General features: G+C 42.3%; 1 long non-coding RNA gene across 1 annotated transcript; it reads right to left on the bottom strand.

The window, feature by feature from the left end:
* Positions 1–39574: 39574 nt before the first annotated feature.
* On the bottom strand, positions 39575–107413 carry LOC150083161 (uncharacterized). Its single transcript, XR_016547164.1, has 3 exons — positions 107306–107413; positions 94437–94615; positions 39575–39654 (listed from the first exon to the last, which is right to left on the bottom strand). It is a non-coding gene; the product is annotated as an uncharacterized LOC150083161 (long non-coding RNA).
* Positions 107414–144179: the final 36766 nt, after the last annotated feature.

Genomic DNA, 144179 nt, shown 5'->3' with positions numbered 1-144179 from the left:
CAATAGAGTCACCAACAACTAGTAGTTCCTGTGGGACCAGCGCATTCTGCCTTGGGGTTTGCCGCTGTGTTGCGTGATGACGAAATGCAAACTCTGGCGTTGATGTGGGCAGCTGAGAGCATGATGGGCTTCTCAATTCAAATCCTTAGAGGGAATTAAATTGAGCTGTCCTTCAAGCTCCTTATGTGGTAGATGACTTTCATCAACCGGTGAAATACCACCACTTTGCTTATTGGAGGCTTGAAGTGGTGAAACCCATGTTTTGTCTCTAGAGCAAAGTTTTCGGCATCCCCCTCCCTCCATACTTCTCCTTCAACCCATGCACGGTACTAAGTACTATATGTTGATACATTTCGTGTTTGGGGTTTTCATTAAAAAAAAAAAAACTCTCATATAGGCTCATAACAATGCTGAGTTGTCGCCTGATTTCCTTACACTCAACTGTTAAGAACAGCAACTGTTCTTAACAGCAACTGTTCACGCACACACAAAGACATCGCCCATGGCAATATTATGTCCCGTACCCGATTGTCCACAAACATCAAGCAAGTAGTGCATTTTAAAAGGCTGTGATACAGAGGTCAACTTCCCCCTCTCAATTCTCCCCTGAACCACACCACCGCACTCCCATTTGCATAGGCCTTTTGCTTTGCTGCTCTGGTCTGTGTCATGATTTCGACTTAATTTTAATAAAATTTCAATTTCAATAAAAAATTATAACCCTAAACTTGTATCGCAACACAGTTATAACGCTATATATATTTTTCGGTATCGAGTATTATCTAAGAGTTCCATAACTTCCGTATCAAGTTATGTATTAATTAATTATTCAGAACTGGGCAGCACTACACAAGCTAAGACTCTCAGTCCAAAAGACACACTCCATTCTCCTGAAGGGATCACTGCAGCCTAAAAGAAACTCCACTATCGATCTTCAAGGCCAAACCACCAAGCTAGTTTCCACGTTAAAACTATTGGAAAGTACTTGACCCTAAGCTCACTTTCTCTCCGCATCTTGCACTCCACGCGAAAGTGAGAAACTACACTGCTGTCATTGCACGGGTGAGTCGTCGTGATTAGGGATTGAATCGATGCACCCTTAAGGTTCTGTACAAATCAATCTTCCTTCTCTTCAAAACGTATGGATCTGGGGTCCGGTTTCGCAGGGCAACTCTTTACAACAACAAGCATAAACCGGGAATCAATCAGAACACCATCCTCCTTACTATCATATGCTGTACGGTCAGCAACCCAGCCCTTCAGGTTCTTGTTGACGTCCTTCAGCTCGATCTGGAGGTTATTCGAACGGACTGTCTATCAAGGGGCCTAACAGCAACTGTTCTTGAATACTCCACCAATAACCTGAATGGAATCAGGCAGGAAAAGAAACAAATTGCTATCCTACTACTTCAGACTTTGCAGGGCAGATGGATTGCTACCGACAAGGGCCCGATCACCAAGAAATTTATACCACATGTGAATGCGGCATTTCCCAATTCACGAAATTGGTTCTCTCTTGGTCTTTATCCCACCTACCTTATTAATGGACACGGATCAATAAACCTGGAACTAATATCCATGGGAATTATTGACAACCCCTACTGTGCCTGCGATGAAATAGAAGACTGGAACGATCTAGTATATACCTGTCAAAACTGTGAGGACCTCCGCAGTATCCTATTTACTAGTATACAAGAAAACCCTCAAGGAAATGAACACTTATTCATCACAGAAGAAAACTACTATTATGAGTTTACCAAGTTTGCCCAAGCCCTCTTCAAAACACGGAGCACCCTATTGCCAACGCGAAGGAGGAACACTCCAAACATCTCATCCTTACCCAACTGGCCAACCGATCTTAACCTGGATAGAATTAACTGCCCTACGGGCAACCTGATTCGTCAGTGGCAACTTGCGCGCAGCTCTTTTGCTGTGTCTTATTTATCCTCCTTCCCGGGTTCCCCTTTCACCTGATGGCACTTATTGCTCCATTCATCACCTGGAGGGTGCCTTCGCCTACATCCTCCATATTTGTAGCCTTACCCTCCTTTTTTGCGTACATTTTGTACTTCCCCGACTCTATCTTTTTTTTTTTTTTTTTGTCTCCGTCCAGGAAGCTCTGTCGACCCTGGCGGAGACAAACCAGAGAATAATGGGCAGCCTGGTTACCTCCTAGTGTGGTGTGTGCGTGCAACGTGAAGTCCCACCAGGGGCCCTGCGGCCACTGGTGGGACTTCAATGCTCTTGTTTTGAATATTCAATTTCTTAGCTATGTTTCAGGCCCACTTTACAGTTATCTGTTTTATTTAAAGAATTAGGTGGAGATGGGCATATGCCTGGGAACCACCCCGACACAGTATACACACACACACACACACACACACGGCCAAATGCCAGGACATACAACAGAACATAACGCAATATGTCACGAAGAACACACAACACTTTTCTAGCATTTACACTAGTACTATATTTGTTCACAGCGTATATATGGCGCATATGTGGGAAACCACAGGTGGCGCCTGACCCTAATACTATTCACACTATGCCGAGCCAGTCCAACACTGCAATGACAGCATTTCTGAGGGATGACTGCACCTCAAAGGAGAAAAACGAGGGAAAACATTGGTGTAAGTATGTTTTAAGCCTTGTGAGACAAGAGGGCAAACTCATCATTAAATCTAAATAGCATACAACTTACCAATTTGGCTATGTGCAAGGTGCTCAGTCCTGTTGAAAAATGCAGTTTTGGACGTCTGTTTTGGTGATCCCTAATAACGGGTTTCAGGCACTTCTCCAAGATAGCAGTGCAGATTTCTGCATTCACCGTTCCGTTAATAAACTTAATTCGCCACACGTCTTTGCTTGTTTTGCATCCCCAGACCATCTGACCGGCAGAGAACTTTACAGTCGGTGTCATGCAGTCGGGATGGAATGCCTTTGATTTTCGTCTTCTGATATATCGTTTCCCATTCAAGCCATGCAGATTGAATTTCGATTCGTCAGAAAAGATGACGGTGTCCCATTGCTCTTTTGTACAGTAAACATGTGTTTTACCGTAGGCTAGTCGCTTCTTCCTCATTTGTTGGGTCAACAAAGGCTTTTTCTTGGGCCGATAGGCATGCAGACCACATTCCGAAAGCCGTTCGTGCACTTGTTTCAACACCAGAGGCCATCTCAAAGTCCAGTTTTAGATCAGGAGCACTAGCATGGCGATTACGAAGGCACAGCAGTTTCAAATATCGATCTTCGGAAAGCGTAGTCACTCTCTTTACGGCCTCATCCAGGTCTTTTCTATCACATCACCGGTTTCCCACTTTAATTTCTGCACCCAGGATACCGTTGACTGGTGTAAGCCTATTTTATCAGCGTTAGCACATGTAGAAAGCCCTTCCTGGGACAGAGCAACAGCTACACTTTTTTTTCATGGTGTCAACTGAACATATGGAGCCATGCTTCCGCCTCCGCAAATCAGGATACTCGGCGTGTATACCCTTCCAACGGCGTATTTATAGAGGCTGATGCAATACCTTACAATTACTGTCTGATGCAATACAAGCGTTATCCGAACTTTGCTTTGCGACAAACAAAATGACTGTAATCAAACAATATCTTTTACTTTTCACTACAAATGTTAATTTTTTTAAGGTGATGCAGTTTTTTTTTCTGCCACTGTAAGTTGAATACAAGTTGAATACTTTGGGAATCACCAATACATGTGGAGAAACAGAAGACTGGGACCATATCTTTACTCATACTATTCACCCGACGTCTGCTCAGGAGCACCTGTTCATGTCTAACGAACAATACTGTAATTTACTAACGGAACACGCACAGAAGCTCTTTGCTAACGCAGGACTTTAGAACCAAATGAAGCTAGGGATACCAACCAGTGTGAGGGACCCACACACCCGAAGACTCCGTGTCGATTTGGACGGCAAGAAGTGTCAGCGTATACCCCTGATGCGGAGACGAATAGGCAGTAATCGGGAGGACTGCGAAATAAAAACCCTCTTGTTCATTCCACCCAACCTCATATAACCGACGAGTTCCTGTTGCCAATGCTGAGTAACTTCAAGGCTGTGCTACTAAAACTAAAACATGTACAATCGGAGTTTGATACCTTCTACGATAAGTGTTACGATCTCTTCTCTAGTAAAATTTGAGAGGATGTGAAACGCAGCATAAGTCATTCTATTCCTGACTCAGAGTGCTATGGAAAAGCTGCAGAAATCGATTACTACACAGAGAAAATATCGCATTCCCATGCAAAAGGCAATAATGTACCTGCAACGCAGTACTCAATATAGAAAAAGTAAAAATTCCACCGAGTGAGCATTCCGTGTCCCTTCCAACCAGCCGTAGCACAGCCTCACGAGTGCCTCACAACCTATACACGTGCACAACTCATTAGTGAATTCATGCAGTCGTGAAGAAAGTCCAGAAATTATGCCTTCATTACACACGAGAATTGCACCAAGAAGTAACATCAGCCATCATATGGAACCGCTAGCCCACGACGTTGAAATTCGTCCTAATAAAAAGGCCATCAAAACAACATGGGCAGGCATTGTGGCTAGATCTGAGCCCAATGCCACTCACAATACTCCATCACCAAAGGTTAAACAGTGACACGAACCAGGTGCACGAATGAAAAATGCATGTGTAACAGGCACGTCAAATTCTTCTAGGCTCAGAGCCATGACTCCACACCACAACAAAACAACTAAGATTTTTTTCATTTCGAGGCTGCGTCCCTTAACAACTCCTGAACAAGTAGCTAACATCCTCCTTCAAGACCTCTATGTCAGTGCGGAAGTCACTAAGCTACCAACCAAGAGCAATAATTACGCTTTATTCAAGTTATCCTGTGAAGAAACGTCTGTCGAAGCTATCAGTAATCCCTCTTCCTGGCCGATCGGTGTTATTGCCCTACCGTTCCACCCAAGCAGCAGCGTCAGAAGGAGAAACATCGCGAGGCACACATCAGACACTCGACTGAATGGAAGCTGACTCACGATCTAAGCTCTACAGTGGTCGCACCTCTTATGCCATACACAAAACAAGACAGTCGGTTCTACCATCGCAGTAGACAACGGCCCCATTTTACACCATAGGCCAAATTCTCCTAGCAAGCAAGCCAAGCTACGCTGGCCGATCCCAACAGTGATCACAATGAGACACCCACGACCTCATGTGGTACTTCCTCTTTCGAAGTCCAAAAATTTAATTCAAGTGCATCGCTCTGACACCGTAAGTGTAATGTATCAGAACGTTAGGAGCTTGCGAAATAAAATAGAGACTGCGGAGCAAATCCTGCTAGCAGGCGAATTCAATATCTTAGCTATATCCGAAACATGGCTTGAGCACGAGCAACAGAACATAGTGATAGCTACATCAGAAGGCTATGTGGCAGAGTTCACCTCCAGGAGGAATAGAAGGGGAGGTGGTGTTGCAATGTTCTTCAAAGACGCGGCCTTCAAATTGATCAACAATATCTCTAGTGACTCACCATATTTCAAACCCTAGCCATCACAGTGCTCAGAAACGCATCCACAATAGATACTGCATAATGTATATCTGGCCGGTACCCAAAATTGACATCATTACTGAGGCATACAACTGGCCAATCACCCACTTTGACCCCTCAGCTCACCATATCGCCATCGGGGATTTCAACCTCACTCCAGAGCTCACTGCCCACAAGAAGATCCTTGTAGACTACATGAAGTCAGCAAATATACGCCTAATCGATCACTGCCCTACTAGAGGAGAAAATCAGCTTGACTTGCTATTTACCTCCTTAGCATTAGCATTAGCATTAGTAGAGGCATTTGATGCAAGAAAGCAAGCTTATGCAGCATCAGCCAAAAAAAAAATAAAATAATAAAATAAAATAATAATAATAATAAATAAATAAATAAAAAATAACCACTTCCACTTCACCCCTCTGTTCGTTCGAAATACCTGCCGAGCTGAGCTTTAAATTTATTTAAGCTATCAACTTCCACGACAAGGGATGGAAGTCTATTCCACCAACCAACCACACGCTGGCTAAAGGCAAATTTCCTCACGTCTATTTTACATCTGTCTATTCTCAATTTGAATTTATGCCCTCTCGTGTGATTATTCTGAGCAAGAGGAAAAATTCCATCAGCATTGAGCATGCTCAAACCATTCAAGGCTTTATACACCTCTATCAGATCACCTCGCTGTTGCCTAGTCTCCAGACACTGTAATTTGCAAAACATAAGCCATTCTTCGTAAGAGCACCCTTTTGTTCCATTCACTAATCTTGTTGCCCTTCTCTGTACTCGTTCCAGCATCTCTACATCCCTCTTGAATTTAGGCCTCTACAGTACTCTAGATGTGGCCTGACCATTGCCTTATACAAGGGAATAATCACCTTCTTATCCCTGCTAGAAAAATTCCTATATATCATCGACAATACACCATGAGCTACGCTTGCAGCCCGTCTGCACTGCTCAGAAAACTTCATATCTGCCTGCACAACCACCCCCAGATCCCTTTCATTCTCTACCACTGTCAGTGTAGTACCACCGAGCTGATACGTTGCTCTGTTTCCCATAACCAGTACTTTACATTTGTCAATGTTAAACTTCATTTGCCACCTCTCAGCCCATCTGCTCAAACTTTCCAGATCTTGTTGGAGTAGTATAGTGTCAGTAGTGTCCTTGACAACCCTGCCAACCCTGCCAACCTTTGTATCGTCTGCAAACTCGGACATTAAGCTTGATATACTATCATCAATATCATTTATAAATACAGAAAACAATAATGGACCCAATACTGAACCCTGAGGGACTCCACTAATAACATTAGTCCACGATGAGCAGTGTCCATTGATTACCACTCTCTGTCTTCTCCCCCTCAACCACCCCTTTATCCATAGCAGCAATTTGCCTCCAATGCCACACTGCTCCAATTTGGGCAGCAGTCTTCCATGTGCAACAGTATCAAAAGCCTTTCTAAGATCCAAGTATATAATATCAATGTTATTCCGTGCATTCAGTTCTTTTGTGACTGCATCATAGTATCCAATCAAATTGGTCAGGCAAGACTTCCCCTTAACAAAACCATGCTGTGTCTGAGCTATAACTGAAGCCTTGTCTAGATGATCCTGCACTGCTTCTTTAACCAGTGCCTCCATTAATTTTCCAGGAACAGAAGTTAAACTAACAGGTCTATAATTACTTGTGTCGCCCTTTGATCCTCCTTTGTGAATTGGGGTCACATTTGCAAATCTCCAGTCCATGGGTACTTCCCCTGAGTCCAAGGAAGCTCTCATAATTATGGCTAAGGGTTTGCTTACTTCCTTTGCTGCCTCCTTTAATATAACTGGATAGATCCCATCCACCCCAGGTGCCTTTCTTGTATTTATCTTCAACAATTTCTCCTCCACTTTACTCTCAGTTATTACAAGATTCTCTAGCTTACTGCCAGAGTTGAATACACCTCTGGCATTCCCCTCGCTGAATAACTCCTAATGTGTGAATGTCGATGCAAAATATTCATTCAGTTTGTTAGCTACCTGAGCAGGATCATCAACAGTTAACCCATCGATATCAAGTGGACCAATCTGATTCATCCCCTTCCTTCTAGAGTTTACATAAGTAAAGAACTCTTTGCTGCTTTTCTTTGCATCCCTTGCCAAAGATTTCTCGTAACCTGCCTTCGCCTGCCTGACCTCCTTTGTAACTTGGTTACAGATCAACTTGTATCTATCATAGGCTTTTGTGTCACGTGTTAATTTGTATGTATCCCATGCATTTTTCTTCTCTGCCATATGTCTCATTAGTTCATCTGACCTCCACTTAGGCCTAAACCTTGAACAATATTTCTTAGTTGGTATGTAAAGCCTAGTAGCTTCCAAGATAAGTTCTTTGAATGCTTCCTATTTTGAATTTGCTGTTGGTAACATCATCAGTTGGTCCCACTGTATAGAATTTAAATGCTGTCTCAGACCATCGTAGTCACCTTTACGAAAACAATAACCCTTCCCTTTACCCCTAATGGTAGTTTCCTCTTTGAGTAAATCCCACTTCAGCACACTGTGATCACTGCCACCTCGTGGTTCATTTATCTGCAGATTCATAATGCATGAAGAATCACTACTGATAATCAAATCAAGAGTATTACTCCCTCTAGTTGCCTCCCGAACATGCTGATGTAGAGAACAATCATCCAATAAATCCACAAAAGCCTTGCTAGTGTGTGAGTGGCCAGCCCCCAAATTCCAGTCAATATCTGGGAAATTCAAATCCCCCTTTATAAGACTCTCTGATTTACTGGCCCAGTCTATTTCCCCGTACAGTTTCTTATTATACTCATCAGAGTCATTAGGCCTATAGCACACTCCTACTCTCAATTTTGATCTCCCTATGCTTATGTCGCACCAAACTGACTCGACAATTCACTGTCCAGCAATGGCGACTGGCTTCACTTCCTTGGATTTTATGTATTTCTTAACTAATAGCATAACCCCTCCTCCCTTCCTATCCTGTCTATCCTTTCTGTAGACATTGTACTCCCCAAATTCCAGTTCTGCATTCCTTATATCTCTGTGACACCACGTCTCTGAAATCCCCACAATATCTGCCTTTGATGTTTTGAGCAATACCTCAAATTCATGAAATTTATTTACTAAACTCCTAGCATTGGTTTACATGCAAGTATACATGCACCTGTTCTTTTTCTTAGCTACCCTAACACAACCTATGTGTTTATTTGTACCTCAATGATTCCCAGCAGTCTCTGAAATATCCTGCATCTTATTTTCCAGGCTGCGGCTCATTCCAATAGAAGCAGTGCAAGAATAACTTTCACCTCTGCCAGTGGCTACTGTTAATCTATTAGTCCTTGTATCCCCCCAATCTAGCAGTTTTCCGACCCACCTAACACTGCCTCGATTGCATCAGCAAACATTCTTGCACCCTTTCTATTTAAGCGTATCCCATCCCTGTAGAAGCAGTCTCTCCTGTTAACAAGTACAGACCAGGCTGAAAAAAAGTCTACCCCTTGAGCCTTGCACAATCTTTCCAGGGCCGAATTGATCGACAGGGCTCTCATCATATACTCCCTCCTATCGTGTCTGGACAGAATTGCAGACACTTTCAAATTCAACCCTAATTCACGGATTTTTTTCAACAGTGACCTGTACTTGTTAAGTAATTCTGCCGGTCTCCTACTTAGCATGTATGATTGAAGAGCCACGTGAGACGCACTACAAATCTGATCACCAACCTATCTGCGCAAAATTAATTATTCCTACTCAGCGACCACCTGCCCGAAAAAACGTTCAAACCGCCGTCATCGTCTGCACCAAGCTCCTTAACATCCAAAAATGCCTGCAAGCCGCCACCATTATACTTTGGCATGTCCTTTAAACGTGTGACGTTTCGTTTGCTGTAACACTATTGATAAACTGGGTAAACACCATTCCACAATATTCCTCATCAAAGAAGATAAGGATTTCATCTTACGTCAAAGCCTGTTGGAATCCAAATGCATACATGGCCTTCCTATTAAAGCAGCAGCTACATCAGATCTGAAAAATATCTGAACAGACTTCCAACCAGATATCTTATTGAAGAGCACGAGAGCAATTTAATGGGGAGAAATCACGAGCAATAAAAGCACACCTGGGCGCCTAACTTCAAGAATGGAAAATCCCATACCGCTTCAGATCCCATAGCTTTCCTAGTCAGCTGGACCCAGCTCAATGGCTAGATCATGTAACCAGATTCAATACGCGTGCAGGTCAACTAAACTCTCTTTTATGTCCCGACAATGAATTACAACAAGACATCTTGCATTCCATCCCTATCTCTATACACTAGCTGACAGCAGCGATAAACTCCCTTCCAGCGACAGCAACCGCGGGAACCGACAAAGTGCCACAATTCATGGTAAAATGCCTCAGTTCGTTCATCCTCCAACCGCTCAAGTCCATCTTCAACGGAATTCTAACCACAAGAAATTTTCCTAAAGCCTGGAATAGCTACCTTGTCAGACCACATCCAAAAGTTCGAAACCCCACTCTACTCAGGCACTTTCGGCCGATATCTAACTCTTCAACGCCTCTGAAAATCATGGAAAAAACTATGCCACCCACCTTATTGAATCAGATTCTTGGAGATACGCTGCCACAGATCCACTACGCCATCCGAAACCGATCCACAGTGACGAACCTCCTTGCAACCATATGTAATATATTGTCTGCCTTTCAACAGCCAGAGGAACTCGCAATCACGTACCTGGATATTGAAGCTGCCTTTGGCGCAATCAATGTGGCGGCGCTCCTCCGATTACTGGAAGACCACTATCAAATTCAAGGTTCCTCTGGTTCATGTATCACTCTTCTATGATAGGGTTCTACAAGTCAAAACACAATTGATGTCTCCCTGGCCACCAGGAGTATGGCCGGACATGTGACTAATTGGAGGGTGGAGGAAGCATGGACCACCGGGCAATAACCTTTTCAGTTGAAAGACAACTAACAAGAATAACTCAAACAAACCAACCACAAATGAGATATGCAGTCGCAAATGCAGACTGGACACTGTATAGAGAGTTGCTCACCACGGCAATTAGACACAATCTGGAAAACATAAACCCCGGGAGCGACCCGGATGACCTTCAGAGGGAAACTACAAAATTATTACTAAACATCAGTGATCGAGTGATAAAATGAAAAAACCCAAAACCTGGCATAGTACCCTGGTGGACACCAGAAATTGCAGTACTACGACGACAAATGCAAAAAACAAGAAAAGACTTCCAGAGAGCTCGCAGAACCTGGCCCGAAGATGAGGTGGAGGTCCTGAGACAACATTACAGAGAAGCTAGGAACCGTTACACAGACACCATAAAAAAAGTAAGAAGGGTTCTTGGGAGCGCCTAGTGTCTACTTCTGGAAACATCGACCCCTGGGGCATAGTCTACAAGGTGATAACCAACAAACTTCCCAGGGGCGAGGTCATTAGTACTACCAGGACACCTAACGACCACTTGGGAGCAGTCAATGGGCAACATACTGGACAAAATCTTCAAGGAACCAGCAATATTAACCATGCAAGAACAACACGAAATTTGCAAGGACAACGCAATCTATACCACCTCGACAATTGAACCCGCCTTCACCCTGGAAGAGCTCAGTGAGGCTGCCACCAAGATCAGAAATCGCAAATGCCCAGGACTGGACATGATCGAACCAGAGATCTTGAAGAAAACTGCAGAATTTGCACCGCACTTACTACTTACTCTCTACAACAGGTGCCTGGAAACAGGCAAATTCCCCACAGCATGGAAAACAGCAAACACCAAGTTGTTACTTAAAAATCCAAACAAAAAACCGGACTGCCCAGAGTCATATAGACCTATTGCACTGCTCTCAGTGGTCAGCAAACTATATGAGAGACTGCTGCACAAGCGAATCAAAAACCACTATGAGAGGACAAACCTGGCGGCTAGAAATCAGTTCGGATTTAAGCCGGGTTCCTCCACAGTGGATGCACTTGGAAACCTGCTTCGGAAGGCACAGGAATGCAGAAAAAAATACCTACTAGTCATTTCAATTGATTTTGCTGGGGCGTTCGACTCACTATGGTGGCCGAGCATCCTAGCCAGACTAAGGGTGGCTGCAGTCCCTATCAACCTATACAAGGTAATGGAGGACTACCTATCTTGCAGGAAAGTAGAAATAAATGCCAACTACCAAAAAGTCACAAGATCTGTATACAGGGGCTGCCCGCAGGGGTCTGTCTTGGGACCACTCCTTTGGAATATGGTTCTCGACGAGCTCCTGGACCTGGGGCTCATCGGAGCCCAGGACTTTGCAGACGACCTTATTCTTACCATTGAGGCTGACTCAAGAGCCCAACTGGAAACTACCGCAAACCAAGCTCTGCAGAAAATACAAAATTGGGCTACAAGAAACCAGTTAAAAATTTCACCGACGAAAACACATCTATTCTACTAAAAGGAACCCTGCAAATACGGCGTCCACCCCAAATTAAAATAGAAGGTGTGACCATTAAACTTGCCAACCAAATGATATATCTAGGAGTTATCCTAGACAAAAACTTATCCTTTCAACCTCACCTACAACATATAAGGACGAAGATAAGACGTTACTCGGCACTGGTGGCGAGGGTTACGAGAAAAGACTGGGGATTAAAAAAAAACAGCACTAATGTTGTATTATAAGGCAACCTTCATCCCTGCGATAACTTATGCTGCTGCAGTGTGGTACAGCAAAACGACGCTTGCAGTCAATAGGAGAACTCTGGATACGATACAAAGGACCATCTTACTAACAACCACACGAGCATGCAGAACAGTAAGCACACCAGCGTTGCAGGTGCTTGCTGGAGCGCTCCCCCTCGATTTGGAGACTGTAAAAGCTGGCTTGCTCTTCCTGCATGCCAGGGGGGGGGGGTTGCTGCCACCTTCCAGGATTTCATAATTGACCCAGCGAGTAGTACAAAAACAGAAAAAGTCCGATTGCAGGCTTACCTACTTCGGGAGTGGCAACAAAGATGGACCGATACAACAAAAGGAGAAATCACAAGAAAATTCCTTCCCAACCTCAGCAAAATATATCCCAAGCAACCAGCCTGGTACTTTTCGGGGAAGCATTTGACTTCGCTCCTTACTGGTCATGGTCCCTTTAAGGAGAAGCTGCTTGGGTTCTGCCTTGTTGAGGACCCCAACTGCACATGTGGGGAGATCGAGAACTGGAACCACTTGGTCTACGACTGCCCAGAATACGAAGATCTCAGAGGCATCCTGATCACAAAGATATCCTACCTTCCGAAATCACTGGAATCCCACTTCATTGACACAGAAGAGGAATACAGAGCACTTTCTCAATATGCGCAGGACCTCTTCGAGAGGAGAAACTGCTAATTAGCATAAATCGTGTCTGAAGAAAGATCACCACAAGTTAAACTGTACAAGACCATAAAATACTATCCAACAGAGTTACTACAGAGAAAAACACAAGGACGGAGCTTACCCCATGAGCGACTGGACTGAAATCGACTCAATATTGAAGAAAAGAGACTTAACGCAGCACAGCTGCCAAACGCCATTTGGCGACTTGAAGAGGGCACCCTAGCCTCCTTCATCTTTAATACCCATATCCCCGGTGGGGGGGGAGAGACGATCTTACTGTCTCATCCCCTTCTCGCCATTCCCACTTTCCCTTCTGGTGGGGCATGGGCATGCTCCACTGTGACTTGGAGTTGCCTCCTCTCTCGACTCCATACTTCTATCTTTTCCCCCCAGACTTCAGTCTCCCCACCCACTCTACCTGCACATACGCAAGCGAATGCCCTACACATCGGAATTGATTTAATCATCTCCAAATTACGTTTTTCGCCCATACACTCCACGTTTCAAAAATTTAGTGTTATTCCCCATAGAATTTACCAAAATAAAAATAAAAAAAAAATATATATATATATATATATCTTAGTTTATTTTTTAACTTTCTTTTCCTCTTTTTATTATTTTTATTTTTATTTTTTTTAGGTCCTAGCCGCCGAAATCTCAGGAAATTAAGCGGCAGGACCTGCCAGAGTAAATCTTAGTCTACTGGTGTTTCCTGGTCTGCCTCCAAGGGGCGAAAGTGGGGCAACGTTGGGCCTCAGTAGGGGCCCAGCGGCTAAACGACCAGATGAACAACGTTACATGACATTACACATATACAATATCCATACACTTTTAAATCTCTGGCATTTCCCAGCGAACTGGTTCACCCACAATGAAAGCAACGCGGAGATGGGGGAAACCCCTGGTGCCGTTTGACCCTAAACACACTTTACACTTTACACTTTAAGTCAATGCCCATGGACATTCGAACAAGAAGGCGATCTCTGCTGGTGTTCCGCAAGGAGGAGGCCTATCTGGCTTACTATTTACAGCTATCATTGCGCCTCTTGTTCGTACCAATGAGAAAATCATCACCTATGCAGATGAAATAAAAATTCTAACGCCTATTACTTCCAACCTTGAAGCTACGGCAAGCATCAATAATAGTCTCATCAACGTCGCCTCATACCTCAAACAGTATGGACTCTCAATCAACCCACAAAAAACAAAACTAATCGTGTTCTCTCTCAGACCTACAATAATTGCCCCAACACTCAATGGAATTGTAATATCTGCCACTCATGCAGATTTGGGAATAGTATTTGACCCAAAACCTCTATTTCATGCTCATGTAGACAAGCTCACGTCCAGAGCAGCCTCTCTCCGATGGGCAGCTAAACAACAACTAATTTATGTTAAGAAGCCTCGTTTAATTAAGAAACTCATCAGAACAGTAATCTATTCTCCACTCCTCTATGCAGCTGAAGTTTGGGCATCAGCAACTACAACAACGAAGAAACCAGTCCTCGCTGCAGAATTCTGGCTACTTAAATGGGCTAATTGGAAAGCTTGTCTCCCACCACAGGACAGAACTACAGCCTTAGCTACTTCACTGGGGATGCAGCGACTGCATTATAACATTGAAATACAACGACTGATAGCTACAGTTAAAATAATCGTGGGTCATATCTCAACACCGTCCATTTGGGAATCGTTGAAATAACATACACGTGTATGTTATTTCAACCATGGACCCCAGTACACCAGGCCCATTCGTTACTATTTGGGAATCGTGTTACTGGCGAATACCCAAGCCCTTCGGTCAAACCCGATGCTCTGCTCGAAGCATCGGGGGCTTCATATCTCAGACCGCTTCCTCCCAAACCAAATGCTACCAGAAATACAGCGCCTCTACGTTGACTTGCGTAGGTTTTACAGCAATAAAACCTACAGGAAAGAAGTGTTATCAGCTCGCTCCAATCCCAGAATCGAATAAGAACAAGTTCGTGCGCCCTCCATACCATCTGTCAAGCTCTCCTGTGCCACGACAAAATTCCTTTGACAGAGAAGTGCCATTCATGTATATTATAATTTTTATTGTAAATTTGTATAACTGTATGTAGTAACTTGTAAATATAGTTAATACTGCGTAATGGGAAGAAGTGTAATAACATGTTTACATTTTTACTTTTTACATTTTTAATTTTACAGTGTGCATTATCGATTCTGATGTGAGCATTTTCTATTATCTATGTTCATTATCTGTTATCTATTAACATAATAGATAAAGCAGTGTGCATAATCTATTATCTATTAACTAATTATCTATTCTAATGTGAGCCCCTTGCCGTTGGCCGTGACGAGACAATTGCAACTGCACTTAAATCTATGTACATTGTATTCATTTAGTTGCAATAAAGATTTTCTCTCTCTCTCTCTCTCTCTCTCTCTCTCTCTCTCGCTCTCTCATTTGTAGCGATACTATTCTTCACAGAGATATCGAGGCGGAGTTGAACAAACATTCTAGATGCCGCCCTTACATATACACATGTTCACATGTCCATGTCCATGTGATATCCTCACCGTCCTCCCCACACCGGGTAGAAAAGGCCCGGGTTCAAATTCCGTCGATAACGCGAGGAACTTTAAGGGGCTTTATTCACTCCGTGGCTGAGATAGTCGGTCTCAGACGTAGATAGCAAGTTTTTTTTAATAAAGAAACTGGGGTTTTTTCGTCCAAAAAAACTGGCATATCGAACAGAAGACATGCAATTTACAGACACAAGACATATACAGGTTATGTAAGGAATTACGGGTGGCCCTAATATAATATAATAATAAAAAAAATGTTTTAATCGGCTTCTTCTTCTCTTCTTGTACATAGTTGTACATAGAACAGAATTAACTATATAATATCGGTGTAAATACACCATAGTTAACCCATATATTTGAACTACATATGTAGCATAGAGGGCATCGTTTTAATTGTATCTCATAATGTGGTTGCCTTCACAACGAGATAGCTACTATTGCATTACTTCAAATAAATAACGCTTCTCTAGTAGAGAAGACTACTGTTATTTATTTTCAGCGGTACCACCACCCAGACGATCGTTTCGAAGCTGTGCGTGAATTTAATGTGAAAAAAACCCATTGGACCGCATCTATTAGACCAAACAAATGAATAATAAATTTCAAACCATTTGTCCCTATTAGACTTAGAAAAGCAAAAAGGTAGAGGGAAAGTAATAATAGGAGTGGAAGAGGAAAAGAAACGTCGTCAAAGAATGAAAGGGACAGTAACTCTTTAACTCACACCACTCAAAAACTCATATATTCCTCGAATAGGCAACGCTTCCCCAGTAGAGAAGACTGTTGTTACCCATTCTCGGAAACTCCGTGACTAACAGGCTCCCCCCTCCCCCCTCTGGCGACCGTTTCAAGGTTGTTGGCCTATCATCAGTGGGCGAGCAGGTACCCAGGTAATACAACAGGCCATCACAGTCGCGAAGTTATATCCACATTATGAGAGATGCCAAAAGGGTGTAATGTATTTGGAAAATTAAATGCACATGGCATAATCCTTATGGGTTTTGATAATTTGATAATGTGGATATAACTTCGCAACTGTGATGGCTTGTTGTATTACCTGGGTACCTGCTCGCCCACTGAAGACGCCGAACGGACTGCTACGATACTACTTCGTCGGGTATTGTTTCGAAAAGAGGGAGGATTTTCTGGAGACCGTAAGTGTTGACATTAAGTTTATTTCTTTGCTGACCCTGGTAAAGCTTACAGGGTGGGATTAAGTGCCTGCGGGCACCCTTGTTGTGTTTTTTTTTTTTTTTTTTCCTCTCTCCAAGATGAATTTTTACATACGTGAAAGAACTCTGGAATTTACTCTGGACACTGAATATGAACCGAGGCAGGTAATAGAGGGATTAGCAAAATGCGTGAGCATGTCGAGACTACAGGGGTTCACTTTGTTGCCTCTCAGGAAGTATCAAGTAGTATGTAAGGGCTATGTGACCAGGGACACACTGCTGAGAGGGTTTCCTTTCGAGAACCAAATGATACACCCCCATTTGGTGGGCAGTATCAGGAAGTATATAACCATAGAACGGTATCCGATTGAAATACCAAACACATATTTAAAAAGTGCATTAGACGCATACGGGAATGTTACACGAATACAAATGCACTCGTGGGAGGGTTTCCCAGAGCTATACACAGGCAAAGTCACGATACAAATGGAAATGAGGAAGCCGATCCTCAATATCATATATGTTATGGGGAACCGACTAGTTTTAAACTACAGAGGGGTGGAGAAAAAATGTTTGAAGTGTGCGGCAGTTCGGATCATCTAGGGGCGAACTGCACAAAAGGGCGGTGTTTTAACTGTAGAGAAGTTGGGCATATCAGTAGCGACTGACCAAAACCATGCAGCAAATGTGGTGATACAAACCACAAAGCAGGCAGCTGCTCAGTGAGGTCATACGCAGATGCCACTAGAGGAGGGGAAGAAAAAGAAAAGAGCTCGAGAGAGGGAAACATGATTATTCTAAAGCCACAGGGAGGGAAAAAAATTCCATTGACAGAATCAACGAATTTAATAACAGAAAAAGACGAGGGGGCCACAGACATAACACAAGGTACTCCCACCTCAATGGAAACAGAAGAAAGAGCAAGAGGGCAGAAGAGGGGCGAAAACGGAGAGCTAGAACAGGTAGGAGGAGGGGAAACGAGGAAGAAGCAAACCACAGAGGAAGACAACACCGTTGCAGAAGATCTGGGCGAGTCGAGTTCAGAGGACTCCGGGGGGGAAGGGCCGTTAGGTGAAGGCAGGGAAAAGCTAATCGGGGTACAGCATTTAACGAAATATGTACTCACACCACTCAAAAACTCATATATTCCTCGAATAGGCAACGCTTCCCCAGTAGAGAAGACTGTTGTTACCCATTCTTGGAAACTCCGTGAATATCAGGTTCAGGAAAAGCTGGGGGATGAGTTAGCAGAATGGGAGCAAAGTCTGGGGAAACCCAGAATAACACTAGAGCAAACAGAAGAGGGAAAAATGGAAAGAATACAATTTATGTGGAGGGATATTTTCTTCGGCAATTTGGTAAGACAGACCCTCTTAGGAATCACACAGCAATTAAGTAACTCCCGAATCAAATGGATCGCGGAGCAAGAACAAGATCTGGGTAAAACCCTATACTTCCTTAGCATATCCCAAACAAAATAGGTGAAATCCCTTGGCGGATCCATTATCAACACACATGGACACTTTAGCTTGGGTAGAGTCGTAGTTGGAACAGCTGTCAGTCTAGTTATTTTGTGCTCCTACATTTACTTAAAATTCAAGTATAATTAAACAACGAAGTATAAAGTATTTGGGGTATTCTGAAAGCTAAAGATGTCATCTACACAACAGAGACAACTATTGGACCCGAATCTTTGAGGTAAATTTATTTTTGATAACTTTAGATTGACATAGTTATATGCTTTAGCGGTAGTGATCGGTAGCACTTGGAACATACCACTTAAAGTGAATACCAACCTGAAGCAGCTAGGTGGTTAATCCCTGCCTCAAGCAACGAGGCACCAACCTTATGCCTTTTGTTCTCTGAGAAGAGAAAGTAGTTACAGTCGTTTACTGTATTCTTGTTCGAGTTTCACAAGGTCAAGCTAAATGGGATTGGCCACGCATACAATATGGAAATCTATTCACAGAGCGCTTACAAATTCATCCCACTTGATCAGTATTCATATAATTTTCGAAAACATTTAAGCCAGCCTGCAAAGTAAACAAAATCTTCTGCGATTCTCTAAAAAACTATAGTTGTGGAATCCTGAAAAATTGTATTGCCCTTTTTTCTGGAATTTTGCGCTGAACTAAAACCATGTCAGATTCCGATGTTGAATATATGAACAGAGACCGCGCAGACGCTAGCAGACGCAATAGAAATGCTAATCTCCTTCATGAGAACGATGAAGCTATGAGAGAATTAAAGAGGTAAAAAAGCACGCGGAAAGCTAGAAGGACAAGACATAGATCTGGCACAGAATCCCCCTCCTGTAATGTATCCCTACCTGGGGACCCAGGTAGGGATACATCCAGCGGATCGGATACAGATAACGCTGATGACAAGTAAGAACCACTACAGGGGACTACAATTGACCAATTCTTAAAACTGCGCGACATCCTTGAGAAATATATGGCCAAGAAGACCAACAGAATCACTGCTGTCACTCGCACAGGCATTATTAGAATATGGTCGAAAATGGAGGGCATTGTTTACCATCTGCATACAGATAACGAGAAAATGTCGGCCAAATTAGACCTACTCACACAAGAACGGGAAAACAAAATGCTACAACGCCCCCGTTCTTTTGCCGAGGCGTTGAGGAATGGCACTTTATCGCTCAACGAAGAGGTCCCTTTGAAAAATAATACTATCAGGAAATCTGACAAAAGAACAAACAGCTAAATAGCACGTTATCCTGGTGAAACCCACACAGGATACGCAACTAACAACTAGCGACGCAGTTAAGGATGCCTTAACTAGCAATCTCAAGGAGCACATGAAAACCCTAAAGATCAAAAGCATAAGAAAAACCAGGATGCCTGGTGTTATCATTGAAACGGATACTAGGGAGGAGGCACTCACTATACTAAAGAGTTCAGAAATCTCCAACATAGGATTGAAGGCGGAAACGCCAAAACGAAAAGGACCTTCCATTATCCTCATCTGGACAAGAGTACTACTCCTCAAGAGCGAAAGGACGAAATATACTACAAAAACCTTAGCGCGCATACAGCAGAGGATGACGTTGATGCATACATTATACCAAAACATATCACGAAGTCTAAGTCAGCTGCTACAGTTAACTGGGTAGTCGAACTTTCTCCCAGAGCGTGGAAAGTTATTAGCCAACATGAGAGAATCTACATCGGATGGGGAAGCCACCTATTCAAGGAGTACGTTCCAGTTCCCAAATGTTTCAGGTGTCTGCAATTTAGGCACACATCGCACACCTGCAACCAACGGGTCCCAACGTGTGGTCACTGAACCCAGCAGGGACATGAGTTCAAAGACTGCCCTAAAAGGGAGGAACCAGCAGCTTGTGCAAACTGCAAACGGTCTAAAATACCCCACCTGCACTCCGTCAGGGATGCAAACTGCCCTGTATATATAAAATTTAAGGGAATATACCAGGATAGAACCAATTATGGATAGACGGTCCACCCGACCACCAACACAGAAGAAGCTGAATTTCTTGCAGATTAATGCACAGTATGCCAGAGCAGTGGTTGAACAAATTAAATTAAAAACAGAGGAAGAAAATATTGACATAATTATGCTCCAGGAGCCTTATGCCTACAAGGGTAAGGTCACAGGTTATCCAGCTTCATACAAAATCATTGAAAGTACTACAGATGCACCATGGGCCGCAATCCTAGTCTGTAACACTGAAATCTCTGTAACTAAAGTAGCTCCACTTTGTACATCCTTTAGTGCCATTGCTCAAGTTCTTACTGCCATGGGATCCTTACATCTGCTCTCACTTTATAGCAGACCTGGTGAAGACATTTCAATTGCGATCGCCATAATACAAACAGCACTTGACCTTCTCCCAGGGGCTAAGCTACTCATAGCCATGGACGCGAATTGTCACTTCCCCCTGTGGCATAGTCAAACACCTGATCGTACGGTTACTCGAAACGGGGAGGAACTTGAAAACTTCATCCTTGCCTCCATAGTGGACATAGTGGACATAGTGTTTTTTGTTATGCGGTTCCCGTGGTTTCCCACAAATCCGCGTTAAATACTCTGTTAACATAGCAAAGCCAGTCAGTGTGGGTTATGTGTGAGTAGTGTGTTGTTTGCGTTGTTTGACTGGCCTCTTCGTTACTGGGAGGCGCGATCACCAGGAAGGAGCCTCCCAGCATCCGTCCACTGGCACGAGGAGCCGGACCAGGGAGTAAAAGACATCTGACGGGCCGTCCACACTCTTGCAGGAGCGAGAGTGGGGAAGGCCAAGGAAAGAGCAGAGAAGAGACAGGAAAGTGGAAGACAGACAAGATAGCGAGGATGACAGAGCGTAGTTATCCTTCCAGGCGAAACGGAGCAGGAAGAGTGCTAGATGCAGTTGTGGGAGTCCTGGAGAAAGACTGTGGGTAGGAAGAAGAGAATAGGTAAAGTTCAAATTAAAGAGTCCAGGATCGTCACAATGGAGAATCACCGAGCGGCGTCGACAGGGCTGTCCGCCATTTGCAGTTTCATGTCTGGAAGTTTCCGGTGCTGGGTATCAGTTGCTGTCTAGAGGAGGTTATCCAGGAGTAGTGTTCGGGAGTTGCAGGTGATGCCAGCGACGACGAAAGACCTCGTTGGCATAACTGGTCAGTGCACGGAAGGCATCATTAGATTCCAATAACTTGGTTTCTGGCCGAAGTGATGTAGTGTGGAGGTCTAGGAGTAGTTGGTTTCTTAGATCTAAGTATACGTTGCATGAGTGCATCACGTGATCCCAGTCTTCAGGTTCTCCGCAGGTACAGAGGGCATCCTCGACTAGGCCGAACTCTAGAAGGCGTCTCTTGAAGGACCCGTGGCCAGTTAATAGGAAGGAAGCATAGACGTTAGGGAAGAACCAAGTGGAACGTTGCTTGTTGATGTAGGTTACCACAGGAAGGAAAGGTTTAGTAGTTGCACCAGTTGTGGAGTTATTCCAGCGGGTTTGCCATAAGTTTATGAATTGTAGCCACACACATTTATGTTCCTGTTTGATGTCGGTATCGGTACGGGTTTGAATAGTGAGGAATTGAGCTTCCTTATTCTTCTTGATGGCATGAGAAAGTCCGATAAAAGCGACGTGGAGGTCCAAAGGGAGGCGGCCTGTTAGTAGCTGTAGGGCGGCAGTTGATGTCGTTCTACATGCGCGGGTCATTTGTAGTAGCATAAGTCGCTGAATTTGCTGAATTTTACGTTGAGCATGCACTAAAGTCATTCGGTGGTACCATACTGCAGCTCCATATGTAACAATTGGTATAAATACTGCTGAATATAAAAGGCGTTGAGTTGGTCCTTTAAGACCCCAGTCCTTGCGGGTAAAGCGTGCTAACATAGTGATGTAATTTTTTATCTTTTCTTTGATAGCTTGGATATGAGGAATGAAAGTTCTCCTGTCGTCCAAAATTACTCCTAGGTACTTCACCGATCGGTAGTTTTTCAGTGGGCGGCCATTAAAACGTATGGTAGGAGGTCTGGAGAAGTCCAGTTTACCTTTTAATAGGAGGGTTTTGCTCTTCTCAGTGGAGACTGAGAGTTTATTTTCCGTGGCCCATACGGACAGAGCAGCGAGAACAACCGTAGCCTGGGTTTCTATGGTGGCGCGGGTGGGGCCCTCAATGATAATAACCATGTCGTCGGCATAAGAAAGCTGAGTAGTGTGTGGGTAGTCCCTCAGGAGCCAGTCATCGAGTATCATATTCCAGACAGCTGGCCCCAGGATGGAGCCCTGGGGACAGCCTCGGGTTAGATGTCGGGTGATGCAGTGATATTTTGTTTTGATGCTGACCTTGCGGTTAGAGAAGTAGCTTTTGAGGCAGTGGTAGAAATTGCAAGTGCAGTTAGAGACTCTGGCCCTCTGAAGAACGCCCGGCCACCACACTGTGTCAAAAGCTCCTTTGAAGTCAATGAAGATTGCCAGTACATAAGTTGCATCCGACTGTTCTGCAACTTTGAGGGTTTTGGATAGAGCATCAATTGTGGAGCACCCTTGTTTGAATCCAAATTGATCCTTGCCTCCAGACTACAAGTACTCAACCAGCCTGGAAATCTCCCCACATACAGTAGCACCCTCTGGGAAAGTACCATCGAAATCACCCTGACCACGCCGACTATTTCTGGAAAGTTCAGCAAGTGGAAGGTTAATGAAGCATGGACCACTTCTGACCACAGAGCAATCACCTATTCTCTTGGCCGCTCCGTGGATCGCATTCCCCCAATACCAAGGGATGTAGTGCGATTCTGCACAAAGAAAGCTGACTGGCCACGCTTTCAAGCCGAAATTGTAAGAAGACTTCATGAAGATTCTTCACAACTGAATCACATCACCCCTGAGGACTGTGCAGTTTCCCTCTCCAAGACCATCAAAGAGGCCTGTGCTATGGCAATCCCCAGGAGAAGGCCCTTCAAAAACGCAGTCCCTTGGTGGAATGCTGAACTACAAGATATGAGGAAGTGAGTCCACCAAGCTCGTAAAACTTTTCAGAGAGCCCGTACATCAAAGCCGCAAAACACAGTTACCGATTCTTAAGGAACAGTTACACTACCATGATTATACGCTGCAAAAAAGCCTCATAGCAGAATTTGGTCTCGATCACAGGAAATGATAACCCCTGGGGAGTTGTCTATCGTATCGTTGTGAACAAACTCCCTAGAGGTGAAGTCCTCAGTACAACTGTAAAGCCTGATGGTTCTTCCACCTTCACGTGGGAGGACTCTGTCCATAACATGCTAAATGCCCTCTTTCCAACAGATGATGCACAGCTAACTGAAGAGCAACTACAGATTGTTACAGCTAACGATTCTTATACAACAGAAAATACTGAAGAACCATTTACAAATGACGATCTAAAAGCTGCACTGGACAAAACTAAAGAAAATAAAACTCCTGGCAATGACCTCCTCGAGGTGGATGTTATCAAGAAATTTGCAACCTACTTCCCTAACACCATGCTCGCCACTTTCAACAGATGCCTAATGGAAGGCCACTTTCTTACTATCTGGAAGGAGGCATGCCTTAAACTCATCTTGAAGAACCCAGACAAACCACCTGAAGAGCCAAAATTTTACAGGCCAATTGCTCTCTTGCCAGTCCTAGGCAAACTTCTGGAAAGACTTCTGCACAGCAGGTTGTCAAAATGCTACTCTAAAGAAAACCTCATTTCTCCACTTCAGTACGGTTTCAAAGCTGGTTGCAGCACTGAAGATGCTCTTCTTAAATTAATATCTACTGTTTCAAGCACTCAAGGCAAGTATGTGCTAGCCATCACAGTTGACTTTGCTGGAGCGTTTTGATCGGATGTGGTGGCCAAGTATTCTCAGAAGACTCCGACAAGCCAAAGCACCAATCAACCTTTATAGCTGTGTCAAGGAGTACCTGAGACACCGCACTGTCCATGTTAGTACCAGGTACAAGTCTGTCACTAGCCAGGTCTACCAAGGCTGTCCCCAGGGCTCGGTCCTGGGGCCTTTCTTTTGGTCCATCTTCCTGGACGGGTTCCTTGGGATGGACTTGGGGATGACTCAACCCCTTGCGTTTGCTGACGATTTGGTTTTGGTGGTGCATAGTGACACAAGAGCTGATTTAGAGGAGAGAGCAAATTGTGCACTAACTAAGCTCCAGGATTGGACAGCCATTCACCGACTAAAGATCTCGGGAGAGAAAACCAAATCTATATTGCTCAAGGGAACGCTCCAACTACGAAGACCACCGGTTATCAAAATTGACAACACCTCCATAAAATTATACCCAGAAATCAAGTATTTAGGAATCGTCTTAGATATGAAGCTAAATTTCCATCCTCACTTAAAATATATGTCACAGAAAATAAAAAAATACTCGGCCATGATCATCCGTATAAGCCGTGCAGACTGGGGCCTTAAGCGCCGGGCTCTGGCCCTCATTTATAATGCCATATTTGTGCCAATAGCTTGCTATGGAGCCTCAATATGGTGTACTAGGGCCTCCCTCGACCGAAATCGCCGTAAACTAGACTCCATACAGCGTTCTATGCTCCTTGCTGTAACAAGGGCGTGCCGTACAGTAAGCACCACAGCTCTACAGATGCTAGCTGGATGTATACCCCTACTCCTAAAGGTAATAAGAAGAGGATTATATCAACGATTGAAGAAGAGGATTCCCACCGAAACAGCAGGCATCACCCTTAACCTTGAGAACAACCCCAAACAGGAAAGGAAGAGAATCTCTGAAATTATGTACAGGACCTGGCAAGAGACATGGGACACCACCAACAAAGGATTGATAACCAAAAAGTTCATTCCCTCTGTGAACCTCATCAGTCCAAAGCCTCCTCCCTGGTACTCACCAGGCCTCCACACTACATTTCTATTTACAGGCCATGGACCCTTTAAAGCGAAGCTAACATCCCTAGGCATAGAAGAAGATTCGCTGTGTCACTGCGGGGCTGAAGAAACGTTGGATCACGTGATGTATGATTGCCAAGAATATGACGAGTTCCGGCTAAGGTTTGCCACTAAAATTCAAGAAAATCCCCGGCATTGTGAGCACCTGATTATAATGGACGAGCAGCGCTATGCCGCCTATACAGAGTTTGCGCAGTCTGTCTTCACTGCTAGACGGGTTAGGCACCCAAACACCACCCATTGAAGATCAAAGTAAGAAACTTCCTGGATATGACAGTCCTCTCAGGAGAAGGTAAAAAAAAAAAAAAAAAAAAAAAAAAAAAACACTCCTTCCTTCCTTCGTCCCAGGAGTGACAAAAACTACACCAGCACAGCTCAGCTGCTGCCTTTAGGACTCCCTAACCACGCTCCCTTGCATGGTCCTTTGCCTCCACTCCCTGGCGGGGGGGGGATTTCATACCTGGTGCCCTCCCCCTAGCCACCCCTCTTTTTCACTCTGGTGGGGCATGGGCCTGCTCCACTGACTTGGGGTCATCTTCCCTATGGACCGCGTATCTATGTCTTTTCTCCAGAGTCTTCAGTCTCCCTCCCCTTCTCTAACTTACAACTAGTGTCTGAATCAACTCCAAATTGTTTAAGCCCTACACCCAAAAACTTAACAACATCAAATCGCCCAACTAGTACTCCTTTTGTTTTGGCTGATCCCATCTATAGCGTTTTTTTTTTTTTTTTTTAGGTCCTTGCCACTGAAATCTCAGGAAATTAGGTGGCAGGACCTGCCAGAGTAAATAACTAAGTAGTGTACCTGGTCTGCCTCCACGGGGCGGAGTGGGGCAACTTTGGGTCCCATTAGGGGCCCAGCGGCTAAATGACCAGATGAACAACGGTACACGACACTACACAAATACAAAATCCATATACTTTTAAACCTCTGGCATTGACAGTGTTCTGTTTCACACCCACAATGTATAGCACGTGGAGATGGGGGGAACCCCTGGTGCTGTTTGACACTAAACACACTCTACACTCTACTCTACTATCAACACACATGGTAACTATCGGAACCCTGAATGTCCGGGGCTTTTCTCAGGGGCACACACAACATCACATATGGAGAATGACAATATTAATGGGTATCAGAATTTTATTTATTCAGGAAAGCCACATGCATAATATTTTACAAGTACAAAAATTTCAAAATCGATTTAAATGTTTAAGCTTTTGGAGCTTTGGCACAAGAAATGCCAGGGGGGGTCGGCATCATAATCCTACCACCCATTGTAGGAAGGTTTAGCAACCTTCAAAGAGATGTAGAAGGCAGGGTAGTCTGCATAGACTGGAAACTAGACTCCCATACAATACGGTTGATAAATGTATATGCGCCAAACGATTCTCCAGAACGGGTACGGTTAATTAACAATCTGCGCCCATTTATGATGGGCACACGGTGGAGAATAGATCTAGTCAAGGATAAGACTGGCAAAGGGGGCCCTACAAGGGGGACAAGGGGTGCTCTGGAACTGCGCGACATTTGCCTAAAGTGTGATCTCATAGATGTATGGCGTTGGCACAATCCCACAGCACACGGCGCAACATGGACTAGGGGTACAATAGGCACAAGAACAGACCGCATATATGCACCAAGGGCAAGCAAAGCAACCAGAGTTAGGCATGTAAATATCTCTGGGACACTCCCCCTGACGGATCACAAATTGTTAACAATGAACCTCCCGTTAGGCGCAACAATAGACTATGGCAGAGGCACTTTCATTTAAACTCGGCTCTCTTGCAGGATGGGCGGCATAACGTCGAAGGTTTAACGCATGAGCTGGTGCAGTCTGAGCATTGGACATGGGAGAAGTGGGCAGATTTTAAGCAGGCAGTAAGAATAGCATTCCAAAAATCAGCTAAGGAAAGAGGGGTGGAAAGGAAAAAAAGTGCTAAGGCATTTGTGTGAAGTGAGGCGATTGTTAAACTACTGTCATGATGAAATTGAGGTACAGCAGGTGCAAAAAGAAATACAGCTACATCTGCAAACACAAGCAGAGAATAAAGCAGTCCAAATGCGACTGCGATATAGGCTTGATTTTCGATCAGTACAACAGGACGCAAACGAGCAACAGCCCCATACAACAGATCCAAGTGGGATCACGTCAATATGATACCACCAAAGACATCATGGAATACTTTAATACAACAGTTCTATGCAGCATTTCTAGGGCCAGCGTTGCCAACTAGCTGGGAGATGTCATGGTTCTCTGCGGCTCAGCAGCAGGAACACAACCAGCCAATCTCTTTGAAGGAAGTTTCCACAGCCTTACGAGAAATGAAAGCAAACAAAGCGCCAGGCCCAGATGGAATAACAACAGACTTCTACAAGAAAGCTTGGGAAAAGGTGGGGCCAGTTTTGGCTACAATTCTCTCTGACTTCTTCATGACAGATAAAGTTCCGGAAAGCTTTCTGGAGGTTCATACGGTATTCTTAAGAAAGCAGGGGAGAAGGGGTCAAGAAGTGGGAGACTGGAGGCCGATTTCACTACTAAATGTAGACTATAAACTGTATGCTAAAGTATTGAATAATCGCCTCAAAAGACATTTAGGATCCATTATAGGAGCAAACCAGACATATGGGGTGCCAGGCAGATCTATGGGAGCAAATCTAATTTTCTTGAGGGATCTGCAACCATGTTGTCAGCGGAAAGATTACAGTATAGTCCTAGTGGTGCTTGACCTAGAGAAAGCCTTTGATAAACTGTCTCAGAATTATCTTCAAAATTTGTTGTATACTGTAGAAGTGGGTTCACAGTTAAGAGCAGCCATCATCAGTTTATATAAAGGAGCTAGCACCACTCTAGCAATCAATGGATACAGCTAGGATAAAATAAAACTGGAGATGGGTGGGGGATGAGACAGGGCTGCCCACTAAGCCCTGCTCTCTTTTCAATGGCGCTGGAGCCCATACTCAGGCAATTAGACAACTCCAGTAATATCAAAGGAGTCCATCTCCCTGGATCGAATCCCGACTGCAAATACATAGCCCATGCGGATGATGTGATTCTAATCATGTCTGATTGCAGTTCCTTGCAGAGTGCGCTGGACTTGTTCGGCTACTTTAGCCTGTCGTAATAAACATAAAACAAAATGTCAACAATGGGGGAAGAATGCTCCACTACAGTTACCAGTGGGCCTCTCCTTCTCTGCGGAGCCCATCACCATTCAGGGAGTGTCCTTCGCAAGACGACCAAAAATAACAATCCGACAACTATTAAGCTCCTGGGAGGAAAAAATCGGACAATGGAACCCTGGCCTGCTGTCGTTCTCTAGAAGAGTAACAATCATATGGATGATTCTCATCCCAATAGTGATGAATATTGTGACGGTCACCACCTTTAAATATATCACAGAAAAAAGATTGCACAGGAGGCTATTTAAGTTCTTCTGGAATAACAGGCAACAAGAGGTGACGCAACAAAGATTGTATTGTAGAAAGGCGGTCGGTGGTTATGAAATACCACAACTAAAGTGGCTACGGTGGGCGTATATAATAAAACATGTCGAAACGGCCCTATGGGACACGCATGTAGCTTCCACTCTAATAAAATATCACATGGGAAGGTTCACAAAGTTTCAAGGAGTAGAATATACAGGATTTGCGGCAGAAATAATACCAGCTTTCTACAAACTGATCATCAAATACCTCCAGCAGCTATGGGCAGCAGGTCTAGACATGGGGACAAAACTAAAAGTCTCAAAAATATACTGGAAACTGTTTGACTTATACATGCAACCATTACAAAATCGTCGAACATGGTACAGCTTAGACGAAACCCAAATGTTTAAAAATCTTCACAAACATATAGGGTATGGGTCAAGAAGTGACTTAGCCGGGAGAGTCATTTACGGGCATCTGCCGGTGAAAGTAAACAAGGCTAAGTTCCGAGAACACTCAAACACTGAGTGTCAATATTGCAAAGCGCGGGAAACAGTACACCATGCGTTTTTCTCCTGTCCAGCTGTACAACGTATCTGGAACAAGGTCCACAAAATCTTGAAAGTACCGCGATTAACAAGAGATCAAGTTCTATTTTTTGCAATTTCCAGAGCCACACACATCTTGATGTTCGTAATAAATGAAGGAAAATACCAAGCGTGGAAGATTAGGAAGAGAAAAACAGAGGGAGCATGGATGGAGATATACAAATACACTATCCGATCCATGTATGCCGCAATTAGGAGATTTCTGATACCCTACACCACTTTTCTGTTACCCTACACCACTATGCCGGCTAGTGAATAATGAGGTGTAGGTGCAGCTTATTCGGCGATCGTCTTCCTCTACCTCTCCTACTATCACTTTCGTACCTCTTTATTGCTCTCTTGGTCTAATAGGGGCACTGTGTGGATAACTGAGATTCATTATCGCTTACCTTTTTTTTCAAACGATCGTCTGGGTGGTGGTACTGCTGAAAATAAATAACAGTAGTTTTCTCTACTAGAAAAGCGTTATTTATTTGAAGTAATGCAATAGTAGCTATCTCGTTGTGAAGGCAACCACATTATGAGATACAATTAAAACGATGCCCTAGGGACTAGGGGGTAGAAATCTTCTTAGCTTAGGCTAGAAGGGATATGGACCAAGCTGGCTGCAAGCAAATGGTCCCTCTCCCGACAATGCGGTGGCTTGCGTTTAGAATAAAGCCGCGTAAGGATGGAAGAATGAAAGAGGTGGAGGACTTGAGAATTCATGTAGGGCAAGCCAACTCCAGGCGGCTGCTTGCGAAGCAGGTAGTCACATGGACGGGGCCCTCCACGGAATGTTTCTGAGCGAGTTAAACCCAATTGGGATATAAGATCATTTTAATGAGTGCAAATGAGACCAGTTGTTTTTTTTTTTTCTTTTTTTTGTTTTTTTTTTTAAGAAGCAATGGATACCTACCCACCCACTGAGAAGGGGCCAAATAGCCCTGAAACGGCGCCGTCCCAGGGGCCTTATGGCCACTGAGGTTCCTCGAATGGGCAGCAACAGACCCCCTCATCGGGGAAGTGCTGCTTACCCGAGGAATATGAGATCACATGAATGAGCTGAAGAAATAACTGCCTCTTTCCTTCTTCATCGGCGATCTTCTTCCTCTACCTCTCCTACTATCACTTTCGTACCTCTTTATTGCTCTTTCTTGGTCTAATAGGGGCAGTGTGTGGATAACTGAGAATCATTATCCCTTACCTTTTTTTTCAAACGATCGTCTGGGTGGTGGTACCGCTGAAAATAAATAACAGTAGTCTTCTCTACTAGAAAAGCGTTATTTATTTGAAGTAATGCAATAGTAGCTATCTCGTTGTGAAGGCAACCACATTATGAGATACAATTAAAACGATGCCCTCTATGCTACATATGTAGTTCAAATATATGGGTTAACTATGGTGTATTTACACCGATACTATATAGTTAATTATCAAAACCCTTAAGGATTATGCCCTGTGCATTTAATTTTCCAAATACATTACCACCACACCCTTTTGGCATCTCTCATAATGTGGATATAACCTCGGAACTGTGATGGCTTGTTGTATTACCTGCCCACTGATGATAGACCAATCAATTGGGTACCTACCCACCGAAGAAGAGCCAAATAGCCCTGAAATGGCACCAGGGGGGAGCCTGATGATGTCCAGAGTTTCCGACAATAGGTAACAACAGCCTTCTCCACTGGGAAAGCGTTGCCTATTCGAGGAGTTTTCGAATGGTGTGAGTTGAAGGAGTTACTGTCCCTTTCATTCTTCTACACCGTTTCTTTTCCTCTTCCACTCTTATTATTACTTTTCCTCTACCTTTTTGCTTTTCTAAGTCTAATAGGGACAAGTGGATAGTCGAGTTATTATCCCACACATATACAAAATAGCCTTGAAACATGTCTAGAGGCTAGTTTGTGAATTGTTTCGTTCATTGGTGTTCTACTCGTTCTGAAGGTTGAGGAAAGTATCCGATCGTATCAAGAGGTTAGCGGCGGTCCTTTCAGCTGAGGTTACCCCGTTGTGGGGAACCTCCTTTAGGAGGGTAGTAAGTGATTGATTTTCTTTTGTTTTACATTTCTTTGAAATTTATTTCTGCCAAGTTAGGTATTTTCTTTTTTCGTTTTGCCTGTGTCAGGCAGGACACAGGATTTTTTAACTATTCATTTTCCTTAAGGAACCAAGATTAATTATGGCACAGTTCTTTTTTAGAGAAAGAACAGTGGAGTTTCAGACTACAGAGGTTTGTCCAATTAGAGAGGTAATGCGGGGAGTGACTCAGGTTGTTTCGGTTCACCAGATAAAAGGATTAACTCCATTACCGAAGCAGAAATATCAGTTGATCTTGAAAACAATAGAGGCAAGAGGAAAGGTTTTGAAATGGTTTTCTATTTGAAAAGTAATGATCAAACCTGTGCAAATTGGTAACATACGCAAAGTAGTTACTATTGACAGGTTTCCGGTAGAAATGTCTAATAATCCTGTCGAGAGTGTTTTTAGCAAGTTTGGTAAGGTTGTTAAGATTCACAGGAAAGAATATGAGGAATGGCCAGGCGTAGAAACAGGTACGGTGCAAATTCATATTGACATGAAAACGCCCATGCCAAACATCATCGATTTGATAGGTTATTAATAAATTACCCAGGAGTTCAGAAAGTTTTCTTGAGGTGTGAAGGTAAAGACCATTTGGGAGCAGAATGCCAAAAATCATGTTGTTTTAATTGTAATGCCAATGGTCATATTACGGCCAACTGCCTCAATAATTGTAAAAAATGCGGAGCTTCCATGCATAAATTCATTCAGTGCCCGGAACGCACGTTTGCCGAAAGAGTTGCTAGTTGGGGAGGACAGCATAAAGCGAGCGAGCCGCCAAACGATATGCCTAACGCTGAGAGCGCGGAAACCATAGTAGCGCAGAGGGATGAGACGCAGATTAAAGAAATCGCACCGTTTACAATAGCGTACGATATGTCGGTAACACAATCGGAACACGCAGAACTAACCGATGATATGGGAGCGGAAAATACAGTACAAAATGTACATAAGCGGGGGGAGAAGGAAGAAATAAGCGGTAAAACTAAAAGAGCAAAAGGTGGAACAGAGGAAATTCAAGAAGAGACCAAAACAAAACAAATAGAGGGGGAAGAGGTATCAATTTTGTGAGGCAGTAAGAAAGATTGCAAAACACTTTCGGGGTCTGATTCGGATTCATATAGCAAAGAAACGAGGGAATACGAAGGAATAGAATGGTTAAATGTAGTAGGAAACACAAAAGAATACAGGGAATATAGGCGACGCTTGGCGGAAATTGTTAAAATTAGAGGAGAACCGAATTTCTTTGGAATGAAAACGAGGAGGGTCAAGTAGTTAATATTCAGTTCATTTGGGGCGATTTCGTTATTTCCAATATTAAAAACAAGAATGTTGGAGATCTCACTGTGTTGCTCACCAGTAACAAGTTAAATGCCGAACATAGGAATATCTTAGCAGAAGTTCTAGTAAAGTTCTGCTCATAATGTTTGGAATAACATTTATGTCGTTAAATGTACAGGGTCTGAGAGCGATTAACAAACAAAGGATGATATGGCAAATTATGATGAACATGGGGGTGAAGATTTGGTTTCTACAAGAAACCCACTTCGCAAGTTTAGCAGTTTCAAAACAGATACCGGTTGTTAGGATTTTGGAGGTTTGGGACCAATCGATCCACAGGGGTGGGAATAGTAGTGGTTCCTCCAATTTCAGGGACTGTACGGCTGGCAGATAGGGATACAGAAGGTCGGGTTGTGGCAGTGGATTGCAGTTATGGGGGGGGCGCACAATTAGACTAATCTGTGTCTATAGTCCAAATTCCACTTTAGAAAGGAAAACTGTTTCAGGGGCTGGACAACTATATGAGGGAGGTGCAGTGGGTTATAATGGCAGGGGACTGGAACTGCATTCCTGACCCCATTGTGGACAAAATTCTGGCGAGCCCGCATCATGGTACAGGGGGGGGTTCGTGAATTAATCGAGGTTTGTACTAAATTGGACTTGGTAGACGTCTGGAGGGAAAAAATCCGGGGAAACGAGCGGCCACGAGAATAGCCAATAATATAGGAACTAGGATAGATCGCATTTATGCAACAAGTCAGTTGAAGGAAAAGATAACAATGATACGGCATGTGAAATTTGCGGGAGGTCGACAAGTTTCAGATCACATGGCAGTAATGTGGAAGGGAGATTTATTTACGAACGTTAGTCTGGGTAAAAGCTATTAGAAGCTCAACCCAGCAGTTCTGGAGAGAGAGGACTGGGACTTTACAACAGTTATTAAAAAGATAGTAGAGCAAGTGGGAAATGTTGGCGAAAATTAAAGAAAGTGCTAAATAATTTTATTACTCCAAAATTAAGGAAAGAAACGAACAACGCAGAAATAGACTGAAAGATCTGGCGAAACTCTGGAGCCTGCCAAAAAAAAAAATAAAATAAAATACTTTGAATACTTTACAATAAAAAAGAATTTACCAACGGTGCGGGGATGAAAGGGCAACAACGGAAGTACAAGCGATTATTGAAGGTATAATATTGGAAGAAGAGAAAGAAAAGGCGCGAAAAATACAGCTGAAATTTAGGGAGGCTGATAGTCCTTCAGCTGCATTTTACCAAAGAAGACTAAGGCTAAATAATTTAGAAAAAGGGGTTCAGGAAATTAAAGACGATGACAACACACATTCAACAAAGCTCACTATTATGAATAGTTTTGTAAATTACTATGAAAAAGAGCTTGCTTTGCAGAAAAAAGAGAGAGAGAACTCCATTTGGACGATTGGACAATTCACACCCGAGCAAAAAACATTACAGGACAGGGAAATAATTATGGGGGATCTAACTGTGGCTCTAAAATCATGTAAATTACGACGCGTGCTGGGACCGGATGGTTTGGGGGTTGAATTTTATAAGAAATTTTGGAACTTGTTAGCGCCTATTCTTCTGGCCGTCTTTAACAAATTTTTTCAGGAAGGGGTTGTGCCCGAAGGCTTGTTAAATGCCTATACTACTTTCGTTCCGAAGCATGGACGGGATTTAACGAAAATTGCTAACTGCGTTATATATAATTGTGAGTACAAAATATTTGCAAAGATTTTTATAACTAAGTTAAAACGCGACGTAACCCAGGTAGTTAGAAGCACACAGTGCTACGGTATGCCGGGGAGGCGGATAGAATATAACCTTTGGCTATTAAAAGATATATTAGATTATCGGAAAAGAAAGAGTTACAATTTAGCGTTAGTGGCAATCGACCTAGAAAAGGTTTTCGATAGAATCGACCACGACTACCTTTTCTCTATAATTAAAGATACGAACATAGGATCTCAGTTGTTTACAGTCCTGTGAAATCTATATACACGTAGTAGCACACGACTTTTGATAAATGGAGAAATTTCAAAAAACATTAAAATTGATAGGGGAGTAAAACAAGGATGTCCACTTAGTTCTTTGTTATTTACGTTAGCACTGGAACCACTACTGGGAAGAATAGACAGAAGTGAGGCCATTCAGGGGATACCGTTGCCTAAGCCGGCAGAGCAGTGGTAATGTATAGTGTATGCAGATGATATTACCGCCACTCTCACTACGAGTTATGCGGTGGAAGAATTTATGTCACTCGTTACTTCTTTTGGTAAGAAGTCGGGGTTAAACATAAACGAAGACAAGACTAGGATCAAATTGCTAGGGGAATGGGTACATCGGCCTTTACCACAACGAGAAGTGGAGTCGGATAAATCGATCCAAATATTGGGAGTTCCGTTTAGAGAGAGTCCCATGCTACCCGTAGGAGGACTCACCACTAAAATACGGGAAAGTTTAAAAGTGGGAAGTGGGACAATTTTCTTTTGAGAACAAATCCATTATTGTTAGAACTGTAATTCTTCCTATAATCTTATACACGGTGTTTATAACAGGAATCACAGCTAGGACAATGAGACGATTTTATGTTCCAACATTTCAGTTTCTATGGGGAGAAAAACAGCAAGAGATAGCGCAGAAATTTTTATTTTTACCGTGGGAAGACGGTGGAATAAGTATTCCAAAAATTAATTTGAGGTGTAGCTGTAAGAGACTGCTGGATGTGGCTAATATGGTGCAATCTAACCATTTAGTAGCGGTACTGATAAAATATTTCATAGGATTTAATACAGCCTTAATTAAAGGCGGCAATTATCTAGGGCCAAAAGCAGAGACAATTCCTATATATTACAAAAAAATTCGGGATATGTGCACGCAGTTAACGGAGAAAGATATAGATCCTTTTAAGGGGGGTTTAAAACGACTCTATTGGGCACCGTTTAACTCAGAAAATCCAGAAAAGCCAAATTTAGGAAACCATAATGCGCAATTGTTTTTTAAAAATCTAAAAATTGGCGGAAACTACCCATCGCGTATTGATTTTTCGTGGAGGGTTGGTTACGGAAGTATACCAGTGAACGATATTACGTATAGATTTAGTCAGACAGGCAACAGATTATGCGAATTTTGTACCATTTATTTTCTTACTGTCGATTTGCACAGGAAGTTTGGAAAAGAATTTGTAGATTTTTGAGGATAAGACAATTCACACTAGAGGAGGTAATTTACTTGCAATTCGATCATCCCTTGGGCAAGAAAAAAATGTTCAAGATATTTTTAATTACAGAGGCAAAATATCATGTGTGGAAGCTTCGAAAACGGAAAATGTTTGGGACCTACAGGGGATATCTTTGGGACTTGAAACAATGTCTGCTTCCATGCAAACGTTTTTACAGTTGGAAAAATGGCGTTTAGGGTCTGATCAGTTTCTGAAAAGGTGGGGAGAGCCACCTCTTCTTTGCAGTTTGGTTGGAGATGAGGTTCATCTTAACTACTGGTTTTAATTATTTGGAGAAAAAAAAAAAAAAAACTGTTTTTTTTCGTTTATAACAAAATTCAGTTTTCTTGATAAAAATTTGCTCTCATCAAAAAAGGTCCATGATATAGGTTTAAATTTTATAACTCATTTGTTTGGTTTAATAGACCTGGTCCAATGGGTTATTTTTCACATTAAATTCACAAATAGCTTTGAAATGATCGCCTGAATTAAGATTTTTCATGATTTAGGTTTGGATTTTATAATTCATTTGTTTGATTTAATAGATCTGGTCCAATGGGTTTTTTTTTTTTTTTTTTTCACATTAAATTCACAATAGCCTTGAAACGGTCGCCGGGGAGCCTGATATTCACGGAGTTTCCGAGAATGGGTAACAACAGTCTTCTCTACTGGGGAAGCGTTACCTATTGGCGGAATTTATGAGTTTTTGAGTGGTGTGAGTTGAAGAGTTACTGTCCCTTTCATTCTTCTACGCCGTTTCTTTTCCTCTTCCATTCCTACTATTACTCTCCCTCTACTTTTTGCTTTCCTAAGTCTAATAGGGACAAGTGGATAGTCGAGTTCGATCGTCTAAATTTAGATTTTTCATGATTTAGGTTTGGATTTTATAATTCATTTGTTTGGTTTAATAGATCTGGTCCAATGGGTTTTTTTTTTTTTTTCACATTAAATTCACGCACAGCTTCGAAACGATCGTCTGGGTGGTGGTACCGCTGAAAATAAATAACAGTAGTCTTCTCTACTAGAGAAGCGTTATTTATTTGAAGTAATGCAATAGTAGCTATCTCGTTGTGAAGGCAACCACATTATGAGATACAATTAAAACGATGCCCTCTACGCTACATACGTAGTTCAAATATTTACACCGTATTTACACCGATACTATATAGTTAATTATCAAAACCCATAAGGATTATGCCCTGTGCATTTAATTTTCCAAAAAAAAATAAACAGAATGTAAGGGTAAATATTTTTTGCTAACGTTAGATCATACTTATAGGCCGTCATCGTTCACTTAATTACCAGACTATAATACCCAAACATTTTATCTCCCATTATCGTTTGAGTTCACGATGTTATTGTAAAACGACTGTATCGGTCACGTGATTGTAAGCCTAGTTTTAGCCTCTCTCTCTCTGCAGGCATCCCTTCTATTAATTTTCCACTGATTGTTGGACCCACTTATCTAATTTTAATGTTTTCTACTACTTGATGGAGTCAGGATTACCTTCTTGAAAATTATTTATTTTTAAGGGTGGCATCCGATTTCGGGTCTGCGTCACAAATGGCAACTATTTATTATGGCCTTAGTTGCCAATGTGCCATTAAAAACCAAATCAATCAACCACTGGTCCACTAAGTCATTTTCTTTTATCACTGAAATTCATGTATTAGAATCTACATTGAGATGTTTTTATTTTAATTAAAATTGAATTTTCTATTCTAAAGTGTTAATAGGCTGTGAATTATAAAGTGTGAAAGTGCTCGCATTCTTACCTTTTAATACAGCCTCATAAGCAATCACCTATACTTTTGCTATCACTGTATGTGTAAAATAATCATGCTGTCTTGTAAGAAGTCGTTTTGTCTGCTCTGGCTTGTATCTGCAATAGGGGTGCAGTAATCTAAACGCTATCTTACTACCATAAGTTCGATCAATTCACAGCATGGGATCGACACTTGATAGGGTCAAGTAAACGTCACATAAGCAAAGTTCGTGAAAACGATGGAAAATCTGTGATTGTCGGTGAACAAATCAGACTAATGCCAGTTAAGGAACATACTTTTGGGGTGAAATCCGAGCTTGAGAACTGCGGGATGAATGACTATTGTCTGGAAACTGGTGGAGAACAGACTTTGGATGCAGCGACTATCTCTGCACAGTCCGGAAACGTCGCCCCCATGCCGACTTGTAGTTCCTCTTTCTTCTCTTGAAATTTCACATTAGATTGCATCAGGTTTCGATCCCAAGAATCTCTAGGTTTTGCTTTTCCCCACGTAAGTGTTCTTTTGACCAACTAGAGGATTACCTATTTGAAAAGGGTGGACCTTTAAATATTAGGAGGGGACACAAGAAAGGGGTAGTTGTTAGTTTGGAGTTGTAGTGTTGGCTGGTGAGAGATCTGGACGTTCGGATAGAGCAAATTGTTGCAGAGAAAAAGACAACAGAAGATTGGAGACGCAGAGAGAGAGAGAGAAAAAGGGACACCATCATGATGAATCTACGGCAAGCATCTTTGGGTTCTGGGAAGATCCGCAAGAGTTTTTCTGGTAAGCTTGCCTTCTAGTTTTTTTTTAGGATGAACTGAATTGAATTACCGAACAATAACACTGACCTTACCATTGTTGCGTTACCATTACCTTATGTTACCATTGTTGTCATTAATTCACAATTCCCCTCCCAGATTTACATACATTGACATGTCTGCTTTAGTATGTTTAGATACTAGAATATATAGTGTAAAGTGGAAGTTAACAATGTTCAATGTTAAATGTCTTGTTTTTAGCCATTATTAACTTCACATAACGACCACATACTAGTACCTATAAACTTTCGCCACTGGAAGTCTGTCAATTTCTCTGAGTGTGAGTTGTCTGCTAAAGATCAAATGAATAATGAGGACCTAATAGTGTCCATGTAACCGAAATACTCTAACTTACAGATATAATATGGAAGAATTATTAGTGCATCTCTTTATAGTTTTCATTAATTAAGTAATCCGGGGCAATTGCCCTTGTAACCATATATACGTATAATAAACCATATTTTGTTTGTTTACTCCTCGCCTCTCGACTATTTTCTCATTACACGCAACAGGTAACCCTAAACAAGTTATTCAAAGGATCCATAGTTATGCGGCGCTTTGGAGCCCAATTATCTAGAAAGGAGTCCAAAGTGTCCACACAACGCATTCTCCGATGTTGCAGCTTATTATCAATGTCAATCCGAGTAAGGCCTAAGACCAAGAGATTTGTCCTAAAAGCAACCACTAGACTTTCATATCAACCCAATTCGTTCTGGATCCAATATTAGTTTGCCCAAAGTTGTAAGGGTATCCGGCAAGCACTACACTATAATAGAAACGACTTCGGAACAAAAGTTTAAAAACAAACATTTCTGTCATACATCCAATGAGATTAGTTTTTAAAGTTTTTTTTTTTTTTTTTTTTCTTCTTAAATTCTAAGGTGAAAGGTACTGATACATTTTAAAGTTTGATGAATAAAATTATGGTGGATGATGATATTTTAAATTCTTCACTGGATAAAGTCTGAAAATAAATATTCCTGTTTTTAAATATTAAAATAATAGTGTGCCCTTATAACCATATATACGTATAATAAACCATATTTTGTTTATTCAATTTTTTTAATTTCTGAAAATTATAAGGATTTTTTTTTTAAATTTTCAAAGCGGATAAATTATAAACTTTCAATTTTCTTTTTTAATTTGCTATGTGTATATTATTCAGTTGAAAGTATTTAATTATTCATTAAAGACAGATGTTTAATTGAATGCAAGTCTTTTATTGAGAACTATTTACAAATTTATTTACAAATCAAACATTATTTCTATAAAATTTTGACAGAGTTTTCTTCACTAATAGCTGGTCCACAATTCACCAAATATGAGAAGACTAAAAGCACTATGAAAGTGAGCATCTATTCTAGGATCGATCTTGCTTTAGCTGTATGAAAGAGAACATATTGAAAGATTACTATAACTATTGTACTAGGAATTTTTGCAAGTGTTAATATATTACAAAAACATACTAAATTACTGAAACATCTGAAAGCATGGCTGTCAGGGAAGCATAAGCCACAATTAAAACACTTTCCCCCATAAACAGATGAAAGTTCCAGGACATTATCGTATGTGTCAATGTGATTTGACAGATATCTCAAATCTTGCAAAATTAAATGGGGATTTATTTTTATAATTAAAAGAGATGTTATTCAATATTAATAGTGATGAGGGAAAGGAATTTACTAATCAACAAGTTCATGAAGTATTCAAAACTAAAATTATTCATTTTTATCGTACAAGACGGAGAAAGTTGCAGTGGAAAAAGGTTTATTTGAACACTAAAATAAAAAAAAAATATATCTTTAAATGGTTTACATATTCAAAACATTATTATATATTCATATGCTTCAAAATTTACTGAAAAATTATAATAAAACTGTGCACAGCTCCATTTGTATGGGACCAGTAGATTTTACAATGGACAACTAAGAAGACGTATGCCAATTGTATAGGTCCCCTTACAAAGGTTTCAGAACCCAAGTTTAAAACTGGTGACTAGGTTTTTCTTAGTGATGATAGTCATAAATTTTGCAAAGTATTCATAGGGAATTGGTCTGATGAGGTGTTTTCATTGCTCAGGTGATCAAAAGGCACGCTCTAGTACAGTATTATCATTAACATGAGTAAAGTCACATGATACAAGAAACCAAGGTTATATAGCATCAGCCAAAAAAAAAACCTCATTTCACCCATCCACTCGCTCCAAATGTTCTTCTAGTTCTGACTGAATACATTTAAGCTATCAGCTTCTACAACGACAGATGGAAGTTTCTTCCAGCAATCAACAACCCGTTGGCTAAAGGCAAACTTCCGTACATCTGTCTTACAACTGTCTTTCCTCAATTTAAATTTATGCCCTCTCAGGCGATTATTCTCAGCAAGAGGAAGAATCCCGTCAACATTGAGCATGCTCAAACCATTCACGCCTTTATACATCAATCAGATCACCTCGCAGGTGCTTAGTCTTCAGACACCGTAATTTGCGAATTTTAAGCCTTTCTTCATAAGAGCAACCCTTTGTTCCATTCGCTAATCTTGTTGCCATTCTCTGTACTCGTTCCAGGAGCTCTACATCCTTCTTAAAACGAGGCCTCCAGACCCTTTATACAGTACTCGAGGTGTGGCCTGACCATTGCCTTATACAAGGAGATAATCATCTCCTTATCCCTGCTAGAAAAATTGCTGTATATCATTGACAAGACACCATGAGCTACTCTTGCAGCCCATCTGCACTGCTCAGAAAACTTCATATCTGACTGCACAATTACCCCCAGAACCTCTTCATTCTCTACAATGTCAGTGTGGTCCCAAACAATTATGTTACTCTGGGGTTACTGCTTCCCATGTATAGTACTTTACCTTTGTCAATGTTAAACTTCAGTTGCCACCTCTGAGCCCATCTGCTCAACTTTTCTAGATCCTGTTGCAGCACCATACTGTCATTAGTGCCATTAATAACCCGGCCGACCTTCGTATCGTCTGAAAACTTGGACATTAAACCTAATATATCATCAACAATATCATTAATAAATACAGAAACAACAATAGACCAAACACTGAACCCTGGGGGACTTCACTAATAACATTAGTCCATGAAGAGCAGTGTCCATTGATTACCACTCTCTATCTTCAACCTCTCGACCATCCCTTTATCCATAGCAGCAATTTGCCTCCAATGCCACACTGCTCCAACTTGTGCAGCAGACTTCCATGTGCAACAGTATCAAAAGCCTTTCTAAGATTCAAATATATGATATCAAAATTATTCTTTGCAACCAGTTCCTTTGTGACCACATCATAGTATCCGATCAACTTGGTCAGACAAGACTTCCCCTTAACAAACTCATGCTGTATCCGAATTATAACTGAAGTCTTGTCAAGATGATCTTGCAGTATTTCTTTAACCAGTGCCTCCATTAATTTCCCTGGAACAGAAGTTAAACTAACAGGTATGTAATTACTTGTGTCGCCCTTAGATTCTTCTTTGTGAATTGGAGTCAGATTTGCACATCTCCAGTCCACGAGTACCTCCCCTGAGTCCAAGGAAGCTCTCGTAATTATTGCTGGGAGTTTGCTTCACTTCCTTTGCTGCCTCCTTTAATATACCTGGATAGATACCATCCACCCCAGATGCCTTTCTTATGTTTATCTTCAACAATTTCTTCTCCACTTTTCTCTCAGTTATTACAAAATCATCTAACTCACTGCCACAGTTTAATTCACCTCTGGCATTTCCCTCCCTGAATAAGTCCTCGTGTGTGAATTTAGATGCAAAATGCTCATTTAGTTTATTAGCTACCTGATCAGGATCATCAACAGTTGAAACATCGATATCAATTGGACCAATGCCTGGAAGTCTTCCTCATGTTCCGCGAACCAGTCTTGAACAATTCAGGCGGTGTGGCATGGCGCATTATTCTGTTTAAAGACGGCACCGCCAAAGGAAAAGGCCGTTGCCATGAAAGGGTGCACCTGGTCAGCAGTGATGTTTAGGTAAAGTGGTGTAGTTATTATTTGGTTTTTAGGAGCATTAGAAACTAAGGACATATTGCTCCGGGGATATGCGGTGGTCATTCCCTGACCTTTTTTGCATCCTCCGTATTCGGTGGTCACGGGCTCGATCCCTGGTCTAATCAAGAAGCGTGTGCTACGCACTGCTGCTCCTGCCCACCTGGCTACGGAGGCGCTAGGTAAAGTGTCAAGTGTATTCGTGTCTAAAGGCACCACAATCCTCCCCATCTCCGCGTTGCTTTCATTGTGGGTGTAACAGTTCACTGTAAAGGCCAGAGATTTAAAAGTGTATGGATTTTTTAAGTGTAGTGTTATGTATCGCGGTTCTTGTGGTCATTTAGCCGCTAGACTCCTGCTGGGGCCCAATGTTGCCCACACTTGGCCCAGTGGAGGCCGACCTGGCACCCAGTAGTCGGAATATTTTTACTCTGGCATGGCCTGCCACCTAGTTTCCTGAGATTTCAGTGGCTAGGGCCTAAAAAAAAAAGGGTAAACGGTAGGAAATAGAGAAGGCCAAAAGGTTTACATAAGCGCTGTTTAAATTTGGACATTTTTAAAATTTTTGTTAAGTTGTGTGGGGATTACGCTGGTGTGTTAGGCAGAGTAGGGGAGAGATTGAAGACTGGGTGAAAGGCAGAAGTATGGGGACGATAGAGAAGGCGATCCCAAAAGATCAGTGAGGCAGGCCCATTCCTCACCAGATGAAGAAAGGGGTATGGGAGGGGATTTTTTTTTCATTATTCATTTATTAATTACACACAATATAGTCTCAACATTATGTACATAAAAGTATATACATGATTTATATACAAGATATATTTACATATAATTATATGCTCTGACAAACGTTAAACTCTCGTGTGTGTGTGCAAGTGTGTTCCTATTCAGGGTAGCTCCCAGGCATAAGCCCAAATCTACCTTGAGAACTTGGGAATATATAGTCTTTACAAAGCAATCCTTAAAAAGTGTGTTAAATTACCTGAGTCTGATTTTACTGTAGCGCTATTCGCACTTGGTATGGGAGGGGGGGAGGAAACCGAAAAACCCGTCTCTTCCCCCGTCAGGGGTTTGGTAATTAAAAGTGAATAGGGTTAAAGCACCCTATTGAGATCGCCAAATGGCATTTGGCAACAGAGCTGCGATCTGATCCCAGCAGGGATCAGACCAATTATAAGGGCATTGGTGGAATAAATCCCGTCTGTGCAGTCCGGTGTTTGGGGTACGTCTGTGGTTTGTCAGGTCCGTGGTATTAATCTTGAGTGGGTTCCTTCGCTACCTTGTGTCGAGTCCTGCTTGTTGTTTGTTTGTTATTTGGTTTTTAGGAGCATTAGCAACTAAGGCCATATTGCTCCGGGATATGCGGTGGTCATTCCCTGACCTTTCCGCATCCTCCGCATTTGGTGGTGACGAGCTCGAACCCCGGTCTAATCAAGAAGCGTCTGCTGCGTCTACGCACTGCTGCGTCTACGCACTGCTGCTCCTTCCCACCTGGCTACGGAGGCGCCGTCGGATCCTGCGAGTCCCCAAAACTAACCAAGGATGGTTAGTTTTGTTGTAGTGTCTATTCTTGATCCCTGTAGATTGCAATAAGTGGCCTCCTTCGGGTGAACAGTTCCTGGGCGAATTTTGTCAACTCCTTATACTTCTCTTGCGAACCTAAGAGGTTTTATTCTCTGTCGCGAAGGAAGTAAATCAGTTTTGTCGTCCGGAGGTCCTCATAGTTTTCACAGTTGTATATTATGTGAGACCATGTCTCCACTACCCACAACGGGGATCGTTCACTAATTTAAAACTGTTTAGTTTGGCATTCAGGGACCCATGACCTGTTAACACATATGTTGTGTACAGTCCAGGGTGAAACCGTGATGATACTTTTGGGTATAATCTTCCGACATTAGGCAGAAATTTCCCCATTATTTCTCCTTTTGTGGATTCTGACCATCTGCCCTGCCAGACCTGCTGCAGGTGGATTGCGAGTTTTGTTTTCTCTGTTTTCAGTTTTCGTGTAGGGTCAATGGCGTGGCACAGGAAGGTGCAGGGAAGCCTTTTGTGAGATGCTGCATCATGGCACGCACCACCTCAATGTCAGGGGGAGTGCTCCCGCCAGAACCTGTAGAGCATGTATATTCATAGTGCAGCAGTCCCGTATAATAGAGAGTATGACTCCTCGGTATTTCATCTCACTGACTAGTTTGATAGTTGTATTTTCTATTTTAATTTGCGGTGGTCTACAGAGATTTAATGTTCCTTTCAGTAGCCTTGAGGAGGTTTTGCCCGATGAGATCTTAAGAAAATGGGTCTTCATTCAGCCTTGTACAATTTGAAGTGCTCGATTTGCCTGGGTTTCCAATTGAAGTCGTTTGTCTGCGGCAACAGCCAGTATCAGGTCATCTGCGAATGGACTTCCCCTAGGTTGAAGGCCAGAAACTCATCCAGTACCATACTCCAGAAGAGCGGTCCAAGTACCGAGCCCTGGGGGCCCTTGTAAAAGGCCTGGTCAGTTTCTTGTACGGAGTCATTATTTGTATTTTTCTCTAGGATAAATATGACTTCATTATTTTGTAAAGGTTGATCTATATTTTTGCCTTCCTCAGTCTAGCCAGGTCGCTCGGCCACCAGATGGTGTCGAACGCCCCAGCAAAATCGACCGAAATAACCAAGAAATACTTCCTATCACAGGAGGTACTGTCGAGTGCATCTACTGTTGAGGTTCCGATTTTGCATCCAAACTGTGTGGGCATCACGAGATTTGCAGCTCCATAGTGTCACAGGAGTCGCTTGCGAAGCATCTTTTCAAGGAGTTTACTAACAACTGGGAACAATGCAATTGGCCGGTATGATTCGGGTTGTTCCGAAGGCGTCATAGGATTTTTTAGAATTAATTTGACGTTGGCCATTTTTTAGTTGGTTGGAAAGGCTGCAGTCTTCGGGCATGTGTTGAAGAGGTTTAGTAAAGTCTGCGTAATAATTTCCACCTCTAGAAGATCTGGGCCTGGACATTTTTTATTCCTTATTTGTTGCGCTGCCTGTTGTAGTTCTTCTAGGGCAAAAGCTGCTTCCATTTGGTCTATGTGATATGCATCATTTCCATCGCAGATCTGCAGTTGTTTTGATAGTTGCAGGTGTGCTGGTTTTTGGAAAATCACTTTGAGGGTTTTGATGATAGACTGTTCCCTGGTGGTGGCCCATATGCCCTTCAGGGTGCGGGTGGAGGCCATAACCTCACCCCTGGGGAGCTTATTCGTGGTGACTTTGTATAACACCAACAAGGGGTCGGCGTTTCCATTCGTGCTGACTAATTGCTCCCAGGCCTTGTGCTTACTTTTTCGTATTAACTCAGTGTATCTGTTTCTCCCTGCTGCGTATCTTTGAGTGCTGTTACTTACACTTCCAGCCAGGTACGTCATGCCCTTTGGAATTGTTTTCTGGCCTTTATGACTTCCCTTCTGAGGTTGTGGATTTCTCGAGTCCACCAAGGAACTGCACCAGGTGTGGGCAATTTTCGCTTCATCGCGGCCTCACTGGCCGCTATTATGGTCTTGGTAATTTTTCTCTGGATGTCGTCTCGGTCTTCTTGTCGATCCACTTCAATGGGGTGTTGGCATAAGGTTCGAGTCAGCAGCTCCCCAAAGAGTCTCCAGTCAGCTTTGTTTACTGCAAAGCGGTTAAGCATCTGTTTGGCTATTGCCCGAACCCAACTTGACATTCAATTTGATGTTTACGACGAACTGTCTGGCTGTTACCTCACCATTTTATAAAACTGGTTATAAAACAATAGATTTTGCTGTAGATGAATAAATCTCAACTTTTTTTTCTTTTTTTCAATTCGTGGTGTATTAAAAAAAGAGGGGGGAAGAGAGAATATCTCTCTCTCTCTCTCTCTCTCTCTCTCTCTCTCTCTCTCTCTCTCTCTCTCTCTCGTTTAATACGCCACGGGGATTTCACTTTTTTTAATTATTTTTTTTCTTTTATTATTATTTTTTAATATTTGATACTCCAAGGGAACCTCTCTTGTTTTTTTAATACGCCACGGGACCACTTTTATTATTATTTTTTAATATGCCGCGGGAACCCCTCTCTCCTCTCCCCTTTTTTCCCTCTGGAGTGGGTCCCCAGAGGAATCTGGCCCACGTTTTGACAACATCAGGTGGGTCAGAGTCTCGAATTGAGACATCACGAGCACTATTGGGACTGGTCCACCTTCCCGTGGTGTGGACGAGTACCCAGAATCATCTGTCCAGGTGACTGATGCTTCTGGGTAGCCAAGTATAACAGAATAACAGAACATACAAACCGAATAACAGAACATACAAACCTCCGTCGCACACATATCTGGCCCATATGTAGTGATACTGTTCTTCACAGAGATACGAGGCAGAGATGAACTGACGTTCAAGGAGTCGCCCTTTACAAAAACACATATCCACACATGTTGGTGTTCTATCGAGAGATCGGTCGATTTGGAAGGTAATCCCTTTATGGTCAGACGTTGTCCAGGAGTCTTGGACTCTCCAGCCAGTGATGTGTCTTGCAAAGTTTCCGGTAACGTCAATTGTTGCTTCCCACAGAGTGTTACAAAACGTAGGTAGGTGGTGAAGCCTGTTTAAGACAGTCAATGGAGAATTCGCCAGGAACTCCTCGAGACGCTGCCCATTTCCGGTGCCCATTCTGTCCGGTGTTTGGCTGTGCCAAGCCAGGGAGCGGCAGTTTACATCCATCCCTACCAAGATCCGTTGGCCTGGGAGAGTGTCCAACACAACCTGGAGATATCTCGTGGCAAATGTTATTTCTTCCGTCCCCCCCGGCCTACAATACAAGGCAATCGCGTAGAAGGATCCCAGGAGTGATATTATATGGGCACAAGCCGCAGAGCCCGTGCAAAGTTATGTGATACGGGTGGCAGTAATCCCTGAATTGCGGATCACTATGGCCGCTTTTGGGGTCTCGTTCTCAGCCTGTATAATTTTATATGCTATTGGATAGCCTCTTACTTTTTTGGAGTGGGTGTAGGGCTCCTGTAACAAGAGGATGTCGGCATTTTTCTCGGCCGCTATTTTTCTGAGTTGTTCAGGCACTACTCTGGCGTGGTGTGCGTTTTGTTGTAGTATTAACAGCTTGGTTGTATTGAACTTTTTAAATTGTATTGCCATAATCAGTCCTAATTTGGTATAAACTCTTTATCTTGTTGTACGTCGGACAATTTTGGTCACTGATGGAATGAGTATGTTCAAGCTTCGAGGATTTACAACACACAAACCGGTTCTTGCAACTTCTTTGGACAGCTGTTGTATTCATGCCCTTTGCTAGAGCAGTGCCCGCAAGTTGGTGTGGTCTGAGAGCATGCGTGGGAGGTGTGGCCACACCTGCAGCATTTATAGAATTTAGACACGGTCACGTGCTCCCTGAACCTGTGGCTACCCCACTCAATGTAGTCTTTTCTGATGTTTTAGAATCTGCCAAGCGCCAGGAGCCAGTTCAACTATCCAGTTGTTTTCTCCGGACTTTTGACTTTTTTGAATATCTTGGTTGCACAAGATTTCTCATGTCTTGGTTTATTCCTTGTAGATTCCGTGTTACGGCTTCCTCCGCAAGTTGGGCAGGTATCACATCTTTGTTGACATCAAAAATTAAGGTTGATGGCCCTCTTCTCTTGGGTGGATCGGCAGTGATACCGAGTGTGGTTATCTTGGGGTTTCCACGATATTCTTATTATCCTCCCTTGACTCTGTTTCTATTATGACCACTACATTTCTCATCTTCCGAATCGCTTTTATCTTTGTTGTCTTTAAATCATCCTTCAGTTTTTTTTCATTCTGGTGGTTTTAAAATCCCCACTTGTTTGTGTTCCTTCTCTGTCTGCTGGTCTGAAGATCACAAGGTTTGGTGTTCGAAGCAGCGGTTGTTTTCTAGATTGCGGGGCTTTGGGTTTGACTCTGTTGTTTGGATTTCTCAGCGCTTGTGCGTATGTGGGAGTACGCTGTGGAGACTGTGGTGTGAAAAAAAAAAAAAAAAAAAAAAAAACTATAATATATAGGCCACCCGAATAATTAAATTAATCTGCCGTGCTGTGTCTTATGTCTGTTAATTGCGTGTATTCTATGGCCGATTTGTCTGTTTGCTGGACGAAAAACCCCAATTTTCTGAGGAAAGACTGTGGTGTAGGAAGATTCGGCAGTGTCCAGCACTATACAGAGTAACCACAAACAAACTCCCCAGGGGGGAGACCATACCAGCGACGAGGACACGGCAGGGTACTTATACCCGGACCTGGCAGGAAACAATTATTAACATCATGGATACCATGTTTCAAGACCATCTTGCCCCCTCTACCCCAGAGCAGATAACCCTCTGTGCAGACAATGAAACCTACTAGACGACTGCAACAGAAGAACCTTTCACCAAACTTGAACTGGAAACAGCTGCCATGAGGATTAGAAACAAGAAGTCTCCTGGTTCTGATCTTTTGGAGCCAGAGATTGTCAAGAAAGCCGTCGAAACCATTCCAGAGGTGCTTCTTAATCTATACAACCACTGCCACAAGGAAGGCCTGTTCCACCAGGCCTGGAAAACTGCAAACTTGTGCCTCATTCCCAAAAGTCCCAACAAACAACTGGACCTTCCGGGGTCATACAGACCCATAGCACTGTTATCAGTCCTGAGCAAGCTCTTTGAGCACTTATTAAGAAACAGAATAGGGATCCACTACACTGCAGCCGGCTTGCAGTCACCCCGACAATATGGATTTAGGAAGGGATGCTCAACCTTGGATGTCCTGGAAAATATTACAAATGCTGCAACTACCTCAGATCAGAATTACTTTCTGGTCATAGCAATAGACTTTGCTGGGGCGTTTGACACTTTATGGTGGCCAAGCGTCCTGGCCCGACTCCGGCCAGGACGCTTGGCCGGAGTCGAAAGCCAACCTACCATCAAATCTGTATCAAGCCATCAAATCCTATCTGTCGAATAGGTTCGTAACAGTCAGAGCACCATATTGTTCAGTAACAAGAGAAGTATTCAGAGGATGCCCACAGGGCTCAATCCTGGCCCACTCCTATGGAACTTGGTTCTAGATGGCTTTTTGAACCTGGAACTCGGCGACGTCGTTCCCCTAGCCTATGCGGATGATGTGGTTCTGATGCTGCCTGGGGGATCTAGGGCGCAACTGGAGAACACCGCCAACAGAGCAATAGAAACTCTAGAGGACTGGACTAACAACAATCTTGAAGATCTCATCCTCGAAGACAAGATCTATATTATTAAAAGGAGCCCTAGACACCAGACGACCCCCTCAAATCAAGATACAAGGTAACACAATCAAGCTTACCACCGAATTAAAGCACCTTGGAGTCGTACTAGACAAAAACCTGAGCTTTACACCACATATAGTGCACTTACAGAAGAAAATTAGAGGATACTCCGCACTTTTTGCGCGAATCACACGCAAGGAATGGGGTTTGAGGCGGAAAACCCTCAGCCTCTACTATAAAGCTATTTTCCTGCCAGCGGTTACATATGCTGCTGGAATATGGTATCGCAAGGCTACGACTGCAGTGAACCGGAAAAAAGTGGAGACTACACAGCGACACATACTCTTAACCATCTCGAGAGCATGTAACACTGTAAGTACCCACGCACTCCAGGCTCTAACGGGATCCCTCCCTCTGGACCTGGAGATTGTTAAGCATGGACTACTCTATCAACTGACCAAAGGCAGAACGGCAACATGCCTCGACTACACCATAGATCTGTCAAATGATCCCAAAGTAGAAAGGAGCCGTCTCTCCGCTTACCTCCAACAAACTTGGCAGGCCCACTGGGAGACCTCCAGCAAAGGTGCAATAACTAGAAAATTTCTACCCAACATACGGCTGGTATACCCGAATTATCCACCGTGGCTCTCACCAGGGCTCTACACCACCTACCTGCTGACGGGACACGGGGCCATTAGAGACAAACTACAAGGATTTGGACTGAGTGATACACCGTTCTGCCTCTGTGGTGAACGTGAAACGTGGGAGCACCTAATATACAGTTGCCCACTATATGAGGACCTCTATTGCAGGTTCATTACTAGAACACAGCTCAACCTCCGTAATCAAGAAGACCTCGCCATAACTGAAGTTGACACATACAAGGCATTCGCGCAGCTGGCCCAGGACCTCTTCACAAGGAGAAGGACGCTCCCACAGCCTCAACCACTGCAGTAAACAACCATGCCGTGCAGGCCAGCGGAATGTCTACACAACCACGGAAACCTTCCCAGATACTACCATGCAAGGGCTCAGAGAAATGATTGCAGCACATTGCTGCCACCTAGCCATATGGCGATCTGGGCTGGCAACCTTGACCAGCCTGCTTTCACTCCTATTCCTTGGCAGCGGGGGGGGGGGAGATGGCTCGCTGTCTTCTCCTCCTCCTGCCATCCCCCTTTCCCTCTGGTGGGGCGTGGGCATGCTCCACTGACAGCAGGGGCCATCTACCCTATTGACCCCTTACTTCTCTTTCTTCCCCCCAGCCTTCAGTCTCCCTACCCTTCTCTTTGACTATACACCGCGAAAGCCCCACGCATCCAAATTTAAATTAGCACCAAAATTATTGCCCGCCCCATTAGGCCTCTAGAACTTGTCATTTTAGCGTACAATCCCATGGTAATTTCGGGGAACAAACCCCACATACTAACGTAATAGCGATTTTGCAATTATACTACCGCGATTATCTATCTTTTTTTTTAAATCCCAGGAAATTAGGCGGCGGGACCTGCCAGAGTATAATAAATTTCAAGGTACACCTGGCCAGCCTCCTCGTTGGCATAGTACGGACAACGTCGGTCTCATCAGGGGCTCGATGGCCAATAGGCCAGAAGAACAATGGGCACAACATACTACACAACACATGATCCACACACTTTTAAATCTCTGGTCTTGACAGAGTACTGTCCCTCGATACAGCGAACACTCGCGGAGATGGGAGAAATTTCTGGTGCCGTTTGACCCTCAACATACTTTGTACTTTGTGAGGCGGCCAAGGCACCCCACCAGCACTCAATCAGGGATGGAAACTGTCCAGTGTACCTAAAAGCTAAAAGTCTGTACCAAATGAGAATAAACTATGGACAGAGCCCCCTTTAAACAATAACTACAAAGAAATAAGAATTGTCCAACAAAATGCACAGAGAACTAGGGGGGGTAGCCGACCAGCTAAAAGTAAAAATAGAGGAAAATCAAATAGATGTGGTCTTACTTCAAGAAGAACCCTATGTCAGCTCGGGAGTGGTCCCAGGGTGTCCTGCAACGTACAAAACAGTTTATTGCACAACAGAGAACCCTTGGGCTGCAATAATAGTCAGAAATCCAGTTATCAATACCACCAAGATAACGCCACTCTGTACTGCAAACGGTGCCTGCGCACAAATTATAACTCCGCTGTGCCCGCTCTTCTTGTTGTCCTTATATACCTATCCTGGAGAAGATATTGCCCCAGCAATCTCAACTATCCAGACAGCTCTCCCACTTCTTTCAGGGGGCGGTTGCTGCTATCCATGGACACAAACTGCCGATCTGTGCTTTGGCACAGTCACGCACCTGACAGGTCTGCTCATAAGAATGGTGCATGACTCGAAGATTTCTTCCTCACAACAGGACTTCAAGTTATAAACCTCCCTGGTCATCTCTACACCTACAGCGGCCCCCTCTGGGAAAGCAACATTAACGTTACAGCGGCGACTCCAGATATTGCTGTCAAGCTCGCCAGATGGACTGTTCAAGAATCCTGGACTACGTCGGATTTCATTTCTTTGGTTCGCTCTCTGGAACGTACCCCTCCAGTCCCCAGAGATGTGATACATTATAACGTCAAGAAGGCTGACTGAGACGGCTTTTGAACTGAACTGTCAACGAGATTCTCTGACACACTAACTCCGGATGACTGTGTGAAAAGCATTATTGCTACTATCAGAATCGTCTGCGACCTTTCCATCCCACGCAGAAGGCCCTACAGGTATGCTGTCCCTTGGTGGAACCACGAGCTAGACGACCTAAGAAGAAGGGTCCACCATTCTAGGAAAATGTTCCAGCTGGCAAGGGCAACGATGTTTCCCCATGAGATTACCGCAGCCAGGGAAGCTTACCGCACAGTCAGGAATGAATATATTAAAGAAATTCGCAAAAACAAAAAGCAGTCGTGGCAAACTCTGGTGTCTACCTTCGGAAATGTGAACCCCTGGGGCATCGTTTTCAAAATTGTAACTAACAAATTACCACGTGGTGAGGTGTTTGATACAACACTGAAAATAGACGGTACTTCCACCTATACCCGGGAGAACACTATAAATAACATTCTTGATACCATTTACCCTGTTGAAGATGCACCCTTGACGCAACAGCAACAAGAAATTATCAACTAGAATTTAAAATACCACACAGCAACGGTGGAGCCCCCGTTCACCGGTTTTCAGATGGACCTGGAAATTAACAAGATGAAAAACGGAAAAACACCAGGTACACACCTGCTGGAGGTAGAATTTCTCAAAAAATTCTGACACCTGCCCAGCTATACTTCTAAGCCTACTGAACAAGTGCCTGGCAGAGGGCACCTTCCCAGCTTCATGGAAGACTGCAACCTTAAAACTAATTCTGAAAAACTCGGACAAATCACCACAGAACCCAGCCTCATATCTCCCGATCGCCTTACTCCCGTGATGGCCAAACTACAGGAGCGTCTACTCTTGTTTCGACTTTCTACCTGCTACGAGGAACACCAACGCTCCTCAGAAAAACAATATGGCTTTAAAACAGGCTGCCGCACTAAACACGCTATCAACAATCTAATCACCCAAGCAACGCACTCAGCTTTCAAGTACTCTCTTGCTATATTGGTGGACTTTGCTGGAGCTTTCGACCGCCTGTGGTGGCCCAGCGTTCTTCGGAGACTTCGGCAATCAAATGTTTCTAAAAATCTAAATAACAGTTTGAAGTCTTACCTAACAGTCCAACAGAAAAGTACGAGTTTCTAACAAATATCAGACAGTTACCAGATTCATCCACCGGGGATGTCCGCAGGGCTCTGTGCTTGGCCCGTTCCTCTGGTCTATTGTCTTGGACGAGTTCCTGGGCTTGGACCTTGGGGGGGGGGGGGCTGAGCCCTTGGCCTTTGCGGACGACCTTGTCCTGTTGGTGCGTGCGGACACTGGGTTGTCCTTGGAAATTATTGCAAATGGGGCGCTTGTGAAGCTCCAGAACTGGGCAGCCTTGCACAACCTTACCATCTCGGCAGAAAAAACAAAACCTATTCTCCTCAAGGGCAGACTACAAATTAGAAGACCACCTACGATGAAACTAAGCTTCACTCCCATCCGACTGTACACAGAGGTTAAATACTTAGGTGTTTACGTTGACTCGGGTCTTACTTTCCATAACCACCTGAAATATCTCGCCACCAAAATCCGGAAATATGCTGCCATGATCAGGGGGGTGAGCAGAGCCGACTGGGGCCTGAAGCACAAAGCTCTGACCCTCATATACAAAGCATTATATGTTCCGATAGTTTGCTACGGTGCCTCCACCTGGTACAGACAAGCTACACTAGCAAAAAACAAACAGAAGCTGGATACAATTCAACGGTTCATGCTGCTATCAATTAGTAGGGCGTGCCGCACTGTTAGCACCCTTGCCTTGCAAGTTCTAACAGGTTGTCAGCCACTCTACCCAGAAGTAGTCAGGCGAGACCTATATTACCACCTTAGGAAAGGAACACCAGCTGGATCTTGCAAATGATCCCAAGATAGAGAAGCGGAGAATCACTCAACACCTACAAGCGATATGGCAACAGAGCTGGGAAACCACGCAGAAAGGAGACATCACGAGGCGATTCCTCCCAACTATAAACCATACTCACCCAGAGCCACCTCCCTGGTTTTCGCCTGGTCTGCACATGACGTTTATTATCACTGGGCACGGCCTTTCGTCAGAAACTCACAGCTATGGGGATTGAAAGAGACCCACGGTGCCATTGTGGAGAAGAAGTCCTGGGGCATCTCATCTCATGTATGAGTGCCCTGCCAATGACAACAGTAGAATCAAATTTGTTACCGCAATTCAAAGGAATCCGCTTAATCAAGAGTCCTCGCTGCTGCTCGATGAAAACACATACAGGGCATTAACTGTATGCGCAGGAAATCTTCGCACTCAGGCTAGTCAAGATTGCTGAAATGAGAACAACATTGGATCATGCTGCCCAAGGCCTGAATCAGACTTGTGTGGGTTAGCTCCTTCTCTGCTAGAGGACACTGCCCTGACAACTTGCTAATACTTTAAGGGTAGGAACACCGCTGGCACCATTCTGGTGCGGGATACTGCTGAAAACCCCTTATAGGGTAGGATCAGCCGGTACCGTTCTGGTGCGAGACACAGAGTCCACTGGCCTCTGGTGATCATGCAGGAGCACCTGTCCCCTGCTACTTTAACTCCCACTCCCAGACCCCTATTTTCACCTCACAAAGAGCGGACTGCTCCTCAACTTCAGTCCGTCCTCCTTTTCCCTCTTTCTGTTCCTTCTAACTCGTACCCCTGTTCTATGTTCCCCTCCCCCCCCCTTTTTTTTTTTCACTTGGCCTTTGTCAGGTAGCTCAGCAACCCTGGTAAAGGCCAGCCAGAGTATAATGGGCAGTCTGGCTCACCTCCCAGTGGTAGTGGCGGTCAACGTGGGGTTCCACTAGGGGCACGGCGGCCAAACAGCCAGTGACACAACAACAAAACATAACACTACTCTGACAGAAACCAGACATTACACTTTTTATGCCTTTTACAGAGATTCTGTACTTCTTCACAAAGTACCATGGTGCAGATGTGGGAAACCACAGGTGACGCCTTTCACAAAACAATATGCCATATGACATGCTCCTTACACCAGATTCGTCTTCGTCTCAGCTGAAAAGAGAATGGAAAGAACATACAGGAGTGGTAGCAAGTGCAGTAATAGTCAGAAGACGCCTCTTCAAAAATGGACTTGTGGCCGTCGTCCTAAGTCCCTCCTCACACAAAAAAAATGATAAAGGCCCGATTAATTTGGTGTAAGGAGCATGTCAATTGGTAAAGTGTAAAGTGTGTTTAGGGTCAAACGGCACCAGGGGTTTCCCCCATCTCCGCGTTGCTTTCATTGTGGGTGAACCAGTTCGCTGGGAAATGCCAGAGATTTAAAAGTGTATGGATATTGTATATGTGTAGTGTCATGTACCGTTGTTCATCTGGTCGTTTAACCGCTGAACCCCTACTGAGGCCCAACGTTGCCCCACTTTCGCCCCGTGGAGGCGGACCAGGAAACACCAGTAGACTAAGATTTACTCTGGCAGGTCCTGCCGCTTAATTTCCTGAGATTTCGGCGGCTAGGACCTAAAAAAAAAAAAAAATAAAATAAAAAAATAAAATATAAAAATATATATGTATATTTGGTAAATTCGATAAGGAATAACGCTAAATTTTGAAAGGCCGAATGTATGGGCGAAAAACATAATTTGGAGATGATTAAATCAATTCCGAAGTGTAGGGCATTCGCTTGCGTATGTGTGGGTTGAGTGGGTGGGGAGAATGAAGCCAGGGGGGAGAAAAGACAGAAGTATGGAGTCGAGGGAGGAGGCAACCCCAAGTCACAGTGGGTCATGCCCATGCCCATCAGAAGGGAAAGAGGGAATGGCAAGGAGGGGAGGAGACAGTAAGACCGTTTCCCCCCCACCCACCGGGGATAGGGATATTAAAGATGAAGGAGGCTAGGGCGCCCTCTTCAAGTTGCCAAATGGCTTTTGGCAGCTGTGCTGCGTTAAGTCTCTTTTCTTCAACGTCGAGTCGATTTCAGTACAGTCGCTCATGGGGTGAGCCCCGTCCTTGTGTTTTTCACTTTCTTGCCTCAGGGTTTTTCTCTGTAGTAACTCCATTGGATGGTATTTTATGGTCTTGTACAGTTTAACTTGTGGTGGTCTTTCGTCAGACACGATTTATGGTAATTAGCAGTTTTCTCCTCTCGAAGAGGTCCTGCGCATATTGAGAAAGTGCTCTGTATTCCTCTTCTGTGTCAATGAAGTGGGATTCCAGTCCTTTCGGAAGGTAGTGTATCTTTGTGATCAGGATGCCTCTGAGATCTTCATATTCTGGGCAGTTGTAGACCAAGTGATTCCAGTTCTCGACTTCCCCACACGTGCAGTTGGGGTCCTCAACAAGGCCGAACCCGAGCAGCTTCTCCTCAAAGGGGCCATGACCAGTAAGGAGCGAAGTCAAGTGCTTCCCCGGAAAGTACCAGGTCAGTTGCTTGGGGTATATTTGCTGAGGTCGGGGAGGAATTTTCTTGTAATTTCTCCTTTTGTTGTATCGGTCCATCTTTGTTGCCACTCCCGAAGTAGGTATGCCTGCAATCGGACTTTTTCTGTTTTAGTACTACTCGCTGGGTCAATTATGAAATCCTGGAAGGTGGCAGCAACCCCCCCCCCGGCGTGCAGGAAGAGCAAGCCAGCTTTTACAGTCTCCAAATCGAGGGGGAGCGCTCCAGCAAGCACCTGCAACGCCGGTGTGCTTACTTTTCTGCATGCACATGTGACTGAGGGGATAGCCCAATGACTTAAAGGCCCACAACTCAAATTCTTTTTGTGCTTCGCACTTGTGGCTGATTTTATTTACATAACGCGCACACTGCTTCTTGATAGTAGAAAGGAAATCCCGATAAACCGACGAGTCTCGGTCATCCGGAAAGAGTGATGTGGAGAGGAATACGGACAAAAGCAGAGACCCTCTTAGGGAAACCCAGGGCGACGAATGCATAATCATCACAAACCAACAGAACGAAGGGATGGATCCCCGCTCCGGGACCCCCCAAACGTGTAAGAAGAAAAACAAAAAAGGCTCTATACCAAAATTTGAGATAGAAACCCGTTCCCAGACGGAGATAAGGGAAACGCAGGAAAATCTCACAGCGATTACGACAAAGGAGACTAGCGACGACAGGACACAGGACAAGACACAGGAAACCTTCCTGGATCCTACCTTACCCGAAGGTACAATGTATGAAAAATCCCTGTTCCTGAAAACTGCTCTAGAATCCCTCTTTAAAGAGCAAACAAACAGAGTCACCACTGCACTAAGGGCTCAAATAATAACATTGTGGAACAAACTCGATGCACTCCTTGTCGAAGCCTACCTCGAGAGCGAAAGGGCCAAGGCTAAACTGCAAGCCTACGCTGAATGTGGGGCAAAACAAATGCCACAGCGTGCACCCACATATGCACAATCGCTGAGGACCACTGCTCCAGATACCTCTCTACAACTGCCACGTGTGGCAACTACTACAAAACGCAAAACGCTCCTGCCGACTCCACACCTAGTAATATTAAAACCGACCTCAACAGCACAACACCAGACTAGTGAAGAGGTGAAACAAACCATTATGAAGAACCTCTCACAGGATCTTAAGACTACAAAAATCAAATCTGTCCGAAAAATAAGGAATACAGGTGTCATCATTGAAACCCAGACGAAGGAAGACGCAAACGAAATCCTCAACAACCCAAGGATCCAGACACTTGGCTTAGAGGCAGCGTCCCCCAAGAAAAAGGGCCCCAGTATAGTCATTTTTAATACCAGCAAGGATCTAACACCAGAAGCTCTGCAGAAGGAACTATATTCCAAGAACCTTCAGCATGAGTACCCAAACGTGGAACCAACGACACTAATCACCCCAAAATTCCAAACAAAATCCAGGACAGGAGACCACACAAATTGGGTAGTTGAACTTACACCAGAGGCATGGAAAACGATTGCACAAACAACCAGGGTTTTCATACATTGGGGCAGCCATCGCTTCAAAGAGCATGTGTCTGTTCCCAAATGCTTCCGTTGCTGTCGATTTGGACACACGACGCACACCTGTGCCCAGACAGAGCCTACTTGCGGACACTGTGCAGAGAAAGGCCATGAATTTGGCACCTGCCCTAAAAAAGATGATCCGCCCACCTGTGTAAACTGTAAATCACAGAAGATGCCAGCGGACCACTCACTCAGGGACAATCAGTGTCCCATCTACATCAAAGCTAAGGGTGCATACCAAATGAGGATTGATTATGGACGCACGCCTTAGACCTTTTAACCTAGACAGGGTAAACTTCGCGCAGCTAAACGCACAGCGATCTAAGGCCGTGGCCGGACAACTCACCAAGAAAGCGAATGAACAGAACCTCGACATCCTACTTATCCAAGAGCCATATGTGCACAGCCGGGGGGTGAGAGGATATCCCCTATCCTACAAAATAGTTCATGATAATAGAGACAACCCCTGGGCTTGCATCCTGGTTAGGAACCCTAGTATCACTGTAACCAAGATTTCCAGCTACTGTACATCCTGGGCCGCATGTGCCTATATTATAACCCGCTCGGCGAACTCTATGCAGTCTCACTGTACTGCCGCCCAGGGGGAGATATCCTCCCAGCTACCAGGTACCTGCAGAGTTTACTCACAGAATTCCAGAATGCCAGGATCGTCGTGGGAGCGGATGTGAACTGTCGATCCCCGGCGTGGTTCAGCCAAACCCGAGGGCATCACAGCGCCACAAATGGACAACACCTAGAGGAGTTCCTGGCAAACAGTACCTTCACTATACTCAATCAGCCAAATAACCCCACCACCTTTTCCAGCACAATGTGGGAAGCCACAATTGACATTACACTCGCCTCAAGGTCTCTGGCTGGTCACCTCTCGGGATGGATGGTCAGGGAAAGCTGGACCACATCGGACCACAGGGTCATAACCTTCACTCTTCAACGCACCATAGACAGACAACAACCAACCCGACAAATCCAACATAGATATGCCATACAGAAGGCAGACTGGTCTCTCTTCCAGACTACCTTAAGAGAAGCAGCACAAACCCTCCAAATAGAGGGGCTGAGCCCGGACCAGCACCAAACCGCCGTGGTGGATCTCATCACTGCCGCTGCAAACTGCTCAATTAAAAGGAAAAACCCAACTCCAGGGGCCGTTCCCTGGTGGTCGCCGGAACTACAACAGCTCAGACGCGAGGTGAACACAAGGAGAAGACTATTCCAGAGAGCACGACTTTCCTGGCCAGCACCAGAAATAGACCAACTCCGCGACCACTATCGCACCGCAAGAAATGAGTACACGACTCTAATCCGACTCAGAAAACAGCGCTCATGGGAGCAACTTGTTTCTACAACCGGAAACGAGCACCCCTGGGGGGTTGTCTACAGAATAATGACAAACAAACTCCCCAGGGGAGAAGTCATCCCTGCAACAAAGACGCCGCTAGGCACTTATACCAAGACCTGGCAGGATAATGTCAACAACATCCTGGACAGCATGTTTCCTGGACATATTACTCCCACTACACCAGAACAGCAAAAATTATGTCAAGACAATGATACCTATACTACCACCAATAAGGAAGAACCACTTACCATTACCGAACTTCATACTGCTGCAGCAAAACTGCGCAACAAGAAATCACCGGGTATCGACCTACTGGAGCCTGAAATCATCAAGAAGACCATCGAGACAATTCCAGAGGTAATACTCACCCTCTTTAATCACTGCCTTAATGAGGGATGCTTTCCACAAGCTTGGAGGACTGCCAAATTGCGCTTAATCCTGAAAAGTCCAAACAAGCAACAGGACCTTCCGGAGTCATACCAACCAATAGCCCTTCTCTCTGTACTAAGTAAACTCTTTGAACACCTCCTCAAAGTTAGAATCGAAACTTGCTACATGGCTGCAGGCCTAGAATCACAGAATCAATTTGGCTTTAGGAGGGGCTGCTCCACTCTGGATGCCTTGGAAAACATTACCAGAGCTGCTGAAACAACAAACCATAAATATCTACTTGTAATCGCAATAGATTTTGCCGGGGCATTTGACACCCTGTGGTGGCCAAGCGTCCTCGGCAGGCTCCGGAAGGCCAACATCCCGGCCAACCTATACCAATGCGTCAAAACATATTTTGACAACAGAATGGTCGTTGTAGAACCTCCATATCATTCTATTTCCAGACAGATCTTCAGAGGCTGCCCACAGGGCTCAATCTTGGGCCCGCTCTTCTGGAACATGGTTCTCGACAGTTTTCTAAATCTAGACCTAGGTCGTGTGGCAACTCAGGCATACGCGGACGACCTGACCCTGGTACTGCGAGAGGACAGCAGAGCCAGGCTAGAAACTTCTGCTACTCGCGCCATCGACATCCTACAGAAGTGGACCGACGAAAACAATCTCCGCATATCCTCAACCAAGACCAGCTCAATACTGTTAAAAGGTAACCTGGACATCAGGAGACCACCACAAATCCCCATCCAAGGAACTACAATTAAGCTGACAAAGGAACTAAAACACCTCGGGGTTGTCCTAGATAATAACCTCTCATTCACCCCTCATCTGACCTACATTCAGAAAAAGATCAGAAGATACTCTGCTCTGTTCATGAGGGTCTCCCGCAAGGATTGGGGCCTGCGGAGGAGAACCCTCAAGCTATTCTATAAAGCCGTATTCCTGCCTGCCATAACGTATGCCGCTGGAGTGTGGTACCGGAAGGCTACCACGGCCGTCAACAGAAGAAAACTGGACACCACGCAACGGTATATACTACTTATAATAACAAGAGCCTGCAATACTGTAAGCACACACGCCCTCCAGGCCCTGACAGGGACTCTTCCCCTAGACCTTGAAATAGTCTTCCGCGGCCTAATATATCAACTCTCCAAGGGACGTGAGGCTAACCATCTGAACTTCACTTTGGACCCTGAAACTGACCACAAATTGGAACGCAAACGTCTCCTCACACATCTCAACCAGAGCTGTCAAACCCGCTGGCAGACATCAACCAAAGGTGATATAACTAAAAAATTTATTCCTGATCTACAACTGGTGTACCCAAACTATCCACCTTGGCTTTCTCCTGGACTACTCGCCACCTACCTGTTGACCGGCCATGGCGCCATAAGAGAAAAACTCCATGGATTCGGATTGAGTGACACCCCCCTATGCCACTGCGGACTACGCGAGACATGGGGGCACTTGATGTACGACTGCCCACTGTATGAGGATCTCCGCTGCCGATTTATAACCACCACCCAAATAATGCTAAGAGACCAGGAATATCTGATACTAACTGAAAAAGATACTTATAGTGCCTTCACTCAATATGCGCAAGACCTCTTCACAAGAAGGCGGACTCTCCCGCATCCACCACCACAACAACAACCATGAAATGATATGTGGACCTCCTTCGGACAGGACACAGCCTCACGAGTGACTTTCTATTCAGCTGAATTCCAACCAGCCCAATGAGACCGCAGAGCTTTCTGCATATGCCAGCCATAATGGCAATCGGTGCCGGCGCTCTTGCTGGACCCATCTTTCTTTCCCCCTCCCTCGGCGGTATGGGAGGAGACAGGATTTTTTTTTTTTTTTTTTTTTCGCCTCCTGCCTTCTCCCCTACTCGTCAACCCATATTTCGTCCTGGTGGGGCACGGGCATGCCCCACTGACTTATAATGGGGTCGCCTCCTCTATCGACCCCATTTCTTCTGTCTTTCTCCCCCCAGTCTTCAGTCTCCTCTCCCTCTCTACCTGCTCACCAGCGTATATCCCACAGGTCAAAATTTAATAGCTCCAAATTAAGTTCGCTCAAATTTCGGTCTTTCAATCTAGCGATCAACCCACGCAAACGTTTTTTTTTTTTAAAGGTCCTTGCCACTGAAATCTCAGGAAACTAGGTGGCAGGGCCTGCCAGAGTAAATAACTGTAATACTAGTGTACCTGGTCTGCCTCCACGGGGCGAAGTGTGGGCAACGTCGGGCCTCAGCTGGGGTCCGGTGGCTAAATGGCCAGAAGAACAACGATACACAACATCACACACCTCAAGATCCATTTACTTTTAAATCTCTGACCTTTACAGTGAACTGTATCACACCACAATGTAAACTACACGGAGATGGGGGAAACCCCTGGTGCCGTTTGACCCTAAACACACTTTACACTTTACACTTTACACTTTGTTCTGCATGCTCGTGTGGTTGTTAATAAAATGGTCCTTTGTATCATATCCAGAGCTCTCCTATTGACTGCAAGCGTTGTTTTGCTGTACCACATTGCAGCAGCATAAGTTATCGCAGGGATGAAGGTTGCCTTATAATACAACATCAGTGCTGTTTTTTTAATCCCCAGTCTTTTCTCGTAACCCTCGCCACCATTGCCGAGTAACGTCTTATCTTTGTCCTTATATATTGTAGGTGAGGTTGGAAGGATAAGTTTTTGTCTAGGATTACTCCTAGATATTTCATTTGGTTAGCAAGTTTAATGGTCAAACCTTCTATTTTAATTTGGGGTGGACGCCGTATTTGCAGGGTTCCTTTTAGTAGAATAGATGTGGTTTTCGTCGGTGAAATTTTTAACTGGTTTCTTGTAGCCCAATTTTGTATTTTCTGCAGAGTTTCCGGTAGTTTCCAGTTGGGCTCTTGAGTCAACTGGTAGTTTCCAGTTGGGCTCTTGAGTCAGCCTCAATGGTAAGAATAAGGTCGTCTGCAAAGGCCTGGGCTCCGATCAGCCCCCAGGTCCAGGTTCAGGAGCTCGTCGAGAACCATATTCCAAAGGAGTGGCCCCAAGACAGACCCTGCGGGCAGCCCCTGTATACAGATCTTGTGACTTTTTGGTAGTTGGCATTTATTTCTACTTTCCTGCAAGATAGGTAGTCCTCCATTACCTTGTATAGGTTGATAGGGACTGCAGCCACCCTTAGTCTGGCTAGGACGCTCGGCCACCATAGTGAGTCGAACGCCCCGGCAAAATCAATTGAAATGACTAATAGGTATTTTTTTCTGCATCCACTGTGGAGGAACCCAGCTTAAATCCGAACTGATTTCTAGCCGCCAGGTTTGTCCTCTCATAGTGGTTTTTGATTCGCTTGTGCAGCAGTCTCTCATATAGTTTGCTGACCACTGAGAGCAGTGCGATAGGTCTATATGTTAGGATTTTTAAGTAACAACTTGGTGTTTGCTGTTTTCCATGCTGTGGGGAATTTGCCTGTTTCCAGGCACCTGTTGTAGAGAGTAAGTAGTAAGTGCGGTGCAAATTCTGCAGTTTTCTTCAAGATCTCTGGTTCAATCATGTCCAGTCCTGGGCATTTGCGATTTCTGATCTTGGTGGCAGCCTCACTGAGCTCCTCTAGGGTGAAGGGGGGTTCGATTGCCGAAGTGGTATAGTTTGCGTTGTCCTTGCAAATTTCGTGTTGTTCTTGCATGGTTAATATTGCTGGTTCCTTAAAGATTTTATCCAGTATGTTGCCCATTGACTGCTCCCAGGTGGTCGTTAGGTTTCCCTCCGGTGTCCTGGTAGTCCTAATGACCTCCCCCCTGGGGAGCTTATTGGTTATCACCTTGTAGACTAAGCCCCAGGGGTCGGTGTTTCCAGAAGTAGACACTAGGCGCTCCCAGGAATGCTTCTTACTTCTTTTTATGGTGTCTGTGTAACGGTTCCTAGCTTCTCTGTAATGTTGTCTCAGGACCTCCAACTCATCTTCGGGCCAGGTTCTGCGAGCTCGCTGGAAGTCTTTTCTTGTTTTTTGCATTTGTCGTCGAAGTACTGCAATTTCTGGTGTCCACCAGGGTACTGTGCCAAGTTTTGGGTTTTTTCTTTTTATCGCTCGATCACTGATGTTCAGTAATAATTTTGTAGTTTCTCTCTGAAGGTCATCCTGGTCGCTCCGGGGGTTTATGTTTTCCAGATTGTGTCTAATTGCCGTGGTGAGCAGCTCTCTATACAGTGTCCAGTCTGCATTTGCGACTGCATATCTCTTTTGTGGTTGGTTTGTTTGAGTTATTCTTGTTAGTTGTCTTTCAACTGAAAAGGTTATTGCCCGGTGGTCTGAGGTGGTCCATGCTTCCTCCACCCTCCAATCAGTCACATGTCCGGCCATACTCCTGGTGGCTAGGGAGATATCAATTGTGGCCTCCCAGAGGGTGTTCGAAAAAGTTGGCAGATGGTGAGGTCGATTTAGTACAGTTAGATAGGATCCTGCAAGGTAGTCTTCAAAGAGCTGTCCATTTCGAGTTCCTCGCCTGTCTGGGGTGAGGCCTTGCCATGCCGGGGAGCGACAGTTGACATCAGCTCCAATGATGACTCTTTGATTTGGTAGGGTATCCTGTAGGCATCGGAGGTAGTCGATTGCAAAGTCTATATCTTGTCCCGGTCTGCAGTAGAGTGCCACGACATATAGAGATCCTAATGCTGTGCCAAGTTGTGCACAAGCAGCCCATGGAGTACACAGCTGTATGATTTTAGTTGCACTGATGTTGGTGTTTCTTACCAGAACGGCAGCCACGGGGTGTCTTCATCCGTGTGGACCACCTTGTAATTGTGTGGGTACCCTGCGACCCGCTTTAGATGTGTATACGGTTCCTGGACTATAATGACATCCAAGTTTTCGTCTTCGGCTTTGGTCCGTATCTGGTCAGCCACTGCTCTGGCCCGTTGTGCATTAATTTGGATTATTTTCAGCATATTTGTGTTATAATTCTTAATTCTCGTTCCCATAGTTGATCCTGCTTTGGTATAAGGTCTTGGTTCGTTGGTATGTAGGGCATTTCGGGTCCCTAAGTGAGTGCTTGTGGTCTAATTTCATAGTCTTGAAGTTAACGCAGGTGGGTTTCTTATCTTTGTGGGGGCAAGCATTAAAATCATGGCCCTTTTCAGAGCAGTGGCCACATGTTGGGGTGGTTTGTGCACATGTGTGTGTAGTGTGGGCAAACTTGCAGCAACGGTAGCATTTCGGTATGATTACTCGTTCATGATAGCGGTAGCTTCCCCATTCAATGAAAACCCTTGTTTGGTCTTTTAGGACCTTCCAGGCCTCCGGGGTAAGCTCAACTACCCAATTTTTATTTATTCCGTTTCTCGCTTGTATGAAGTATTTGGGTATTACTGTTTCTTGTGGGTCTTTTCCCGGGATTTTGCTCTGTAAGTTCCTGTGGTACAGCCCAGACGCTAGTTGGTTAGGTGTGACATCCTTGTCCACGTCATAAATTATTATAGCCGGACCTTTCCTTTTTGGTGGCTCAGCTGTTAGGCCCAAGGCAGCAATCTTGGGGTTTTCGATTATCTCTTGCATCTCTCGCTTTGACTCGGTTTCGATCACGAGTCCTACGCTCCTCAGTTTGCGTATTCCTCTTATTCTTGTTTGCTGGAAGTCGTTCTTCATAGTACTTATTAGTTTGTTCTTGATTTCGTCACTTGTACCAATTTCCTCTGTGTTTTTGGGTCTTAGTATTACAAGGTTAGGCGTTTGTAGCAGCGTTTTTTCCCCTGGTTGTTTCTTGGCTGGTATATTTATTACAGTTGGTGGGTTCCTCAGCGCATTTGCGTAGGTAGGGGCGCGCTGTTGCATTTGTGTGCCCCTACATTCCAGGTAGGCCTCTAATTTGGCCGCGTTTCTTTCTGCCTCGCTGTTGACTTTGTGGAACACTGTTTCTAGTTTAGTCCAGATTCCCACAATCTCGCCTCTGAGGGCTGCCGTGATTCTGTTCGTTGACTCTTTTAGTTTGTTTTCGAGCTCTACCTGAAGGGCCAGTACCTGGTCCAGCACAGTGCCTTCCGGCAGCCTGGGGTCAATGTTTGGGGATTCAGGCTGTTTGCGTGCTTCTTCATTGTTTTCTGTTCGGACGTCCTCTTTATCTTGTTCTTTAGGTTCGTCTTGAGATCTTGTCTCCCTTCCCAACTTTGGGGAAGCGTATTTCTTGTACTTCTTTTTGGGCGTTGGCTGTGGCAGTGCAACGTTGCCAACTCTGCTTTGCTCTATTATTTGCAATTCGTCGTTTTGATCTTGTTTGTGATGTCCTCTTGTTAGTTTTTCTTCGTCCATAGTTTGTTCTGTGATTTTCTGATTTGAATTGCTCATTTTGTCCCAGTTGGTGTCTGACTTCGGATCCTCGAGGCTGTTGCGGATTAACGAGCTCAGGACCTCTCCGTCGGGAAGAGCCTGTGAGATGATACCAAATGATGCCGACCGTGAGTACGTGGCGAAATTTGTTGCCTGGCAACGTTCAGTTCAAGTTTTTAACTTCCCCGTTACAATTTGGTGGGGGGGGGAACCCCGAGAGTGAAACTAGTCTTTGAGAGATCAGACTAATTTCTGTTGGGGTTTTCTATGACGGAGGTTATGATGGTGAACACAGTTTTTACACTAATGGTGTAGTTACGATTATTTGATCCGTCCATGAGAGTCTATGGCAGATGGGGGGGGGGAGAGCACTAGAATCATTGTTCCTTGCATTTTAGTCCACAATAACGTTTCAGTATTGGGGTAGAAGCACTGTTCATGTTACTCTGTTTGGGACACCTCCCCAGTCAAGCGCAATACCCTGTATAGTGCCTTCAGATGGACATTCGCAATTAGTGAAATGCGGCAGTCAAGGTCACAACTGAAGGAATACAGTAGATGTGTTTACTCACTAAGTCCTGCGCCGGAGGGGAATGCTACACATTCTTGTCACACAAGGGGGTATACACTCCATTGTCACACGAGCCTCCCAAGTCACGTGCAGGGTATTGGCGTGGCAACCACAGTGTAATTGGTGCCTCTCTATAGCCCTGCTGTCAGCCGCATGGTGACCAGTACGGTCTGGCAACAAAGGATACAGATAGAAAACGTAAATATCCTACAAAGTTCCCAGTAAATAAGCAAAAGTTTCTCACCCTGAGATCCACTATAGTACTTCTAATTAGTACACTTTTCATTAACTGGTATACACTGTAACCAAATATTCATAGACAAAATCCAAGAGAGCCGAAAACGTGCGTCCACACTGGACGACGGCCATGTCGCTCGGCCCATGTCAAATGGTTCAAAGTATTCAAAGTTCAAAGTATTTTATTATTTGTTTTGGCGGGCTCCAGGGTTTCCCCTATTCACCGCTGAAAGTAATCTATACATTGGGTACAATTTATAATGATTAATTGTACATAAAAGTACAATGATTAGTTATACATAAAGAGTACAATGATTAATTATACTCTTTATGTATAACTAATCATTGTACTTTTATGTCAAATGGTGTAAGGACCCCTGAGCAGTGGAAATCAGTTATTTTCTCGGATGACAAATTCAACCTGCATGGCTCTGATGGGAGCCAAACGATTCGCCGTAGACGTGATGAAGAATACCATCCAGACTGTACAGTGAAATTCACTACAAGCCAAATGATATGAGGCTGCATTTCGTATCGCGGACTAGGTCAACTGCAGTTTATAAAAGGTTCCGTAAATGCCAATGGATACCTGGCTATATTGGAAGGCAAATTGCTGCCAACCATTAGAGACCATTTCAACCTGCCAAGTAGCTGCATCTTTCGGGACTACTCTGCTCTTTGTCATTGGCGAAAAGTGTAAGTCGGCACTTCTGTAGTTACTTTAGTTTCATTTCTGAATTAGAGGTTCGAGAGTAATTTGTTTACATTTGTTACTGGTGAAAAAATGGTTGGAAGAACGGTCCATTACAACTGATAACTGGCTAGGAAACAGCACGGACAAACAACCTATAGAGAACTGTTGCCATTGTGTGGAATCTGCAGTTGTCAGAAAGAAACCAAAGACCCTTCGTGAACTTCAGGAAACCATAATTCGTGTTTGGAACCGCGAACTATCAGTTCATTATCTTCAGAAATTGTTCTTTTCAATGCCTCGACGGTGTGCTGCTGCTGTCATCAGGGCCAGAGGCGGTTCAACTAAATATTACTTTACACCTGGTGAACTCTTCTTTTTTTTATCATTTAAAAAGATAAACTGAAGAAAATTGAGGGCTTCTGATAACATTTCAGCCATAATTGTCCTGTTTACCAAAACTTTTGTATAAAGTTTGCAAGTGCTCATTTTGGAATATTTTGACAGCAAATATTATATTTTGACTGTCAAATATTACTTAGCTTTGCCTTAACTATTAATAAATATCTTTTGTTTATATTTCTATTTTTGATGCTAGTCATTAATGTAACAGACCATCGCGAAAAAGGGTTAGAAATGTGAAATTCCTAGGTGATGCACTTTCTTTGAACTTCAGTGTATGTTCCGTTATAACAATCAATTTTGAACGCCACTGTGATATTTTGGAAAAACACATTTGCACTTAGCATAATCTATTCTAAACGATTAGTAACCTCGATCTTATTGCAGTTGAGATAATACCGATAACTGTAATTGTGAAGGTTTGTACGTTGCGGTATTATGGTGAAATGAGTTCCCCTTCACTGAAATCTTCAATCATATAAAAAACATAACAAAATTTTCAGAATCTTCTCTTCATTCCTATTTACTTATTACAATAATTAAATAGGAAAGTGCAAGTGCTAGCAGAACTAGGAAACGAAACAAAATTCATTTAGAAATTGAGATGATTAATTAAGAAGTACGAAGCAGGACAAAGTTTGTTTTGCACGTAATTAGGTCTCGCTGCTTGAACAGTGAATACTATTTTAAGAGACAGTGCGCGTATAAAAGAACATGTTAAACCATCAACGCATTTAAGATCAACAGTGATCACAAAACAGCGTTCAGGTGCTATATCGAAGATGGAAAAGCTTTTAATAATATGGATGGAAAATCCGATCCAGAAGCAAGTGCCCCGAGTCCAATGGTCATTAAAAACCATTAGACTCGGGGCTTCATAAATACTTATTGCCTTTAAAAATGACAAGAAGTATTTATGAAGGTAAGTATGGCGAACCCCAAGCCAAGTTCGTAGCAAGCAACGGGTGGTTTAATAGATTCAAGCATCGCGCTGGTTTCCACATGCTGTGAAGGCGCCAGTGCCAGCTGTAGAGAAATTTTGTGATTTGTTGGAAAAAACTCCTTCTAAATCTCCATAGCATTCAACTTCCGCAGCGGCGCGCTTATGAGCTGAAGAGTTAATTCTGGCAACGATGCTCGAAAGGTAAAACTTGCTGACGTTTTACCTGTCTACTCTCTCTTTTTGAATTTTATAATTTTGAAATTTTTGTAATTTTGTATATATTTTTCTAATTTTTCCTGCGCATGAGATAAAAAAAAATTTGAATAAAAAATTCTATTTACATGCTCGTCCAACAATTCTTTTTTACTTCAATCGAATTCTATCAAACTTGCGAGTGCTAGATAAACATTTAGGGAAATTCCGACTTACATAGAGGTCCAAGGAACGCAATCCTTAGGTAATTCGGCGAGTGGATGTACTGGACTTCAGCCAACATCACTCTGTAATTATTTACCTGCGTTTACATAGGTCACTGAAGAAAATTCCTTTTGCTTCGGCTTCCATAATACATGAGGAATAATTGTCGCATCCGAAAGAGGACTAAAATATTTAACTGGAATAATTACAAACTATAGGAATATTTAAAATATTTACAAAATACTAAAATACAGTATGTATTTACAAATATAGAATATTCATTAATATACAAAAAACCTTACAATGTAACATCAAATTAGACAGTGAATCACTTGCACTAGGTTGTCAGTTGTCAATAATTAATTGCATTTGCAGTGACATAATTGCCTGATTCTCTTTTCCCATTAGCTCGAATAAATATCACTAGGAAGAAAATTTTTTAATGTATATGCGCAGAGAAGTAAGATACAGAGTGGACACTTGCTCAATTCCTCTCAGTGGCGCCTCCGTAGCCAGGTGGGCAGAAGCGGCAGTGCACACGCTTCTTGATTAGGCCTGGTTTCGAGCACGTGACCACCAAATACGGAGGATGCGGAGAGGTCAGGGAATGACCACCGCATATCCCTGGAGCATTATGGCCTTAGTTGCTAATGCTCCTAAAAACCAAATAACAACAACAACAATTCCTCCCAGCGCCCTCACTTTCAGGACAATGAAACTAATGCCACGATCTGTGGCCATCAAAACTCACTGAGTAATAACGCGCATGCCCAACGCTAATAAAGTTGCTACCACGTGGTTGCTTCTGCGCCTCGAGTTCTAGTGTTCGTTGAACGTGTAGAAATATTGTTGTATGTAGTCTTTTTTTTTTTTTTTTTTTTTTTTTTTTTTACTTTTGTTATGATTCTTTGTGTATTTGTTTTACTATTATTATAATTATCTGCCGTCAAGCACAGAAATACGTGTTTCGGGTTCAGTAATTACTTAACTAGTACAAGTCACTGTTGAAAAAAAGCCGTGAATTTGAAAGTGTCTGCAATTCTGCCCAGACACGATAGGAGGGAGTATATGATGAGAGCCTTGTCGATCAATTCGGCCCTGGAAAGATTGTGCAAGGCTCAAGGGGTAGAATTTTTTTCAGCCCGGTCTGTACTTGTTAACAGGAGAGACTGCTTCTACAGGGATGGGATACACTTAAATAGAAAGGGTGCAAGATTATTTGCTGATGCTATCGAGGCAGTGCGAGGTGAGATCGGAAAACTGCTAGCTTGTGGGGATACAAGGATAATAGATTAACAGTAGCCACTGGCAGAGGTGAAAGTGATTTTTGCACTGCTTCTGTTGGAAAGAGCAGCAGCCTGAAAAACAAGATGCAGTATATTTCAGAGACTGCTGGGAGTGATTGCGGCACAAGTAAACATATGGGTTGTGTGAGGGTAGCTAAGAATAGGAACAGGTGCATGTATACTTGCGTGTACACCAATGCTAGGAGTTTGGTAAATAAATTTGATGAATTTGAGGTATTGCTCAAAACGTCAAAGCAGATATTGTTGGGATATCAGAGACGTGGTGTCACACAGACATAAGGAAAGCAGAGCTGAAATTTGGTGAGTACAATGTGTACAGAAAGAATAGATAGGATAGGAAGGGAGGAGGGGTTATGCTATTAGTTAAGAAACACATAAAATCCAAGTCGACATCGCTGGACAGTGCAGTGTCGAGTCAGCTTGGTGTGACATAAGAATTGAGAGATCAAATTTGAGAGTAGGAGTGTGCTATAGGCCTAATGACTCTGATGAGCATAATAAACAATTGTACAAGGAAATAGGTGGGCCAGTAAATCAGAGAGTCTTTTAATTTCCCAGATATTGACCGGAATTTGTAGGTTGGTCACTCACACATTAGCAAGGCTTTTGTGGATTTATTGGATGATTGTTCTCTACATCAGCATGTTCGGGAGGCAACTAGAGGGAGTAATACTCTTCATCTGATTATCAGTAGTGCTTCTTCATGGATTCAGAATCTACAGATAAAGGAACCACTAGGTGGCAATGATCACAGTGTGCTGAAGTGGGATTTACTCAAAGAAGTAACTACCATCATGGGTAAAGGGAAGGGTTTTTCTTCCGCAAAGGTGACTACGATGGTCTGAGACAATATTTAAATTCTATACAGTGGGACCAACTACTGAAGTTAGCAAGAACAAATTCAAAATGGGAAGCATTCAAAGAACTTATCTTGGAAGCTACTACATACCAACTAAGAAATATTGTTCAAGGTTTAGGCCTAAATGGATGTCAGATGAACTAATGAAACATATGGCAGAGAAGAAAAATGCATGGGATACATATAAATTAACATGTGACACAAGAAGCCTATGATAGATATAAGTTCATCTGTAACCAAGTTATAAAGGTGGTTAGGCAGGCGAAGGCAGATTACGAGAAATCTTTACCATAGGATGCAAAGAAAACAGTAAAGAGTTCTTTACTTATGTAAACTCTAGAAGGAAGGGGCTGAATCAGATTGGTCCACTTGATATCGATGCGTCACCTGTTGATGATCCTGCTCAGGTAGCTAACAACTTAAATGAGTATTTTGCATAGACATTCACACATGAGTATATATTCAGCGAGGGGAATGCCAGAGGTGTTTTCAACTCTGGCAGTAAGCTAGAGAATCTTGTAATAACTGAGAGTAAAGTGGAGGAGAAATTGTTCAAGATAAATACAAGAAAGGCACCTGGGGTGGATGGGATCTATCCAGTTATATTAAAGGAAACAGCAAAGGAAGTAAGCAAACCCTTAGTCATAATTATGAGATCTTCCTTGGACTCAGGGGAGGTACCCATAGACTGGAGATTTTCAAATGTGACCCCAATTCACAAAGGAGGATGAAAGGCTGACACAAGTGATTATAAACCTGTGAGTTTAACTTCTGTTCCAGAAAAGTAATGGAGGCACTGGTTAAAGAAGCACTGCAGGATCATCTAGACAAGGCTTCGATTATAGCTCAAACACAGCATGGTTTTGTTAAGGGAAATTCTTGCCTAACCAATTTGATTGGATACTATGATGCAGTCACAAAAGAACTGGATGCAGGGAATAACTTTGATATTGTATATTTGTATCTTAGAAAGGCTTTTGGTACTGTTGCACATGGAAGACTGCTGCACAAATTGGAGCAGTGTGGCATTGAGGCAAATTGCTGCTATGGATAAAGGGGTGGTTGAGGGGCAGAAGACAGAGAGTGGTAATCAATGGACACTGCTCATCGTGGACTAATGTTATTAGTGGAGTCCCTCAGGGTTCAGTGTTGTGTCCATTATTGTTTTCTGAATTTATAAATGATATTGATAATGGTATATCAAGCTTAAGTCCATGTTTGCAGACGATACAAAGGTTGGCAGGGTTGTTAAGGACACTACTGACTCTATGCTGCGGCAACAGGATCTGGAAAAGTTGAGCAGATGGAGTGAGAGGTGGCAAATTGAGTTTAACATTCAGAAATGTAAAGTATGAGAAACAGTAACGCAAGAGCAACTCTGTGGTACGAAACTGACAGTGGCAGAGAATGAAAAGGACCTGGGGGTAATTGTGCAGGCAGATATGAAGTTCTCTGAGCAGTGCAGACGGGCTGCAAGAGTAGCTCATGGTGTCTTGTTTACAGTGTGCAAATTACAGTGTCTGCAGACACTGTAATTTGCAAAACTGTAATTTGCATCGGTGAGTTGATCTGATAGAGGTATGTAAAGGTTTGAATGGTTTGAGCATGCTCAATGCTGATGGGAATCTCCCTCTTTCTCAGAATAGTCACCTGAGAGGGCATAATTTCAAATTGAGGAAAGACAGGTGTAGGATAGATCTGCGGAAGATTGCCTTTAGCCAGCGGGTAGTTGGTTGGTGGAGCAGACTTCCATCCCTTGTTGTGGAAGTTGAGAGATAGCCTAAATAAATTTAAGGCTCAGCTGGATAGATATTTCGAACGAACGGAGAGGTGAAATGAAAGTGTTTTTTTTTTTTTTTTGGTTGATGCTGAAAGCTTGCTTTCTTGCTTTCTTGCATCATCAGGGCCGCCGTAACCTAGTGATCAGGCGCGCGGGTGCATAGGTACAAGTGGCTTGAGTGACCGGGGTTCAAGCCCGTGACTGCTGAATACGGTGCTGTTTCTTGTATTCTGTGTATCTTGTCAACTCCTTTTGTCGTCCTGGAGTATAAACAGAAAATTTATTCATTTTATTTTATATACCTCTACTAATGCTAAAAAATAAATGTGGACTGCGATTGTAATAATTTCCAAAAATAAATGTGGAATTTAAGGTAATTTATCGGAATCCATACAATCAGGAAATGTTTAATGAAATGTAAAAAAAATAAAAATAAATAAAAATAAAAACTGAACAGCTAATTAATAACACGTGGTTGCTGCTTTCTTTTGAGTTCTAGTGTTCGTTGAACCTAGCAATTTTGTTTTACATAACTTTTTTTTTACTATTATAATTATTTGTGCTTTTTTTTTAACTATTATTATAATTATAATTATATGCAGACATCATACACAGAAATAAGTGGTTAATCCTACACATGTCGGATAGATGTGCGGAAATTTGCCTTTGGCCAGCGGGTGGTTGGTTGGTGGAACCGACTTCCATCACTTGTTGTTGAAGTTGATAGACTAAACAAATTTAAAGCTCAACTGGACAGGTATTTCGAACGAACGGAGGGGTGAAATGGGAGTGGTTTTTTTTTTTTTTTTTTTGGCTGATGCTGAATAAGCTTGCTTTCTTGCATCATATGCCTCTGCTAATGCTAATGCTAATGCTAATGCTTTAGTGTCGTGAGTCACGGTCAGCCATTCAGTCACTGCAGCTCGAAACTGTCGTGAATCGTATTCTGACGGAGTGTTCCGACTTGACTGAGCATGCGCAGCACTTATTCTATTTGTCGGCTGCCGCTGTATCTGCCAGCTGTGCTGAGAATTGTCACGTGCAGTCAAAAGCTTTTGATAGGTCTAGAAACAGTGCTATTGCATATTGACCCTTTCCAGACAGTCCGTGATCCTAGAGCAGAAGTGAACAATTGCCAGGTCAGTGGATCTTTTTGAACGATAAGCGTACTGTTGTCGATGGATAAGCTGATTGATTTCCAGGAAGCCCATGAGTCTGCCGTGAAGAATTTTTTCGAATAATTTTGCAAAAATGGAGTAGAACTATTGGACGAAAATTGTTGATAGAGTTGATAGAGTCCCTTAGGAACAGGAACAATGACTGCTTTTTTTGAATTGAGACGGGAATTTACCAGATTGAAAGGAAAGATTTTAAATATACTTCAGTGGTGTTAGAATTGAGTTAAGGACCTTTTTCAGCAGAGCAGGAGATATTTCATCAGAGCCAGGGGCTCCCTTTACTTTTAATTGATGTCCCGCTTCTAAAATCTCTTGATCTGAGATCGGAGCGAGAAAAAAAGAGCTCCTCATTGAGTGCTTGACAGATTCTCTCGTTGCATTATCTCTAGAGTCAAATTCGTCTTTAAAAAGGTTATTCACACTTGAGATAAAGTGATTACAGAAGGCTGCGGATTTTTCCTGGTCATCTGAAATGAGTACTTCGTTCTCAACTACATCTCCAACATAGCTCTGTGATTTCGTTTTCCTTCCAGGTAGTAGCTTGTCCAAGACTGTCCACTTTTCCTTGCTTGTAATGACGCCTTTAAGTTGGGAACTATAATATTTCCTTCTCTCCGACCGAATACTGTGACTTTGTTTCTGCATGGTGTGTATTTGTTTTTATTCGCCTCCTTTCGTGTTTCTCTAGCAATTCTTGCAAGTTTGTCCCTTTTCTTTAGCATGTTACAAATTTTGTTTGAGATAAACGGGCATAATTTCCGTCTTGGCCTAGTGGTCCTTTTATTCCCTGGGATCCTGATGTATGACGCGCATTTTTCGTAACTATTTAGGATTTGCCCAAAGAAGAAGTTCGTCGCAATTTCAGGATCATCTGTAGCAATCACCCCACCCCACGAAGACTGCTGGAGGTCATAACAGAGCTGATTGGGAGAGCCTGGAGTGACAGATCTGTAAGTGTGCATGATCTCTTCCACAATTTGTTCATTTTCAGTTACCATTAAGATGGGGTGATGATTAGAAAAGGTTGCATCCAGTACTGCATAGGTTAGTGAGCATTCCCCAATTGCGAATTCAAGAAGGGAATTGTGGGACTCTGCCATTCTAGTCGGGATAATTCCGTCAGTCAGAAGAGAAAAACCATTGGAAGAAATGACATCTAGGAGGCCTTGCACTTGAGAGGAAGAGCTTTGAAGTATGTTAATATTGAAGTCTCCCAACAGGAGAAGACTAAGGGATTTGCTTGTGAAGTGAGATAGAATATTGTCGAGAGTTACAAAGAAACTGTTGACTGAAGCTGAGGAGGTTGGTATAGACACCCAATCACTAGAGAGGCAATGCGGATAAAAGTGATTTCACAAGCTTGATCAGGCAGATTTGTGATAGGAAAGGCAGAGCATCGCAGATGATTGTGAAGCAACTCCACCCCCTTTAGAATCACATCTGCAACTGTGAAAGAGAGCTGTGAAAGAAAATGTCTTGAAATCGGATTGAAACTTCAGAAATTGCAACTGGCATCTTAACCTCTTTCGAAACTACCTCATGGATGTTTGGCCATGACTTATAAAAATATATTTAAAATTTGTTACTAATTAAATAATTTTATTTTTGTGAAAACAAGTAAATTTCCATATTTTATCAGAAAAATAAATTGAAAGTATAAGTGGGAAGAGAAAACGTGGGATTCGAAGTCAGAAAGATAAAACGCCGGCATTTAACGGACCCACACAGCTGCTGTAATGCATAACATGTGCTTTACGAAACCTTTACTTAGGTTATATTTTGGTATTCTTCCGCCGTTCTTAATGTTCTTTTTCTTTATATTGGAATAACAATTAATTACGATAATATCATACTAATAATCAGCGAATTGACATATTGTCCAACGCAATTACAAAACTTTAGAAAATGTTCCGGCCTGTTTCTATGCCCCGAAAGTGGGGCCACAACTGTCTATGCGTTTTAATGCAACCAAATTGACATTGTTGTCTATGTGAGTGGCCACTCTGTGTGTATATCTATCTTTCTTTCTATATCTATCTATCTATCTATCTTGCAGGAATCCAGGCGTCGGACATGCACTTTTGAGCTCCAGCCTTTTTGCCCCTTTTCGTCTTTTGTCTGCGAGAACCCCCATTCAATAATTATATTGTTCGTTTCATCTTCGGGAGAGCTTTCTAATAGTAATAATTCTGATTGTATATATTTAGCGGAGTTTGAGCTAGGTTAGTTTTTAATTTTTTCAACTTTTAGCCATGGAAGGCTGGTTATTCCAGTATCGACTTATTCCACTCTCCCCACCCACCCCAGCAATCGCCTCCAGCCATGGCCAGCTAAGTACAAAAAACCACTGCCAGCAGCGACCCTGACACCGGATGCCACACCCTGCGGAAACAGGACCATGTCCCAAATTTCAACAGGTCAGTAACTGTTAATCTGGTAAGTATGGGCTTGGCACACCCAAGTTCCGATTCGAGAAAAAAAACAGGAACAGAGTTACGTTCCGAATTGGCCGCTACTTCCAATTTCCTTGCGTTCAGGATTCTTTCGAGGCGGAGAGGCTTTCTTACATTTCTTGGGCACACTGCCTTCCGATGCCGGACCAAGCTTTCTTTATCCTCTTGGCTCACTTATCTGCACAACTGGCCATTATCACTGCCCTCTGATGCCGGACCTGGCTTTCTTTCTCTTCTTGGCTCACTTATCTGCACAAATTTCAACGCACATGTTTCCCACTCTTCCATACCTCCAAAAAGCCTCATCTCTTTCAGTCCGCAGTTATTCCTATCCTCTACGCCTCACTATTCCTTTCTCTCACGTTTCTTCTTCTTTTTCTTCTTCATCTTGCTACCACGAGATGCGAACTCTGACCATCAAAAAATCTACTTGAACTTCAACCCGAAACTCACGATTTTCTCTCCTCGACCACACCGAAGTCTCAGATACAGAATGGACACTTTCTCAAAAATTACACTTCCCCCCTAACTTTATTCTTTCCATAAAGTTTGGAACGCCTCCCCGAAGGACTCCAACCAATCCCCATACTGTTTAATTTTTTCATTTCTTCCTATTTGCTAAAACAACTCACCCGTGCTCGCCCTAGTGCATAAACCAACCCTTCTCTAGAAATTTCTTATTTTTAATCCTCCTACATTTCTTTTTAGGCGAACACTGGACGTCCACTTATTTCCTGTTTACTTCCAAATGGTGACTTAGATCAAAAGAGACGCTTCGTAATCCCATTTTACGGTCCTATTGTTCTTGTCCACATCAATCCTTTCACTCCTGTTCTCAAATGGCACCCCTTTCGTAGTCATGTGCTGTCCCTTTTTGTTCTCTTGTATTATTTTAATTACTTGTTTACCTTTAGCCACTATTTTAATTCCCACGCCTAAAACTGTCCATTACTAATTCCAGTGTTCTTCCAACTTTAACCTTTTTCCATTCAACCTAAATATTCTATCATAATACTTACTATCTTTAAATTAATACACCGGCTTAATACTGTTTTTCACTTTCCATTGTTCTTCCTGGCTTTATTTGAACAAAACAAATATTTCTATTTTAATTTGTGAAATCTACTTCTTACATCATCAAGTACGGAAATAAAAAAAAAAAGTAGAAACCACCCACGACTCAAATGAAGAACTTGAATTTCTAGATGCAGAAGAAGAGAACAACCGTGATTCCCATTATTCAGATGCTTCAGTGGACGAGGACGGGGAAAGCAACTTTCTCTTCGCTAAACGCCCTTTAATTTTGGAAAAACTGTGCTCCTTTCTAAGGGAAGTCCCCAGCTCTCCACGAGGCTGGTGACAGCTCTGGGAAGCTCTAGAAGTTCACCACTAACATACCAGAGCTCATCTCACAAATTAAAGATCTGCGTTCTAAACTAAAACGAAAAAAGGACATGGCAGACGTGAATAGATCTAAGTGTCTGTACTACTCAAGCTCAATGTGATAGCAGAGATCGCTGGCAACGCAATTTATGCCACACTGGATACACTCCAAAAGGAAACCCTGCATAACTTTAACATCTATATGCTACAGAAGGAATTAAAATAGTGGCTAAAGGTAAACAAGTAATTAAAATAATACAAGAGAACAAAAAGGGACAGCACATGACTAGGAAAGGGGTGCCATTTGAGAACAGGCATGAAAGGGTTGATGTGCACAAGAACAGTAGGACCGTAAAATGGGATTACGAAGCGTCTCTTACCCCTTGTGCAAAGCTCAAGGGGTAGAATTTTTTTCAGCCTGGACTGTACTTGTTAACAGGAGAGACTGCTTCTATAGGGATGAGATACACTTAAATAGAAATGGTGCAAGAATATTTGCTGATGCTTTCGAGACAGTGTGTTAGGTGGGTCGGAAAACTGTTAGCTTGGGGGAGATACAAGGACTAATAGTTTAACAGTAGCCGTAGGCAGAGGTGAAGGTGATTCTTGCACAACTTCTATTAGAATAAGTAGCGACCTGGAGCGTGGGGTGTTGGGGGTTTCAGGGACGGATGGCAGTCATCCTGAAATAGGTGGGTATATGGGATGTGTTAGGGTAACTAAGAATAGGAGTAGGAGCATGTATGCTTGCATGTATACCAATGCTAGAAGTATAGTAAATAAATTTGATGAATTTGAAGTGTTGGTCAAGATATCAAAGGCGGATATTGTTGGGATAGCAGAGACGTGGTGTCACACAGATATAAGGAATGCTGAACTGGGATTTGGGGAGTACAATGTGTACAGAAAGGATAGACAGGATAGAAAGGGAGGAGGTGTTATGCTGTTAATTAAGAAAAATAAAATCAAAAGAAGTGCATCCAGTTGATATAGACGAACAGTGCACTGTTGAGTCAGTTTGTTGTGACATAAGCACTGCGAAAGCAAAAATAAGAGTAGGAGTGTGTTATAGGCCTAATGACTCGAATGAGTACAATGAACAATTGTACAGAGAAATAGAGTGGGCTAGTAAATCGGAATGTCTTATAATGGGGGATTTTAACTTCCCAGATATTGACTGGAACTTGTGGGTTGGTCACTCACACACTAGTCAGACTTTTGTGGATTTATTGGATGATTGTTTTCTGCAGCAGTATGTTCGAGAGGCAACCAGAGAAAGTAATACTCTTGATCTGGTTATCAGCAGTGATCATTCGTGTATTAAGAATTTGCAGATAAAGGAATCACTAGGTGGCAGTGATCACAGTGTACTGATGTGGGATTTACTTAAAGATTTAATCACTATCAGGGGTAAAGGAAAGGTTTTTGCTTCCGTAAAGGTGAGTACAGTGGTCTCCGACAGTTTTTAAATTCTGTACAGTGGGATAAACTGACGATGTTACCAACAGTAAATTCTAAGTGGGAAGCATTCAAGGAATTAATCGTGGAAGGTACTAAAAGTTTCATACCTATTAAGAAATATTGTTCAAGGTTTAGGCCTAAATGGTTATCTAATGAACTAATGAGACTCGTAATAGAGAAGTAAAATGCATGGGATGCATATAAATTATCAAGCGACTCAGAAGCCTATGGCAGATATAAGCTAGTCTGTAATCAGGTGACAAAGGAGGTTAGGCAGGCGAAGGCAGATTAGGAGAAATCCTTGGCAAAACATGCTAAGAAAAACAGCAAGGATTTCTTTACTTATATAAACTCTAAAAGGAAGGGGATGAATCTGATTGGTCCACTTGACATCGATGGTTCGACCGTTGATGATCCTGCTCAGATAGCAAACAAACTGAATGAGTATTTTCCATCTACATTCACACATGAGGAATTATTAAGGTTTGAAAATGGCAGAAGGTTATCAAATTGTAGCAGGATACTTAATGATTTTGTAATAACTGAAAGCAAAGTGGAGGAGAAATTGTTGAAGTTAAACATAAGAAAGGCACCTGGGGTGGATGGGATCTATCCAGTTATATTAAAGGAGGCGGCAAAGCAACTAAGCAAACCCTTAGCTATAATTATGAGAGCGTCCTTGGACTCAGGGGAGGTTCCCACGGACTGGAGATGTGCAAATGTATCCCCAATTCACAAAGGGGGATCGAAGGGTAACACGAGTAATTACAGACCAGTTAGTTTAACTTCTGTTCCGGGTAAAATAATGGAGTCACTGGTTAAAGATGCATTGCAGGATCATCTAGACAAGACTGCAGCAATAATTCAGACACAGCATGGGTTTGTTAAGAGAAAGTCTTGTCTGACAAATTTGAGAGGATATTATGATGTGGTTACAAAGGAACTGGATGCAAAAAATAATTTTGATATCATATATTTGGATTTCATGAAAGCTTTTGATACTGTTGCGCATGGACGACTATTGTACGAATTGGAGCAGAATGGTATTAAGGGTAAGTTGCTACAATGGATAAAAGGATGGTTAAGTGGGAGAAGACAGAGGGTGGTAATCAATGGGTGCTGCTCTTCTTGGACTAATGTTATTAGTGGAGTCCCACAGGGTTCGGTGTTCGGTCCACTGTTGTTTTGTATATTTATCAATGATATTGATGAAGGTATACCAGGCTTAATGTCGAAGTTTGCAGATGATACAAAGGTTGGCAGGGTTGTTAATGACAGTAATGTCAGTGTGCTACTGCAACAGGATCTAGATAATTTGGGCAGATGGGCTAAGAAGTGGCAACTGAAGTTTAACCTTGACACATGCAAAGTACTGCATATGGGTAGAAGTAACCCCAGAGAAACGTACCAACTGTGTGGTACTACATTTAAGGTAGTAGAAAATGAAAAAGACCTGGGAGTAATTGTGCAGTCAGATATGAAGTTTTCTGAGCAATGCAGACAGGCTACAAGGGCAGGTCATGGGGTTTTGTCAACGATATATAGGAATTTTCTAGCAGGGAAAAGGATGTGATTATCCCTCTGTATAAGGCAATGGTCAGGCCACGCCTTGAGTACTGCGTACAGGTCTGGAGGCTTCATTTTATGAAGGATGTAGATTTACTTGAGCGCGTACAGAGAAGTGCAACAAGATTGGTGAGGGGAATGAAGGGATCCTCTTACCAAGAGAGGCTTAAGTTCTGCAAATTGCAGTGGCTGGAGACTAGGGACCTGCGCGGTGATCTGATTGAGGTATATATACCTCAATCTGATTGAGGTATATATACCTCAATCAGATCACCGCGGCCTTGAATGGGTTGAGCATGCTGAATTCTGATGGGATCCTTCCACTTGTTCAGATTACGAACCTAAGGGGGCATAAATTCAAATTAAGAAAAGACAGATGTAGAATAGATGTGCGGAAATTTGCCTTTAGCCAGTGGGTGGTTAATTGCTGGAACAAACTTCCATCTGTCGTTGTGGAAGTTGATAGGTTGAATAAATTTAAGGAGGAACTGGACAGGCATTTGGAGGGAATGGTGTGATTTTTTTTTTTTTTTTTTTTTTTTGGCTGATGCTGCATAAGCTCATACACTTGCTTTCTTGCATCACATGCCACTGCTACTACTACTACTACTACTACTACTACTACTACTACTAGTACTTGTTAGTCAAATAACCAACTTCACAAAAATTCAAATTATTATTTTAGGGCTATCCGTAATCTCTTACATATACCCATATATGTATTATGACTGTAAATTGCGTGTGTTCTCTGGTCGATTTGCTTGTTTTGCTGGACGAAAAACCTCCAGCTTCTGGGGGAAAAACCTAATTACCTACGCCTGAGACTGACTAACTCTGCCACGGAGTGAAAAAAGCCCATTACAGATCGTCGCGTCATCGTGGGGATTCGAACTCGGGCCTTTTCCACCCGGTTTGGGGGTAACGGTGACGATACCATTGTGCTACCCACGCAGACAACCAACTTCATACATAGTGTGCATAGTGTTGGGAGAAAGGCACCTCCGGTGGTTTCCCACATCTGCGCCATATGAACTCTGTGGAGACAAACAGCATCACTGTGAAAGATTGAAAAATTTTTTGAGTTGTAAATGAAGTATTGTGCTGGATTCTGTTGGATGTCCTGGCTTTTGGCGACGGGGCCCCTGGTGAGACCCCACGTTGCCCGCACACACCACTAGGAGATAGCCAGGCTGCCCATAATTCTCTGGCTAGTCTCCTCCAGGTCACCTGAGCTTCCTGGAAAGAGATCAAGTAAATAAATAAATAAATATGGGGTACAGGGAGTACAGGATGTATCGGAGAGGGTAAAGGAAAGGAGGTATAGACAGAGCGACGGAGGATGTAAGGGAAGACATCCTCCGCAGGTTCGGTGGGAATTCTCCCACCTAAGTGGAAGTGGAAGAAGAGGGCCCTCCAGAGGATGGGAAGATAGTCACGTAACAAGAGAGACACGTATGAAACAATTCAAGCGACCTGAGTGTCAAGTTCAGTAGCTAGAAGGGGTCACAACCTATATGAAGATGTTCAATATATGAGAAAAGGGTGTTATATCAATGGGCATCAGTTCCAGGACGTTGCACCAGTGATCTTCTTCTGGTGAAGAGATCATGGGAGAAGGCAGAGAAAGCGTGGTATTGGTCTTGCTCATTGATCAGAAAATGTTCATTTCCTCGAGGCAAGGCATGTATTTTTGATATGAGCAACGTTCGCAGGTTCTCGTAGAGCGGGCAAACATAGAATTGGCGATCCTAGTCTTCGTTTTCACCACAAAGATAGCGAGGGTCATCAAAGACGTTCATAGAGGAAAGTTTGTGATTTATGGATCTATGGCCTATAATCAAGAAAGTGGTATATAACCCTGGGCTGTACCATGCTGTAGCTTTAGGGTTCATCTATGCTATTCCAGGTAAGGATTTTTTTAGTGATGGAACCTTTGGGGGTAGAATTCCATCTGTTTTGCCTGGCGTTAAGAAGGTAGACTGCAAGGTGCTATTTTGTATAGCATTTGCAGTGAGCGGCGATTTAGGCCCCAGTCAGATCTGTTAATCCTCACTACCATTGCGGTGTAGTTCCTGACTTTGCGATGTAGTCTATATGCGAGTAAAATGTGAGCTTGGGGTCGAGAATTACCCCAAGGTACTTTTGTCTCAGTTGCCATTTCAATGGTACCAGCAGTTTTAATCTGCCGCGGCCTGCTTATTTGAAGGGTTCCTCTGAGTAGAATTGAAGTAGTGTTCTCAGGGAATATATGGAGGCTGGTCCATTCTTGTAGCTTTGTAGGGCTCCGTTGGCTGTTGTTTCCAGGGAAGCTCTGGAGTTTCCAGTGACTGTCAGTATCAAGTCGTCTACGAAGGCTTGGGCGGAAACATCCCTTAGGTCTAGGTTCAGGAACTCGTCCATGACCACATTCCATAGGAAAGGGCCTGGGACAGAGCCCTGGGGCATCCTCTGTAGACATTTCTGGAGACTTGCCGATAGACATTTCTGCCTGTAACACTTCTGTTGTGAAGAGAGTCCTGTATGCAACTGTAAAGATTTGCTGGAACGCTAGCTTCTCTGAGTCTTTGTAGTATACTTGGCCACCAGAGCAAGTCAAAGGCCCCGGCGAAATCCACTGATATTACTAAGAAGTATTTGGCCAATGGCAAGTTTTAATTCATCTAAGTTCAAAAGCTGTTCTGTATGCGTTTTCAGAACAGATTTCTTGCTGTACTGAAAACGCATTGCTGGGCCGGATTGAGGATCTGTGTTTAGCAGAAACAGGGTGTCCAAGATGTTGTTTACTGACTCTTCCCATGTGACAGTTGTGGTAACTTGCGGGGTGACTGCAGAGGATATGACCTCACCTCTGGGGAGCTTGTTCTTAACAATGCGATACACAACTCCCCCGTGTTGCTGTTTCCAATCGTGGAGACCAGGTACCCCCAAGACTGTTTCTTCTTGGCTCTAATTAAACTAATGTAGTCTACGATATTTCTTATTTCTTTGCCTACGATAGTTATTGCGTAGTTTCTTAGCCTACGACAGTTATTGCGTAGGGTATCAACTTCATGAGGGGGGCCAGCTACGGCGAGCACGTTGAAATGCTTTCCGTGCTGTATGAACTTGATGGCGGAGTTGAACCAGTTGGTTGCACCACCATAGGACAACCATGGGTGTTTCTTCTTGATTTTTTTCTCATAGACCTTGGTTATGATTGATGTTATTTTCCTCTGATGCTGGTTGTGATTGAGATTCGTGAGACGGGTGTTTCCAGGAATTTGAAGGGAAGCTTGGACCGTTAAATCAAAGAGGTTCCAGTCTACTTTGTTAATTGTATAACGGATGATATTGTTTCTAGGCGGAGGTGCTGGTTCTATTGAGCGATGAAGGTTAAAAGTAATCACCCTATGGCCGGAAGTTGTCCAAGCCTCGCTGACTTTCCAGTCAGTGATCTTAGTGGCAATGGATCTTGTGGCTGCTGAGATGTCTATTGTGGACTCCCATAGAGTATTACTTAAGGTAGACATGTTGTTAGGCTTGTTAAGGATTACAAGAGAGGATGTAGCGAGAAAGTTCTTGAGTTGCCAGCCGTTTTTTCGAGTTGCTGTACCACATTGCAGAACGACAGTTCACGTCGGCACAGAGAATAATCTTCCGTTATGGGAGGAGGACTTGGACTGCTTGACGATACCTGATGGCAGGGGCTATGTCGTCGCCTGCGCGACAATACAATGAGATGACGTGGAACGATCCGATAGGTCCTATAAGCTGGGCACACACCGCCCATGGGTACAGAGGATGTGTGTATTTTGGTGGCAGTTATGTGCCGGTTCCTAACAAGGATAAACCGCCCAAGGATTCTGATTGTATAATTTTGTACGTAAGCGGATATATCCCCTGACATTTCTTGCATTTGTATAGGGCTCTTGGATGAACAGGACGTCTGTATTGTCTTCGTCAGCCTTTATTCTTATTTGGTCCACGACAGCACGCGCTCGCTGAGGTCGATTGATGCTGCATAAATCATGAAATTTATGCAGCATTTAGCTGCACAAATTTCATGATTGTACAGTTATATGTCTTATATGGAGCCATAGTTGATTCTTTTTGTTGTGTGCTTCTGGCTTTCAGATAAACCGGGCACTTGTTATCCCTTATGCTTGTAATCCATTTTTGCTAGTTTACAGATGGCGCAAACCGGTTCTTCAGTTTCGTTAGGTCAGGTGTTAAAGTTATATCCTTTCTGTGCAGTGACTGCACGTGGAATCGACCTGTGTACATGTGTGTGTAATATGGCCGAACCTGCAAAAGCGAAAGCATTTTGAGAGCCATCGCTCTGCAATAGATTAGAAACACATAATTCTTGCTGGCGATTTCAACTGCACTCTTGATCCAGAAATGGCAGTGCGCGATGCAGTGAACATCGCACAATGTTAATCAACAACCTGCAGGCCCTGGTAAACAACAATGAACTGGTCGAAGCATTTAGATACCAGCACACAGAAGAAAAGTCCTACACCTGGAGATCAGCAAATACAGCATCACGAAGATTTCATTATCAAACCCGATTGGACAGATACTACATTACAAAGCACACCGTTTCCCTGGTCAGAAGCATCAGACATATACCATCAGAAGCATCACACATATCTCCTTCTCACCAAATTATTGGACGTTCAACAATAGCCTTTTTCAAGACATAGAATATATCTCTAAACTACAAGACCTGATATCCAACCTTGCGCAAGGCAAAGACAGACTGGAACCCATGAACACATGGTGACCTAGATTTAAAATTAACTGAGATCATTCTCACAAATCCGAAACCATCAGAAGAGCCAACAAAAACGTATTAACATCTACCAACTTGACCAAAGACTGAAACAACTGCCACCTGATAGTCTTGCCCATCAGTCAAGACTACAAGCGATTCAAAATCGCTTGAAACACTCAATCAAAGGCGCCCTGCTGAGATCAAGACACGCCCACATAACTCTTTCCGACGCTCGAACCAAATACTTTTTCTCATTAGAACGCGGACAGACGCCACAAAGCAACCACCATCACTGCCACTGAGTTCCAAGACGGAAACATTACTGAAGACCCGGAGCAAATCTTCTGTGAAGCAATTAGATTTTATCAAGAAATATACAGTTCCCAAGAAACCTCTACAAAAGCAACCGAGGAAATCCTTTCAGGACACAAAAAAATCCACCTAAAAGTCCAACACAGCATAGAGACACCAAACATCCTAAAAGAATTTACAGCAGCGTGCAAAACACTTCCCAAAAATAAATCTCCAGATCTGGACGGTCTAACTTTGGAATTCTTCCAAAACTTCTGGGATCAACTCGGAGTGCTTCTCTTATGAATGCTTGAAGGCTCGCAATCCCAAGGTCTATCTCTGTCGCACGACTGATACGCAAGAAAGGAGATCGCACAAACATCTAAAACTGGGGCACAATAACTTTAATGAACACAGATTCTAAATTTTTTTCTGAGGCGATCGTCAACAGACATACTAAGTATCAGAAAGATCAATACACAACAATCTTCATCTGATCCGTGATCTTCTCTCCACTGCAAACAGCCAACAGGAATTTCTAGCACTAATTAGCCTTGACCAGAAAAAGGCATTCGACAGAGTTGAACACTGCTACCTGCTTGAAATGCTGAAACCATTTTGATATGGGCCCAACATCATCCGAACTATCCATCTGCTATACAGAGATGCCAAATTCTGCTTGAAAGTCAATAACCAGCTCAACAGAAACCTTCCTTACTCCAGAGAGATAAAACAAGGCTACCCACTCTCTGGGCGACTACGCACAATTGCCATTGAACCTTTCCTCAATAAAATTGCTACCGGTCTACAAACCCGAAGAACACTGCTACCAGACCCGCCTCATCTTAAACTAACATAGTCAGCATGCCCTGATGATGTAGCAATTGTAATTCACCACGATAGTGAATTTGAAAACATCCAAAAATCTCACGATCTCTATGCCCGAGGATCACGTGCCAAGGAACAAACTTCCATCCCGAACAAAGGATGGAAGTTTGTTCCACCGACCAACTACCCGCTGGCTAAGGGCAAATTTCCGCACATCTATCCTACATCTGTCCTTCCTCAATTTGAATTTATGCCCTCTCAGGTGATTATGCTGAGAAAGAGGAAGAATCCCATCAGCATTGAGCATGCTCAAGCCATTCAAGGCTTTATACCCCAATCAGATCACATCGCACGTGCTTAGTTTCCAGACACTATAATTTGCAAGTTTTAAGCCTTTCTTCGTAAGAGCAATCCTTTGTTCCATTCACTAATCTTGTTGCCATTCTCTGTACTCGTTCCAGCAACTCTACATCCTTCTTGAAATGAGGCCTCCAGACCTATATACAGTACTCAAGGTGTGGCCTGACCATTGCCGTATACAAGGGAATAATCACCTCCTTATCCCTGATAGAAAAATTCCTGTATATCATTGACAAGACACCATGCGCTACTCTTGCAGCCCGTCTGAACTGCTCAGAAAACTTCATATCTGCCTGCAGAATCACCCCCAAGTCCTTTTCATTCTCTACCACTGTCAGTGTCGTACCACAGAGTTGACACGTTACTCTGGGGTTACTGTTTCCCATATGTAGTACTTTTTATTTGTTAATGATAAACTTCATTTGCCAACTCTCAGCCCATCTGCTCAACCTTTCCAGATCCTATTGCAGCAGCATAATGTCAGTAGTATCCTTAACAACTCTGCCAACCTTTGTATCGTCTGCAAACTTGGATATTAAGCTCGATATACCATCACCAATGTCATTTATAAATACAGAAAACAACAATGGACCCAACACCACCCTCTGTCTTCTCCCTCTCAACCATCCCTTTATCCATAGTAGTAATTTGCCTTCAATACCACACTGCTCCAATTTGTGCACACAGTCTTCCATGTGCAACAGTATCAAAAGCCTTCCTAAGATCCAAATATATAATATCAAAGTTATTCCCTGCATCCAGTTCTTTTGTGACTGCATCATAGTATCCAATAAAATTGGTCAAACAAGACTTCCCCTTAACAAAACCGTTCTGTGTCCGAGCTATAACTGTAGTTTTGTCCAGATGATCCTGGAGTGCTTCTTTAACCACTGCCTCCATTACTTTTCCTGGAACAGAAGTTAAACTCACAGGTCTATAATTACTTGCGTCAGCCTTTGATTCTCCTTTGTAAATTTGGGTCACATTTTCACATTTCCAGTCTATGTGTACCTCCCGTGAGTCCAAAGAAGCTCTCATAGTTATGGCTAAGGGTTTGCTTACTTCCTTTGCTGCCTCCTTTAATATAACTGGATAGATCCCATCCACCCCGGGTGCCTTTTTTATGTTTATCCTCAACAATTTCTCCTCCACTTTCCTCTCAGTTATTACAAAATCATCTAGCTCACTGCCAGAGTTTACTTCACCTCTCGCATCCCCTTCGTGAATAAGTCCTCATGTGTGAATGTAGATGCGAAATACTCATTTAGTTTGTTAGCCACCTGAGCGGGATCATCAACAGTTGAACCCTCAATATCCAGTGGACCAATCTGATTCATCCGTTTCCTTCTAGAGTTTACACAGGTACAGAACTATTTTCTGTTTTGTTTTTTTTTTGCATCCTTTGGCAAAGATTTCTCGTAATCTGCCTTCGCCTGCCTAACCACCTTTGTAACTTGGTTACAGATCAACTTATATCTATCATAGGCTTCTTGTGCCACATGTTAATTTACATGTATCCCATGCATATTTCTTCTCTGCCAAATGTCTCATTAGTTTATCTGACATCCATTTAGGCCTAAACCTTGAACAATATTTCTTAGTTGTTATGTAAAGCCTAGTAGCTTCCAAGATAAATTCTTTGAATGCTTCCCATTTTCAATTTGCATCATTAGTAACATCATCAGTTGGTCCCACTGTATAGAATTTAAATACTGTTTCAGATCATCGTAGTCGCCTTTACGAAAGCAAAAACCCTTCCCTTTACCCCTGATGGAAGTTACCTCTTTGACTAAATCTCACTTCAGCACACTGTGATCGCTGCCATCTAGTGGTTCCTTTATCTGCAGATTCTTAATGCATGAAGAATCACTACTGATAATCAGATTAAGAGTACTACTCCCTCTAGTTTTCTCCCGAACATGCTGATGTAGAAAACAATCATCCAATAAATTCACAAAAGCCTTGCTAGTGTGTGACTGACAAACCCACAAATTCCAGTCAATATCTGGGAAATAAAAATCCTCCATTATAAGACTCTGATTTACTGGACCACTCTATTTCCCTGTACAGTTTCTTATTATACTCATCAGAGTCATTAGGCCTATAGCACACTCCTACTCTCAATTTTGATCTCCCAATGCTTATGTCACACCAAACTGACTCGACACTGCACTGTCCAGAGATGTCGACTGGCTTCACTTCCTTGGCTTTTGTGTGTTTCCTAACTAATAGTATAACCTCTCCTCCCTTCCTATCCTGTCTATACTTTCTGTCCACATTGTACTCCCCAAATTCTGGTTCTGCATTCGTTATATCTGTGTGACACCACGTCTCTGATATCCCAACAGTATCTGTCTTTGATATTTTGAGAAATACCTTAAATGCATCAAATTTATTTACCAAACTCCTAGCATTGGTGTACACGCAAGTATACATGCATCCTATTCCTAGCTACCCTAACACAACCTACGTGTTTACTTGTACTGCAATGACTGCCAGCAATCTCTAAAGTTCCCTGCACCTTGTTTTCCAGGCTACTGCTCATTACAATAGGAGCAGTGCAAGGTAAGACCAGCAGTCTCCGGGCTGGCACCAGGAAAATCCGAACTGACTCACCCATCCAATGCACATGTTCTAAATTGGGACAAAAATATCTAGGTGTGAATCTAGGCAATACCCTCCTTTTCTTCCAGAAAAACTGACCCCAATTGCTGAGTTGTTTCAACACGGTACTCGGGAAATGGAGAAGAGTGCGCGCTACATCTTCGCTGAGAGGAAGAGTGCTTGTGGTCAACAAGCTGGCTGCAAGCGTTCTCTGGCACACCCTCAAATTTTTCACTCTGCCTAGTGACTTCCTCCACCAAATCCAGGCATCTATACGGAGCTTCCTTTGGAACAAAACCAACTGGATGTCCTTCTCTAAATTTGCAAGCCGCTCAGTCACGGGGTTCAGGGGCTAGTCTCTCTTGAAGACAAAATCACAGCCTTGTAGATCACCTTTCTTCTAAAGACGTTGGAAATGAAAAACTCATATTCTGCCACCACAGTTAACTACTAGCAACAGCCACAAGAGGGCTCTCTCTCTCTCAACATTCTTAAGAATAGACATGAGACCAGCACCCCTAAGACTACTACTCCTCTACAAAGACGCACTGCACCGCTGAAAGAAGCTTGACCTTCACCACACTCTTGAGGGAAGCTTCACCTTTACCATATCACTTCCCGCAATACTCTCATAACCCCTCTTCTACAATAAAAGAATAACAGACCCGACAACTGATGATCACCTCGTTTTTTCTACATGGAACTGAGAAGGAATTGGGACCATAGGCGCCCTCCTGACCCTCTCACCTAGAATGGAAGAGTTCCGAAGACCTGCCAATTAAAACCGTAAATTCAGAGCAGCAGCACGAGCTTTTAAAATCGGCGATTGTAAAAGCCCTTCCAGACATCACTACAGCTAAAAAGATTGGGGATGTCGCCGGATCCTCACCAGCACCAACCTTCGTCATCACACTACACCAGAAAACATTGTACCTCTGTCTCCTGCACCGCTAAAAAACATGTATCAGCTAATCATGTTACACCACACAGCCACGATCTTACCGTCATTCACTTGCCAAGTTCTTCCTGCACCTTTCTCCGCGCTTCACGAGCCATCATCTAACTTCCAGTGGAACTTTCCATACAGGACGAAATGTTCCAAATTGGATGCAGGCATCCAGTGGCGACTTTGGCACTACATCCTTTTTACCTCAGTCAAGCTACAAATCTTCGGGCTACGCATCTCAAACTACTGCCTCTTCTGCACCACTCCAGGTACCCTGAAACACACAAATACCTGGCGTGCCTGGCGTGAACAAGGAACTGATCAAATACGCTTTGGATGCAACAAATCTTGCCTGCATCCCCACCCACACACCTGGTACCTGCTCTCTTTGGGACTGGCCGATAACCCCCTGTACCTGTGGCGATAGCGAGGACTGGGCACACGTTGTATATGACTGCGTAATCTATGAAAATCAATGTAGACAGTTAATTACAGAAATTATACCCCTTCCTAGGGGCCAAGAACATCAATTCATCATGGAGAAGGTCTTTTACAAGGCCTTCACCAAGTATGCTCAAACCATTTTTGAAATCCGCCGAAACCTGCAGAGACAGGCTATTCAACCTGTCCCTGTAGCAAATCAATAGACCAAATATATAACCAGTCCATTTCCCTCCCCATGCCCAGTGAATAACAAAACCTCTACATGACTGAACCCCATATCCCCATATGAACCCCATACCTGAATTGACTCAGAAATTACCGGGACTTTGCCAGAGTTGACGCCCTGCCCCTGGGGACTGCTTTGGCTCATTGCCAGTGGACCATAGAGGTAGAAAAATAACCAAATGTGACTGATGGGAATAAAAGCAGGCTGGTATTGCCCTCATCATAGCATAGGACCAACCAAAACAGACTGAGTTCCCAAACATGACAACACTCACGGAAAGGACTTTAAAGAGACTGGTATAGACATGCAGCCAGGGTTACCTGTCAGCTGGAAAAAAACTAGTAAGCTACAGGTTTCTGAAGTATGCTAGTATGAGTGAGGATTGAATGAATGAGAATTGGAGTGAATGTAAAGGCGAAAGTATGAAAGGAAATGCTAGGAACGATGAGTTTATGATAATTAATGCCACTGGGTGTGTGAGGGATGAATGTGTGAGAAGGAGCAAGTGCGGAAAGAGTAAATGCGAAAATTGAGTAAAATTAGCAAATGACTGTGGAGTCTGAGTGAAATGGGCTGTGTGAATGCAAGGGTGTAAAAGTGTTGCCTGGACGAGTGAATGAATGCGAGCAATAGTGTGTTGATTGTATAAATGTCGAAAGCAGAATGTAAAAGTATGACAGGAAGTTTGTTTTAAAAAAGGAAAAATTTAGCGTTAGTATAATTGTAATATAAATGTGTGTGTTCTTTTTTTATTATTATTTGTATGTCATTTAAATTGTGTGAGCTTTCTTTAAATTATTGCTTGTTTAATTGTTGCTTTGTCTTTAAAGCAATGCATTAAATTATTTTAAAAGCAATAATTGGACAGGCGAGATTGACAGCTTGGTGTCAGTTTTGCTTGTTTAATAAGTTACCCCTCCCTGGTGTGAATGAGAATGATGGATGAATGAAAAAAAAAAAAAGTATAAAAAGTTGTAAAATGTAAAAACTATAAAATGTTGCCGAGAAATGTAGGAAAAAAAAACTATAAAATGCAAAGAAAAAAAAGAAAAGGAAAAAAATATATATATAAAAAGCAAAGAAAAGAGAAAAGGAAAAAAAAAAAAAATTGTGAGTGAGCAAATAATATAAATTGCATGTTCAGTTCCAGCCTCTCCACCAGATGGATGAATGGCCATGGGAACCTTATCGATGCTGTTGGCTGTTCCTGGTCGGCATATTGTCCCAGGTGAGATACAACCACCAGTACAGCTCAGCCGCTGCCATTAGGCCTTCCTAGCCACGCTCCCTTGCGTGGTCCTCCACTCACGGGGTTTGTTTGTTTGTTTGTTATTTGTTTGTTAGGAGCATTAGCAACTAAGGCCATAATGCTCCGGGAATATGCGGTGGTCATTCCCTTGACCTTTTCGCATCCTCCGTATTTGGTGGTGACTGGCTCGAACCCCGGTCTAATCAAGAATCGTGTGCTCCTTCTCACCTGGCTACGGAGGCGCCCACTCACGGGGCAGGAGGGTGAGGTTACTTCTGGTCTTCCCCTCTTTCCGCTCTGGTTGGCAGGCCTGTTCCACTACTTCGAGGTCATCTTCTCTATGAACCCCATATCTCTGTCTTTCCCCCCAGACTTCAGTCTTCCCTCCCCCTCTAACTTACAACTACTAGTGTTCGAATCATTGTTAAATTGCTTGAGCCCTACACTCAAAAACTTAATGACATCAAATCGCAGAACTAGTACTCCTTTTGGCTGACTCCTATCTATAGCGGTTTTTTTTCTTCATTTTTATTTATTTCTCCTAGAAAATGTGACCTAGAAAAAAAAAACATATTAGTTATCAACTGGTTGGACTGGTTTTTGGTTGCTAAAAATCCAGACCTCGGTACTGTCTGCTCACAGCTAGCTGGAGATTGTCAGAGGGAAAAAAAAAAAAAAAAACACTCAAGAATAATGGGCCCACTTGACAAGTAGCAATGACTGTTGGCTCCACCACCAACAAAAAAAAAATAAATAAATAAAATAAATAAATAAGAGGGGTTGATATATGTGTGTGTTCACACATTGTCAATATTCACCATCAGGGTAAAAGACTTCTCTTCAGTGGCTGCTTTATTTTAGTAAGTGCCTTTTATTGATCTTGTTTTGTGTGCACATATTTAAAAAAGTTAGTATTTTCTTTGTATGTTGCGGTGTGATCCAACTGAATTCAGTTTAAAAATTACTTTTTGATTCATTCCATCTAAAATTAGTTTGAAAATTACTCTTTTGAGATACATCATCGAGAAAAATTCCGTTCCCTTGCAACCGATGCACACAAATTCAACCATTCAACTGAATGCCGAGTCTTCATCAGAACATTTCTGAAAAACATGAAATAGCTTCTGGTAAGTGCACTGTTCTTAATGTTGCATATAACAGAACGAGTGACGGCGGGGTAATTTCGTTTAGTAAGAAGAAGAGGATGTCTAAATCAAAAAATGAAGAATATAAATTTGTCAAGAGGAATTTAAGCTTAATCATGCATTAGCTTTCATATCATACCTTTCCTGAATGGAATAGGAAAACACAATGCTCGTAGCGGCATCAATTCTGAATTTAACACATCGACCGATGGGTGGTGTGTCATGGCTGTATTCACATCGTTTATGCAACTGTCCTCTCAAGACATTTCTTTGCTAACGATTCTGATGATGATACGTTTTGTCAGCTGACTTTCTGAGCTAGTATAAAACTAATATTATTAAAACTGTCTTTATAAACAAATATTATTATAAGAATGAATTTCTGAGTTAGTATTATTTTCGTATATCAGAAAATATTCTTATATAAAAAAACATTATTAAGTCTGATCTTGTATTGATTCAACCATATATTTTTTCTAGTGTCTGGGTTACTGTAAATAACATTATGTAAATTTATGACTGATTAAATGTACAAAAAAATAAATAAAATAAATAATAATAATTTTAAAAAATAAAATTGAATACCTGACATTTTGAACACAAACAAACCACCCATCATCATCATCATCATCAGCCATTTTCAATCCACTGCAGGATGAAGGCCTCTCCAGCAATTTTCCAGTTCCTTCTGTTTTGAGCACTGGCCATCCATTTACTACCCACAAACTCATGAATTTCATCTATCCATCTCCGCCTTTGTCTTCCAGGTTTTCTTCTAGCTCCTCTTGGATACCATTCTGTTATTTTCTTAGTCCATCTGTCATCATGTCTTCGAGCTATGTGCCCTGACCATTTTAGTTCTTTAGTTTTGATAAGAATGTCCTTTACTTGAGTTTGCTGCCTAATCCATGTGTTTCTCTTCTTATCTAACAGTCTGATTCCCAATATAATTCGTTTCATTCTTCGCTGTGTAGTTCTCAGCTTCTCTTCCACTCTTTTGGTGAGTGCCCAAGTTTCACTTCCATAAGTCATGGTGGGGAGTACACATCGGTTCATTATTTTACGTTTCAGACAAACTGGGATATTACTCTTCAGTATGTGACTATATTTCCTGAATGCTATCCATCCAAAATTTATTCTTCTCTTGACTTCCAGCCATTTATCATTATTACAGCTAATAACTTGTCCCAGATAAGTATATGACTCCACCTTTTCAATTACTGCTTCTTCAATCATTATTTCCCTTTCTGGGGGATACTTGTTCATCATTACGTTTGTTTTAGCCATATTCAACTTTAGTCCAAAATCCTTACTAACTGTGCATAACTGATTAAGATTTTCCTCTAATTCTTAGGGATCGTGGCTTATGACCACAACGTCATCTGCAAATCGTAAATGGTTTAGGTACTCTCCGTTCACATTGACTCCTTTCTGCGACCAGTCTAATCGTCTGAAAGCTTCCTCAAGGGCAGCAGTAAACAGCTTCGGAGATATTGTGTCTCCTTGTTGAACTCCTTTCTCGATTTTAAATTTCCTACTGTCTTTGTCTAGTCTAATAAAGGAGGTAGCACTCTCATATATTTTCTTCAAAATCATAATATGTGGGGTATCTATGCCTTGTCTTTGCAGTGCCCGAAACATTGCCTTATGCTGTATGGAGTCAAATGCCTTTTCATAATCCACAAATGCCAGGCATAATGGTGTTTTATATTCATTTCCTTTCTCCATTAGTTGTGATATTACGTGAAGGTGATCCATAGAATGAAAAAATTAAGTATTTTCTCTAATCTGTTAGTAATGACCCTTGTGAACAACTTGTAGATGTGGGATAACAAGTTAATTGGTCTATAATTTCCAATTTCTGATTTATCGCCTTTCTTATGCAGCAAAACTATTATTGCATTATTCCACTGCTTAGTCGTCACACCTTTTCTAATGCACTTTGTGAAGAGCCTTGCCAGTTTTCGTGTTATGTCTCTTCCTCCCAATTTTAACAACTCCAGAGTAACTTCATCTTCCCCCGGGGCTTTCTGATTCTTCATTTTCATCAATGCATGTTCTATCTCGTCAGGAAGAATATCGGGTATGTCGTATGTGTTGCTACTTTGCAATCCATCTTCCCCACTGCTGGAATCATTTCCTTGCTCCTTGTATAATTCTCTATAGTAGTCTCCCGCTATTTCAATTATGCCTTCTCTGCTGTTTATAAGTACACCATCGCTATTCTTCAGTTTCAGTGTCATTTGTCTTTCTGTATTACTGCTCATGGCTGCTGATTTAAATGCTTTGTTTTCCCTTAATGCTTGTTCTACTTTTCTTGTGTTAAATCTTCTTATGTCCTCTCTGAGTCTCTTTCTAATGGCTTTGCATAACTCAGTATACTCAATTTTCTCCCTGTCAGTGTTTTTCTTGCTCTTCATTTGTCGTCTTCGGTTCATCATGACAAGTGTTTCTTGACTAATTGTTTTCTTCTTTGGATTTCTTTTTCCCTATAGGTTTCTTGGGCTTTGTCACTTTCAGAAAGTTGTAATATTACTCGTCGATATCTTGGTCCTGAGCAGTCTGCAGAAGCTCAAACTTGTTCTTATGTTCCAGTACATACTGCTTTTTCTCCTCTTCTGTTATCTCAAAGACCTTTGTATTATTTACTGGAGTCAGTTTTTTCCTTTCCTTTCCTACATCTATATCAAGTGTACATCTTACCATTCTGTGATCACTTCCAACATTTACCTTATTCAGGACGGTAATATCATTCACAATATATCTTCTATTAGTGAGGATGAAGTCGATTTCATTAGTAGTTAATCCATTTGGACTCTTCCATGTCCACTTTCTGTTCACCATTTTCTTGAAAAAAGTGTTCATTACTGACAGTCCTTGAGATTCTTCAAATTCCACAAGTCTTTCACCTCTTTCATTTCTTTCACCAATTCCAAAATTTCCTATAGTTCCCCTTTCTGCGCTGTTTTGTCTTTTTCCAACCTTAGCATTGAAGTCTCCCATAATAATAGTGTAGTGGGTTTTCTGCTCATCTAGAAGACTCTCAATTTCGGTGTACATTTCTTAAAATTACCCATACCAAACCTCTATTAATTGAGTTCATTGAAGATAACGCATAGTAAAAACAGATGGGTTATGTGGTGGTTAAACCCATCTTTGAGAAGTGATATGTTATACAGGTAATTTGAAACAGTTTCATTGCCTTACACGGAAATACAAACTAAGTGGCCCCAGTTCATTAATATTAGAAGGAAAAAATTGTTATGAAAAAACTGTCTTTTGTGTTTGTGAACATAATATCTCAGAAATATCATCGTACATCTCTAAAATAGCAGTAGTGTACTTTTTTTTTTAAAGTTGCATGCATTCGCTTAACTGTTTTTATTAAAATCAGGAATATCGTCTCGAACACCTGATATTCTGGGTCGTGAAATGCGAACAACGATACCTTTTCCAAACAAGAAGAAAACCACCAATCAGAAAACGTTAATGACGCTCCAATCAAATGGAATTAAAATTTAGACTATGTATATAAAGTGCTTAGCATCATAATACACAGCCATTTCTGAATAAACAGAAAATTTTTAAGGTGGCATCGTTTTAGGTTATATCTCATATTGTGAATGCCTTCACAACGAGTTGCCATGATATTGCACTACTTCGAATAAGTAACGCTTCACCTAAGGAGAAGACTAGTGTTACTTATTCTCAGATAGGTACCACCACCCAGACAGCACTGTTTCAGGGCTATTTATGTATGTATGTGAATATCTACTCGAATATCCACTTGTCCCTATTAGACTTAGAAAAGCAAAAAAGGTAGAGGGAAAGTTATAGTAGGAGTGGAAGAGGAAAAGAAACAGTGTAGAAGAATGAAAGGGACAGTAACTCCTTCAACTCACACCACTCAAAAACTCATAAACTCCTCGAATAGGCAACGCTTCCCCAGTGGAGAAGGCTGTTGTTACCTATTCATGGAAACTCCGGACATCCTCAAGCTCCCCCCAGCAGCACTGTTTCAGGGCTATTTGATGTATGTATGTGAATATCTACTCGAATATCCACTTGTCCCTATTAGACTTAGAAAAGCAAAAAAGGTAGAGGGAAAGTTATAGTAGGAGTGGAAGAGGAAAAGAAACAGTGTAGAAGAATGAAAGGGACAGTAACTCCTTCAACTCACACCACTCAAAAACTCATAAACTCCTCGAATAGGCAACGCTTCCCCAGTGGAGAAGACTGTTGTTACCTATTCTTGGAAACTCCGGACATCATCAAGCTTCCCCTAGCAGCACTGTTTCAGGGCTATTTGATGTATGTATGTGAATATCTACTCGAATATCCACTTGTCCCTATTAGACTTAGAAAAGCAAAAAAGGTAGAGGGAAAGTTATAGTAGGAGTGGAAGAGGAAAAGAAACAGTGTAGAAGAATGAAAGGGACAGTAACTCCTTCAACTCACACCACTCAAAAACTCAGAAACTCCTCGAATAGGCAACGCTTCCCCAGTGGAGAAGGCTGTTGTTACCTATTCTCGGAAACTCCGGACATCATCAAGCTCCCCCTAGCAGCACTGTTTCAGGGCTATTTGGCCCTTCGTCAGTGAGTGGGTAGGTACCCAAGTGATGCAATGATGGCAAAAACAGTTATGAAGTATAACTCCACAATATGAGAGATGCCTGATGGTGTATGATGTATTTAGACTAAGGCGCATTTAGGGCTAGAGCCTCAAGCTGCGAACAAATTTAGACTATGTATATAAAGTGCTTAGCATCATAATACACAGCCATTTCTGAATAAACAGAAAATTTTTAAGGTGGCATCGTTTTAGGTTATATCTCATATTGTGAATGCCTTCACAACGAGTTGCCATGATATTGCACTACTTCGAATAAGTAACGCTTCACCTAAGGAGAAGACTAGTGTTACTTATTCTCAGATAGGTCTGATTCACTTATTCACGTAGTGTTACTTATTCTCAGATTCACCTATCTGAGAATAAGTAACACTAGTCTTCTCCTTAGGTGAAGCGTTACTTATTCGAAGTAGTGCAATATCATGGCAACTCGTTGTGAAGGCATTCACAATATGAGATATAACCTAAAACGATGCCACCTTAAAAATTTTCTGTTTATTCAGAAATGGCTGTGTATTATGATGCTAAGCACTTTATATACATAGTCTAAATTTGTTCGCAGCTTGAGGCTCTAGCCCTAAATGCGCCTTAGTCTAAATACATCATACACCATCAGGCATCTCTCATATTGTGGAGTTATACTTCATAACTGTTTTTGCCATCATTGCATCACTTGGGTACCTACCCACTCACTGAAGAAGGGCCAAATAGCCCTGAAACAGTGCCGTCTAGTGGCTGTTTTGTGAATTATTTCGTTCATCAGTGTTCTTCTCGTTCTGAAGGTTGAAGAGAGTGTTCGATCGCATCGAGAGGTTAGCGGCGGTCCTTTCAGCTGAGGTTTCCCCTTTGTGGGGAACCTCCTTTAGGAGGGTAGTAAGTGATTGATTTTCTTTTGTTTTACGTTTCTTTGAAATTTATTTCTGCCAAGTTAGATATTTTCTTTTTTCGTTTTGCTGGTGTCAGGCAGGACACGGGATTTTTTCATTTTTCCTTAAGGAACCGAGATTAATTATGGCGCAGTTCTTCTTTAGAGAAAGAACAGTCGAGTTTCAGACTACAGAGGTTTGTCCAATTAGAGAGGTAATGCAAGGAGTGACTCAGGTTGTTTCGGTTCACGAGATAAAAGGTTTAACTCCTTTACCGAGGCAGAAATATCAGTTGGTCTTGAAAACAATAGAGGCACGAGAAAAGGTCTTGAAAGGGTTTTCTGTTAGAAACGTAATGATCAAACCTGTGCAAATTGGTAACATACGCAAAGTGGTTACTATTGACAGATTTCCGGTAGAAATGTCTAATGGTCCTGTCGAGAGTTTTTTTTAACAAGTTTGGTAAGGTGGTTAAGATTCATAGAAAAGAATATGAGGAATGGCCAGGCGTGGAAACAGGTACGGTGCAAATACATATGGACATGAAAACGCCCGTGCCAAACATCATCGATTTGATGGGTCATAGGTTATTAATAAATTACCCAGGAGTTCAAAAAGTTTGTTTGAGGTGTGGAGGTAAAGACCATTTGGGAGCAGAATGCCAAAAATCACGTTGTTTTAATTGTAATGGCACCGGTCATATTACGGCCAACTGCCTTAATAATTGTAAATAATGCGGAGCTTCCACGCATAAATTTATTCAATGCCCGGAACGCACATTTGCCGAAAGAGTTGCTGGTGGGGGAGGACAGCAGAAAGCGAGCGAGCCACCAAAAGATATGCCTAACGCTGAGAGCGCGGAAACTATAGTTTCGCAGAGGGGTGAGACGCAGACTAAAGAAATCACACCAACGTTTACAATAGCGTACGATATGTCGCCAACACAATTGGAACACGTAGAACCAACAGAGGATATGGAAGCGGAAAATACAGTACGAAATGTACATAAACGGGGGGAGAAGGAAGAAATAAGCGGTAAAACTAAAAGAGCAAAAGGGGGAACAGAGGAAATTCAAGACGAGACCGAAATAAAACAAATAGAGGGGGAAGAGTTATCAATTTTGTCAGGCGGTAAGAAAGATTGCAAAACACTTTCGGGGTCTGATTCGGATTCAGATGGCATACAAACGAGGGAATACGAAGGGATAGAATGGTTAAATGTAGTAGGAAACACAAAAGAGTACAGGGAATATAGGCGAAGCTTGGCGGAAATTGTTAAAACTCGAGGAGAACCGAATTTTCTTTGGAATGAAAACGAGGAGGGTCAATTAGTTAATATTCAGTTCACCTGGGGTGATTTCGTTATTTCTAATATTAAAAACAAAAATGTTGGAGATCTCACTGTGTTACTTACCAGTAACAAATTAAAGTTAAATGCCGAACATAGGAATATTTTAGCAGAAGTTTTAGTAAAGTTCTGCTCATAATGTCGGGAATAACATTTCTGTCGTTAAACGTACAGGGTCTGAGAGCGGTTAACAAACAAAGGATGATATGGCAAATTATGATGAACATGGGGGTGAAGATTTGGTTTCTACAAGAAACCCACTTCGCCAGCTTAGCGGACATCCAGCAGTTTCAAAACAGATACCGGTTGTTAGGATTTTGGAGTTTTGGGACAAATCGATCCACAGGGGTGGGAATAGTAGTGGTTCCTCCAATTTTAGGGACTGTACGACTGGCAGGTAGGGATACAGAAGGTCGGGTTGTGGCAGTGGATTGGAGTTATGGGGGGCGCACAATTAGACTAATCTGTGTCTATAGTCCAAATTCCACTTTAGAAAGGAAAACTCTGTTTCAGGGGCTGGGCAACTATATGAGGGGGTGCAGTGGATTATAATGGCAGGGGACTGGAACTGCGTTCCTGACCCCATTATGGACAAAATTCTGGCGGGTAACCCGCATTATGGTACGGGGGGAGTTCGTGAATTAATCGAGGTTTGTACTAAATTAGACTTGGTAGACGTTTGGAGGGAAAAAAATCCGGGGAAACGAGCGGCCACGAGAATAGCCAATAATATAGGAACTAGGATAGATCGCATGTATGCAACAAGTCAGTTGAAGGATAAAATAACAATGATACGGCATGTAAATTTTGCGGGAGGGCGACAAGTTTCAGATCACTTGGCAGTAATGTGGACGGGAGATTTATTTACGAACGTTAGTCTGAGAAAAGGCTATTGGAAGCTCAACCCAGCAGTTCTGGAGAGAGAGGACTGGGACTTTACAACAGTTGTTAAACAGATAATAGAGCAAGGTGGTAATGAATGGGAAATGTGGGCGAACATAAAAGAAAGTGCTAAATCATTTTATTATTCCAAAATTAAGGAAAGAAACGAACGACGCAGACATAGACTGAAAGATCTCTTCCAAGAAAAAAGAATTTACCAACGGTGCGGGGAAGAAAGGGCAACGGCGGAAGTACAAGCGATTATTGACGGTATAATATTGGCAGCAGAGAAAGAAAAAGCGCGGAAAATACAGTTGAAATTTAGGGAAGCTGATACTCCTTCAGCTGCGTTTTACCAAAGAAGACTAAGGCTAAATAATTTAGCCAAAACGGTTCAGGAAATTAAAGACGAGGACAACACACATTCAACAACGTCAACTATTATGAATAGTTTTGTAAATTATTATGAAAAAGAGTTTGCTTTGCAGAAAAGAGAGAGACAACTCCATTTGGGCGATTGGACAATTCACTCCCGAGCAAAAAGCATTACAGGACAGGGAAATAATTATGGGGGATCTAACTGTGGCTCTAAAATCATGTAAATTACGACGCGCGCCGGGACCGGATGGTTTGGGGGTAGAATTTTATAAGAAATTTTGGAACTTGTTAGCGCCTATTCTTTTGGCCGTCTTTAACAATTTTTTTCAGGAAGGGGTTGTACCCGAAGGCTTTTTAAGTGCCTATACTACTTTCATTCCGAAGCATGGACGGGATTTAACGAAAATTGCTAACTGGCGACCTATAACGTTGGCTAATTGTGACTATAAAATATTTGCAAAGATTTTGACAACTAAATTAAAACGCGACGTAACCCAGGTAGTTAGAAGCACACAGTGCTACGGTATACCGGGGAGGCGGATAGAATATAACCTTTGGCTATTGAAAGATATATTAGAATATCGGAAACGGAAAAGTTACAAGTTAGCGTTAGTGGCAATCGACCTAGAAAAGGCTTTCGATAGAATCGACCACGCCTACCTTTTCTCTATAATTAAAGATACGAACATAGGATCTCAGTTGTTTACAGTTCTCAGAAATTTATATACACGTAGTAACACACAACTTTTGATAAACGGAGAAATCTCGAAAAACATTAAAATTGAAAGGGGAGTTAAACAAGGATGTCCGCTTAGTCCTTTATTATTTACGTTAGCTCTAGAACCACTACTGGGAAGAATAGACAGAACTGAGGTCATTCAGGGGATACCGTTGCCACAGCCGGCAGAACAGTGTAAATGTATAGCATATGCGGATGATGTTACCGCCACCCTCACTACGAGTTATGCGGTGGAACAATTTATGTCACTCGTTACTTCTTTTGGTAAGAAGTCGGGGTTAAAAATAAACGAAGACAAAACTAGGATCAAATTGTTAGGGGAATGGGTTCATCGCCCTTTACCACAACGAGAAGTGGAGTCAGATAAATCGATCCAAATATTGGGAGTTCCATTTAGAGAGAGTCCCATGCTACCTGTAGGCAGACTCACCACAAAAATACGGGAAAGTTTAAAAGAGTGGGAAGTGGGACAATTTTCCTTTGAGAACAAATCCATTATCGTTAAGACCATAATTCTTCCTATAATCTTATACACGGTGTTTATAACAGGAATCACAGCTAGGACAATGAGACGTTTTTACGTTCCAACATTTCAGTTTCTATGGGGAGGAAAACGGCAAGAGATAGCGCAGAAATTTTTATTTTTACCGTGGGAAGAGGGGGGGAATAAGTATTCCGAAAATTAATTTGAGGTGTAGCTGTAAGAGACTGCTGGATGTGGCTAACATGGTGCAATCGAACCATTTAGTAGCGGTACTGATAAAATATTTTATGGGATTCAATACAGCCTTAATCAAAGGAGGCACTTATCTAGGGCCTAAAGCAGAGACAATTCCTAAATATTACAAAACAATTCGGGATATGTGCACACAGTTCAGAGAGAAAGATATAGATCCTTTTAAGGGTGGTTTAAAACATCTCTACTGGGCCCTGTTTAACTCGGAAAATCCAGAAAAACCAAATTTAGGAAACCTTAATGCACAGTTCTTTACAAATCTAAAAATTGGCGGAAATTACCCATCACGTATTGACTTTTCGTGGAGGGTTGGTTATGGAAATATACCGGTGAACGATATCACGTATAGCTTTAGTCAGACAGGCAACAGATTATGCGAATTTTGTACCGAAAATGAAACAGTGTACCATTTATTTTATTACTGTCGATTCGCGCAGGAAGTTTGGAAGAGAATTTGTCGATTTTTAAGGATAAGACAGTTTACGTTGGAGGAGGTAATTTACTTGCAATTCGATCATCCCTTGGGCAAGAAAAAAATGTTCACGATATTTTTAATTACCGAGGCAAAATATCATGTGTGGAAGTTCCGAAAACGGAAAAGGTTTGGGACCTTCAGGGGATCTCTTTGGGACTTGAAACAAACAATGTCTGCTTCCATGCAAAGGTTTTTACAGTTGGAAAAATGGCGTTTAGGGTCTGATAAGTTTCTGGAAAGGTGGGGAGAGCCACCTCTTCTGTGCAGTTTGGTTGGAGATGAGGTTCATCTAAAGTACTGGTTTTAGTTATTTTAGAGAAGAAAAAAAAAAAGCAGGGTTTTTTTCGTCTATTACAAAATTCAGTTTTCTTGGAAAAAAAAAAAAAAAAAAGCAGGGTTTTTTTTCGTCTATTACAAAATTCAGTTTTCTTGAAAAAAAAAAAAAAAAAAACTAGATGTCTTAGGTTCTCATTAAAACCAGTTCCATGATATAGGTTTCAATTTTATAACTCAAAATTTGTTTGGTTAAATAGCTCTGGTCCAATGGATTTTTTTTCACATTTAATTCATAATAGCTGTGAAATGACCGTCTAAATTTTGATTTTTTATGATTCAGATTTGAATTTTATAATTCATTTGTTTGGTCTAATAGATTTGGTCCAATGGGTTTTTTTCACATTAAATTCACAAATAGCCCTGAAACAGTGCTGTCTGGGTGGTGGTACCTTTCTGAGAATAAGTAACACTAGTCTTCTCCTTAGGTGAAGCGTTGCTTATTCGAAGTAGTGCAATATCATGGCAACTCGTTGTGAAGGCATTCACAATATGAGATATAACCTAAAACGATGCCACCTTAAAAATTTTCTGTTTATTCAGAAATGGCTGTGTATTATGATGCTAAGCACTTTATATACATAGTCTAAATTTGTTCGCAGCTTGAGGCTCTAGCCCTAAATGCGCCTTATGGAATTAAAATGTAACTAGACAGGCAGAACCAATTACAAAGGTGTATGGGGGTCTACGTAAAAGACGAGAAGTTGCCTCATAGCTTTATCATATACAGTTCCTCAAACTAGCTTTTTTTTAACTTCACATCTGGTGCTCGAACCCGCCTGGAATTCCATTAGGTCACTTAATTGACATTTTTGACTGATAATAAACCACCTGCATCATCCGTATGATCCACATCCCACATTTGTACATAATTTGATTGATGATGCTGTGACACATATCCTGCTCGATTGCATAATATCCGTGCCACGAACAAGTGTGTATGTAGGTCAGGGACATGGGAGGAGGTGGGGCCTGTATATGTCTCCCGTTGTAGAGTTTATCTACTCCTGACAACTTTCCGTACTAGCTTTTTTAATGAAAGGAAACTCTTCCTGCAACGTTTCGTTGAAAACACATTTCCTTTTAGGTGCCATGGGTCAATAAAATAAAAATTAATTTAATCAAATCTGGTGATAAGAGTATCACATTCCAAAAGAACCTAATTATACATGAGTATACTATTACTCCAAATCCTAATTGTTAAAGCCTTGTATATGCTTTTTACAATACCAAAAGCGGAATAGATATTTTCAGCAACAGGTAACTAGCACGAAATTAATGATACCGGTATACTGCGCAAGTCTTTTCCGTGCGAAGCATATTCGCTACATCGGGTTTTCCCCGAAACACACGCGTAAAACTAAAAAACCTTAACACATTTTAAGCGAGCCATGACGTTATAAGAAGCAAGTATTAGAAAAGGTTTTCGTGCATTCAGACCGTGTGGTTCCATTCGTACAATAAAAGTTAAATGACTAAAGAAAAATAAAGAACAAAAGTGGATTTTTGAAAAATAAATAAATCTAAAGGAGAGCTTCCTGAAAATCCCTTATAATAAAGGGCGTAGGTCACTGTAGTTATAATGTGAATCTGAGATGAATCTGAGATAAACAATGTTTCCAGAAAAAAATCTAATATATCAGCGAAAGGACATTGAAAACTGAGAATTCACAATACATTTTTAACAAAGGCAAATAAATTCGCAAGTACACAAGGCTACAAATTCACATAAACAAGCAATTACATATGGCATGCTGAAAGAAAATATCATCTATACTTTCACTGCTATAATGTTTAAAATACCTCTTTCTGACCGATAAAGACATGAAAATTGTCCTTGATGCAAATGATAAGCTTTTAATGTCTTAAAATATCTGCCATTATGAGCATTAAAAACCAAGAAGTCACCATGCAATTCATAAAACGACAACTAAGAATACAAATTAGCTCACACAAATTCAGCTATAGTGATATTTTAAACAGATTTTAAACAGATATCTAGTGATATTTTAAACAGATTTCACGAAACTTGCTAACAAGCGATATTTTATACATGATAAAGACAATAAGCATCACGCTGAAATATATTAAACCTTTTATCTTATTATCATAATCAATTATATAATTGTATATATATAATATAATTAATTATAATTATATTATAAATAATATAATTAATTATAATTATATAATTTGAAAAATGCGAACTTACGTTTTCGCAAAAGATGAGGTAAATTTGCATGCGGTGTGCTCGCAAGGAATTAAAAATATTACCCGAATACGTGACGCATCGCATGAAAAACAATTAGCTTGTTTTTCATGCGATGCACCCTAATTTGTATCATAATATGTACCTGAATTCATCTGAGACATGTCTTTGTAATTTTTAAAATTCGGGTTATAAATTGCATATTTTTGAGATATTTTTAGCAAATCCATTATGGAATTTAAGTCATTTTAACCATAAATACTTAGGGAGGAGATTTACTGTTATTTCACTTAAAAATACAATTATAAAAATTTTGGCTGTTTTCAACATGCATTTCTTGATAATTTTTTGAAATACATGACTTTGGTTTAAATAATTATATTAATTTTTTTTTTCTTAAAAATGCTTACCATTGAACTCGATTCCAGTGTTACCTAAACTTCCCGATTCGTTTCTGGAATAGGAATCTCATCGGAATCAGGCGAAATAGGACCAAAATCGGGGATAACTTCAACTAGTTCCATTTTAGGTTCATGAAAAGTTACAAAAGTATTAATAAATCCATCTTGCACTAAAAACACAAATTAAAAAAAAAATTATAAAAGAAAATGTCCCTCACCTGTGGCAAACAATTTCAAAAGTTTCATAGATTTCAGCCAAATATGAATCCTACAAAAATAATTTATTCGTTAGAAAAAGTAATACTAATTTACAAAAGCACAAAAATTTGCAATTATTAAAGTAAAGTAGTACTTACGTTATTGCTCTTTGCCATTTCTTCCGACAAAAGTAGCAGCAAACAACAAAAGAAGCAAACAACACCAGAAAATAAATCATGTAGTGAAATCTGAACCTCTGCATAGATTTTATATAGGCGTTCAGCTGACGAGTCACCTTTGCGACTATAATCAGGTTGTATAAAACCAGTGGTCATCTTCATAATGCATGTGAACCAAGAAGGCTGCAAGTGCATGCAGTTTTCAGGAAAAATTATAATCCATCGAAGAGTCACACTACGCATACGGACATACCTAATCAAGTATGTTGATTTACAGTTGTTAAGAGAATTAAACAGTAGATATTTTTTTGAGGAAGATGCTTTAAAAAAAAAAAAAAAACAGCTTCCTTTTTTATTGGGAAACTTTAATTGTTTATTTAGTGCTGTTGTTCGGCCGCAGGATGCTTTTTATCGACCTTAAAAGACAGAATATCTGGATAATAAAAAATTTCCAGCAACTACCTTGGAAATGGAGTTTCATTTGTTAGAACAATTTACAAGTGTGGATGAATATGGAAATTTTAGGGTTATAAATTGCATATTTTTGAGATATTTTTAGCAAATCCATTATGGAATTTAAGTCATTTTAACCATAAATACTTAGGGAGGAGATTTACTGTTATTCACTTAAAAATACAATTATAAAAATTTTGGCTGTTTTCAACATGCATTTCTTGATAATTATTTGAAATACATGACTTTACACTACGATAGAACTAATTGTTCTATCGTAGTGTAAAGGGCATCATTTCAACTGCATCTCCTATTGTGCTCGTCCTTCACAACGAGTTACTATGTATTGCACTACTTCGAATAAGTAACGCTTCACGAAACGAGCAATACCAGAGTGCCTGCCCACCCACAGATGAAAGGCCAACAAGCCTTGAAGCGGTGCCATCTGGGTGGTGGTGCCCACTGAGAATAAGTAACAATTGTCTTCTCGGTTAGTGAAGCGTTACTTATTCCAGGTAGTGCCATAGCGGTCACGTTTTCAGCCTCACCATAAAGTCAACTTTCAACGTGTGATATTTAATATGAGACTGATCTACTGCCAATAAACTGTCTGAATTCCCGAAATTCAAATGTAAATCAAATGTAAAATTTGTATTTCTGAGCTGTCTTTTGTTCAAGAGGGGAATTTGTAAGCTGCGCATCCCATAGTGTTATTGAAACTTGAAACTTAATAAGAACGGCGGAAGGCGTGGACATGTGATTTATGTAACAGAAAGAGCGAAATCAACAGAGAGAATGAAACTGTAAAAAAGTAGATGGCAGCACCCTAGCCACTGACCTCGATAAATCCACATCACTGACGTCATTACCGCCTGCCGAACCTCCAAGCTGGTTTGTTATTAACGAAAACGGAACAGAGATTGCTTGTAATGGATCCAACACAGAAACTATGCCTGTAAGTCGGAGGGTCAATACTGACCAAGTAATCACCAACGATTTAATACGAAGAAGCCTTACAGACATCGTCACTGAACACACGAGAACTATAACAGCCCTACAAACAGATAATGCAAGGATTACGTTAGGTAAGATGGAAAGAATTTTTGAATGCGTCGCTAACCTCCTCACTGAAAACCAGTTCCTACGGGCGCAAAATATAGAGATCCTGCAAGAAGTATCTCATCTGAAGAGCCAACTTAAAGAACTTAAAAGAGCATGATTATGAATTGTATCACTTCGAAGCCTGGCCAATGTGTAGGATTCCCATACACCTCTTCTATGCCCACCAATGGGATGGCACATAAGGAGAATGATGTAACAGCATACAAACAGACGTCCGCACTGACAAAGAACCCAACGCGAATTAAAAAAAAACCTACGAGCAATCAACTGATGAAAATAACGTTGCAAGTGTAGATCCCCTAGCTCCCTTTACAGCAGGCCGAACATGCGCATCTCACCAACCCGACACACCGAATCAAGCTTTGGATAGATCTATGATGATGCCTACCATTCATTCCAATTCTGTTATTAGAAACTGTCAGGAAACTCTTACAGAAACTCAACTTTATATTGACCTTGGCCCCACTCCTGGGCTGAGGTTGTCGCTGGGCCGTCCCCTCACTTATCCAGAGGAAACACAACGAAGGAAAATCGCAAAACCCAAAAGGCAAAGACAGTACCGCAGACACGAATATACAAGAGATCGAGAAGATCACATATAACTGGGACAGCCCCAACTACTTGGCTCAAGACTTGCAAGGGAGCACACGTCGACCAACAACCTACTCGTAAAAGCCTATTCATTTCACGATTGGCTCCACACACAACCTCTGAGGAAGTTAAAAATGGCATAAGAGATAATTTGAACATATCTGTTGATGTATACCAACTACCCACAAAATGGCCTTCCTATTCATCTTTCAGATTAGACTGCAACAGTACCCAATACAAAATTCAGGGTCAGCCATCCACTTGGCCTCGAGCGTTCCTTATCAGGCCCTACTTTCAATCCTCACCCCCCACCAGACTTCAGATGCACAGCCAATCACGCCACAGTCACATTCAGGGTACAGTCAAACCCAATAACTGACTCAATACCGAAATCATGGATGGAAGCCAATTCACAACAATTCCTGTTAGGATATCTCGAAGGAACGTCTCCAGAACAGACAGAAATAGACCGCAGAGGATACTAAGGAAGATCCCCAGACATAATAGCATCTTTATATTCTATCAGAATGCCCGTAGCATCCGTAACAAGCTTGAAACTGTAGAAGCGCTTATACTTTCACACAATTTTGATGTGCTCTGCATAACAGAAACTTGGCTTTACCCAAATGAGGAAGATTTTCCGTATGCAGTGTCGGCTGGCTATAACGTGATTCTCTGCTCCAGGCTGGACAAAAGGGGAGGGGGAGAGGGACTCTTTTATAAAAAACCACACATACTTATTACTAAGAATTACAAAAGTCAGTCCACTAACTTCGAAGGGCTAATTGTGTCATGCCAATTTAAATCTGCTTGCATTGATATTGCAGTTATACACCCGATGCTGAAACTATAGATGAGATAACTAATTGGCTCATTCATGGGCTTCATCATTCGGCAAGGCATGCTATCTGTGGAAACTTCAACTTTTCCACTCAAATTGTTCATCTTCAGTCCAGAATGCTAAGTGTTCTTCACCCATTAGGAATCCATCTAATTAATAATCTCCCAACCAGGAGTGAACACCATCTTCATCTTGTGCTGTCATCAAGCAACTGCAATTTCTGTTGATTCTACAACAGAAATAGCTTTTCAATCTGATCACATGCCAATTTTAATTAACTTATATTTTCCGACTCCAAACTCCAACATCTCAATTCGGGTCCAGACCAAGGTAATAACGAGCCCAAAATTACTCAACATTAGTAAATGTCTAGAAGCATCCACTGAAATTTCTTGGAATGCACTTGAGTAATGTGATAATCAACTTTTAACTCGCTGGCTCGTCACAATTTCTAATTATGCAGCCACAAAGAAAATAAGGATCTCCGAATGTACGAGAGGATGGTGGACTCCTGAGCTGAGCAACAGCCTTAAGCTTAAACAGAAACTCTACAAACAATGGAAAATGACAGGACTAATTCCGGACCGAATTGCGTACTCCAAAGAACGAGCAAGCTTCAACCGCCTCAAGTCTCAAGCCATAAAACATCACGTTGAAATCACACTTCATAAGGGCGGTCCATCGTACCCACAGAAATACTGTGAACTCCCTCCACAGTTTGATCCTGAAGTGTGGATGGACTTTATTGCACGAGTTCAGTAAAATCACCATGAGCCCAGTGATATTCTCATGTCTGATGATGATGTGCCGAGAAATGCACTTGACACCATCGAATTAACAAGACAAGACTTGCCTTAGATCCTGGTCCTAGGTTACCAGCTAGTGACTTAGCTATCGAAACAAGTGAGCATGAATGACAATCCGTGCGTTTTTCAGATATTCAGGAATTCCTACAGGAAATGACGTCTGCAAATCATTCATCTTTCTCTTCAGCCTACCAGAATTTGAATGACACTAACTCTTGTGAAAACATCTTTCTACTCTGTCACTTGCCAACAATTAAGCTAAATATCTTATGCCTTACTGCATCAAATGATGCAATTACTGTATTCTATATGATCGCACGCAGATGAAATCCTCGCTCAGCTGACATCATGGAATCTACATCCAGACCTGATGGTTTTTACTGAGACCTGGTTCTCTCCTGAACGACCTTGGAAGGTGCAGTAGACCTCTGTCTACTGCAACTTCCAAAAAAGTCTATCAACTAATCTTGTCTTGTCATACAGCCACGATTTTCCTGTCATCGACTTGCCAAGCTGTCCCTGTACTCCTCTCGACTCACCAAAATCCACTATCTAGCTTTCAGTGGAACCTTCCGTACAGAAATAAATTTTCCAAATCGGACTCAGACATCCAGTGAAGACTGTGGCACGATATCCTTCCTACCACAGTCACGCTACAAATATTTGGGTTACACATCTGAAACTACTGCCTTTTCTGCGCCACTCCAGGTACTTGGAACACACATATCTGGAATGTCCTGTGAGCAAGGAAGTGATCCATTACATTTTGGATGCAGCAAAGCTTGCCTGCAACCATGCCCACATTCCGAAGGACTACTGATACCTGTTCCACTCTGAGCAGATGGCACACAGCACTTGCAACTTCTAATTCATTTCGGCCAAGACCATCGTTTACAACTTCTACTTGAAGCACACGAGAAGCAGTAACGACGTGCCTCCTGTCGACAGATCAGCGCAAAATCTCAAGTGAAGTCTACGGAGGAAGTTGCAGGCAGACTTTTGCTCGAATTCCAATGGAAAAGGCCAAAAATTCTTGATCATCGTAACAGCGAATGGAACAGCGGCGACCACCTCTTCACCATCACTGAAGAGTCCATCACCTTCAAAATGTGACATTTAATGCCAGACTGATTCAATGCCAAGAAGCTGTGTTCTTAATTCCAGAAGCTAAAATTTTGCAATACTTTTATTTCTTTCTAAAATTTTTATTATATATATACAGGGTGTTTCAAACGTGATGATCAATAATTTAAAGGTGAACTGTACAGTCTAAAGTATGCAAAAAAAAACCTAGTAAACATCTGTCCTTAAGTTAACCGTTTTCGAGATATTGCACATTTCTAGTTGGGATCCATCACTGACAAGGTGAACTGCACACAGTTATGCTGATTCTCTCTGTTTCGCCTTGCTCAATGCTCTGAAACAAGCAGGCATACTAGTACTAGTTAACGGATAGTCAACATGGAAAGAGGTTACAGCAACAAAGAGCATGCAGACATGCACTTCATGTATGGTAAAGCCAACAGCAGTGGACTGGAGGCTGCACGTTTGTACCAAAATGCATTTCTCCGCCGAAGGCAGCCCAACAGGCGCACTGTCATCAGGGTACAGCAACGCCTTAGAGAACATGGGCTCTTCACACATGGAGTACAAGCAGGTAGGCCCAGAAGCATAACACCTGATGTAAAAGAAAGGGTGTCAGAAAGAAAAAAACCAAACTATTATATTTAGGCCACCCGAATAATTAAATTCATCTGCCGTGCTGTGTCTTATGTCTGTTAATTGCATGTGTCGATTTGTCTGTTTACTGCACGAAAACCCCCAGTTTCTGGGGAAAAAAATTTCCTATGTACGCCTGCGACCGACTAACTCAGCCACGGAGTGGAAAAAGCCCATTACAGTTCCTCGCGTCATTGATGAGATTCGAACCCGAGTCTTTTCCACCCGGTGTGGGGAGGACGTGACGATACCACTGTGCTACCGCGCAGACCTTTAGACTGTTAGAAAGCATAGAACAAAATCAGGAAATTCGACAAGGAGTGTTGCAGAGCGTGTAATGAGTCATAGCAGTGTGTGTGTGGCGAATTTTACATCGCCAATTACTGAACCCCACCATTTCCAGAGTGTTTACAAGGTCTCAGCAATAGATGTACCCTAGCAGAGTGCTCCCATAATCAGTGGCCGATCTTAACAGAAAATGTGCATTATTTCGAAAACGGTTCATTTGCGGCCCGATGTTCATTGTGACTTTTTTGCTTATTTTAGTTTGTACTTTTCACCTTTAAATTATTGACCATCGTTTTTGAAACACCCTGTGTATATATATACATATATATATATATTATGTGAGGTAAAAGTTAGGTAAAAGTAATAAAAATAAAAGTCTTAGTAAAATAAAAAAAATAAAAGTAATAGTAAAAGTCTATTGTTTTTATATTTTAGTTTTTTAGTAGTTTCATTAACCCTTTTTTGGTGATATTTCACGTCTTTTGGAACTGGTACCTTCAAGGGCGGTACCGCTAAATTATTTATAATTGGCATTATTTAAATTTATATTGTTTTTTATTAATTGGGTTTAATGACTTAATTGACTAAATTATACAGGGGACTATCGACTACCTTTTTGTCCTATTATCTCTACTTTCCCTTCCCTGTTTGTTTATTTTATATTATTTTGTGTTTCGTTTCGCTCTGCATTATTGCCGTACTACTGGCTGATGATTTTATTTAAATATCATATTTATTTTAATTATTAGATACATATATATATATATATATATACATATATATATATATATATATATATATATATATATATATATATATATATATATAATTGTGATTGTGAATATAATTTGTAATTGTGAATATATATATATATATATATATATATATATATATATATATTCACAATTACAAACCACTCACGATCCAAAGAAGAACCAAAATTTCTGTGGGACTGAAGAAGAGACTAACCGTGATTCCGACGATTCAGATGCTTCATAGGACGAGGATAGCGATTTTCCCTACACTAAAGGCCCTTTAACTGTGGAACCCCCCCACCCTTTTTTTTTCTACGGGAAGTATGCGGCTCTCCACAGAAGCTGGTGACAGCTCTGAAGTTCACCACTAACATTCCCGAGCTGAGCTCACAACTTCCGATCTGCGTTCCAAACTAAAAGGAAAAAGGATAGGGTAGATGTGAATAGATCCAAGCGTCTGTACTAGATAACTAACGGACTGGAACAGTAATACCTTTAATCAGGATGCTAACCACTTTCAATACTTTCAAACTTTTACCTTTATTTCTGTAGATAATGATGACGCTTAGCATTCTGTCATGTTCTGGCACTTTTCTGTAATTCTGTCACTGTTCTGTCACGTAAGAGGATGCGCGTCTGCATTACGCAATAAGCTGGCTCTTGACCAGATCCAATGACATCATGCCGACCTACTCTTCCTACAAGAAAGAAATATTAAAGCAGACACAGGCCATCTATGAAATCGGCAGATTGGTGATATGGGTTCCATCATTCTCCAACCCAACAATATCATTGATCAGGAGTGAGTATAGGCCTTCATCATACACCGATGAGTCAAAACATTATGACCAGCGAGTCGTTATGCAAATCGAAGCAACTGCAGGTGAACTACGGCGCCTGCGCGCTTCGGGACACGGTAATAAAAACACTTGATTCTGAACTCCGTTAATCAGTGTTACTCTTGTCCTTCAGATGGGAAAGGTAACGGACTTAAGCTAGTTTGACAAAGGCCAAATTGTAATGGCCAGACGACTGGGTGAGAGCATATCCGAAACGGCACAGCTGGTGTCGTTTCGGATTTTCTCTGACCTAACCACGGCTCACGGTCAGCCGTGGTTAGTACATACCGAAAGTGATCCGAGGCGGGGAAACGCACGAACCGTCAGCGAGGTGTCGGACGACCACGGCACATCGATTCTCGAGGTGAGGGAAGGCTCTACCAGATGGCATATGGCAACAGAAGGGCGACTGTGGCGCAACTCGCCGGTAATTAGAATGCTTGTGACGGGAGTAATGTGTCACAACACACAAAAAAAAAAAAAAAAACTATATTAGGGTCCCCGGTAAATGCTTACATCTACAAATATATTTTTTTTTGTCTGCAAATTGCATGTCTTCTCTCGCTTTTCCCCAAGGTGTGGGGAGGACGATGACGATACCACGGTGCTATCCGCGCAGACTGCCACAACTCACAGTACATCGAAACCTGCTGAAATTGGGGCTGCGTAGCCGGAGGCCGCTCCGAGTGCCCATGCTAATCACGGTTCATGGCGACAGTGTCTACAATTGTCACGCTAGCATCGTAAGTGGACCTTGAGTGATTGGAAGAAGGTCATCGTGTCCGATGAATCACGTTTCCTGTTACACCATGTGGATGGCCGGGTAAGTGTGCGTTGTTTACCTGGAAAGTGATGGTGGTTCGATGCATCGTGGGACGAAAACAAGCCAGTAGCAGCGATGTCATGCTTTTAGCGTGGTTCTGCTGCGATATCCTGAGTCCAGTGATAAATGTGTCGGGCACTCTGACATCTACCACCTACCTAAACATCAGAGGAATGCCGCTAGATGGCTAGTCTGGTTAGTTGAGTGATTTTTGTCGTCTGTCAATTTTTCTCTAAAACAGTGATTTATCGGAATCTGCCAAGCTGTCAATATTCTTCAGCAGTAGTCCAGAGCGCCGAGAAGCTAATAAGATGTGTTTGGATACAAGAATCCAGAGATAAGTATTTTAATATTAATTTTGTTTTAACTTTCGCATGCATAAGCTGTACTCATTGTGTCACTTCGATTACTGTCTGCCGTTGCAACAAGCTGACCGTTGGTCCCCTTGACTGCCTAAGGGCTTTCGAGCATCCTAGACTATCGTTTTCCTACTGCTATGCAGTGATTCCTCCCTGCTACCACTAGCCTTTTGTTTACAATCCTCGGGAGAGAGCGAAAGCAAAAGCTGACATCGTTCGCCCAGGAGAAAACAATAAAACTGTATTTCATGACTTTAACCTGAGACAAAATGCATTGCCTATACCTAAAGAACGACAAGTATGCACGTAATTTTTCTTGTTGCAGTTGGTAAATACAAAATAAACTGAAATCTGCCCGCTTATCCGAAGTGCCTACAAATCCGTACTTGTTCATCTAACAAAACTGACAATCTCCACCACGTTGAACAGCGAACCGGAAAAAGAGGAAGGAACATTGACTACCCCCTAATAAGATCCCGGATTGACTTTGCACACAATGAATCTGTGGAAGATCAAGAAGAAACTAGGCCTGAACTCGCCTACAAGAAACGCAATAGGGAAGCCGCAGCCAAAGTGGACAGATATCCCACGATGCCATTAGAAAATAGCGAGACCACAGATATGACAGCCATATCAAATACCGGCCAAGCTTACCAATACAAAAAAAAAAAAAAAAAAAAATCAAATTATTATATTAGGGCCACCCAAAATTTCTTTTACATGTCCGTATATGTATTATGTCTGTGAATTGCTGTGTTCTCTGGTAGATTTGCCTGTTTTGCTGGACGAAAAAAACCTTGCTATTTACACCTGAGACCAACTAACTCAGCCACGGAGCGAAAAAAGCCCACTAAAGTTCCTCGCGTCATCGACGGGATTCGAACCGGGGCCTTTTCCACTCGGTATGGGGAGTACGGTGACGATACCACAGTGCTACTCGCGCAGACAGCTTACCAATACAATCGTGACTCTGGATAGCTGTATGCAGGAACAGTAACTGACGAAGTATTTTCCCTTGGATCTGGCTTGGAAGCTTTCATGGCCAACCTGACCAATCGGATTACATCAGCGACTCCCGGAGATATAATAAAGATATTGAGCCGGATGGAACGCATCCTTTTTCACCTTCAGGTCAAAAATGAGCCGGCTCAAAGCCAAAGTGGAAACTGACCAGGAAGAGCGTGGAAATGACAGACTTGATATTCAAATAACCAATAACCAACTTCATACAAAGCCATATCTCTACTATAGATCAGGAACACATCAGTCTTACTGTTGACTTCAACTGCACCCTTGACCCAGAAATAGACAGAGCGCGATGCACTGACCACCGCACAATGTTAATCAACAACATGCAGGCCTTACTGGTCGACGCGTTTAGACACCAAGACCCAGAAGAAAAGTCCTACACCTGGAGTTCAGCAAATGCATCATCTAGAAGGCTACTTTACCAAATCAGACTGGACAGATTCTACACACCATCCCCCTGCTCAGAAGCATTACAGTTTACCATCTCATGTCTCAGATCATTCCTTTATCAAATTGCATCTCTTCTCACCCAACCACTTCGAAAGTGGAGATTCTTATTGGATATTGAACAATAGCCTTCATCTGGGAATACATTTCTAAGCTACAAGACCTGATAACCAATCGTGCCCAATCCAATCTGTTTAGATTGGGACCCATGAACACGTGGTGGCCTAGATTTAAACGTCAACTGAAATCATTCTCGCAAACCTACATTCATCAGAAAATTCAATAAAAGGTTAATAACCTCTATCAACTTGACCAATGACTGAAGAATCTCCCACCTAATAGTCAGATCCATCATCCAACATAGTAGTGGTAAGGGCCTCCGTAGTCGAGTGGGCAGGAGCGGGAGTGTAGTAGCACACGCTCTTTGAGTAGACCGCGGTTCAAGCCCCTGACTGCTGAATACGGTCGATCTGCCAACCCGCACTGAACCAGTGTGGCAGATTATGGTCCATTTTCCTCAGCATGAATTGTTGAGGAGGCTTCCATCCTGCAGTGGGTTGATAATGGCTGCACTTTACTTTTTTATTTAGGGTTAGGTGCCATCTGTGGTTTCCCAAATCTGCACTGTATGTACTCTGTGATGAAATGCAGAACTACTGCGTAAGCCAGAAAAAAGTGTAGTGTCTGGTTTATGCAGTATTATGTCATATTCTGTTGTGTCTCTGGCTACTTGGCCACAGGGCCCCTAGTGGAACCCTACGTTGCTCGCCACCACCACTGGGAGGTGTGCCAGTCTGCCTTCATACTCTGGCTGATCTCTGCCAGGGTCGCCTGAGCTTTCTGGTCGGAGCACAAGAAAAAGGGAAGAAGAGTGTATAAATGTTGGAGTCAAAGTAGGTAAAAGGAGGACGATGAAGAAAGAAGGCATCCTCCAGGGGAAAGATGAGGTGAAAAGGAGAAGTAGGAATCACTCCTTGTTTGGGAACCCACCGAAGGCCAGGGAAAGGAAGACAGCTTGCAGAACAAGAAAGGTCTGCAAAGTTGGGTAGGTGCAATGGGAGGTTAGATAGGTGTCCTGTCAGAAGTCTGAGTTTGATTGCTATCAGTTCAGTGCCATCATTCCAACGAGGAAGATGTCCATTTGAGTGTTCATTCAGTTCTGATAGTGGCCGGTGATGAGGGAAGAGCAGGTAAGAGGAGAGATCATAGCGGTTTCAAAAACATCTGGTCTGGATATCTATGTTGTGGGATCACACGTGGAGAGATGATACCAACGCCTTTTGAAGACTGCTGAGGCATATCTACTGAAGCTAAAAACACTTCTTCTGATTTTAACAGGTTGCTTTCCGGACTAAGCGTGGTGAAATTTATATTCAGTAACAGTTGATTACTGGAGAAGTTACACGAGTGCATTACGTGGTGCCAGTCCACATACAAAATGGGCATCGTTTACAAGCCTAAAGCCCAGAAATCGCTTTTTGAATGACCCATGACCTGTCAGAAGACAGGTAGTATGTAAATTAGGGAAGAACCAGCCAGGTCTTTGGTTGTTGATGTAGGAGACATCAGTCAACAGTGTAAAATGTGTCAATTGTCTAACGGCACCAGGGGTTTCCCCCATCTCCACGTTTTGTACTCTGTTTTTGTGACACCGAACTCTGTGGAGGCCAGAGATTTAAAAAGTGTGCTGGGAGTGAAATGTCGTCTAGTGTTATGTTCTGTTTTTCTCTGACCACTTAGCCGTTGGGCCACTATTGGGACCCACCGTTGCCCACATGTTGCCACTAGGAGGCAGGGCAGGCACCCAGTAGATTATTTAAATACTCTGGCAGGCTCTGCCACCGAATTTCCAAGGATTTCAGTGACAAGGCCTATTTATAATTAAAAATTGGGGGGATTGAAATTATTCACTAGAATTTAGAAAGGCCAAAAGAGATTTTAGAGACAGCGGTTGAATTTAGACGTTGAATAGAATTTGTCGGCATTGTTAAGGGGATATACTCGGCCAGTTTAGTTAGAGTGGTGGAAGGGAGACTGAAGATTGGTGGGAAACAGGTAGAAGGATGAGGACGATAGAGCAGGCATCCCCAAAGAGGTCAGTGGGGACGAGCCCCACCAGGCGAAGTATGGGGGTGGCAGGGAGGGTAGGAAACAGAGACCTGTCTGCTCCAGCGCCTGGGTTTGGGGTTTTAAAGGGAACTGGTGGGGGGTGAGTACCCAGTTCAGATCGCCAAATGGCGTGTTGTGTTGATTCCAGTAGGATGGTCAAACTGCCCATCCTGCTCCAGGGATAGAATATTTTCGCTGACAGTGGGGAGTGGGAGAGCCAGACATTTACTTCTTTCATAATCTGCATTCTCACTCTCCTTGTAATCCATTTTTATACTTTTTTCTTATATTTTATAATAATTTTCTGTTAGACTATATATGCAAAACCAAAATATTATATTTAGGCCACCCGAATAATTAAATTTATCTGCCGTGCTGTGTCTTGTCTGTTAATTGCGTGTGTTCTATGGTCGATTTGTCAATTTGCTGGACGAAAATCCCTAATTTCTGTGGAAAAAAACCTTGCCATCTACGACTGAGACCGACTAACTCCGCCACGGAGTGAAAAAAGCCCATTTAAGTTCCTCGCGTCATCGACATTATTCAAATCGGGCGTTTTCCACTCGGTGTGGGGAGGACGGTGACGATACCACTGTGCACAGACTGACTATGCAGGGTGTCTCAAGAATACACGGCATAACATCAGGAATGAGTTCCTCATATGTAGACAATAAAAATATTTTATATCAACATAATTCCGGAAATGCTTAACTTCCCGAGTTATTAACTGGAATGTCTTATCTCCCGCAGGTGATTTACTTCATCACAAGGTACTGACAGAATCTGGTGGTTTTCCATTCCGACCATGTACTCATATCAGGAGCAAGCGTATATGCACTTTATGTACGGTTTGGAGGACGGCAATGTGCTCTGAACGCTCGTCGTTTGTACCACGAAAGGTTCCCAGAACGAAGATGTCTAGACAGGAAAACGTTTGAAGGTATCCATCGCCGCCTTTGTGAACGTGGGACCTTTACATCTAGTGCTGACGACAGAGGACGACCAAGGTCTACGACTCCTGAAGTAGAGAAGGAGAATTTGGATGTTGTACATGCCACTCCTGGAATCAGCACACGCAGAAAACCATTTAAAGTCATTGGTGTATTCGACTCCGGTAGCTGATGTGGAAACTCTCCGCAATCGAATTGCGGCAGGTTGTGAGACAATACGAAACATGCCAGGAATTTGGCATCATCTTCGGGAGTCCATGAGATGTCGATGTGAGCCCTGTATTCGGGCAGAAGGTGGACATTTTTAACAATTACTATAAGGTGATGTGAACAGTTAAGTGTCATAGACAAACCTTCAAAACTCGGAAACCAAGCATTTCTGGAACTATGCTGATATAAAATATTTTTATTGTCTACATATGAGGAACAACTCATTCCTGAAGTTATGCCGTGTATTTTTGAGATACCCTGTATATACAAGGTGTTCGAAAAAATTGAGAGTCAATAATTTAAAGGTGAAAAGTACAAACTGAAATAAGCAAAAAAAGTCGCAGTGAACATCGGGCCGCAAATGAACCGTTTCCGAGATAAAGCACGTTTTCTGTTAAGATCCGCCACTGACTATGCGAGCAGTAGTTTAGCAAAAAGCTGTGAATCCTTTGCTAAGTGTGGTTTTATTAAACATAAGATAATATATTTTTAATTTTTGGTTTCAACACCAAAGGATTTTTTTTACAGATGTACATGTTATAGGATGTTACAAAATAGGTTCAAAATGCTGTCCTTGCATGTACGCAGCTTTGTAATCTTCTCTGCATTGAGTTGTAAATCCTCTCAGGCATTCCTGGGTGTTTTCTGATTTGCTAAAAGGCTCCTTCAACCCGACGCTGCAATTCACTAACTGTGTTAATGTCAAAAGTGTACACCAAGCTTTTTACGTGACCCCAGATAAATTATTGAAAAATAATTTTAAATTATATATATATATATATATATATATATATATATATATATTTTTTTTTTTATATATATATTTTTTTTTTATTCACGCTCTCATTCATCTTTTTTCTCACACACCGGAGGGGAGATGCAATGGTGTGTAATGTAAATTTAATACTAAGCATAATAGTTAATGCATAAATAAGTAAGAATATAAATGATTGAAACTAGGGTTGAAACTTAACTGTCACATTTATGGTTTGTGTTCTTTTTCTCACACAGTTATGCTCTCATTCATCCTTCTGGAATTCATTTCATTTCTTCGCCTCTTGCTTTCTGCCTTGCACTCTCTGGGTACCTCAACTTACTGTTATTCTTCAGTTGTGGTGCAGGCCAGGGGAAAATGCAGTGATAATGTTTGTGCTGTTAGTAAATGTTTGTTACTATAAAAAGTAGTGTAAGTTATTATTAATTGTGTATTCTTTCAGCCAATTACATTTGCTCTTCCACTCATTCCCATTCACCATAACATTCATTCACTCTTTCCTTTCACCAAAACTGACATTTATTCACTTTTTTTTTTTCATAATTCCTAATTCGCTCTTTCACTCAATGTTCAGCCTGTTCATTCTCTCTTTCATTCTCATTCATTCTACATTGCATCCCTTGCTACTAGCTTACTGATATTTTTCATATAATCTGCTTCCCTGGCTGCCGCTATATCTCCCTCCCGTAAATAAGTAATTATTTGGTGTGGGAGCCCCAGGTTCCTACACATGGCAGGGTAGTCCTGGGGGTACCCAGGTCAATCCGGTTTTGTCATGTCATGTTTCTGTTAGGGCGCAGAATACTGTTATCCTGACAGTTTTGAAGTCATCGTCTGGGCATTGTGGGAGACGTGGGCAAGTTTAACTATTAATCATTGGTTAATTGCTGGGGGGCTGGATTGCCATTCTTTGGATAGTTCTGCACGTTTCGAATACTTTCTGTGCGAAGGATGTAAAGGCTTTATAGTGTTCCTCTTCTATTATAAACAGGAGTTCTTCTCCCCAATAGCACAGATTGGCCCCCTTCAGGGGCCAATCTGTGCTATTAGCTATGTTCTGAGGATGTCATAAATTATACATTCATATAGAATGTGTGCTCAGTCTTCATTCTCGCCACAGGTGCAGTTTGGGTCATCGGTCAGCCTAAGGAGGTTAGTTTCGCTTTTAGGGAGCCGTGACCTGTCAGTATAAATGTTGTAAAAAGTCCAGGGGCTTTTTACAACATACCACTTATGTGGCTTTCGGCTAACAATTGCCAACCGTGGCAGAAACCTTTTGGTAACAAGACCTCTGGTTTCTTACTCCCACTTTGTTTGCCATAGCTCGTGGAGCTTTATGGCTATTATTTTTATTTCAGCACTGAAGGCGTTAGCTCTATCAAGGGCTTACTGTGCGGCATGCTCTGGTAATAGTGAGAAGTATTTTCCTTTGTATCGATTCTAATTTATTCCTATTTCTTACTATGACGGAGCGGGTGAACCCGAGAAACTCTTTGGGTATGCCCTTTTCAAGTCTATAATACAAGCCTCTTTTGGTTACCTCCAGGTAAAGTGGGAGAGTTCCGGCCAGCAACTGTAGTGCAGGTGTGCTTACTGTGCGACATACTCTGGTAATAGTGAGAATTAATTTCCTTTGTGTCGATTCTAATTTATTCCTATTTCTTACTATGGCCGAGCGAATGAACCACACACCGGCTGCATAGGTGATAACAGGTAGGAACATTGCGCGGTATATGATTGCCAGGGTCTTTCTTTTGAGCCCCCAGTCTGCTCGACTGATCTTGGCAATCATACCTGCATAATTTCTCACTTTCTTCGCCAAGTAGGTCAAATGGGGGTAACAAATTAATTTTGAATCGAAGACTACTCCAAGATATTTTACTTCTGTTACCATTTTTATAGTAATTGTGTTAATTTTGATTTGTGGATGTCTTTTAATTGCCTTTTAGAAATATTTGTTTGTTTTTTTAGTTTGAGCGATATTTTGGGCATGTGCGTTTGTGCCCACTTCTGCAGCTGCAAGAGGGCGGCATTTGATCTTTGCTCTACAACCACTCTCATATTTCCTTTTACAAGGAAAATTATGTCATCTGCAAAGGCCACGGGGCCCAGATCCAAGACCAGAAATTCGTCCAGAACAATATTCCAGAAGAAAGGGCCAAGGATTGAACTCTGCTGGCAGCCTTTATTCACAGGGCATGTCAATTCCTGGAACTTTGTAGGTACTGAGACACTATCTGTAAGGTAGCTGTTTATTACCTTATAGCGATTTTGTGGGAAATTTGCCTGGCAGAGCCTCCTAAGGACACTAGGCAACCAGAGTGAGTCAAATTCCCCGTACAAGTCAATAGAGATTACCAGCATATATTTCTCCTCTGAGTTTTTAACCGTTGCCAAGCAGGGGGAGCATGGCATACTCCGTTGAATTGCCCTACTTAAAACCATACTGATTGTTGGAATGTAAACCTGCTTCTGTGTAGTATTGAGCTAATCTGCTATATATTAGGCTTTCGTATATTTTCTCTAGTACAGGGAGTAGGGTTATTGGTCTATATATATCCCCTAGCATTTTCTGCCGTGAAGAGAATTTGTCACTTGCCAATGTACACCTATATTTTAAATTTGGTAGGACAAATAAAGATTTATTTATATGATTTGAGATCAGTAGGGTGTATCGGGCTCTTGGAGTTCCATGATCTCAGGATTTTTGAGAATTAATCTTAACACTGCTTTTTTTCCATATTTTTGGGAATATGTAAACTCTGTCCTACAGTTATTATATAGTGCTATTAATTTGTCTGGTGTTATTTCCACTAATTGTTTTGATAATCTCAACCTGTAAGAGATCAAAACCTGGGCATTTATCGTTTTTCGTTTTATATACTGCTATTTCTAAGTCTTGTATAGCAAACAGAGGTTCGATATTGGCATTGTCGTATTCAGTGTTTTCTTTTATAATGTGTAGCTGAATGGGGAATGATTCCCAGTTTCAGTCTGAATAATGCTGTCTAGGACGTTATTTACAGAATCTACATAACACAGGGTTGGGGTTCCATTTGGTTTGACAGTAGTTTCTAAGACATCTCCTCTTGGCAGCTTGTTGGACACTATTCTGTAGACAACTCACCAAGGGTTATTGTTTACAGTAGTTCCCACCAAGTGCCTCCACCATTCCTTTTTCTTGTTTCTTATGAGGTCTGTATACTGATTCCTGAGAGTTCTATAAGAATCTCTTAGTGCATCCACCTCATTTTGTGGCTGAGATGTTCTGGCTCTTTGAAAATGTTGCCTTGCCTGGTGTACCCGTCTCCTGAGTATAGTCAGCTCGGGGTACCACCAGGGAACTGCCTGCTTCCTCAGTTTTTTCAGTGAGATAGACAGGTTTGCTGTTTTTGTTAAAATGTTTGTTATAGTCAGTGCTTGCTCGTCCGGACTACAGTTGCCTGATCTAGACCACTCATTTTCCTGTTTTTGCAGCTCAGCTGCTGTATGTTCTGCGAAAATCTGCCAGTTTCCCTTTTTAAGGTTATACCTTTTGATATCCAACAAGGAGTGTTGGGTTGTTTGTAATTGCCTGTTTAGTTGGAAGGAAATGGATCTCTGATCTGTGGTCCAAGCTGGCTGAACACACCAGACTGTAATTTTATAACCTATTGAATTGGTGGCAAGAGTAACATCAATGTCACTCTCCCGCATGGTACTGCTAAAAGTTGGGAGATTACTTGGTTGGTTTAGCACTTGAAAGAGTGAGGTAGCTATATAGTCTGAAAGTATCGGGTGTGTGTGTGCCTGCTCTGTCTTTCGTACGGCTATGCCATAAGGCTGACCGGCAGTTGACACCAACACACATTATGATATTTGCAGTAAGTAGCAACTCTGTGACTACTTGTAGATATTCAATAGTTGCATTTATATCTTCACCTGGTCTGGAATATAGCGAAATAATGTAAAACTGTCCAACAGCACTGGTGATATGGGCACACACTCCCACTGGGGAGCAAGGTGACCCACCTTTGGGAGGTCAGTATTTTTAACTACTATTGCTATAGAAGGGACCTGAGGTGTATTCTATTATTTTATAGCCTCTTGGATATCCCCGAACCCTACCCATATGTGTGTAGGGCTCTTCGAGTACCGTGATATCTATATTATTGTCTTCTAATTTGAGTTTGATCTGATCTGCAACAGCTCATGAGCTCTTTGAGCATTCAACTGGACGAGATTTAGAGCCCTAGTCACATTAATGTTTACAATCTGGCCCATAGTTGATCCTAGATTGTATAAGTTTTACAATTGTTTTATAACAGGGGCATTTATCATTCCTGATACTATGTGTATAGTCAGTCAGCCGTGCTGCCTTGCAGGTAGCACATTTTGGCTGCTGAGACTTATTTTTCAAATTTTTATAATCGTGGGCAGCTACTGCACAGTAACCACACATAGGTTCTTTCTGACTGCAGTGTCTGGCAATGTGACCAAGTTTATGGCAGTTAAAGCATCATTGGATAGGGACATGTTCCCTAAATCTATGACTGGTCCGTCCAGCATAGATTCTCTGTTTTTCCTGCAATACCCTCCGAGGTTTCGGTGTAATTTCCAATTACGTTGCACTGTCCGTTCCTTTTGTTTTTGTTGCTCTTTTCAGCAGGAACTCAGCAGCAAATTCATCTATTGTCATTTCATTGTTAAAGTTTTTAAAGTAGATCTCCATCATAAATTCTTTTTCTATTACTTACAGGAGTACATAAAATATTATAATATTTGGGGTTTTCCCTTTTGGTTTTTCATGGAGCAAGCCCAGTTGTTCCACCTCAGGATGGGTTTCTATTTTTCTTAGATATTCCCTGCTTGCTACCTCGATCTACATTACTCCTGATTTTCGCATGTTTATCTTTATTTCTCTCAGATGAGGCCTCAAATTTGTTACCACTTAACTGCCTCACTGGTTTTATGAGTAGAGTCACGTTTTGCTTTGAGAATAATAATGTTGCTTTCCTTGTTTATATTAGGTTGCTTAATAGCTATTTATTTAGATCTAGTTATGTCCTGTTTTCCATTAGCCTTTGCGGCTTGGACATAGATTATGTGTTCATTGTTTTATAGTTGTTCTTCTCCTCACTTATCATCTCTAATTTTGATTTTAACACTTGGTTCTCTGTGTTTAATTCAACCAGGCGCTGCTCAAGCAGTGACCAACAGTCCACTATCTGCAGCCTAATTGCAGAAGTAATCCTGTTGGTCTGCTTGTGCATATATTTAAGATACACTCTGGTTTCCATTGCCTGAAAGATAGGGTCAGTCAAATTTGTTAAGTAATCTAGTTTTAGTTCTTCTTCTGTCTTTTGTGTTGCAACTGTGGAATTTCTATAGTTTCTTGATTTTTCCCTCTCCTGCCCTTCTTAATACTGAGGAGGCGAGCTATCTACTTCATTCCCATATTCCTCATTAATAGCGGCTTTTGAGCACTCTAACTTTGTTTTCAGACGAGCCTTTTAAGTCATTGTTCTGGATTTTGTCATTATTTGATTTTTCACCCCGAAACCAGTGAACACTACAGGCCATACAAATCCACTTAAAACACTCTGCAAAAGGCACTCTACTGAGATCTAGATACATTCACATAATCTATCTGACACGCAGACCAAATACTTTTTCTCATTAGAATGCAACACAAAGCAACCACCATTACTGCCATTCAGCTGCAAGACGGAAACATCACTGAAGCCGCAGAGGAAATCTTCTCTGAAGTAACCAGATTTTATAAAGAAATTTACAGTTCCTAATAAAACTCTACGAAGGCAACAGAGGAAATACTTTCAGGACTTAAAAAATCTCTCCTATGTCCCAATGCAGTATGGAGAAACCAATAACCCTACAAAAACTAAAAGCATGCAGAGCCCTTTACAAAAAATAGGTCTGGACGGACTGGCTTCTAAATTCTTGCAAACGTTTAGGGATCAAATCGGAGTGCTACTTTTTCAAATGCTTGAAGAAGCTCAGTCCCATGGACTACCAGTCCAGTCACCACCTCTGTCGCTCGACTGATTCCCAAGAAAGCGGCTCGCACCAACCTCCAAAACTGGCGTCCAATATCCTTGATGAATACTGATTGCAAAATTATATCCAAAACTGTCGCCAATTGATTGAAATCCACTCTTCCTGCTATCATCGATTACCTCACTACCCTGCAGGAATGGGAAAATCATAACTTCCTTCACATTTCATCAACAAAAACTAGCTCCTTTCTGCTCAAAGGGAACCTAAATAAATAGGAAGCCCCCACAAATAAAAATACAGGGAACAACAAGTACCTGGAGATTGTCTTGGACAGGAACCTGACATTCACTCCCTACTTAAAATACATCCAAAAGAAGATCAGAAATTGCATGGCAATGTTCAATAGAATCACCGTAAGAGGCTAGGGCCTTAAACGCTACACAGTTTCCTTGCTCTATAAGGCTGCCTTTATGCCAGTCATCAACTATACCTCCAGAATATCGTACCACAAACCAATAACGGCGACAAATAGAATGAAACATGAAACGATACAGTGCTCCATACTGCTGAGTAGGGGTACTGAACGATCAGCACCCACGCCCTACAAGTGCTGGCCGGTGCCTCCCACTTGACCTGGTGATTTTCCGGACATGCCTAATGTATAACCTCACAAAAGGCAGAACAGTAACCTGACTTGCCTATACCACGGACTGAACAAACACCCTCACGATGGAGAAAATACGACTTGATACTCACCTAATGCGGATATGGCAGGACCGCTGGACCAATTCCACCAAGGGAAACATTATCATGAAATCCATACCCAATGTCGAAAGGACCTAGCGAAAGCCGCCACATTGGTTCTTCCCAGGTCTAGATGCTACCGTCCTGCTAACAGGACACTTGCCCATTAGGGAGAAACTTTCCATCCTAGGCATCACTAACAAACCATTATGTCCCTGTGGACTCCCTGAAAGTTGGGAGCACCTAATATACAGATATGAACAGATATAAAGATCTCAGATGCCAACTAATAACAGAAATATATTACCTGCCGATAGACCAGGAACATCACATCCTGAGTGATGAAAGGCAGTACAATGCCTTCAAGATATTTGCTCACGAACTCTTCGAGAGACGAAAAACCTTCCCGCTCAACTAAGACATAATTCTGACATCGACTGTCCCTCCAGTAGCAACCGAGGTATACTTCCACCCACGACCACGACCAAGTTGGCGTCTCCGTAGCCGGGTGGGAAGGAGCAGCAGTGGTAGCACACGCTTCTTAGACCGGGGTTCGAGCCCGTCACCACCAAATACGAGGATGCGGAAAGGTCAGGGAATGACCACCGCATATCCCCGGAGCAATATGGCCTTAGTTGCTAATGCTCCTAATAACAACGACAACAACAACCAAACGAAGCCTGGCAACAAAAATGATAGCACAACCTGGACGCGACCTGTGTGGCAGGAACGATGTCTTCACCGGATGCGACACTTACGTGATCTGGACTCTACACTGAACTTGACAACCTGCAGCTCTGCTGCCAGGTTGTCAAGGTCGATTTGTATCACGCTCCCTTGCATGGTACCTGTAACCCCTCACCACTTGAGGGGGGGGGAGGAGATCTGTCTCCTCTCCTCCCCTCCCCTCTTCCCTCACTTCTTCTTCTGGTAAAGCATGGGCCAGCCTCACTGACTGATTTGGTCACCTTTCCTAACTTCCTGATACTTCTGTCTTTTCCCCGCAGTCTTCAGTCTGCCTCCCCACTCTATCTACATGCAAGCGAATGCCCGACACGTCTAAATTTAAACATGTCAAATTAACCACGATCTCCAGGCTTTTCTAACTTCAGTGTTCTCCTACGTTTTTGTGTTTTTTAGGTCCTTGCACTGAAATTAGTTGGCAGGAAATTAGGTGCATTATAGCCTTAGTAGCTAATGCGCCAATAAAATCAAAACCACCACCAGCACTGCAGGAAATTCTCAGGAAATTAGGTGGTAAGACCTGCCAGAGTAAATAACTATAATAATGGTGTATCTAGTCTGCCTCCACAGGGCGGATGGGGCAACGTTGGGGGTCCCGCGGCTAAATGACCAGAGGAACAACGATACACGACAATACACATATACAAAATCTATTAGTCTGGTGGACTTTCTTCTCCTTATCAGCATGGGTTTGTGAAAGGACGTGGAACCAAAGATGCCACACATAAATTGCTTGATCACTGTAACTAGACGTGCTCTAAATTGCTGCTGGGTCGTGGACTCAATGGAGCCTTTGACACTCTATGGTGGCAAAGTGTCCTCGAGAGGTTCCGAGAGGCCTAGGTTTCTATGCCCTTATTATGTACTCCCAGGATTTACTTTTCTGACCTCATCAAAGTAAGTTGTGGCTTAAATGAGACATCGTGAGTTGTTACCAGAGGCTGCCCACAGGGGTACATTCTTGGGCCCCTGTGTTAGAACATCATTTTTGATAACTGTCTGAGTAAAACTTTCTCTAATGTTCGAACGGTAGCGTATACTGACGACCTAACTATCTTGGTCAGCAGAAATTCTAGAAAACAACTGGAGGACAGTGCAAACTCGGTATTATGAGTTAAGGTCCAATTGGACCTTAACTCATAAACTTCAAATTTCGTCTGCCAAAACGTTCCATATGCTTCTGAAAGGAACGCTGGATCCTAATTGTCCCCCATGCAATAAAATATAATGGAAAGGTAATACACTACAGTTCTACGGTTAAATATTTCGGCATACTATTTGGATGACCATCGAAGTTTCCTACCGCATGTGGCGTATGTCAAAGTTAAACGTAAGGTTCTGATGGTAAAACTAAAGCAGATTGCGAAACGAGATTGGGGAATTAAAGGATACACGTTGCGTCTTTTCTATAACTGCATCTTCTTGAAAATTATTTCCTATGGTGCTAGAGCTTGTGGGTTTCATGCTAACAAAGTTGTGATTATTAATCAACTGCAGCAGGCTCAAAGATCTGCCCTTCGTTTGATTTCACGGGCTTATAAAACTATGTCCACTGCTGCCTTACAGGTCCTAATTGGCAAACTCCCAATTCATTACAAGATACAATATTGATACCTTATTTTTCATTTGAGAAGTAATACCTCTCTACCCTTTGGTGGTGTTCAGTTAAATCTAGAGGAAAGTTTAAATAGTGAAAAGAACAGACTCATTTTGCATACTCATTTTGTCTCCTTCTGGCAACAGGACTGGTCTTCTTCTACAGTCGGCTCCGTATTTCCTGAGGTAAAAGAGTTTCTCAAAAAGCATCTACTCTGGATATCATCGAGTCTGTATGAAATGTCTGTTCTAACAGATCATGGCAGTTTAAATAAGAAGTTTAAATTTGGTATTTCCGACACTCCCCTTTGTATTTGTGGAGCTGTTGAATCTGCTGACCATGTGCTCTTTGATTGTCCATCTTATTGTGATCTTAGGACTGAACTGGAGTCATCAGTTTCAAACTTTTCCTTGGCTGTGAAAAGGGCCTTGGTGCAAACGGAAAATGTTTTTATCATCTTAAACTCTTTTGGTGGCAGAGCTTTCAAAAGAAGAGAGTTTCTGCGTCAATCAGTGTCTCCTTAATTGAATGAGAACTTCACAGTTATACTGAACTCTGTTAACAGATATACAGATATACAGAGAGTCATAAAAAAGGACCTTGATCAGCGGCCTTGATCAAAATAACATGTTGCTGAACTGGGGGTTTAGCAGATGGAGACTTCTAGACAACATGTACAGGAGTAGATATTCCTGTAGCCTGTGCAGTCTGCGCGGGGTAGCACAGTGGTATCGTCACCGTCCTCCCCACACCTGGTGGAAAAGGCCTGGGTTCAAATCCCGTCGATGACGCGAGGAATTTTAATGGGCTTTTTTCACTCCGTGGCTGAGTTAGTTGGTCACAGGCGTAGATAGAAAGGTTTTTCTCCCCAGTAACTGGGGTTTTTTCGTCTAGCAAAACAGGCAAATCAACCATAGAACATACGCAATTTACAGACACAAATACGGGTTAATGTATTTAATTACGCGCAACCCTAAAATAATAATAATTTGTAGCCTGTGCATAGGAAAAAACCGGTTTGCTAGTCAGTTGCGAGGAAACTGGGGGATCACAAGTAGGCTTAGGCAGTTTACTCAATTGAGATTCTCACTCATGAAGTCTACCCTTTAACCTCCCATTATGAAGGATAACATTAAACATCAGTTGCTCCATTGCTAACACGTCTCCTGCATATCAGCAATGGTGTTTTTAGTACGTCTACCACTTTCAATAATCTCAGCAAGGGCAGTGAGAAGAGTGAAGACTTGGTCCGAGAAGGAACCCAAATTTATGGTTTGAGGAAGAAAGCCACCTTCTTGTTGGACTAAGGTAGGAACATCATCAGGATCAGGAAGGATTCCTGGAGCAGAGTCACATGATGAGGGATGATCCTTAAGGTTCAGTCTGGACAGTTCCACTCTAGGTTCACAACGATCAGAAAGGTAATTAATTTACATTCAGTACCTTCAACAACTTGTGAAGGGGTGAGAAGTGAAGGAAAGTTTTCCACAGTATCCCTAGACATTGACTAGACTTTAGAAAGCAAATAAACAATTAAATAATTAACTACTTACCAGCACACAAGAGTCACCAAATCCAGTAAGAGATCACGATACAAAAACCTTAAAATCTAATAAGATTTAAGACCAGTTAATCAAGTCCAAGACCTAGATGAAAAATCTTCGTCACAGTTTATTAGTTACACACTGTTCCACACTGCGAAACAGTTCCCAAGATGCGAATAACGGGTATAAGGAACAGTTCCATAGTGCAACTCAATAGATAAACCATTAAAAGCATTTATACATATAGAGTTTACATAAAAGGTTAGAATAGTGTAATTCCTTAATCGTTCACCAGGGGATCACAGCCACCAAGTTACAGCCCCAACCGACCAATAGGAGCCAAGATGCAGAGGTTTTATGGTACCAAGTCTTCAGTCCAAAGAAGCGCAACAACCAAATTGAAGGACTGTTTGAGAAGTAAACACAAAAACTTTAATAGCTCCCTTATTAATTAACATTTGTGCAATTAGCTTGGCAGGGGGGTTCCTGCACGCCACCAATAACAAAACTATACCAAGTTCCAAAATAATTGGAACTTGGTATAGTTTTGTTGGTGGTGGTGTGCAGAAATTGTGTCAACGCGTCGAAGAAATGCACAATTATATACACCCTAAAGTCAACCAATACAAATTGATCTGAGCTCCGACGTCACGATTCAAAATGGAAGCGCCCTAAACACAGTTTCCTACCAAAATTTCCCCCCTCGAAGCCATTTTGAAGTAAGACATCGAGGAAGACAATATCGCAAAGAATGACATAAAAATTTCATGTTGTATGTCATTCTTTGCGATAAGTTTCAAGAGCCAAAATAACAGAAATAAAACAGGTTACCGAAGATGGTCAACCAGGAAATAACACCTGATCACCAACACCCTCCGTATAGTCCAAAATATTCAAGGGAATTGTTGTACAACTTGAGACTCGAGCAGGACAATAAATTTTAAGAAAACAGCTTATAGCTGATAGTTAAAGAACAGCATATACATTGGCAGCCATATTACGCGTTTTTTAAAACGGTAAATCGGCCGTAAAAATTAAAGTTTATATTTCAACAACCCCTCAACTGTTGACTGCAAAAAAAGGTGTCTGCAGACTCACCTACTGGTCATGGTCTTGACACACATATCTATCACTTGGGGGATGGCCTGGAAACACACAAAATTACAATTATTATCCAGGAGCTAACTTAGCATAAACTACCACAAGCACTGCAATCAGCGTCATTGTATCCTGGAACACATGTACCTGGAGTGCCCTGTGAACCACAAACTGATCGAGTACGCATTGCGTGCTGTGAGGCTTGCCTGCAAAAACGCCCACACTCAGGAGGACTACTGGTACCTGCTTCAAACACGCCAACCTCAGGCTTTTACCCAAGTATCCAAATCGTCACACTCGTGTAGCCAAATCATACAGTCAAATTGCTCTATTGCCAATATTAGGAAAAGTATTTGAGAGGTTACTTCTCATCCGTCTTCAATCCGTCTAGGAAACTAAAGGACTCACCTCTACACTCCAGTTTGGCTTCAAACAGGGGTGCTTAAATTTCATGTTGCACTACTGAAATGATGCACTACTGAAAACCACTCAGCTAGCAGATAATTCTGATGCCCATTACGTACTGGCGATTTTTATAGATTTTAAGGGAGCTTTTGACACCGTCTGGTTGCCAGGGATCTTGCGGCGACCCAGAATATCTTATCTGGCTTCTCCCTCCACATCTTCAAATGTCTGACAGATTACTTCTATAGCAGAAAAGTTACCATGAAAACAAAATTTCATATTATCACCCGCCAACGCACCAGAGGCTGTCCGCAGGGCTCTGTTCTGAGGCCAGCTGTTTGGAACATGATTCTAGATGAATAGCTCCTGCAGGACTTCCCCCACAGCACACAGCTCTCATATGCAGATGACCTGGTTATCGTTGTTGAGGGCCCTGCTCGTGCAGCTATTCAGACCAGAGCCAACACAATCTTGAATGCCCTGTAGGTTTGGGCTGAAGAGAACAAGCTGGAAATCTCTACAGATAAAAACAGAACCCTGCATCTCAAAGGGCGTCTTGACATCAATAGACCACCAACCATTAGTTATAAAGGACATACACTCAAGAATCAACGTTCATTCAAATATTTAGGTGTCACCCCGTATGATCGCAGATCATATGGGATGACACCTAAAAATGTTTTTCCTGTCCAAAAAGCCCTTTCATGCCACATCTAAAGTCCATGAAAGAGAAGGCTAAAAATTATATCAATATGCTTGCTCGCTTCACTCGCAAAGACTGGGGTCTTAAGGGACCTGCACTCCACCTTCTTTATTCATTTGTTTTGTACCGTTCGTAACATACGGCGCTGCCGTATGGTTCCATCGTTTATCCATCATCAGCACTAGGAACGTTATTCTGCAGATACAACGGTTGATGTTAACAACGGTTAAAAATGACTCGGGCTTGTAGAACGACCTCAACAGCAGCACTTCAAGTATCAACAGGTTGTATCCCCCTTGACAAATTCTATTAATTCGGCTTTCCCGCTAATATCTGTAGAATCATATACTTGCAATGCCAAACAGTCGCCGACGATTATTAATATGTTGAACAACTTGTTCTTCAATATCATCGGACATTTATTTTATACGCTGATAATTGTGCTGTTCGAAAGAGGTACTATCATAATTTTTTTTTTTTTTCGGCTTCCTCTCCAAAAATACTTTACACGATTATCCGACCTGCTGGTAAAATCAGACTTTCTGCAATCAGGTGAGATTTTTTTTTCTTTTATTGTTATTATTTTTTTGCCACCAGTTCGGCTTACTAAATAGTCTTGCCCTTTAATTATAATCTTAGCCATATTATAAAATTCTGTACTTTGTTTTGTAGTAGAGGCCTGCAGTCTTTAAAAATACTCCATAGATTTGGACGATAAATTCTTGAGTGTTTCGTAGAAAAATGAAGCTGCAATTTACTCAGCACCATTGATTCATTCGACAATTTTAAACCATATACCACACATAAAGGCTGAAGACAATATTGGGTAGCAGTATAAAAAAATCCCATCACCAAATAATCGTAATCGACAACAACTCGTTTTTTTTTTTGTAAATCTTTGCTCGTTTTTGTTTTGTCATTTTTTCCAAACTCGTTGTTATCAAGTTGCCTCTTCTGATTTTCTTTCAAAAAATATTTATCCATCCCTAATAATTCCTAAAAAAATTAAAGTTACTTCTAGAAACTAATACAGTTAATTGAAAATACTGTTCTAAACGAATTAACGGGCCCGAGTTGCCCAAAGTGGAGATCAGATGCTCCCTGGATAGCTTTTTCCGCTGCCTGTTCATTGCAGTGTATGTGTTTCTGGCCACCCTGTACTGTTGCCTGAGGAATTCAACTTCAATGGAGGGGGGGGGCAAGATCGTCTGGCTTTTTGGAAGGCCCGTCTTTTTGATTCATGGTTCTCCTGAGTAGGTCGAGTTCCCGCAACCACCATGGGACAGTGCTGCGCATCAGGATCCTCTTCTTGATTGTGTGATTGACTACGCTCACAATGACATTGGTGACCGCAGGTTGGCGTTGATGCGGGGTCTGGTTCTGTAGTTGGTAGGTTGTCAGATTGTGTGCATTGTTGATGACGGCCACTTTGAATGCGTCCCAGTTTGCTTTGTTAACTGTGTACCTGTTCTGTTTGAGGCTGCTTATCGGAGCTCGGTAGAGGGATCTCCATGGTAAAAGTGATGACCCTGTGGTCAGAGCTGGTCCAGTCCTCTTGAACCACCCAGTCTGTCAAGGGTCCTGGTAGTTATGGTGGCATCGAGAGTGGTCTCCCATAGGTTTGAATTGAATGTGGGAAGGTTGTTAGGACGTTAGACGAATGCTGGCCGTTTCTAGTGCCTCTGCGCTCCAGAGTCTCGCTGTGCCACAGGGGTTAGCGACAGTTGAGGTCATCAGAGACAAGAATTTTTGCTCCCGACAGTTCGATCTGGACTTGTTGTAAGTATTGAATTTCTGGAAGGATGTACTCTCCCGGATGAGGCCCACTCAGAGCACGTGTGTGAGATCCTGGTGACCGTTATATCCGGATTCTGACCACCAGCGCAGCCCAGGGTGTAGCGGCGTCCATCTGGATAATCTTCTAGTTAAGCGGATGTCCCCAGACGGCGCCCGCACAGGTGTAGGTTTCCTGTAGTAGGAGGATGTCGAGGTTTTCCTCCTCAGCCTTCTATCTTATCTGTCCAGCTACGGCAATTGCTCAATTTGTCTGCGCGGGTAGACCAGTGGTATCGTCACCGTCACCGTCCTTCCCACACCAGGTGGAAAAGGCCAGGGGTCGAATCCCGTCGATGAGGCGAGGAACTTTAATGGGCTTTTTCACTCCGTGGCTGAGTTAGTCGGTCTCAGGCATAGACAGCAAGGTTTCCCCCTGAAACTGGGTTTTTTCGTGCAGCAAAACAGACAAATCGACCATAGGACACACTCAATTAACAGACATAAGATACACAGCACGGCAGATGAATTTCATTATTCGGATGGCCTAAAAAAATAATATAAATAATTGCTCGCTGTGCGTCAAGTTGTAGGAATTTGATGCAACTAGTGATATGTCTTTAAGGAAAGCTCCCCATAATGGATTCTTAGTTGTTGGGCGCTTTTTGCTTTAATATAAACAGGTCATTTGTTATCTCTGTTGAATGCGTGTGGGGGAGCTTTTGCCACTTGCAGTTTGCACAGTCTGGATAATTTTCTCTGTTGGGGCAGTTTCCAAAGTTGTGCCCTTTCTCAGCACAGTGTCCGCAAGTTCCCTCCCGTTGAGTACATGTGTTAGTGGTATGGCCAAATCGGCAACACCCGGAGCACTTTGGCACAGCAACGTGAGCTCCTTTTTATGTAGATTCTCTCTTGTTTTGCTATGAGTTTCCATGCATGAGGGGCCAGTCCGACTACCCAGTTTGTCAGGTTGTCATTCTTGCTCTTGGTTTGGTCAAGGATATCCTATTGGGATTCTCCTTGAAAATGGTTTCAAGGGCCGTTTTCAGAAAGAGAGGTTTCTCGAATACAGAGCCCTCTGGTCCAAGAATGGTTCTTGTTGTTTGTCATCATGTCATCACGATACTAATGCCCAACACCAGCTTCGGCATTAATAGAGTAGTATGGTCTCTATCTGGTACGTTTTGCTGGTTTTGCAAATATATATATCTCCTCACATATGGCAGTAGGGGTCAGGTCTTTGTCAATATCGAATCTGACAATGGAGGGGCCTTCTTCTCTGGGCAGCTCAGCAGAGAGTTCAAGCATCGGAATCTTGGAGTTATTGATGATGAGATCTGTACCACTTTTGGTTTCAGTCTCAATTGTGACCCCTGTGTTTCGGGTTTTCCTAATTGCTCTGATTTTAGCCGTTCTAAACTCTTGAGTTAGGGAGTCGATGACCGTTTTCTTGACCTCTTCACTAGTTTTAAGAGTGTCAGTGGTTGTAGGTTTGAGAACCACGAGGTGTGGTGTAGGGAGCAGTGCCTTCCTGAGTGCTGGATTGGTGGTGGTGACAGTTGTACTGGAAGTTTTGTTCCTCAGCGCTTCATAATATGTCGGGGCGTGCTGTGGCATTTGTCTTGCCCCGCATTCCATGTAGGCGTGTAGCCGTGTTCTCGTTTTCCACATGTGTATCATGCAGAATTGTCTCCATTTTGTGAAAGATGGTGACAATCTGTGATCTCAGGCCAAAGGATATCCTATTGGGATTCTCCTTGAAAATGGTTTCGAGGGCCGTTTTCAGAAAGAGAGTTTTCTCGTATACGGAGCCCTCTGGTCCAGTAATAGTTTTTGTTGTTTGTCATCATTTGTTTCTTTTTACACTGCAGTGCCTTCTGACTGTTTCTTTGTTTCAGCCCGAGATCCTGTTTCCCGTTCCGATTCAGGAATCACTCGCTTGCGGCTATTCCGCCTGGTTGAGGGGATCCCAGGTCGGGTGTCACCTATTTCTTCTGGTTGATCAGTAATGACTGAGATACAATATCGCTTATCTAATTCTCCCTCCAATTTCCATGGATTCCGGATGACCGGGGCTGTTCGGTTAATCGGGTTCACAATGATTCGAACAGATATTTTGCTTAAAATGATGGCGGTTGATGCCAACCACAAGTTCGTGGGTATATTTGGAGGCACACAGTGGACTGTGGAAGTTTTGGGGGTTTCCCCACAGCACTTTGGTGGAGACGACAGATATAAAATTTCCCCTAGAAGGTCAGGACCACTCTCCCAGGAGGGAATCTGGTGGCGGCGAAGACGTTAGTGGCATTAAAATTTCCGGTAGAAGCACAGGTGCGAAGATAGCCTCTCTCCATGAGCATATGTCTTTGATGATATTTTTCTGTAAAGGCATAATATTGATGGAGCACAAAAACTGCTCAGTTTTCACTAGTTGGGGCACCTTCCCAGTCAAGGTGTCAGGCGGTAACGCTGCCGCCGTGTTATATCACAGCCTCTCTATAGTCCTGTTGTTAGCCACATAGTGACCATGCGGTCTGGCAACACAAAGGATACAGATAAATAATGCTTCAACCTGTTATGTCTTTAAGGCAGACTCGCCATAATGGATTCTTAGTTGTTGGCCGCTTTTTGCTTTAATATAAAAAGGGCATTTGTTGTCAGTGGACTCCAATGCAGTTTATCTTCAAGGGAGGGCACGTTTCAAGGCACTGACTGAAAGAAAAACACATTTTTGAACTAAATTTCGCGGAGCGATGAAACACACGTCTGGTTACAACGGCAGCGATATTGGCAATTTTAGGATTGCCAATATCGCTGCCTTTGATAGAATAGAAGTATGGAGCCGAAAGGGAAGGCAACTCCAGATTACAGTGGGGCATGCCCATGCCCTACCAGAGGGAAAAGAGGTGTGGCAGAAGGGGAAGGAGACAACGAAACCGTCTCCTCTCCCCCGCCAGGAGAGGGAAAAATAGTAGACCAGACAAGGGGACTGGCCCAGATCGCCAATGCGACGTGGCTGCATGCCGGATGCCGAGGTAACAGAGTTGTGCAATCCGGGAACCGAGGAGGTCCAGCGAGGGTGTTTCCATCTAAGGTTTTGGTCTAGGTTTGGTAGTGATTTATGCAAGTCCTGGTTGGGTTATTCACTCATGGGACACAAGTTCCGTCCGTTGGTCGATGTTCAATGGGTTTGTCCTTGACGGTAGCGACTCCGTCCATAGATCGGCAAGTAGGAAATCCGGACAATCTACCTGGATTTGGGTGTAGATCTGATTGCAGCCCATGCAGGTGATGTAATTTGTTGGGGTTCTCCCATGGGATCAATGTCCCGTCCGTGGATCAATATTTAGAAGTGAGGTTTAGTCACAGCTGATTAGTGCAACTTTCTCTTGGTGCATCAGGTTGTTGTGGTTGTCGTAAAACTAGAGGTCGTCTCCTATGTTCATTCTTGCAGCTGTGTTCTTTGGGTTTTGTTAGGGCTTATTGCGCTTCTGTTCGCTCAGTTTGTAGGCTTCCACTAAGTCCGTGGGGCTTCAGTTTCAGTATGTATGTAAGCTGTTTTATTCTGGTTGTTCTGGGTTTGGTGGCTTAGGTCTGCATAGTCTGTCGTATTTCAAATAAGCACTGTGCAAAGTTATTGAGGGCATTGTAGGTTGCTTCGTCTTCAAGAAGTAGTTCTCTTGGTTTTTAGAGTTGAAGCGGAGTCGTATGATGAGGTGATCCCGAAAGTCTTCATACAACTCAACATCGTGCAGCAGGTGGTCCCAGATTTCAACAGACCACACGCACATCCTGGGTTATCTGTTAGTCCGAGGAAGTTAAGCTTAAAGCGGATGGCTCCATGTCCAGTGAGAAGGTAGGTGACATGGAGACCAGGGCAGAGCAATGACGGATATTTTGGGTATACTCGTTGCAAGTTCGGGAGGAACCTTCGGATGACATCTGCTTTGTCAGACATCATCCAGCCTTGTTGCCATGTTGATGTTAAGTAGGTTTGCAGCCTGTAGTTCTGAACTTTACAGTTATTTGCTGGATCCTTGGTGTGGTCCTGGAAGGCTGTGGCTTTGCCATGTCTGAGTTGCTTGTCGGTGCGAGTCATCTCAAGATCAAGAGGGAGGGTGCCCGTGATCAGTTGTAGTGCATGGGTAGAAACTGTCTTGCATTCTCGGGTGAGGGTCAATAGGATGGGTCTATGTATAATATCCAGTCGTCTACGGTTTACCACTGTTGAGGCTTTGTGGAACCAAACACCGGATGCGTATGTGATTTTCGGGATAATGGTTGCTGCATAAAGGATCGCAAGAGCGCGCCGTTTTAGGCCCCAGTCGCGACGTGTGACTCTGGCAAGCATGGCAGCGTATTTCTTCATCTTAGCCTTTATATATTTTAGGTGTGGGGTGAAAGATAGATTACGGTCCAGAATAACTCCCAAGTACTTTAGTTCTGTGGCTAGCTGTATTGTTGATTTTTATTTGAGGCGGTCTAGTTGGAGTTAGGTAGCCATTAAGTAAGATGGATTTGGTCTTGGTGGCCAATATGGTGAGACGATGACTTTCCATCCATTCTCGCAATGTTGTTACTGCAGAATTCGCGAGTTTCTAGTTGGGCTTTTGAATCTGCAGTAAGGGCTAGGGACAGGTCGTTTGCATAGGCCGATGCCTGTACGCCCCATAAGTGGAGGGAGAGGAACTCGTTCAGTACATAGTTCCACAGGAGAGGTCCTAAGACAGAACCCTGCGGGGTTCGCTGGTATATTTGTCGGTCAACCTTGCAATAGGGGCCCTGTACCGGGACCCGTCGGTTAGTCAAATAGCTTCTTACGCAATCATAGAAGTTTTGGGCAGTTGGACAGCCTTGAGTCTTGCGAGGACGCTCGTCCATCAAAGGGCGTCGAACGCCCCCACAAAGTCAACATAGATGAGGAGAAAGTATTTTTGACGGAAGCTCTCCACCATGTTAAGGATGGATTCCAGTGCGTCGACGGTGAAATTTCCTTGCTCAAATCCAAATTGTTTGTTTGCTGTTAAGCTTGCAGTGCATTTCAATCCTTTGTCTGAGCAGCTGCTCCAGTACTTTGCTGAGCACAGACAGTAGGGCAATTGGTCGATAGGAGTCCGGTTTATGCTGTAGTTTGGATGGATATTTGAGAATCAATTTGATGTTTGCCACTTTCCAGTCGAGAGGGAAACAGCCTGAATGGAGACAGTTGTTGTAAAGGTCCAGGAGCAGGTCTGGGGATGTACTCAGCCACTCTCCTAACCAGCTCTGGCTCAATCATATCTAGCCCTGGGGTTTTCATATTTCTTACCTTGCTTATGGCAGTTTGTAGTTCTGGGTGGGTAATGTGCTCCTCCGTTCTGGGGGATTTGTATACTTCATTGGCCTGGCATAGCAGTTGCTGTCCAGGGGTGTCGTTTCCTTCGAATGTTTTGAAAGTGGTGTCTAGTATGGGGCTCCGAAAAATTGATCGCCAGAAATTTACCGCCGCGTCAGTTTATCGTGTTTTACCGTCTAGAAGCAATGAGATGTGTTTGGTCAAATCATAAAAAGTTATTTTTTTATTTAAGTTTCTGCCTTAAGCTACGATTAGCATATTTTTGGAATTCTATGAACTGTGAGGGAATAGTACGGAAATAAAAAAAAAAACACATCTATGGAAATATATAATTTAAAAGGTAGATTATGTATTTTAATAGTTACATGTATCACAAAAATAGTCAAAAAATCCATTATTTGAACAATATAACAATTGGTTAATTTTAAACTAATCATAAAAAGTCATGCAAATTTCTTTGTGGAGACGTAGCAGGAATTGAGGCAGCACAACTTCTTCATACCATTCGAACTTATGCAGAAACAACAAATAATGCGCCTCATAGTTTTATTTCAAATGTTTCGAGAATCTGTAGCCAAGCAGCAGCCCCTAAGCTTCCAAGTGTAGATACAATGAAACGAACGATCCGAAATATAAGAAATCGAAATTTTGATGGCCCAGTTCTTCCAACGCATCGTAGAGACAGTTTTTACAGAAGAATATAAAACATCATGTAATGGAAAATTGTTTCTACAATTTGATTCTGGACCCGAGGACAATCGTATGTTAATTTTCAGTACGAAAAGAAATTTGCAGGTGTTAGCGCGAAGTGAACACTGGTATGCCGATGGGTCTTTCGAAACTGTTCCCTTACTTTTTTATCAGCTGTATACGATACATGGATTCAAGGACAAAATATCGCTTCCATTATTTTATGGATTATTGCCTAACAAGTCTGAGGAAATATGTATCTCTACTACAGCAGCTGAAAGTATTGGAACCGGCTATGTCCCCGCAATCAATAACTATAGATTTTGAGACGGCGATGATGAATGCTTGCAGAAGAGTTTTTCCTGACGCTTCGCAACGGGATTGTTTTTTCCACTTTTCACAATGTATTTTCCGTTCCATTCAGAATAATGGATTGAAACAACGTTATGAAACTGATGCTAATTTTGCTTTAAATATGCGAATTTTGGCAGCAATTGCCTTTGTGCCTACTCCAATTGTGACGGTAGTTTTTGAACAATTGTGTGAAAATGGTGTTTTTCCTCCAGAATCACAAGAAGTTGTTGATTATTTTGAGGATACATGGATTGGACGGCCAACCAGACGACATCTTCGTCGACCACCAAAGTATTCCCATGAAATGTGGAACGTACGCCAGCTTGTTCTAGAAGGATTACCAAGAATGAATAATTCTGTTGAAGGGTAGCATAGAGGATTTGAAGAACAAGTCGCTGCTTATCATCCCAACATTTGGAAATTTATCGACGGCATTAAAAAGAACAAAGTATTAACGAAATGCGCATTGAACAATATTTAAATGGAAGTGATACGGGCAACAAAAAAAAAGAAGTATCGCGATTGTGATGAGGCTTGTTAGTGCATATGATGAACGGGGTGATATTGTTGATTATCTAAGAGGTATACTGCATAATATTTCTTATTAATAATTTACATACTATGTTGTAAATATTACAGTTTCTTAGTAATTAATTATCCCAACGTGACTGATTCTGAAGATTGCATAAACATTCATTTTGAATTTTTGCAGTGTACTATGACATACCTAATATTATAATTAGTTTAGTTTAAAATTAACCAATTGTTATATTGTTCAAATAATGGATTTTTTGACTATTTTTTGTGATACACGTAACTATTAAAATACATAATCTACCTATTAAATTACATATTTCATTTCCCTACATGTTTTTTTTTTTTTTATTTCCGTACTATTCCCTCACAGGTCATAGAATTCCAAAAATATGCTAATCATAGCTTAAAGCAGAAACTTAAATAAAAAATAACTTTTTATGATTTGACCAAACACTTCTCATTGCTTCTAGACGGTAAAACGCGATAAACTGACGCGGCGGTAAATTGCTGGCGGTAAATTTTTTATGCGATAAACTGACGCGGCGGTAAATTGCTGGCGATCAATTTTCCTAGACTCGTCTGTTATGTTATTAATTGTGTCATGCCAATTGTTGGTCATCACACCTTGTGGGGTTACGGTGGAAGGGGTTACCTCTGCTTAGGCAGCTTCTTTGTGGTTATCCCATAGATAATGCTCCAGTGGTTCGAGTTGCCGACATTACAGACCAGGTGCTCCCAGGACAACTTTTTCCGCTGCCTGATCATCGCAGTATAGGTGTTCTTGGTCTCCCTCTACTGTTGCAGGAGAGTATCCACCTCGGGGTGTGGCCAGGACCGTCTGGCTCTTTGAAAGGTGCGTCTCTTCTGGT

This window comes from Mastigoproctus giganteus, chromosome 7 (genome assembly GCF_048544385.1).
Source record: "Mastigoproctus giganteus isolate SK-2022 chromosome 7, ASM4854438v1, whole genome shotgun sequence".
Taxonomy (NCBI): Eukaryota; Metazoa; Arthropoda; class Arachnida; order Uropygi; family Thelyphonidae; genus Mastigoproctus; species Mastigoproctus giganteus.
Note: the sequence above shows the minus strand (reverse complement) of the source record. Positions and strands in the feature narration are given on the sequence as shown.